Raw genomic sequence first — 133,585 nt, 5'->3', positions numbered from 1 at the left:
CCCCATGGACGGAGGAGCCTGGCAGGCTACAGTCTATGGGGTCGCAAAGAGCCAGACACAACTGAAGCAACTTAGCACGTAACACTATGGTTGCTCACTTTGGTGAATATACTAAAAACCACTGACCTGTGCGCTCCAGCTGGGCGAATTGTACAGCGTGTGAGTTATGAGTAGAGGCTGGGTCCAGGCCACCTGCCCACCTTCCCTCCTGTCCTGCAAGCCGCTAAGCTTTAGACCCCAGAGGCTGTGGGCTTTGTAGCCACTTCCTATGGACAGAGGCACACGTGTGGCTCCTGGGTGAGACGCTTCTGAAAACTCTCAGGCTGAGGGACTCAGCCAGCTTTCCTCCCTGCTGGGACCTGTGCCCCCTTCCCCCATCCCGCTCCTGGCACAGCTCATCAGCCATCCTTGGCCCCACCCATCCCACGTGGTGTCTGAGAACATCAGTCCCTGCCCTGCAGCGTGGGGGAGCATCCATGTGGTCATCTCTGTGCTCTGAAGCTTAGTCCTGCCCTCATCTGGCTCTGGTCAAGTGCCCAGTGCCCACCTCAAGGCATTCAGCCAAGTTGGTGCCCTCCTCCCAGGGGTGTGGAGGCAGGCGCCCAAGTGGATAAAGCCCTGGAGGGGGGTGCCCAGTGAACGGCAAGTCAGACCAGCACAGGGCGGGGCCATGTCCCGGCTGGGTCCTCCTCAGGGACCCAGGCAGTGGGCAGCCTGTGTGGTTGGCACCATCTGCAAAGCTCAGTGCTTCCTAGGAGCTGAGTCACGCGCTCACATTCCCCAGCTTCTGAATTTTTGGTGAACAGAGGGCTTGAGGACACCCGGCCAAGAAACCCACTCCATCCCGCCAACCCCATGGGTTCCCTTTGAGGTCGGGGAAGATCCCCCAGGGCGTGCGCCGTCCACACATGTGCCCAGGGCCCTTCCCCCAGCTCAAATCCTGGCTGCAATTTATTCTGCCTCTTTTACATCGTCGTATAGACGGGCTGTGCTGCATCCTACAGGTATTGATTTTGTTCTATTTTACTGGTTTTAACTTAATGACTAGAAACCCCAAACAAATAAAATTTGCTTTAAAATCTCAGAGAGATCAATGAGGGAGGCCAGAATCACTATTCTATGAGCCGAAGGGACAGACCCTGGGCCTCCCGGCATCATCGCTCACGGCCAGAGGCTCCCCGGGGAGGGAGTCCTGGGGAGAAGGCAGGGAGTGTGTGCGTGCCTGGGGAAGCCCCGCTCCCCTCATAAAGCCAGACCCCCACCTCTCTGGGCGGTGAGGCCGTTTGAAAGCCTATATCCAGGTTGTAAAACTGGAAAAAAAAACCTAAACTTGTTATTCATGTTTCCACGAGTCCCAGGCGGCCTCCACCCCCAGTGACCTTGGAGGCTGGCCAAGGACCAAGTTGGCCCAGGCCAGGCCAGGCCACAGATGCCCGCGGAGGAGAGGGCCCCTTCTGAGTCTGGTTCTCTGGGGCAGCTGCCGGGCCATGTCTGGGGAGAGGCTGCCTGCCGGCCACCGAGGAAGAGGGGTCCTGGTGATGTCTCTTTCGGGGCCGAGCAGGGTGGGAACCCTTGTTTGCCTCTGCTGGGCACCACCACCTGGCACCCCGGCCCTAGCGTGTGGACGCAGACGTGGAGAAGTGAAAGGGGAAGGGTTAGTCACCCAGGTGTGTCCAACTCTGTGTGACCCCATGGACTGCAGCCCACCAGGCTCCTCTGTCCATGGGATTCTCCAGGCAAGAATATTGAAGTGGGTTGCCATGCCCTCCTCCAGGGGGTCTTCCTGACCTAGGGATCGAACCCGGATCTCCGGCGTTGCAAGCAGATGCTTTACCATCTGAGCCACCAAGAGGTGGGAGCCTTCCTGAAAACTCCAGGGTCACCCTTGCTGATGGGCCGGGCACGAGGAGGTGGTGGTCCTGCAGCTCAGGGTCTGGCTCCTGCCACTGCTCCCTCCCCTGGACTGGAGGCAGCCAGGCTGCCTTTCAGACCCCAGGGTCTCCAGCCATCTTGGAAAGGGGAAGCTGGAGAGGGCTGCTGGACAGGGAGTCCTGGCTCCGCCCCCGTGGGTGAGGCTGGGAGCCAGGCCCCCACGCGCCTCCAGTCCTGTGGGCACGCCCTTCTGCAGTTCTGTGTCCTCTTTCAGGTGTGCAGGGAGCCTGGCCAGAGGGGTGGACCCAGGGGCAGGAGAGGAGACGGACCCTGGCAGGAAGTGGCCCCACCTCCCCTCTGCCCCAACCCTGCCAGAGGGGGACTGGCAGGACTCCCTTCTGCCCTGAGGTCTCCCAGCCAGGCCTGTTCCACGTCTAGGGCCCAGGGGGGCACCTCCTCGTCCCTCCCCACCAGAGATCTGGGTCAAGGCCTGAGGGGCTTTCTCGGGACAGGCTCCCACCCCCACTGCACATGCGCATCACTTGGAAAGATTGTGGCCCAGTGTGACCACTTAGCGGGAAATCAGAGTCCCTGAGCCAGGTGAGGCTGGTGGAATGTGCGGAGCCAGGTGGGACCCCTCTCCCCCAGGGTGGCTCGCCCCAACCCCTCCACGGGTGCAGAGCTAGGGGCTCATCTACTCTTTGCCCACCAACTCTAGCCCATCCTCTGATTGCCCCGTTGGGGTGGGTGATGATGAGCTCAAACAAAAACACCAGTTTCTGTCTGGGGACCCAGAGCCTTTATCTGAGTGGAGGCTCTTTCTCAGGCCTTCGCGGTGGTGCCCTCCCCGACAGAAGCCCACCCTGCCCCTTCTAGGTGGTGGGCAGTTCCCAGATGCCCCTGGGTCACAGGTCCCATCTGGGGTGGGTTCACAGTGGGGCTCTGCTCCCTACCCAGACCCACGGTCTGCGGACCTCTGCTCTGAGGAAGGGGGTGCAGGGCCACGTGCACGCAGAGTGCCCACCCTAGGAAACCTGGAAAGCTTACCCTGCCCCCCCGAGACCTCTTGCCCACAAGCCCTTTCGTGGGGTTGCAGAACTACAGTCCAGACGCCTCTTCATGAGCAGGTGCATTTGGCCAGCCTGGCCGGGCACTCGGACCCCAGTCCTGACACTACACATGGACGAGGGCAGGCAAGTGGCCTCAGCTCCCAGACCAGACCCTCCTCTGCCAAACAGGCCGGGCCTCCAGCGGTCTCAACCACGTGGCACTCGAAAGCCCCTCCTGGGGCACACACGGTCAGAGAGCCTTAGAAATGACCAGGGGACACGGAGGGTTTCACGTGTTTCCCTCTGTCAGCGGCTTTGGGGACCACAGCCCCATCACACACGTGGGGACACGGACCTGCGGGGCTATGTGGTCAGGCCTGGTGGCCACCTGGGGACCCCCATCCTGAAGCACACCTGGGGGGCTTCAGTCAGTTCCTGGGGGAGGGGGCAGCTTCCTTGGGAAGCCTGGCCAGCTTGGTCCCCTTGCTCGGATAGCCCTGCCGCCCAGGGTCAAGATCGGCAGAAACATCGACTGGAGATGTCCCCTGAAGTCCAGTAACTTAGGGACAATTAAGGGACGTTTCCGTAATGAGGAAATCATTGACTTGAGTGGAGTGGGGAGGTGGGTGCTCGCTGGGAGCCAGCAGGTGGGGCCACTGCCGCTGGAGGGCAAGTCCTGCAGGGCCCAGGGTCAGAGGTGCCCCCTGGGTGGGGCAGGGCCTGGGGTGGTGGGGAATACGGAGGTGCCAGCCGAGGCTCCCGCTTGGGGTTGGCCTGTTTTTCCTGACCGCTCATTCCTGGTCCCTGGGCTGAGGATGCAAACGGGCTCCCCCAGCCCCTCCAGTTCTTCCTTCTCCCCAAACAAGGGGTGTGTCTGACTCTGGGGGTGGCGCTTCCATCTCTTCTCCACAGACATCACTCCCAGACCTAGGACCTGAGTCCAGGAAGTTCTGGAGCAGCCCCTTTACCTCAGCCTCAGCCCACAGGTGCGCCCCTGCCCATGGACTCTGGGCAGAGCTCAAGGGGGATTTGCACCAGTTCCGGAGGAAGGCGGCTCTGAGTTCCACAGTGGTCCGGACGCAGAGACCGGCCCCGTGGGCCAGCCGTCTGGGCTGCCTGGAGCCCACGTGACCTGGTGGGGGCCTGCAGTGGCGGGGTAAGAATGAGGACTCGGGCAGCTGGGCACCGTGGGCACCGGGATGGAGCCGGGTTGTTGCTGCTGTCCAGTCGCTCAGTCGTGTCCGACTCTCTGCGACCCCACGGACTGCAGCACGCCAGGCCTCCCTGTCCATCACCAATGCCCGTAGTTTGCTCAGACTCACATCCACTGAGTCAGTGATGCCATCCAACCTCTCATCCTCTGTTGTCCCCTTCTCCTGCCTTCAATCTTTCCTAGAATCAGGGTCTTTTCATGAGTTGGCTTTTTGCATCAGGTGGCCAAAGTATTGGAGCTTCAGCTTCAGCATCAGTCCTGCGAATGAACATTCAGGGTTAATTTCCTTTAGGAGGGACTAGTTTGATCTCCGTGCTGTCCCAGGGACTCTCGAGGGTCTTCTTCCCTTGGAGCCGGGCAGCACTGAGCAAATTCTTCCCTACCCCAGGCCTCAGTCTTCTCAGCTGTAAAATGGGCTGATGATGCCAAGTCGTGAGGATTAAATGAAGGGAAACAAGAGGAAAGGGCTCAGGTGCCAGCTCGTTCTGTCCCGAGAGCAGCCACTTCAGGGGGAGGGGATTCTCAGTGCGCCCCCACGCTGGACTCTGATGGGTCTGAGAGAGAGAGAGAGAGAGAGAGAGAGTGTGTGTGAAGCCCTCCCTGGGGACCAGAGGGCTGCAACCCCACTCCCAGGCCCCAGAGGTCTGGCTGCCTCTGTGGCCCCTGCAAGCGCCCTGCAGTCACCAGGCCCCCCAGCCCTCCCCCACCCAGGGCTGCGTCCAAGCCACCCACCCACTCCTGTGGTCCCCTCCGCAGGAAAGAGGCTGCTCGGTGGGTCTGCCAGGACCACTTCCCAGGCAGGACCACCGGTCCCCTCTCCCAGCTCCAGGCTGGGATCAGGAAGAACCTTCCCCCTGAGCTGGAAGAAGTCCCTGCCACCCCTGGAGCCAGCAGAGGTGGCAGGTCGCCTCCAGGAGGAACTGTGCACGTGTCTGTGGTACACGTACGTGTGCCTCGGGGTCAGTGCACGCATGTGTGCAAGCAAGGTCGTGCACGCACAACCTGCAGTGTGCTCACGGGACGGGTGTGCCCACGCGTGCAAGCGTGCGTGTGTGTGTTGTGCGCGGTGCGTGAGTGTACACGGAGTATGCCTGAGTGTGTGCGTGTGTGACTGTGCACATGTGTGTGTGAGACACTGGAGTGTGTGCACCGCTAGCACCTGTCTGAGCTCAGGCACCCAGCAGCCCCCTTCGCTGAGGGACTCCCCTGCTCCAGGAAGCCCCACGTGGCATAGGTGCTGTCCCCGTCGTGGGGACGAGGCGGGGGCAGCGAGGGGGCACAGCTCAGGGCCCGCCCCCACCCGGCTGGCACCCCCTCCCTCTGCAAAGTCAGTTGAACCTTACCCGGTGGCCACCAGAGTGAAAAGTCCTCCACCTGCCAGATGCTCTCCAGGTCAATTGTTAATGCTGCGCATCAATTATTGAAGGGGAGGGCTCCCTCTTTTCTTAAAAAAGCAGCAGCAGCAGAGAGCGGGCTCAGGTTACCTGAGCCCACGCAGGAAGGGCGGTCCTGGGAGGAGCTGAGCCCTGGGCTGCCATGTGCGGGGGGGCAACGTCCCAGGAATAGCTGCTCAGGCCCCGGGCATGGCGGGGAGGGTTTCCTGGGCTCTTGAGTGAGCCCCTGCACAAGGTCTGTCCAAGGGGGACCCTGGCAAGAAATAGGGGGCAGGGGTCCTGACGGTGGTCACTCTACAGTTGACCCCTTCTCTCCCTCCGCTCTGCTTGGCTGTGCTCCCCTGGGACCGAGTGTCTAGTGGGGATGCAATCAGGGTGGCTTTCTGGTCCTGGAGGCAGGGTCCTCTGTAGCCTGGGGGTCCTGGGATCGTGTGGCCAGGTCAAGGTCCTGCTGGAATCCGCCAGCCGCAGATGGGGGGACATGCAGAGCAAGCACGCCCCCACCCGATCCTCTGTCCAGGCCAAGAGCTCCTTGAGGTGATCAGACCAGAGCTTCAGGCCAGGAAGGCCGGTTGGGGGTCAGCCCTGCGCCGTATGCTCCCTGGAGAGGGAGGCAGTGAGCTGGCCCGTCCCCTAGTGGCCCTTGGCAGGGCCGGGATGAAGACCCCGAAGCCCAGACTTCCAGGGGAGCCCGCACAGGCTTCGGGACTCAGCTCGGTGGCTGCAGCCGCCCGCCCCTTGAAGATGCTGCGTGGCCGCCGTCAGGGGTTAGGGGTTCTGGGTGCCACAGACCGATGTCTGAGATCTCATTTTGGAGTCAGACGTGAGAGGTTGGAACCACGTCTCCAGTTTCATTGAGCGAGAAGGCACGGCCTGGGAGGCAGAGGGGACGTCCTCAGAGCTGCAGCAGCTGCCCAGGTTCAGGCCCCGTCTCCAGGATTCCGGCCCCGAGCTGAGCTGGCCGCTGGGCCTCCAGGGGCCACGGATGGCCGTGCCTGGGGGCAGCCCTTACTCGGTGGTCATCCTCACGCCTCGCCAGCCCCACGTGGCAGGTGCTGCCCTGGGTCCATTTCATAGACAAGGAAAGTGAGGCCTGAGGGCTGGGGTGTGGTCACCCAATCAAGGCCACCGGCAGGGGAGGGGCGGGGCTGGGGTCCGAGCCCACCACTGCGCCCCCCGGAGCAGCACAGCCCCCACACCCGAGAGACCCCCGGCCCTGCTCCCTGCCCACGGTCACCAAGGCACAAACAGGGCAAAGGACAGTCGTCCTGCTCCTCGTGTGTCCGATGTCAAGACATCCGATCGGGCTGGTCGGGCCTCCTCTGCGCGCATTTGCTGGGGCCTCTCCAAGGCGCCTGAATTATGCACGAGGCCCAGCCTGCAAGTGGCAGATGGAGGCGCCCACGGAAACCAGAGCCAGAGGGGCGGGGCAGGAAGGGGGAGGGGTTGTCGGAGGGCGGGGGAGGCACGCAGGCTGCGCCTGGCCCCGGGAACTCGCCGTGAGGGACAGAGCCAGCGGTCTGTGCCCAGGCACTGCGTCTTTGAGCCCCTCTCTCTGCGTGGATCTGGAGGGTGGGGGCCTGGTCCTCATGGAGCTCTAATGGGGTCTCAGGCCCGAGTTGGGCAGCCAGGGCTGGGCGGCAGCAGGGAAGGACACAGCCCAGAGGACCTGGGGCCAGGGGCTCGCACTCAGCTGTCCTAGAGCCTGGCAAGGCCTGCCTTTCGTTGAAACCCCAAACGTGGAAGTCCGTCTGGTTACAGGAGTGGAGGCGCTGCCCAGGGAGGAGAGGGGAGGTGGGCGTGCTGGAGGGGTGGTCCCCGAGGACAGCAGGGGCACCCTCGGCCCCAGGGTCTGAGGCCAGAGCCCGTGGCAGGGGCTCGGGGCAGAGGCGAGGGAGACTCCGGGGTCGTAGGGCTCAGATCTTCCCCCAGACGCCGGTCAGTCCGCGTCCCAAGGTGGGCCTTCAGGCTCTCAGGTCTGTTGAAATGACAGCCCCTGAGAGGAGTCGCCAGGTGTCCGTCAGCCTCACTCCGCCCCTCCGCCCCGCCCCCGGCCCCAGGACCCGCCCTCTCACTCACCACACCCACACCCTCCGGGTAGACTTCCAGACCCCCGTGTGCCCCCGGATTGCCCATCACTCCAGCCTCTGGGCCGGCGAGCCCTCCCCGAATGCCCCCAGTCCCCTGGGTAGGGTGGACCGTGCGAGCGTCTCTCCAAACAATGATTTATCTCAGAATTAAGTGTATTACACCGAGAACTTGCCAGTTCTGTCCCGCCGACGTGCATAGGAAATCTGGCTAATTAAATATATTATGCAGTGTAGCCTTGATTGTTGGGAATGAATCAGGTTAATTGCGGTGAGAATCACGCTTCATAATTAACATTACAACCCTAAATCAAAGACGGGGCACCTTCCTGCTCCCCACCCTGGCATGGGAGGCACAGAGGGGCTCCTGGGAGACCCAGAACGCCCGGCACTATGCTCCTGGTCTCCCCGCGTGTCCCCTTTGGGGGAAATGGGGCCGCAGGCAGCAAGATGCCTTAGTCCACCCCCTGGGCTGGCGAGCCGGGCCTTGGGCCCAGTTCAGCCCTTACTAGAGGGGATGGCCTATGAAATGAGGTGGGGGTGGGGCGAGCCCAGGGGGCCGGTGGGAGGGTCTGGGAAACAGGGCAGCTTCCATGACACTGTCTCCTGGGGCTAGTCCAGGAAGCCCAGCTCTGCTCTCAGCAAAGTCTTGGCTTCACAGAGCTGATATCCAGTGGGGGAGACAGACAAGCAAAACACTCTTGGGAGAGTTGAGGGTGTCATGATGGAGGCCAAGGAGCTGGTCCTGTCGCCACCTGGGAAGTGGCCTGTGAGCTGATTCCTGAGTGGCAGGAAGGAATGCATCACACGAGGCCCTGGGGGAGGGAAGTGGCAGGTGCGAAGGCCCTGAGGTGGAGACAGGAGGCACCAGGTGGCCAGGGTGGCTGGGCTGAGAGGCTGGCTGCACTGAGCCCTGTGGGGTGGGCCGCCATCATCCTGCCCCCTGCCCCAGCCCCAGCGAGCACAGGCTCACCGCACCTCCACCCTCTGCCCCTCATCTCGGGGCCTTGTCGCTGTGGCCCCCGGGTGGCTCTGGGCCTGCGCAGTCCAGCCTCCCAGGGTGGCCTGAGTGGGGACAGGATACCCAGAGTGGCTCAGGAAAGGCTGGCCATGTCCTCAAAAGCCACCCTTATCCCCGGCCTGCAGAAGCAGCTGCATCCTGGCTGGCGGGCCATGCAGGGAGGCGTGAGGTCATGACCCCAGATGAGCCCCTGGGGCCTGCTCTGGCTTGGGACCAGTGGCCACCGGGTCCTGAGCTATCTCTGCCCTGAGCCCTGGGTGGCTGGCAGGGCCCCTGGGCAGAAGCTTCAGCCACAAGTGCCCCCACCCCGGTTTCCCAGCCTGAAATCCCACCTCAGAGCGGTCCTGGTGGGTCCTGAAGCCCCCCCACCCACCCTCCCTGGAGGCCTTTCTTGGGGAAGCCACATTCTGATCAGCTCAGGGTGAGGTAGAGGCTCAGGCAGGAGCCCTGGACGTCCACGGAATGACATGGGCGCGTGGGTGAGAAAGGATGGTCGGGGCAGGCACTGGGCCCCCAGAACCCCCCTACCCCATTCCAGCATCATCCTGGAGTCTAGGGCCTGAATTCCTATCACATTCATCAGCTAGTCTAGTCGGGGCCACAGGCCACAGGAGGGGACCCTTGAGGGGCCTGTATTCCCATGCTAGGGCAGGGGTGCTGGTGGGATTGACCCAGCGGGGGGCCCTGCAGCAGGCGCCCCCGACCCTGCACCGTCCGGAAGTTCTCAAGGTCAGGACCATCCGCTGACAACCACGCTCCCCTCTCGCCCTCAGCGGACGGCTGGGGTCAGGGGCCAGGCAGGCCTCCGAGAGCCATGTCCGGACGAATATCCGCGCTGCTGAAGGGCAGGGCGCGTGGGGCGGCCCGGCAGCTCCCGGTTCTACTTTAATTTCATTTCCCTGATGAAACAGCAGGATCAATCTGCTGGCCATTTAGCAAGGTGTCCCCATTTGCATACTTAAAAGATGCTGTGGGCAGGGAGGGGCCGGCTGGGGACAGAAAACGTGCCTGGGCTGATTGAAGCCAGGCTCGCCTCGGCTAAAGGGAATTTAATTTCCAAGTGCGCACTCGGAATAGATTGCGGCACGCAGGATGCCTGCACCAGGAGAAGCCACGGAGACAGTGTCTAAGGGAGGCGACGAGCGTGGACCCCGCGTCACTTCCCTTCAGCGTCTCTGTCCTGCTCTGGGTTTTAGCAGGAGTTATTATTGATTTTTTTTTTAAACACTAGAGGTTTCCCAGCCTTCCAGAGAAAGGGGAATTCAGTCCCTGTGAAGGTGACAGATGGATCATCCCCTGACTTCCCCGTTTCCCCAAGAATCTGGAGTGCAAGAGTCCCCCTCGTCCAACATACAGTGCATCCCTCACCCTGGGGGCTGTGGAGGAGCCTCCCTTCTGGGAGGTCAGGACAGAAGGGACCCTGAGAGGTCGGGACAGATGGGACCCTGCCTTCTGGGCTGCTCTCAGCCTCCTGGTCCATCCTCCCTGGGGCCAAGGCCATACTAGACCCGTGGCCTCAGGGCCCGGCACATCTGGATTAGAGGGGCAAGGGCTCCCCTGGGGCTTCCCAGGTGGCACTCATGGTAAAGAACCCGCCTGCCAACACAGGAGACATAAGAGACACAGGTTTGATCCTGGGGTCGGAAAGATTTCCTGAAGAAGGGACCAGCTACCCACTTTAGTATTCTTGCCTGGAGAATTCCGTGGACAGAGGAGCCTGGTGGGTTATGGTCCGCAGGGTCACAAAGAGTTGGACACGACTGAGACAGCTGAAACCACCACCACCAGGCTCCCCCGGGGTTCGGGGCAGCTGTCCTCAGCCAGGCCCCCGTCTCAGGTGGGGCAGTGGGCTGTCCCTGGAGCTGACTCAGCAGGGGGGCCCTGACCACGTGAGGCCCTGAGAGAGGACTGAGGGGTGAGCACTGCCCGGGGGCATCTGGACCTACTCTCTGGACACCCGGGTCACTCTCGGAGCCCCGTGGACTCAGCTCCACTGTCCTTCAACCTTGAGGGGACCCTGCCTAGCTCTGCTCATGACGGGAGGCAGCGCCTTCCTCCCCCCGGTATCGGGGCTCTACCTGGGGCTGGAGGCTTGGCTCAAGGCCCTGTATGCCCCAAGGGTGGGCTGCAGGCTCCGATGGAGCTGCAGGCCCGGACTGTCGTGAGGCCCACTGCCCCCTCTTTGAAGGGCCACTTGGTAGGTGGCAGACCGTTGCCCCTAGACTCTGCAGGGAAGGGCCCTCCAAGGCTCTGTCTCCAGCCAGTCTTGAGGCTCTGAACAGGTCGTCCCATGCATGAACTGGGGGCAACATCAGCACCCCTCTCGTGGCTGCCACCGTCACATGCGCTCCGTGCTGTGCGGAGCTGAGTCACTCAGTCCTGTCTGACTTTTGACGAACCCATAGTCTGTAGCCCGCTAGGCTCCTCTGTCCATGGGATTCTTATGGTCAAGGTCAGGGAGCAGAGTGAGGGAAGACTGGGTTGGCACTTCTGGCTCTGATCCTAGCATGGTCTCATCCCCACACGTCCCAGAGACAGAGCCCCCCTCCTCCCGGGCACAGTGGAATCTGCTCTGGGGCCAGTCTCAGAAGCTGGGGATGCCGTGTCCCCAGGACTGGGCTGGGGACAAGGAGGGAGCAGGCCAGCCCCTCCCCGCTGCCTCTCACCTCCTGGGGGCCTGCAGGGTGGGGCTGGGAGAGCTGATCGTGCCCCCCAGACCCCCCTGAGGGTCAGCTGGGGACCCAGAGGGAAGAATAGGGACTTCTGTGGATCCAGGTTGCTCCTGGAGAGAGGGCTGGGCAGCGGCCAGACTGGGCCACATTTCAGGCCCCGAGGGTCTCTCCTGATCTCCATCCCTGGACCCTTGAGCCAGCCAATGCCAAGGCCAGGGCTGTGGCCCCCAGAAGGGCCTAAGCAGGTGGCTATGACGGGGTGGACAGCGCCTGCTGGGCAGCCTCTGCTCGGATGCCCCCAGCACGTGATCTTCTTTGCGCCCAGAAGCTCCAGAGCAAATAGAGTAAACACTGGGCCTCCCCCGCCTGGAGCACCAGAAAACCGGGTATTTATGTATTTATTAACGGCCTGACTGTATGGGTTGCAGGATCTTAGTTCCCTGACCGGGGATCGAACCTGTGCCCCCTGCAAACCAAGTGCAGAGTCTCAACCACTGCACTGCCAGGGAAGTCCCAGAAAACAGTTTAAAACGGCACGTAGGAGGGTTTTCACCACCACAGGGAACACCTTATGCTAAATATTTAACCTCCAGGAAGAAAGGCAGGGGAGCGCTCCGAGTGGTGCTGGCTTGTGAATGTGGGCTCCCCCCGCCAGAAAACGAGGGGGGTCCCACGCGGGGGCTTTTGCTGTTTTTGTTTTTTGACACTTCTCTGTGTCTTCTCAGTTTAGGACGATGAACACATCTGACTTCGATCATGAGGGACGAACGGAAGAATAAACCGTCAACAAGCCGGCAGTCCCGCCAAGGATTAAACAGAATTAGCAAGGGGCCAGCAGCGCCCCCGGTGTGCACGCGCCTGAGAGAGCAAGGGGCCAGCAGCGCCCCCGGTGTGCACGCGCCTGAGAGAGCTGACAGCTTCCCTCCATGCGAATGCTCACGAGGACTGCTCAGGCAGCGCTGTTCACAGGGGTCAAGAGGTGGGAACGTCGACAGGTTTCGGATAAACAAAGTGTGGAGCGTCCGCAGGAGGCACAGGATTCCCTCGCGAACAAGATGAAGCGCTGACACGGGCGAGACATGCGAGAACCTAGGGAGCGTCACGCTTGGGGAGAGGAACCAGACACAAAAGCACACCCACCTGATGGTCTCTGTGCGGATTGCTCAGGACCAGCGTCCACGGGGACAGAAAGCAGATCGCACGTTGACAGAGATGGACGCGGGCGCCGAGGGGCGACAGGAGTAAAGAGTCCTTTCTCCTTCCTAAAAATAGACTTTATTTTTAAGAGCTGTTTTAGTGGAAAAGTGTTACTCACTCAGCCTTGTCCAACTCTTTGCGGCCCCCTGGACCGTAGCCCACCAGGCTCCTCTGCCCATGAAATTCTCCAGACAAGAATCCTGGAGTGGGAAGCCATTCGCTTCTCCAGGGGATCTTCCTGACCCAGGGATCGAACCTGCCTCTCCTGCATTGCAGGCAGATCCTTTACCGTCTGAGCCCCCAGGGAAGACTAAGAGCAGTTCTAGGTTCATAGCAATGTTGAGCAGAAGGTCCAGAGACTCCCCAGGTACCCCTTGCCCTGCTGCGCCCGCCTCCCCGCCATCAACATGCCCCACGGGAGCGGGTCCTTTTGTTACAACCGATGAACCTGCATTGACATGTCACCAGCACCCAGAGCCCGTGGTTTGCATTAGGGCTTGCTGCCCTGCGGGCTGTGGGTTTGGACAAAAGTATAATCGCACGTAGTACCTCCCATTATAGCGATGCCCGGAGCAGTTTCACTCCCTGAGCATCCTCTATGCACCGCCTGCTCATCCCTCCCTCCCTCCAACCCCCAGCAACCCCTGAGCCTTTCACCGTCTCCATAGTTTTGCCTTTTCCGGAATTTCACATAGTTTAATTCATACAGTCCGTAGTCTTTCCCCACCTCAGTTTTATTGAGAAACAATCGACACACAGCGTGTATTAGTCCTAGGTGATGATTTGATACATGTATGTATTGGGAAGAGATGACCACAGTCAGTCTAGTTAATATCCATCACCTCACATCCTTACAACTTTCTTTTTATTGTGATAAGAACTTTTAAGGTCTACTCTCTTGACCTAAGTATGTACAATGTTAATGAGTTGCCATGGTGCACATTACATCCCAGGACTGTTTGTTTATCCTGCAGCTGGAAGCTTATACCTTTTCACCAAGCTGCTCCTTCCCAAGCCCTGCCTCTGGCAAATGCAATCTGTTCTCTGTTCTTCTAAGTTTGGTTTTTTTGATTCCGCATGTAAGTGTGATTATACAGGATTTGTCTTTCTTTAACTTATTTCACTCAGCATAACGCCCTCAAGGTCCATCCAGGCCATTGCAGATGGTGGAGTTTCTTCCATTTTATGGCTGCGTGATGCTCCCCTGTGTGTGTGTGTGTGTGTGTGTGTGTGTGCACACACCACATCTTCTTTATCCATTATCCATTGATGGATCCCACTTGGTTCCACGTCTCGACTGTTGCACACAGGATGCAATGAACATGGCGGGTGGTGAGGCTCTTTTCTCGAGAGTGACTTCGTTTCCTTCAGATGAGCACGGGCAGACCTCGCTTTGCTGTGCTTCGGAGTCGCTGTGTCTCTTACCGCCTGCGGGCCTGCGGCAGCCCCGCTTCGGGTCGCCCTCTCTGGGCACCGTTTTCCATCAGCGTTTGTGTGTCTGTATTGCATCCTGGGAATGCTTGCCGTTTCCAGACTTCATTATTATCATACTTATTATGGTGACAGCGATTGGTGATCTTTGATGTGACTATTATAACCATCTGGGCATTGTTTTAGCAATAAAATATTTTTAAATTAACATCTATACTTTGTTTTTTCAGAGATAATGCTATTGTACATGTAATAGACTACAGTATAGTGTAAACAGCTTTTAGATGCATTGGGAAAACTATATGTCTATTATATAGATATGAGTGTGTGTGTGTGTGACTCGTTTTATTGCTGTGGTCTGGAACCCAGGCCGTGACATCACCAAGGTCTGCCTGTCCCCTGGAGCGGAGCTGCTGGATCGTGTGGTAATTCCACCTTTAATCTTCTGAGGAACCACCATACTGTTCTAGGGGATGCACCAGTTCTCATTGTCACCAACAATGCGAAAGGCTCAGGGGGCAAAGAATCTGCCTGCGGGGCAGGAGACACAGGAGATTTAGGTTCAATCCCTGGGTCGGGAAGATCCCCTTGAGAAGGAAATGGCAACCCACCCCAGTGTTCTTGCTGGGAGAATCCCGCGGAGAGAGGAGCCTGGGCGGCTACGGTGCACGAGGTCGAAGAGAGTTGGACACAACTGAGCGACCAAGCCGCACAAGTGCGCAGAACAGTGTACAGAGGCCCTCTTTCTCCGCATCCTCGCCAACGCTTAGGTCTCATCTTTCTAACAATCTCTGTTCTAACAGGTGTGAGGTCACAGCCCTTGTGCTTTCGATTTGCATGGATGTAGCCTTTTCAGACTGACTTCCTTGAGTGACTGATAGCATGTAAGGCTCCTCTGTGTCTTTCCCCGGCTGGATGGCTCATGTCTTTTTGTGTTTGTGTTGAGCGCTCAGTCGCATCTGACTCTTTGTGACCCCATGGACTGTAGCCCGCCAGGCTCCTCTGTCTACGGGACTTCCCAGGCAAGAACACTAGAGTGGGTTGCTATTTTGTTCTGGATTGAGCCTGGGTCTCTGGCATTGCAGGCAGATTCTTCGGCATCTGAGCCCGTGTTAGCGGGGCTCACGTGTCTTTTTAGCGCTGGACAACATTCTGTCATCTGGATACTCTGCTTTATTTATCCATTCGCTTCCTGAAGGGCATCCCAGTTGCTTCCAAGTATTGGCAATTGGGAATAAAGCTGCTATACAAAGCACGTGCACAGGGCTCTGTATGGACACAGTTTCAACTCCTTTGGGTAAATACCAAAGGGAATGATCACTGGATTATATGGTTAAGAGTGCTTTTGCCGGGGGCACCTCCCTGGAGGTCCAGTGGCTGAGACTCCACACTTCCAGTGCAGGGGGTCTGGGGTTCCATTCCTGGTCAGGGACTTAGGTCCCGCCACTAAGCGTTCTCATGCCACAGCTAAAGAGCTTGTCTGCCACAGCTAAGACCCCACGCAGCCAAATAGATACCTTTTTTTTTTAAGGGTACATTTTTGTAAGAAACTGCCAAATTGTTTTCTAGTTTCCTTTTAGGGTGATGAAAAAGTTCTAAAACTGACTGTGGTGATGGTCGAACAACTCTGTGAATATCCGGAGACCCCTGAAGTGCGCGCTTTGCGTGGGGGAATGGAACAGGACGTGACTTACGTCTCAAGAAAGTTTTTTTTGGTTAAATCTTTTCAGCAGCTGATGGAGACCCGGGGCAGCGGTGGATGGAGCCCCTCTCCTCCGCTCGGGTCAGGGGCACCCACAGGGGCGGCCGGGCAGATGGCAGGGCCGCCGGGGGGCATCCTCCCCGTGCCTCTGCCCCGCGGGGCCCCGGGGAGCCGGCCGGGTGGTAATCAGTGCGGATGACAGGCTGAAAGGCCAGATTAAAAGCGCTGAAGGGACCTCGGTGGGTCGAGGTCAATAAATCTTGCTGGCCGCCGCAGCCTCCCTCCTGCTCTGTTCAGCAATCTGTCCGGCCGCCTTTCACGGGCCCAGTTGCTCCCCACCACCTCGGGGGAAGCGCCACAAATCACTGTGACAGACCAATCAACAGGCCGGGAGATTTTTATACACGTTGCCTCTTGAAGGATGACCCTCCCTCAGCAGCACATCAGAATAAATCTCTTCAGAAACTTTCCTGAGCGCCTCCCCCTGCCCCTGCGTGGCTGGTGGCCTCTCCGTCCCCCCACCGGCAGGCCCACCAGCTCCCCACCCACCCAGCTGGGCCCACGTCCGCCCTGGGGCTCTGGCGGCTGCAGCCCGCCCAGACCCAGGGGAAACTGATGGGTGACGGGGACCCCGTGATGGGAAGGCCCATCGTCCCTCCAGCCCGGCCTACCAGGTCCTTGGACTGGCAGACCCTCGGTCCACACTGAGCTGGGCCAGGGCACCTCATTTCAGCAGGAGAGAGGAAGCTTTATAAAATAATTCATAGGAAACTTAAAACACTCAGACACCGAGAAATTGCAAATGGGGAAATATGATGGATTGTGGGTTGAAAGAAGGCGACTTCTACAGGCAAAATTGATCCCTTGGAAAATGTTTTTGTCTGCTATGAAAAATGGGCACGATCTTGCCAGGGCTCCAGCGCTATAATCCCGAAAATAATTTGCTTTTGATTTCCTCTTAGTCTCTGCCGCTCTTCTCCCCGCGCGGGAGCCCAGGAGCTGGCAGGGCGTGGGGCAGGCTTGCCCCATCCGGGAGACCCGAGCCCCCTGTCCGCTGGGGCTAAGTCCACACTGTGTCTGGAGGGCTACTTAGTGATGCTCTCCTTGGTGGACAGAGCCCATCTCGGCTGCCCCCCGTGGCCCCCAGCCCTCCCATTCGGTATCCCCCGAGCTGGGGACTTTTAAAAATGAAGCACAAAATCAAATCAGTGTCTCCTGGGAGAGCTGGCAGAGACCACGCTACCTTTCCCCTTCTGCCTGCTGCACACCGATCCCATTGGTGCTTCACCTCAGCACGGACCCCTGTCCCAGTGGCTGGGGAGACTGAGGCCTGAGTGGAGGGTCGTCAGGAAGAGTCAGAAATAGACCTATACCCGGTGGTTGGGGCTGGGCTTTGTGGAAGGTGGGAATACAGCCTTGGTCTCCAGCCCCAAGGGGCTGTCCCTGGATAGTCCCCCGCCTGCCTGAGCAAAGCCTCTGGGAGGGACAGAGCTGTGGGTCCGGGAAGACCCGAGTCAGGGCTGCCCCCTCCTGGAGCTCGTGGGACCGCAGATCCTGGGTCCACCACCTGCGTTGGGGTCTCTGAGGGGGCAAGGTGGCCCACGCTCCCCAAGGAAGCCCCTTGCCCAGCACGTCCTACGAACACCATGACATCCCCTCACTGGACGTCACCGCAGATCTGCGGATGTAGGATTCAGGCCAGAGTCGTGAAGGGCTGTGGGGAAGAGTCCAGGGTGCTGCTGCAGATGCTCAACCCGGGCGGCGGCCACCAGCTTCGCAGGGTTCCGGTGCTGATGCCTGAACCCGGGCGGCGGCCGCCAGCTTCTCAGGGTCCCGGCGCTGAAGCCTGTGGGAGGGGCTTCAGGGAGAGGCCCTGGAGTCCAGGCACCCAGAAGAGGTGCCGAGAGGTAGGTGATGGGGTCACAGGTGGCCCGACAGCCTCCTCCCTCCTGGAGGTCGCAGGGTGTCTCCGACGCCACCGTCCCGAGCCTTCCAGCGGGGAGGCGTGTGTCAGAGCCATGGGGAGGACAGTCCTGGAGGAAGGGAGAGCCGGGGGCCGGGGTGCTGGGCGGCGGCACTGGGACCCTGTGAAGGCCAGGTCTCTTGCCTCGCTGGCCAGCTGTGCAGAGGGGACACGGGCAAACCCTGCTCCCGGTCACTGGGCCCCCAGGAAAGGCTGTGTCTGCAGATGTGAAACCTGGGGGTGGGGGTGGCAATCCCACCCACTTAGCTTTTGCAGCCAGGAAGCCAGGCTGTGCCCCTGAGCCGAAGGCACGGAGTTGTCTCTGGAAAGACGCGACTGGTGATAAAACTTCCGAGTGGTTCGCCCGCCAAGGTCAAGGGCCCGTGGAATCCCGGCGCCACGTTCCGGCGAGGCCTGGACCAGGCTTCTTTGATTGAGTGAGTGAACCCACCTCGTACTTGACATTCCAGAGACCCCCCCCACGCAGGGGTCCTGGCAGCAGTGGGGGCCTGACTCTGCCACGGGGCAGGATGGGGGATTCTAGCAGCCCCCTCCGTTTCCCCAGGAAGGAGCAGCGCTCCCGACCAGGAGCAGCTCCAGGGACTAAGCCCCATGGGCTGACGCTCCATGGGCCCAGCTTGGTGGGTGTGTGCCCAGCGCCTCTTCACCCTGGGGATGGGCTGGGGGGTGTGGGCACCTTGCGCGCTGTGGTCCATTTCCATTGTCTCTAGATGAGGGCATGGGGCCAGTCTGCAGCCGGGCGAGGCTGGCCACGTACCCAGGCATGTTTTTCAAACCACTGAAGGTTTCCAAGGCGAATTCTAGTCTGTCCATCACCCTGTGGATGCCTGCGCGCCTCTGTCCCTCCTCCCACCTCCAATGGTCCTCACCTGATGGGTGGAGCCAAGAAGACTCTTAAAAAGACTAATTCTCAACTTGGCCGAGGTCACTGATCACAGTTACTTTCAGATGCCAGCTGTGAAGGTGAGGGGGGCGCTCAGAACACAGGCTCCTCACTGGGAAGCTGGGAGCTGGGTGCATCTCGATTCTACCCCCAAAAATTGGTGCCTCGACGAGCCCACATCTGCCTACTTCCCGGGCTCTTTGGGGCCCAGGAGTGCAGCCCGTGGGTGTCCAGGTCCAGGAGGCTGGTGGGGTTGCCTGGCCCTCTCAGGAGCTGGTGGACGTCCCATGCGGGGGGTGGGCACAGGGCAGCAGGACGCCTGTGCCAGCCCCACCGTCAGATCCGCTTTGTGGAGGTACAGCCCCCATGGGAGCCTGAGTGAGCCCATCGCCCGCCCCTCCCCAGATCAGAGTCCCCCCAGCTGCCACCCCCTGCGGGGGAGCTTTCCCAGTGTGGTCGGTTTCCGGGGCACCCATATTTGCTAAAACTTCCTGGTGATTCTTCCACCTGCAAGCCGGGCTGAGTCCCCTGTCAGCCTCTGATTACTCAACACGATGCCTCCCAGGGGCCAGGCACCGGGCTGAGGGTCGGCCCACAGGGCTCGTGTAGGAGGGCCCCAGACACAAGGTCACAGCACAATCCCCCTCCACCCCCTACCCCATGGTTACCAGGGGGCTACAGCACTGGGAAGTAATGTGGGAAAAGATGCTGGGTGGAGACCTGTGCCGGCTCCAGGGTGCAGGCTGGCTGGGGGCCACAGGAGCCAGAGGGCTGAGTCGGAGCCCTGATCCCCACGCACCTGTGGCTGGGCCTGGGGCACACGCTCTCCTCTCTGGGGGTCCCTGCAGGAGGGTAGGGGGATGAGATAGCCGGGATCAGCCTCATTCTGTCCACAGATGGACCCTGCAGATGCCTTGCGGCAGCTTCCCCTGGGTGGGAGATGATGGCAGAAGGAATGGGGTGGGCGGGCGGGCGGGTGGTTCCCAGGGCCCCTCTTCTCCAGGCCATCACCTGAGAGGAGGAGCTGCAGGCGGGGCAGGAGGCTGGCGGCCCTCAGCTGATTGTATTAGACAGGGCATCATTGATCCGGCTCTGGTTTATCCCTGGTGCCTCATTTCAATAAACAGCAGTTGGAAAGAATTAGCAGGGGACGCAGCTCTCTCCCCTCCCCCACCCTCCTTTGCCCGGGTCTTCCTTTGATTTGTCAGGAATGGACGATTTATGAGGATTCAAGCAAGAGTCTCATTTGTCCCTGGGACGTGGGATTAGGGTACAGAGGGCACGGCTGAGTGCCTGCTGTTTACCTGCCCTTACACAGGGCCACGAGCAGGGCTGCAGGCACCTGGCGGGGGTGGCTGGGGCAGTGGGGTGGTGGAGGGGCGCGGGGAGATGTCACCAAATGGGGTTGGTCTGACCTTGGGAGAACCCAGCAGGAGGCAGCTTGGGAGTAAAAACCCAGGGCCGACTCAGGGTTGCCGGCCAGCCCTGGTCAAGCAGTTGTCACGTTCCCTGGGCCTTAATTCCTCATCTGCAAAGACAGGGGAGATGTCAGATGTGTGGTGTGATGTGTGTGTGTGTGCGCACACACACGCACTGCCTGTGCCCGTTATAATTGTATCACACGGTTGGCTTTATTTCCTGTTTTTTACCCATTGTAACAGACATTTTCCCAAGTTCTTCGACACATTTTTTGAAAAATATTTTTTTAATGGCTGCAAAATTCTCAATGGATTGGTTGTAGCATAAAACCCCTAATAGTTTCCTTGACATTTAGACATTTGGGAGGCTGCTATTTCACTGCTATTATAAATAATGTTCCTAAGATCGGCTGCTCAGGCTGCAGACCTCTTTCCCTGATGCCCGAGGGGCTGCCTCTCCTCCCCCAGAGCCCTCTCCAAAGTCTCCCTCTTCCCATCACTCGCATCCCATCCCTGCTTCCCAATAATTCTCTTCACAGCCTTCCCTCTTCATCGTCTGTCTCTTCTAGAAGGTGAGCTCACAGGGCCCAGACTGGGGGTACTTACTCAGTCCCCACTATCAACAGCACTGCCTGACGCACAGGGTTTTTTCAAATCAATTCTGGGGACGTCCCTGGTGGTCCAGTGGGTGAGACTCTTCACTCCCAGTGCAGGGGGCCCGGGTTCAACCCCTGGTCAGGGAACAAGATCCTGCATGCCCCAACTAAGACCCAGTGCAGCCAAATAGATAAATGAATAAAAATGTGTTAAAAAATTAAATCAGCTCTGGCAATCATTGCCTTTTAAACAGTGCATTGGGATATAGTTCATATACCGTAGGATTCACCCATTTAAACTGCAAAATTCCATGAGGTTTGTTGTATTACATTACTGATTTTTTAATTGTGGTAACATATATATATGTATACATATATATATGTGTATATATATAAAGTTCACAGCTTCCCTGGTGGCTCAGTGGTAAAGAATCTGCTTGCCAATGCAAGAGACACAGGTTCAGTCCCTGAGCCAGGAAGATCCCGCATGCAGAGCAACTAAGCCCGTGCACCGGGGCTATTGAGCCTGTGCTCTACAGCCCAGGAGCCGCAACTGCTGAAACCCTCTTCCCCGAGAGCCCACGCTCCTCAAGAAGAGAAACCTCCGCAGTGAGAAGCCCGTGTACTGCGACTAGAGAGCAGCCCCCTAACCATGACTAGAGAACCATCTGCAGCAACGAGGACCCAGCATAGCCAAAACGGGAAAAAAAAAAGGATGCTTCAAAAACACTAAAATAAAATTCACCATTTTAGCTATCTTCAAGTGCATTACTTAGTCACTATGTCATGCAACCATCACCTCTCTTTTGAAAACTTTTTTATCCCCCAAACCTGGAAGTCTCATTTTTATCCCTCCAACCTGAAAGTTTTGAACTGTGGTGTTGGAGAAGACTCCTGAGAGTCCCTTGGACAGCAAGGAGATCCAACCAGTCCGTCCTAAAGGAAATCAACCCTGAATATTCACTGAAAGGACTGATGCTGAAGCTGAAGCTCCAATACTTTGGCCACCTGATGCAAAGAACTGACTCATCGGAAAAGACCCTGATGCTGGGAAAGACTGAAGGCGGGAGGAGAAGGGGACGACAGAGGATGATATGGTTGGATGGCATCACCGACTCAATGGACATGAGTTTGAGTAGACTCTGGGAGTTGGTGATGGACAGAGAGGCCTGGTGTGCTGCAGTCCATGGGGTCACAAAGAGTCGGACACGACTGAGCGACTGAACTGAACTGAACCTGGAAGTCTATCGTTGTGTTTATCCCCCAGTCTGGAAGCCCGTCCTCATTAAACACTCACTACCCATTCCCCCAACCCCTCATAACTGTTTTCTACTTTTTGTTGCTATAAAATTGACTATTCTTGGTACATCATATAAATGGAATCCTACAATATAAGGCCTTTATATCTGGCTTATTTCACTTAGTATGATGTTTTCAAGGTTCATCAACTTTAGCCCATGTGAGAATGTTACGCCCTTTTATGACCCAATAGCACAATCATTGTCTGAGTTGGGTGTTTACACTATTTACATTTAATGTGATTACTGCTATCAGTATTGCTGTTTGTTTTATCTTCCTCCCAGCAGCTCTTTGTTCCCCTTTTCTTCTTTTTCTATCATTCTGTGGGTGAACTAAGAATTTTCACTGTTCCATTTTATCCCTTTTGTTGGCTTATTAGTCGTCACTCTTTATTCTGTGTTTTTGGCGCTTCCTTTAAGAATTACGCATCTTTAACTTATCACAGTCTACCTTCAGATGATGCTAAACCCCTTCAGGTATACATAGGAACCTCACAGCAGTAGACTTCCATTTCCATACTCTCATGTTATGTCACAAACCCCCATAATGCATTACCACAATTTTTTTTTGCCTTAAGCAATCAATTCCTTTCTAATTTTTTTTTTAACTAGAAAGAAGGCATTTTATACTTGGACATGCAGTTGCCGTTTCCAGAGCTCGTCATTCCTTTGTGCTGACCTCTCTTTCCATCAGGAATAATGTTCTTTCTGTCTGAAGGGTTTCCTTTAACATTTCTTGTAGAGTGTGTTTGCTGGTGATGAATTCTTTTAGCTTTCGTCTGCCTGAAAAGCTTCTCATGTTCACTTTTGCGAGAGTCGTCAGCAGTCACAGAAACTCAGCGTCGATGGACCTTCTCTTCCTTCCGGAGCCTGAAGGAGTCTGCTCAACTGTCAGCCACCTGCCTTGCTTCTGGAGAGTCGCTGTCTGTCCATCTGTCTTCCTTTGTCCCTTATGTGCTTTCCCCATTCACTGCTCTTAAAATGTCACCTTCATCATTGTGCTAAGTCACTTCAGTCGCGTCTGACTTTGTGACCCCATGGACTGCAGCCCGTCAGGCTCCTCTGTCCATGAGGGTCTCCAGGCAAGAATCCTGGAGTCGATGGCCGTGCCCTCCTCCAGGGCATCTTCCTGATCTTTCCACAGATGGAACTCGCGTCGTTTGCGTCTCCTGCGCTGGCAGGCGGGCTCTTTAGCACCAGCGCCACCCAGGAGCCCATCCTTCGTCGTCAGTTTTAAGAAACACGATGTGCTTCAGTGTAGGTTTCTTCCTATCTCTTGTGTTTGAGGTTTCCTGAGCTTCTTGGGCTCCGTGGGTTTACGAGTTTCATCAGTTCTGGAGACGCTTCGCCACTGTTTCTCCACGTACTTCCTTTTCTCCACGTGCCTGCTTTTCCCCCTGCTCTCTCGCAGGGCTCCGGTGACAGGTGCAGCAGCCCCACTTTTCTGGTCGCTTTCCTCTGTGTTTCATTTCAGGCAGATTCTCTCACTATGTCGTCAGGCTAACTTGCCATCTTTCCTTCTTTGGTGCCTGCTCTGCTATTAATCCCATCCAGTGTTTTTCATGTCTAGAAGTTTGATGAGGGTCTTTTCTTATATCATCCAAGTTGGTCCATGGCGTGCTCAGTCTCCCCTCTCCCTTCTGCAAGGAGGGAGCAGGATAACACCTGCCTTAATGGTCGTGTCCAGTGACTCATCTGTGTCATTTCCGAGTCCTCCTGCTGAGTGAGTTTCCTGCCCGTCGTGGGTCACATTGCCCTTGCGTGTCTAGTAATTTTTGCGTGCGTGCCAGACATTGTGTGTTGGATATTTCTGTGTCCCTGTAGATCCTCTTGAGCTTCTCCCAGGGTATGCTTACATTATTGGGAAGAGTTTGCCCCTTTGGAGGCTGGCCTTTGAGCTCTGTTAGTCAGTTCGACGAGAACACTGTTAGTTTGGGGATGATTTTGCAGCAACCCTGAGGCAGTACCCGCTCGAGTGCCCCACCAGATGTCACATGTGTTGCGGGACCTTCCCACTGTAGGTGGTGGAAATGTAAACCACTCCCAGGGAGAGTTCCGAGGATTACTCTTCGTGCTCCTTTCCCGTGGCTCTTTCCCAGGGTTGAGTGTTTTCCTTATGCCCATGTGCTGATCAGTTCCCCTGGGGCCCGAGGAGCCACTTTGCAGCTCTCTGGGGCTCCCCACTCTCCACACAGCCCTCTGGGGCCCCCCTCTCCACACAGCCCTCTGGGGCTCCCCCACTCTCCACACGGCCCTCTGGGGCTCCCCCACTCTCCACACGGCCCTCTGGGGCTCCCCCACTCTCCACACGGCCCTCTGGGCTCCCCCACTCTCCACACGGCCCTCTGGGGCTCCCCCACTCTCCACACAGCCCTCACCTCTGTGGTGCTTGGTCCTTGAGCCTTCACCTTGCTTGCTCCCCCTCTCTTGGGGATCACTATCTGCCAATGCCTACCTTCCAGTGTTGGACAACCATTGTTTTACACATTTTACATATTTTGCTCTCGGTTTTTCTTTTTTTCCCCACATGAAGGACATTTCAGTCCCCGTTACTCCTTCATAGTTAGAAGCAAAAGTCCTCCAATGGTTTAATGAATATTTCTAGGTGATTAAATGAATAAGTGAATGAGTAATGCTCTGAGCTTGCCTTTGAGCAGAGAACCTTCCTCCTACTTAGGCTGATTGCTCTTGCCTCAGCTCCAGGAGGGCTGGGACGTCTGACCCAGGTAGGCAGGGATACTGGCTATGAACTGACCCCCAGAAGTACAACTGGAATGTCAACCAGTATGGACAATTGTAAAACCCCTGGAACGATCCCTACATGCAGCCTGGACTTCTGTGCTCTAGGGAGGAGGGGAGGTGAGGAGGGGCTCTGGGTGGTGGTGAGCCCTTGCTGGTTTCCACCTTAAGCCCAGGAAGCAGGGCTGGGAGCTCTCCTCAACCTGTGCTCCTCTGCCCAGTGGGGACAGCCAGGGCATCCCGGTCACATGCTTGGCCTCCAGTCAAGCGAGGCACCACTGACTCAGAGGGCAGGATGCCCAGCCCCCATGGGTTGGCTGCACAGGATCTCAGTCCTAGCTCTTCAGGCCCTGAAGTGCCTGCCGGGAGGCTCCAGAAATCTGGGCTCAGCTCCTGAGAGAGGAGGCTGGGGACAGGCTGTTTGCAGGTGGGGTGAAGGAGCTTTATTTCCTGTTGACATAAAATGATGGCCTGAGTGCTGCATTATAAAGGAATTATGGTTCAGGCTTTTCTGGACCTGCAGATTTCCTGGCTGAGCGCAGGGAGCCACGGGGCAATCCAGGAGCTCTGGTGTCATGAGAAGCACCCCAGCCTGCTGTCCAGGGACTTGCCCCTAGGCGGGCACCCCACTGGACTCTGTCCCTACAGGGGGGCCTGGAGCGCAGCTCAGCACATTGAAGGCGAGTCCTAGCCCCCTGCCGCAGGGAGGGCAATAGTCAGGGGGCAAGGTCAGGGTGCCCAGTGCAGGGAGGCCAGCTAGAAACAGGAGGCTGAGGCTGGGGGTATGCGGTCTTCTCTGCATATTTCCCCTGGTCCCTGATGGCCCCTCGTAAGGAGGAGACCCCAGTGTCCCCAGGTGCTGGGAGAAGGAGACGGCAGGGCTGCGGGGGCCAGCAGGGAGAGATAGGGGAGCCTTCCTGGAGCAGTGGTGCTGGGGGGAGGGGCTGGGTCCCCAGGGAAGGCTGGGTAGGGGGGTGGGGCAAGGCTCGGGGTGCTGACGGGGAGACAAGCCTCCGGGTTTGGAGCAGAGGGCCCTGGGCCCATTTCGGCCATCCCCCAGGCAGGCCCTGAGCCCCAGGTGGGGGGCAGGGCCATTCTGGATGATGGATCGCAGAGGCTGCCCTGAGGCAGCGGGTGCGGGCTGCACTTGGCCTCAATTGCTCCCCGGGGGCCCCGATCGATGGAGGCCCATGCGCCGCCCGAGCAGCCTGTGATGAATGACTCAGGATTGATTTTCACTTAATTGACAATTTGGTGAACCTGTTTGCAAAATCCCAGGTTGGGCGCTGGTTGGAGCCTCCAGGTAATACACGATGGGGTCGCGTGGCCCCGCCAAGGTGGCAGCCAGGGGGCAGCAGAGGCCAGCCAGCCACAGAGGGCAGGGGCTGAGACCCCACTGTGTGCCTTCCCCGGGGAACCCACTGCCTCGGGAGTCCTGTGTCTGAACCTGCGATGGGGTTTCCTGCTCAGGTCAGGGGCCACCGGAAGGGTGGACTCAGGCCAAAGCGGTCATGAAAGCAGGTTGAAATCCCAGGATCAAGATCAGAACCCAGCCCCACTCCTGTCAGCTGGACGGACCCCAGGGCACTGCCTCTGAGCCGCTCTGACCCTCAGTTTCCTCTTCCATGAGGTACAGCCCACTCAAGCCTGCCCACCCCCCCGCAGAGCCTCATCTAGTCGCCTGTCTCTGACCTGCCCTCCCGGCTCTCACCTCCCTCTGTCCTCTGTCCTCCACGTGGGCGGCCTCCTTCCTGTCCCGGGGACACTCACCCCACCTGTGTTTTTTTTTTTTACAGCACTTGTCACCACTTGACACATCTCCCGGCGTGCGGACCTTCCGCCCCGCAAGCACAGGAACGTCCTTGGCCTGCCGGCTGACCGCCCTCCCTGCCCTGGGAGCGGCGGCCGCCCGTGGTTACCAGGACGATGTGGAAACAGGCCGTAAGCTTGCCCCTGCCGCCCGCCCCAGAACTCATTAGTGGCTGAGATGGGGGCCTTGTAACAGGACCCCTGGGTAATCCCCTCTGGGGGCCACCCAGACAAAAGCCAAATTAAGTGGACAGAATTGCAGTCGGGGTGCTGGGAGGCCGGAATTTACCCCCAAGAGCAGACAAAGAAGGTCCCTTCTCAGGTGTGGGCTGCCTGGAGTCTGATTTCCATCCTGTGCAATTTAATGCCACCCTGGGAACAGGGGACAGTCCCCCTACTTGGGGTTGGCACTGACGGTTCTTGGCAGAGCCACCCCTGATGGGACATGGCATCTGCACATGCCCCCGCCCAGTTCCCCTACCCGCCCCCGCCAAGCGTTCCTACCTACCCCTGTCCAGCTCTCCCACCCGCCCCTCACTCACCCAGCACCCCCACCCACTCCTGTCTAACACCCCTACCTACCCCCGCTCAGCGCCCCACCCGCCCCCACCCTACCCAGCACCCACCCCAGCCCCTCAGGTACTGGGTGGTCAGACAAGAGGAGGGGTCCCTGGGGGTGCACTCCGGGCTGTGGAAGGCCCCCTCCTCGTGCACACAGTGTTCAAGGGGCCCTTGGAATCTGCTCCCAGGCAATGCCCAGGAGCCTGTCTGCCACCCCCACTGCACAGGCTTGGCTGGTGGGGGCCTCTAGGCAGGCACTGGCCACCCTGGGGCTCCCACGGGGCTGCGGGGCATGAAGACGAGCAAGGGGGCAGCATGTCTTTGACATGAGCTGGTCACAGCCTTGGGCTTGGCCAACCCCCTGGAACCCCACCCTGAAGCTACTTGGAAACTTGAGGACCTCCCCTCTGGGAGACTCAGTTTACTCACCAGTCGCCGGGGTGATGGCCCCGGGCGCTGACTGTCAGGAGGCTTGGCCGAGGCGTCCACACCCCGGTGCTGGCCGCCTCTGGCCGCCTGGCCGGAAGCTGTGCCTGGTGGCGGTGGTCATAGTGACGGAGTTGAGAAGCCCCCAGGTGCGGGGGGGTTTTCGGGAGTGGGAAGGGGACCCCCACACTGGTACTGCTGGCGGTGCTGGAGGGCGGGCGCCCACACCGACAGGGAGGCATCACTGGCCTTGCTCCAGTGCTGACCACGCAGCCCCTCTGGGCTTCAGCCTCTAGACTGGCCGAGGGGTTATGGTGGGCCAGCTGGGGTCAGAAGTGCTGGGCCGGGCATGTGATGTCCCTCCCGTGGTGGTGGGTGAGGGCGGGGCCTGAGCACAGCTTCGGGCCCCCATCCAGACCCCACATGTGAGAACCAGGAATGCGGCCAGGGCAGGGCCCTCTGGCTCCTGCAGACGGAGTCTGCCTGAGCCCCTCTGACGACCCAGGAGGCGGGGAGCACACCCCCTGGCGTCACTGCGGATGAGATCGTGCGTCCCCCTCCACACAGATGCCTCAACAGCTCAAGCACAGCTGGATATTCACTGGTCGAGAAGCCTCCCGCCAGCTGGACCCAGGGGCATCCAGGGATGTTTGGAAACACACGTCAGTAAAGACACCCTTGACACTGAAATCCTTCCCTTGAAAGTGAAAGTGAAAATCGTTCGGTCGTGTCTGATTCTTTGCGACCCCATGGGCTACACAGTCCATGAAATTCTCCAGGCCAGAATACGGGAGTGGGAAGCCTTTCCCTTCTCCAGGGGATCTTCCCGACCCAGGGATCAAACCCAGGTCTCTGGCATTGTGGGCGGATTCTTCACCAGCTGAGCCACCAGGGAAGCCCGAAATCCTTCCCTTGGGAGAGCAGAAATCACCAGCTCAGCCCTGAGTGAGCTGGTGCACAGGGAGCTGACCCAGGGCACTCCTCTGGGTCCCGAGTCCACGTAGGCGGGCAGGCGGCCTTGTAGTGAGCCCTGAGTTTGGCGTTCCCGCTCTCAGGGAGGACAGCTACATCCCCTTCCAGAAGGCACATGGAAGCCAGAGCGGCAGACCCAGGGTCCTCGCAGAAGTGATCAGCCCAGGAGCTTGAGGTGGTCCTGGGCGCGGGTGGCCCAACATCCAGTGACTGCTGTCCTCATCGGAGAAAATCAGAGCGAGATTCGAGACACAGAGAAGCTGTGTGAAGGGGGAGCAGAGACTTTAGTGACGCGAGCCAGAGACACCTGGAGCCGCCAGCAGCAGGTGGAGAGGCAGGAGGGAGCCTCCGAAGGGAGCGCAGCTGCGCCCACACCTTCCTTTAGGACTTCTGGCCCCTAGAACTGGGAGAGAGTCAGTTCCCATTGTTTTCCGCCATCCAGCCTGTGGCATCTGTTACCAGGGATCAGGGACACTGAGCCACAGCACCTCCCTGCACCCGGGGCAGGAGCATCCCGACTAAGCATCTGTGCCCCGCTTCCTCCAGCCCCCCACCCCCACCCCACCCTCTCCCCCACCCACTGCCGCAGGAATCGGGGGAGAAGGGCGTTTCCTGTCCATCTTAGGACCCCTGGCCGGATCTAAACAGTGAAATGACAAAGATGGCTGAACAGAGAAAAGCCAACAACCTATTTCATGTAAGTTTTCCTGCTGAGGAAGTGAACATCCAGAGAGGCAGTGAGCCCTGGGGGTGACTGGGTGTGAGGGGCAGGCAGTCCTGGGAGAACCAGGAGGGGCAGGAGTGTCAGGCAAGCAGAGCAAACGGGGAGCTTAGCAAGGCCTGCCAGTTAGGATTCCACTCGGGGGCCCGGTCTTTGGAGATGAGGGAAAAAGAAGGTAGGGAAAGGTCAGAACGACCCTCCTGCTTCCACAGTTTTCTCCAGCTCCTTCAGCTTTAACATTCATAAGCCCAGGTGCTATATTTTGGGGTTTGTGTCCCGAACCCCATCACAGGCTCCTGCTCAGTCCCTCATCCACTCACAGGCCTCGGACACTCCCACTGTGGTCCAAGGGCACCCAGCTCTCCAGCAAAGGCCTCGACCACCCTCCAGTGGTTCCAAGTGGGGTCAGCCATGTGGAAGGGGACCGGGGAGCTGGTGGAAAGTGTGTAGCCGGAAGACACAGCAGGTGCAAAGGTCCTGAGGCTGAAGACTCAGAAGGAGCCGGGTCCCCGGGGTGGAGTGGGGCGGAGTCGGGGTGTGGGAGGTGGGTCGCTGTCCCCAGCACTGGTGGAGGACGGGAAAGAAGCCCAGCCCTGGGACCGCCCAGTCCCTTCTCATCTCTTGGCCTCAGGGACCTAGTGGCTGCCCCTGGCTGGCACACCTGCTCCCGGTGAGAGCTCCCTGAGGGCAGGGCAGGCCTGGGCCCCCTGGGAGCCAGGTAACAGGTGTGAACAGACCCTTGTGGAAGCCAGGGGAGGGGCCTTTCCAGGTCACCACTCTGGGCAGCCCCTGGGCAGCCAAAAGCCCCAGTCAAGAGGCCCCACAGGCTATCTGGGCAGCTGGTCCAGACTTCCTGCCCACCTGAGTTCGCCCAGGCTGTCTAGTGAGGCAGCCGTGCCAGGGGCAGACCCATGGTGCCTGGGTTCCAGGGCCCTGAGGACTGACCTCCCTCCCAAGGGCAGCTCTGCGGGGCAGGGGGCTGAGGCCCCAAGCAGGAGGCCCCAGGGCCTCTTGACCCTTGACCCATGCCCAGGCTACTTCCTGCCTCCTTTTCCTCCCTGGGCTCAACAGAGACACTATTGTTCAGATGGGTGGAGACTTGCCGGCCTCCCCGTCCCCACTCCCAGTGACCCAGGGATGGCACCCCACCCCCTCCCAACCCAAAACTAAATAAAATAAATAGACGAGGCTTCCGAGGGGGTGCTGGAGGAACGGGCTGTCCAAATGCAATCAGCCAAAAAGGCCTGAGCGCCTGGGAAACATTCATTCATCAGCATAATGGCTCTGCGGCGAGGCTGGAGGCCGGGTTAGGGCTTTGTCACAGGTGCCAGCGTCTAAGCCCCTGCCCGGCAGGAATGTGGGCCCAGTGGAGCACCTGAAGCGAAACCCAACGCCTCTGCCCCGGTGACTCGGACGACTCCGATCCCCTCAGCTTTGAGGGATTCTGTTCTGCGGCCCAGCAATTTCTTTAGCACTTTCCCTGGGATCAGCTCTTCACCAAGGCCATAAGTCTTGTTCTTCCAAAATTCAGACCTCATTAATTTTGGTTTCTGACACAGATTTGCAGCATACTAGACCAGGGATCCCGGGGCTGGGGTTCAAAGTCCTAGATGAGTTGGTGAATTTCGTTCGTGGCAAGGTTGCCGTCCCCCCCTCCGAGGGCACCACAGCCAACAAGGACCCTCCCGGGGTCGAGGCCCAGTTCCACCCTCCTGGTCCGAGAGGACACAGGCCTCCCTCTGCCCAGGGCCATCGTCCTAGGTGCCCCCTCCAATCTTGGCCAGAGTAGCTGGCAGGGGTATCACTTTCCTCGATGGTTCTGGAAGCCGCCGTGTGGAGGGTTGGCATTCACGATCCAGCCCTATCTGTTCTGAAATAGTCGCAAGTCCTTCCTCACATAATAGCAGGTCAGCTGGCTGAACGCTCCCTGCCTGCGAGGGCCACGCCATTTCTCTCTAGTGGCTGTATCTTCATCCCTTAGATGAGAGATGAGGCTTGGAGAGCAGGCAAGGGAGGCCACGGGAGCCCCCAGTTTGATCCCAGGGCCTCTGTCCATCCCACTCCCCACGATGGCCCCACTAGCGACAGGGGACACCCGGAGGGTCACACCTGGTACAGTCCTAAGGCTGACGACAGTGCGGGGCCGGGAAGCACTCCGAGGGGCTTTGCTAGCATGGCTCCTGTCCACCTGCAACCTTGCCTCTGGGAAGGGCAAGAAGGACAAGCCCTTTATTATTACAGAGGTTTCTAGAAAATTTTGACCAAAAGCCAACATGTCCATTGGGGTGGAGGACCAGAAGGAATCGGCCATGAGTTGGGAGCAAGTCCTTGCGGTGGGGGGAGGGGTGGGTACCCAGCTGGACCGCAACCAGGCGCGTCCTCCCTGCCTGGCGCCCCAGGCTCCCGCACCATCTCCTGGCCCTGCTCCCGTGGTGGGAAGGGGGCTGGTGGGAGCGGGGTGCCCGGCCGGCGCCCCTCCTCAGCCACTAACTCTGGACAAACACTGTGACCTAAAGCACAGCCGGGAGCACCAACCTTTTCATCAAGAAAGATTTAATTTATTGGGAGTGCGGAGCCACAAATCACAGGCGGGGAGATTTATCGCCTCCAGGAGTGGAATTGACCACGGAGAGAAGGCAACATCCCCAAGCCACACTCGCTCCTTTAATAAAGTTGAAAATGTAAAATACACCCATCCCACCCGGGTGCCGGGCGCTGTGGGCAGCGGCCCATGAGTTTATGGAGGGAAGTAACATATGCCTCTTGTCACCCCGTCCTTCCGGGGAGACTCAGAGAGGCAGAGGGGACCTCCCAGGCCACGGCTGGTGTCCATGATTTAGGTGACAGCTGCCCGGAGCTGGAACGGGCAGGAAGGTGCAGGCCTGGGTGGGGGATGGGGCAGGGGCTCCCCGACCCCCCCTGCCCGGTTCCATTTGCTCCCCCCTGCCCCTGGAAACACCTCCCCGGCTCTCAGTGGAAAGCCCCTGACCTCGAGGGCTCCTGTCTGGGAAGACAACAGCCTTAGGAGAAAAGCTAATCCCTGCCCCTCCGGCCTTAATCCGCCCTCAGGAAATGCCCGTTTCCCAGGCCAGGCCTCCCGGAGATCTGAGATCCTGGTGCTCCCTGGCAGGAGTCAAGGGCTCTCAGACTGCCCGACTCCCACCTCTCCACTTACAGCTGGGAAACTGAGGCCCAGAGCGGGTGGGGTTCCCTCTGCCATGAGCAGCCCCCTGCAGACATACAGACCACTGTAGGTGATTCCTTGGCTGGGACGGGACAAGTGTCCTCCAGAGACCCTGTGAGGCCCTGGCCCTGGCCCCCTGGCCCCCTGCAGACATGAGGGGTAGCCCCTGCCTGCTGGCCAGGCTGCGCACATTCTCTGGCCGTGGTCTAAGCCCTGGGGGTGAAGCTCTGCCCTTGATCAGGACCCATTTATACCAAACAGTGCACGCCCCCCAGTCACCCAGCAGGGCTTATCCAAATGACAGCGTGCCGGGTGTCCCTTTGCCCTCTGCCCAGCCCGGGACCCCGGTGACTTTGAGCCCCTCCAGCAGGGAAAATGGAGAAGCGGCTCTAAAGCAGGAGATGGTGGGGAGGCTGAGGGGGTGTGCGTGTGCCTGGGTGCTCACGTGTGCGGACCTGGGGGTGTGCACCATGGGCACGTATGTTCAGGCACACATTCCCAGGCACATGAGTGGCCACGATGTGGCCATGTACACGTGTATCAGCATGGGCCCAAAGTCGCATATATGAGAGCGTGTGTACTCTCCTGGGCAAGTGCGGATGCCTGCAAGGGGGCTCACCAGGCACCCGAGGCCTTACATTCCGGAGTCCTGAGACCCCTGGGAGAGGGGAAGACTTGGTCCTCCCAGCGGGCCCCCCACCCGCTGCTCCACCCCGCAGGGCCGCACCCTGGGCCTCCCTCCCGACAGCTCCGGGACCACCCACTTGTCCAGCCCCTGCCTCCCCCACGCCCAGCACTCTACTTAATGTCTTTCTCATAAGGAGTTTTAAATTATAAGCCTAAATGAGGTCCATAAATTTGACTTCATAAAATTCCACGCACATCATTTTCCAGCAGAAAAGGCTAAGAAATATTTTCCTGGAGACCCCCTGCGTCCCCCTCCCTGCGCAGTATAACATTTATTCTGATATTAAAATGGCAGGTGTTCTATAAATCGTGAGTCATTAGCACGCTTCATTGATTTTTTCCCCGCAGCTCCCAGCCCGGGGAGAAGCCACGTGTAGATCCCAGTCTATTCGATTGAAATTCATACCCTATTTGGGGGTCAAAGAGCGGGACCCCACGAGCTTGAACTTCTATCAGCCTAAAGCTGATCAATACTTGGAGATATATTGGGGGCCGGCGGCTCACACAGATTAAGTGGCCATAAATGTGAGGTGTGGGGGCGGCCGGCGGAGAGGAAGCTGAAGACCGGGCCTGCTGCCTGGCCATTTGGGACTTTCAGGGGCCCCGGGGGCAGGGGGTCACCAGAGGTGCTGGACCCAGGTAGAGCGAACATGGGGCTCAGCTGGGTGAGACCCGGGTAGAGCGAATATGGGGCTCAGCTGGGTGAGCAGCCCCTGACCCACCCTGATCCCTCGGAGGTGGGGAAGGCAGAGGACACTTGAGGGGAACAGGGGGCACCCGTTTTTTTAATTAATTTATTCTTTATTGAAGGATAATTGCTTTACAGAATTTTTCTGTTTTCTGTCAAACCTTAGCACGAATCAGCCATAGGTACACATCTCTCCTCTCCCTTTGACCCTCCCTCCCACCCCCCTCCCCACCCCACCCCTCTGGGTTGACACAGAGCCCCTGTTTGAATTTCCTGAGCCACACAGCAAATCCCCTTGGCTCCCCATTTTCCATGCAGTAATGTAAGATTCCCAGTTACTCTCTCCATGCATCGCACCCTCTCCTCCCCCCGCCATGTCCGTAAGTCTATTCTTTCTGTCTGTTTCTCCGTTGTTGCCCTGTACATAGATTCTTCGTACCATTTCCCTAGATTCCGTATATATGCGTTAGAGTACGGCATTTTTCTCTTTCTGACTCACTTCACTCTGCATAATGGGTTCTGTGTGGCACCGTTGTTTTTAATTGTAACAAGGGATTCAAGACCCAGCTGCAGATCTTTGTCCTGCTGTTTTAGGGTCTCCGAAGCTGTCCGACCGTCTGTTCAGCCACTTCCTCCCCGCACTCAGGCCACACAAGGGTTGGCTCCCATGGACGCCAACCATTTGGGCCTCTCTGGCCCTGCCTGGGGTTCCAGTCCATACTGCCTCGACCCCTGGCCCCTCGAGGCAGGCCCAGGCCATCCCTCCTCCCTGAGCCCCTTCAAGGCCCCTGGGTGACATTGTAAACCCAACGCCTCAAAGAACCCACTGTGTCCCACGCTGGGGAAAACCATACAAGGTCTGCAAAACCCAGCCCTCACCCCGACCCCACCCTTTACGAAGGGCACACGGGGTCAGTGCTTATGTGCTGGGCCCTGGAAGGGGCGGGCTGACCCCACCTCTCCTCCCCCCACCGAAAGTGGGTCCCCCTGGCTCTGGGGATGCTGAAAAGGCGCGTCCTTGCTGTGCCCTTGTGGTGGGGTCACTGCCGTGGAAGGATGCCACGCCCTCCCCCTTCCGCCCCCTCATATATCACGCCCAACCCGCCCCGCGTGCAGCTCTGGCCTCCACCACAGAAGGCACGCGATCTGCTTGGTTATTAGGGAGATAAATAATTTGAACTCTGGCCTTTTACCTTTTCCCCCAGCAGGCGGGCTGCCCCCACGCCCCTTGGGCACCCAGCCTGGAGGAGCAATTTCATTAGGAGCCCTGGCAGCTGGCAGAGACCACCCTGCGAGGCCAGCAAGGAGAATTTCTTTATGGAGATGAGACGTAGGAATATGAAAATTTAAGCCGGAGCGGATGTAATTTAACTTTGCATTATTTATCGGGGACACAAATCCTTTCTAATATTGGCGGATTTGGGAGGGCTGGGCAGGGCTGCTGGGGCCTTTGGGGAAAGAGGGGGTGGCCAGGGGCCTGCTTCCCACCCCCTTTGCCTGTAACAAGGGGACAGAGGAGTCGAGGGCACCGGTGGGCAGGAGGTGAGGTTGCAGATGTCCACCCAGGCCACGTGGCCAAAGCAGGGGCAGGGAGGCGGGCACCAGGTGGGGGAAAGTCAGAGGCCCCTGGAGGTGCCCGGGGCCCAACCCCGCTCCCAGCTGACTCACTTCTCCCTGCTTCCCGGGGTGAGCAGGGCCCTGAGGACACACACACGTACACACACGCACGCGCGCACACGTGCACAGTAACACACGCACACACGTGCACACGCATGCACGCACACACGCGCATGCACACGCACACACACACACACACATGCACGCACGCACGTGCCCCCCCCAGCCCTGGAAGCCACAGGCCTGACATGCCCGAGTCCTCGGGACGGAATGCTACGCTCCAGGCCTCTCCTGAGTTTCTGGTGGGGTTCCCAGTCCCTGGCCCCCCATGGCTTGTAGACGCCAGAACCATCTTCCCACTGGTCTCCCTACGTCCCCAGGTCCGAGGTTCCCTCATCTCTGAAGGACACTAGTCAGGGCCCACCCCACCTGCCTCCTCTCAACACGGTCGCGCCTGCAAAGACCCCGTTTCTCAATACGGTTCCATTCACAGGTGCCGAGGGTAGGAGGTGGCCCTCTGTTTTGGGGGCACATGATTCAGCCCACAGCTGTGGGGGGGACATCTGCCACCTCACACACAGAGGACACTCAGAGGAAGGAATAGCCTGAGAGTGAAGCTGGGCAACAAAAATTTGATTTATTCTGTGCTCTTGAATGCTTTTTTTTCCATAGAAAAGATGATTCAGTGTAATTTGGTTTTTCAAATATTCAATTAACCAAAACTCCAGCTGTTTGCTAAGTTGTAAATTCAGTTTACAAATATGATTCTATTATGGAGCTTAGCAAATTCTAAGAAAAATGTTAAGAAACTTTTACAACTCTAAGAAATTCCCTCAAACATTTAAACTCCACTTACAGCCTTAATATTTTATCTCCTCGTTCATAACTTTGGTTTTGGGACATAACAAAGAAAAATTCCCCAAAGCATAAACCATCATGTATCTAAAAATCACAGCAGGGACTTCCCAGATGGTCCTGTAGTTAAGACTGTGCTTTCAATGCAGGAGGCAAGGGTTCGATCCCTGTTCAGGGAACTAAGATCCCACATGCTGTGCATCATGTGGCCAAAAATGAATAAATAAAATGAAGAAAAAATAAAAAACATAGTAAACTAAGAAACAGGGCGACTCATGTCTTCTTAGGTTTCCAACGCTGTTTACAAAGTCAGTAAGAGACTGATCTAAAAGTCTGAATCCATCATTTAATTAAACATATCAGCTGGAATCACAAGCTGGTTGATGACTGATGGGCCAAGATTAAAACCAGAAAACAGCAAGTAGCAGATTCCTTGAAGCCCAATCGGGAAAGCAGTCCACATGGAAATCTGCATTTTCCTGGCTTGAAGCTGCTCCCTTCCTGAAGACACAGGTGGTGAGCCCGTGGGCTCCGCGGTGGCCCCCCGTCTCTCAGCCACTGCCCTGGGTCTCTGTCCCCCTGTTCCGGACAGCCCCGGGATGGTGAAGCTGGACCCAGGACGGAAGGGTGCAGGAGGAAGGAGGCAGCCTCGTCCAGCCCCTTAAGGCTGCCTGGGCTCCCCCACCCCCACAGCTGCCCCCTGACCCCAACCTCGTGAACATTAACCCCTCTCATCTCATCGCCAGCGACTGGGGGAAGCTAGGAGACAGTTCCATTGAAAAAAATCCTTCAGAGTGTTTGTTAAAGGACATGCCAGGAGGTGGGCCGGCCGGGCCTCTTGGGGAGGGGGCTCCCATTGGCCTAGACCCTCGTGGGGCGCCTGCCCACCCACCGGCCGCCTCCAGCCCACGCACAAAGCGCCAGATGGACAAGATGCACGGCCAGATGAGGGGTGGACGGCGCAGGCCCGCGGGATGGGTGAGGGGTTGCACGGCTCCCAGACCCACTGCAGGCCCCAGCTCATCAGCCAGCAGGGAGGCCGTATGCTCGTATGTCTGGGCTGGAGGAGGGGCTGGGAGCCAGCAGGGGAAAACTCCATGGGACTCAGGATGGCAGGAGGTGGGGAAACGTGGAAAGGTGAGGGCCATCTCAGTGACGGCGTCGCATGGACGGGTGACCCGGAGGAGCGGCAGCAGCTCGGTCCTGGGCTGCCTCATGGTTCTGCACCCCCACCCTTCTTGGTTTGGACCCACCTCCTGCCCGCTCCCCAGCTGGTCCCCAGGGCGCCCCTTCCATCTCTGTGTCCTCCGGAGACCGTGGCTGAAAGCTGCCCAAACCCAAAGTCTAACCCCAGATGCGAACCTCCTCTGACCGGGAGGAGTCCACCCAGTTGCTCCCAGAGAGAGAAGCCTTGCTTCCTCTCAGCACCCGCCCCTCACCAACCGAGATCCTCCCCAAGCCGACAACCATGTTCACCCACCTCCAGGCCCGAGCCACCACACTGGCACAACTCACAGTTACATGCTTGTGCAGAGCACCCAGGAGCCTCTGAGGACAGCAGTCCCAGGACTGAAGGTGGAGAAACTCCGCGGGACCAAGCCAGGGACCCCCGGTGGGGGAGGAGAGAGCTGGGAGTGGGTGCGAGCCCCCAGACGGTGCTCAGAGCCCCATCAGAGACAAGAAGATTATATTAATAGCTGGGGATGGGAGTAGCCTTGGTATGGGAACCTTCTAGAAAAGGAGAGGAAGTCTGCACAGGGTTGGTCCCTCAGTCAGGGAGGTGCCCCTGGAGAAGGAAGAGGCTGACCCTTCCCCAGTGGGTCCTGGACTCAGAGACGTACAGGGAGGGGCAGCCGTGCCAGTGTGGCCCTGCCAGCCTGGCGAGCGGCCCCCCCTGCCCAGACTGGACCCTGTCGATTCTGCCGGGAGCTGACACCCACCAGGAGCCCAGTACAAACAACGGGAGGGGCTTGATTGGCCAGTCAGACCTCAGATAAGGCCATCAGCAGACACAACTCAGAAAGGAGACTTCGTGGCCCAGGAAACGGCCAGGCTGTGACACCAAAGAGAAGAAGCAGGTCACGAAGCAGTTGTGTATGGTTGCGACAGCCCCCAGACACACGAGCCACAGTGAACAAAGTCTGGACGGAGCTACACCAACATGGCATCTTCAGTTAGAGGAATTCAGGGCACTGGGAGGGTGGAGTGAAGTTTGTTTTTCTACATTTGTCAAATTTTGAGGATGAGCACACACCACTTTCCTAAGCACAGCATGAGCCATCGGCATTAGTTTGTAAGCCCGGGGGGGCAGCCTCTGCCCTCTTGACCTAGGAGATGGGCCAGGAGGCCAGGGGCCCCCAGGAGACCCCAGGGAGGACCCCAGAAGCTCTCACCCGCCGGCCGTCTTTCAGATCCCTGGAGGGCCCCGGGCTAGGTGGTCCCCACGGGTGACATCATCTCTCCAGGCAGTCAGGTACCCCATGCCCCCGTATTTCACCTCCCTGCCAGCCAGCCACCCTCCCCACCCCGCTCTGTTCTGAAGCCTGGTGTCACCTGAAGGTTGAGGGGAGAACTCCGCCCACCTCAGCTACCACCCGGCTCAGGCTCAGGCTCAGGCCTCACGCAGCTCGCAGCAGCTCGTAAAACTCCTCGCTTCCTGGTCCCCCTCAGCCCTGCCAGTGGTGTGTTCAGAGCCCACCCCCACCGGGTGTCCTTTTAACTAATAGGGCACTTAGTTTAATGAGGAGAGTTTGCATAAGAGGAACTTGCTAATTAAACTTTAAACCTTGTCATTCTAAAGATTAGCCAAGCTCTGAACAGAGAGCATTTGTCATGGAGAGAGGGAGCCCCCCTCCCTGCAAGAAAAGGCCAGCTGAGGGTCTTGCCTCAGCAGCTTCTGGCTGACCAGCCAAGATGGAATCTTCCGGAAGGTTTAGGAAACTCCTGTCCCAGGTCAGGAACGTCCGAGGTGGCGCTAGCGGTAAAGAACTCACCTACCAATGTAGGAGACCTAAGAGATGCAGGTTTGATCCCTGGGTTGGGAAAATGACCCAGAGAAGAAAATGGCAACCCATTCCAGTATTCTTGCCTTGAGAATCCCATGGACAGAGGAGCCTGATGGGCTACAGTCCACGGGATTACAAGAGTCAGACATGGATGAGGCAACTGAGCATGCATGCCCCAGGACGAGCCTGGCTTCCAAGGCCCCCGTGGAGGGAACGCATTCTCCACACCCCATCCGGATGCCAGGCACAATGAGGCTGGGGGCCCCGTCTGCAGGCTTGACACTCCAGCCACAGGTTTTTGGGAGGAGTAAGTGTCATGTGAGGTGACCAAGCAGCGTGGAGGCTTGAGGACCCCTTCCTTCCCGTCACCCCTCCCTTCACCCGCCTGCGATCACCTGGGGACCCGTGCCCGCAGCTCAGAGCTGGCCGTGGCTGGCTGCTGGCCTCCCCTGCCCTCCAGAGTGCAGAAGCCCAGCGGCCACTGCCAGCACTGGCCACTCACCCAGCCTCAGCCAGCTTTGTTTCCCCAGCAAAGAAAGAAAGTGGGGCGGGGGGCAGAATGTGAAGAGAATCTGTGTCACCATGTCACGGTATCACCCGGGAACATCACAGGTCTTAACCTCTGACCTTTCTGGAGGTCAAACTAGGCTGGCGGTCAGGGCAGGCTGCCTTGGGGACAATGGCCAGGGGACACAAGTGAGCCACTCCCTGAATGACCAGCAGGCCTGGAAGGCCTCCCCCTAGCAGTGGGGTCTTCCACATTCCGAGCTGGTCCTGACAAGCCCTTTCCAGGATGGGGAACAGGTCATTAGCATCCATTCTCGTCACTTGCTGGAAGCTGGTGACCACAGGCTGCCGTCCTTAGCTGGGGAGCGTGCCCCTGCGGCCAGGCCGCTATCTTGCAGGTGGGGTCCGGGGACGCAGGGCACAGACACACTGCCCCCTGTCCCCGCAGCGGTGCTGAGGACCCTCTGTGTGCGCCACCCTGGAGGGGAGGGGGCAGAGGGGAGGGGCTCTGGGAGGGCCTTTGAGGGAGAGGGAGAGCCTGAAGGGGTGGGACCCTGATGCTGATCCTAGGAGCCGGCTGGACTGGGGAGGGGGAGGGGAGGGGGCTCTAACGTGGCCCCCCTTGCTCTCCTAATCCCACGATTTCCTGTTCTTCGTGTTAGCTGTGAGCCAGCCCTGCCTGGGAGGGTGAGTGGGCACCCTTTGCATAACTGAGGTGAAATCTCCGCGACATAAAATGACCCATTTTAAAGTCTACAAGGTGCAGCCACCACCTGAGTCAAAGCTCCTCCTCCTGCCCGAAGAGAAACCCGGGACAAATCACGCCTTATCCCGCCCACTCCAGAACCTCGAATCCACTTCCTGTCTCTATGGATTCACCCGTTCTGGACACTTGGTAGAGACTGAATTATACAGTGTGTGGCCTTTTGTGTCTGGCTGGGTCAGGAAGATCCCCTGGAGAAGGGATAGGCTACCCACTCCAGTATTCTTGGGCTTCCCTAGTGGCTCGGCTGGTAAGAGTCGGACACGACTGAGCGACTTTCACTTCATTCCTTCAGGCAGCACGGCCTTTCTAACTTCCCGAGTTGCAGCGAGTCTGTGCCCCACCGCACGGTAGAGGTGGCCCACTGTCAGCGTTCACGCACGGATGGATGGATGTTTGGGCCACTTCCGCCTTGTGGCTGCAGTGAACACGCTTGCACAGCTGCTTGTCTGAGTCCCTGTTTTTGGATCCTGTGGATTTGACCTAGGAGTGAAACGGCGGCATCACGTGGTGATTCGAGGTTTCCATCTCTGGATCCATCAAGCAGTTCTCCTCAGCTGCTCTGTGGACATTCCCACCAGCAGTGCCCGGGGCTCCGATCTCTCCCCTCCCAGCATCCTGACCGCGTGGAGCAGCATCTCCAGGGCTCTGATCCCTGTCTCCCTGGAGCCGGGACTGTGAGCACCTCCTCCTGGGCGCGATGACCAGGATCATCCCTTTGATGGATGAGGACACAGGGCTTGCCGCTGTGCTGAGCAGGGACCACAATGTGGGGCTGGGCCACGGCGTCCCTCCCGGCCCTCAGGTTCTAGTGTGAGAAGTGTGAAAGCAAAAGTATTAGTCACTCAGCCATGTCTGACTCTTTGAAGCCCCGTGGACTATAGCCCACCAGACTCCTCGGTCCATGGAATTCTCCAGGCAAGAATACTGGAGTGGAGAGCCATTCCCTTCTCCAGGAGATTTCCCAACTCAGGGATCAAACCCAGGTCTCCTGCATTGCAGGAAGATTCTTTACCATCTGAGACAGCACGGACGCCGCCAGGTTCTAGGATGGGGTCCAAGTGGACAAGGACTTCCTCCAGCCATTCCTCACTTCGCCTGCCACCGGAGCAGGGGGCAGACACTGACCGGAGCAGGGCAGGTGGGCGTGAGCCACCCCTGACTCCATACCGGAGCAGGGGGGCAGACACTGACCGGAGCAGGGCAGATGGGCGTGAGCCACCCCTGACTCCATCTGGCTTCCCTGCCCCTCCATTCTCAAGCACAGAGGGACTTCCCTGGCAGTCTGGTCCAGTGGTTTAAGACTTCACCTTCCAATGTAAGGGGTGCAAGTTCAATCCTTAGTCATGAAGCTAAGACGCCACATGCCTCCTGGCCTCAAATAACAAAGCATAAAGCCTGCTTTGGTTTTAAATCCCACTGACCTGGAGGCAGTGGTACCCACTGGACCCAAGGGAGCTGCACAGATTCGGGACTGGGAATAGAGCTTCAGGTTGTAAGAAATTCAATGAAGACTTTAAAAATGGTCCACATCAAAAAAAAAAAAAAGCATCCCAGGGAACCATAGGACTTCCAGAACCTGAGAGGGAAGTGGGGTTCCCCTCACAACAACCAGACCCACAAGGTAGGGGAATGGTCCTGGGGCGACCCTGTCCACGCCCCTGCCTTGGGGCAGGTCTGATCCAAGCCTGACCGAGGCAGGCATTTGACCTCTGGAACAACAGCCTGGGATCCCCCCATCCGACCTTGGTTCACGTGCCTTTGCTCTCAGAGAGCATGGGTGCACAGGGGGCTGAGTGTGAGCTGTGTGGAGAGGGGGTGAAGGTGTGTGCGTAGGAGTGTCGCTGGCATGTGCATCCGTGCCCCACAGAGCTCTGTGTCCCGAGTCCCGAGTGTGTGCGGCTCCCTGTGGTCTGGTGGGTCCCACCACCTCCTGGTCAATGGGATTTGCCCTAAGAACGGTGCGCGGGGCGCTTCAGTGGTGCCTGCTTCCGGCTTTGCCTTGGAAAGTGTCCTAGCAAACCCGGAGAGCAGGTTATACGTGCTACTCCTCAGGCTCAGAAAGGGTGAGCAGCTCACCCGTGGTCACAGAGCTGCAGCAATTAAGTAGAATGGAGGGGAGGGTCCCAGGTCCCTTAGCTGGAGCCTGTGTGCTCCACCAGGTCCTTAACCACAGGCGTGGGGCTCAGGGGAGCCCTGGGCATCCTCATCCTGTGTCCCTCATGCTCCCCGGGACCTGACTCCAGCCCCACCTCTGCAGGTGTGACCCCGGTGGGCACGTCCCACTGTCTGGACGAGCTCTTGGGAGCATGTGGAACTGAGGACTGTGTGAGCATCTGGGGGCTTATGGCCACTCCTCCGGGGATGGCCTCCGCACCCGCTGTGACACTCTCTCTCTCTCTCTCTCACACACACACACACACACGCACGCTCCCGTACACGCACACGTGTGTCTCCCTGACTCTGGAGTCTGCAGTTTGCATACTTCTCTCCCAGGTCTGGCCTTGGACTGCATTCCTGCAATGCCCTCCGAGACAGCTGCTTCTTAGGCTCCTATCTCTTTTTGAATGCCGAGGGGGGCTCTGCTGGTCAGAAGGGAATATTTTTATGGTAAAAAATGAGCCACGCTGCATCAGTGCGGGGGGGTGGGAGCCGTCACCGCAGGTCACCCAGGCAGACTGATGAAAATTCTGCTTATGAAGTCGCTGCTCCCCCATTAATTAGGGGGGAGGGGGGCCCGCGTGCCACTGAGCACCTCACCCACGGCCAAAAGCTTGTCAACACTTCCCACGAAGAATGAAAATGTAAATACCTTTCAGATTATTCAATGTCACCAAGGTATGGAAAAAGGTCGGAATGCTGGGTGTCATTTATCTCGTTGCGGATTTGAAGAGCTTTTTTCTATTAAATTTCTTAAAATTAATGTTTTATGTTGCTCAGAGTAATTTGAACAATTATGGGCTTAAAGAATTGATCATTACAACCCCTGGGATTCAGAGCTCCCGACTGAGTCCTTTGAAAACCCACTGATTTATCGTTTTGCTACTTAACCAGGCAAGCTCCTGGGATTTGGGACCCCAACCCCCTCCTGCCCCAGGCGGGGGCCAGTTCCCAAGACACAACAGCCGGATCTGCCGGCGGAAGAGACGCCAGTGGGTCCCCAGGTCTCCAGGAGAGGTGGGGGGAAGAAGGGGTGTCTCTGATTTCAGAGCTTTCACCCGCCCTGAGCAAATTTTATATTTAAAAGGAAAGAAGTCCTTTTACATACTGGTCGAAATTGTTTTTTATCATTCAGGTGTTTACCTTTGATAATGTATGCAATCGTCGGGTTCAAAAATGAAAAGAACGTGATAACACGGTCAAGATGAGTATTCCGCTTATGTTAAAATTTAAAGTTCTAAGTATTACGTTACAGAGGTTACTGTTCTTCAAAAGTGAACAAGCCCTAGCCCCTCAGGAAAAAAATGCTGAGGTGTGTCCCGCCTCCCCGCCAGGGTGCTTTCCACCCCGAGCCCCCTCCCACCCCGGCTGGCCGCAAATTCGGAGGGAGTCCGGGGCGGACCCGGCTCCAGCTCCAGCCTCCGGAAGGCAGCCCCACCCAGCCCCCCGGCCCCGCCCCCAGACCCTGCGCCCACCCGCTTCGCAGGGCCCTGGCTGTCAGGAGCCGGTTGGGCGGGAAAACCCCTGGTGGGCGCGCCCCTGGACTCTGAGCTGGGCGCCCATCGCCTGTATCCGCGGGGAGACAGGGCGCCCGGAACCCGCATCCTGCGCTAACACCCACACGCCTCTAGATGCCCCGCCTGGTTAACAGGGTCCATCATGGGAAATAAGTCGTCGTGGTCTCCAGGTGACCCCCGCAGGGGCCCGTAAGATGGGCGTCCACTTTCCTCTGCGGACCCGCCCGAGGTCCTCCCGGCCTGAGATCCGCCCCGCCCGCGTCCTCACTGGGCCTTGGTTCGGGCTTTGGCACCGTGCCCCCCCCGCCCCGCCCCAGTCCAGGGTCACGTCCGCAGACTGAGCTGCGCCGGTACCTGGAAGCCCGTGTGTCTGCCCGCTCGGGGCCGCGGGAAGGTGGTCACCCGGGGCCAGGCGCTCCGCCCAACTGGGGAGACAGACACGCGAGGTGTGCACACGAGCACTGTCCACTGCCCGGCTGACCGCGAGCCCCACTCAGCTGAGCGCTCCCCTGAAAGGCCGGCCGGGACGCGACGGGCCGGCCCCGACGGGGTCCACTCTTCCCCCACCCCAACCAGGACTGGGGTCTGGGGCCCGGTTGCCGCCTGGACGCGCCGCCAGCTGGGAGCCCCCGACCAGGCGGAGGCTCCCTCGGGCACACTTTGCACTTTATTAACCTGTCAGTGCCTGAAAGGTCCCAGGCGGCCTGGGGGGAGGTCTCCAGGCTGGGGGTGGTGCCTGGCACGGCGACTGGAGGATTTATACTCCCCCTGGGCTGCCGCAGGTGGCCGCCTTGGTCCCACCTCAGCCAGGCCCCCTCCCCAAAAGCTGAATCCCACCCAGACAGGCTGCCTTCATTCCCCTCGAGGGCGAGGGCGCCCCTTGCAGGACAGAGTCCAAAGTGGTTCCCTCCAGCACCGTGCCCCACGTTCAGCTCGGCCACACCCCTGGGAGGCTGAGATCTCGGACCACCAACCCCCAGGCCAGCCTGGGACACCTTTCACTTCCAGCTACTAGGCCTCTGCTCACCGGGGCACTGAAGTACCACCCACCCCGACTTCTGCTCAGCCATGCTCTTCCCTGGGCGCTCCCCCAAACTGAAGGGTGATGGGGCCACGTCTCCCATCGATTCCCCAAATTTCCTCCCGAGGGCCTCCCCCATTCCTTGCCATTCTTCCTGGCGGCTGCCAGCAACATTCTTGGGGGGAGGGGCGGGCCTGCTCTGGGTTCAGGGCAACAGCAGGTGCTGGTGAGGGAGCTGACCATGCTGGGGTGGGCGGGACTGGGGGGCGAGTGGCTTGACCAAAGCCCCTTGGGCTGCCTGGTGGTCGGGGAGGGAGGGGGGACATCTGCGGAGCTCCCCTCCTCCTCGCCAGGTCACTTGCTCAGCTTCTCACAGCAAATTAGCAGGTCGCTGGGACTGGAATCCTAGTTGCAGAGCCCCGGTGACCGAGTTCCTGAATCTCCAGACTAGTTGACTCCTGCAGTCCCCCTCCCCGTGCTGAAGCCTGCTCCAAGCAGTTTTGCTTGGTCCTGTCACCTGGCCACCCCAGCGCCCGCCTCTCCCAGGGACAGAGTGGGAAGGCCCAGCCCCTCCACCCACGGTTGGACCGTCTGTTCTCCTAAGTCTCCGTCCAGTGCTCGGAAGCCTGGCGGAGATCTTGGGACAAAGGGGCCCCGATCCACACCAGGTGTCGTCCCTGGCAAGAAGCCAACAGCTACTCCAACAGGGCTTCCAGCTTTCAGAGATCCATCTCTATCCCCAACGCCCTCTCCTCCCCCAACCCCGAGCCTCACTGAACATACAGGCCTTCCAATGACTGTAACTGACGAATTTATTGAAGTCTGGGAGAGACCCAATGGTCAGAGAATAAATAAAAGACAGGGGAACGCCACAGAAACAACAGGTAGCCGGGGATGCAGGCTTGAGGGATAACTTGAATCCATACGCGGCCGGCCTCTGTGTCCGTGGTGGCCAGCGGCAGAAGCATCTGGCAGGGAGGCAGCTCGGAGGAGCCCCCGCCCCGGCCTTCCTTTGCCTGTGGGGCGTCCAATCCATGGGCAGTCGGAGCCCACAGGGAGAACAGGAGCTGGGGGATGTTTGGCAATGGAAATCGGTGGGCTGGGCTTGGCCTGAGCTCTGAGGGCAGCTGTGACAGGTCGAGGGGAGGGGGTGCAGGGACGAACACCTAGTCTGGACTGGAGGAAGCTCCTTAAGCGTTCCAAGAGTCCGCCCCTCCCCCCAGGGTAGTGGGGTCCAGAAGGATCGAAAGATCTAGAGCCAATGGCCCCAGGGGAGGGGTGGGGAGGGTCCCGGGGAAGACAGGAATTGGTGGCAGGGAGGCCCCCAGAGGAAGAGGAAGTTAGGTGTGGCCTCCCCGCAGCCACCTCCTGCCTGGACGGACAGCTTGATCTCTGACTTAAAAGAGGGGGTTGGGGGGGAGGTGGAGCAGGGGGCTAGAGAACTCAGACATATAGAACCTGGGAAACAAAAGCACAATTAGAATTATTTTTAATTTTGGAAATTAAAGCATCTTCCAGCCTGAGGGCTGTGCTGGTCTGGGCAGAGGCCCCTGAAGGGAGTGAAGGCTTGGCCTCCCCAGGGTGACATTTCCTGTCTGGAAACGGTGGCAAGCACTGGGTTAATTGGTCGATAAAGGGGAAAATCTGCTTACAAAACAAGGCTTGCCGAGAGGCCCCCAGTTTGAGCAGCAGCAGCCTCTCAGACCCGAACCCGGAGAGTCCCTCTGCCTGGGTGGGAGAGGGCACTCCCAGAAATGACCCTCCCGAGTCTGCATCCTGTTCCCCGTGGCACCGCGTCCTGCAGAAGTCCGTGCTTCCGGCAGGAGAGCTGCTGCCCAAACTCCTCACGTCCGAGGCTTGAGGGCACGGGGACTCAAGTCAGAACTGAGCGTGGTCCACCTCGTCCAGCCAGGAGGCGGGGCTGGCAGGGAAGTCGGGGTAGCCCCCGCTGCTCCCAGTGGAAAGGTCGGAGCTGGGTCCGTTCCCTGCCAGCACTCTCATGGGTGGGGGCCCACCTGGGGCTCCCGTGGGCACGAGCCCCAAGCCGGCATCGGGGTACACCAAGCTGGAGAGGAGGGGCTGGGGGCCAGAGAGGCTCTGCAGGGCAGCAGGCGAAGGGGGGACGCCGTAGGGGCTGCCGGGGCGTAGCTCTCTGTACTGCTCCGGGCCGGCCAGGCCTCCGTGCTCCAGTGGGAAGCTGCCCGGGGCCCCCGAGGGCCGGCCCAAAGTCGGGGCAGGCTCTCCCAGGCTGCCGTAGAGGCCGCTGGCGGGGCCCATGTCGGCCATGGCTGGCTCGTCTGCGGTGGAAGCAGAGGGCATTGCTTAGTGCACACCTGCTGCCACCTCTGGTGCTCCTCGGTGCCCCCTGCAGGCGCCGTGTGCCCCACCAGGGCGGGTCAGCCCACATCTCTTACCCTTTCACCCCTGAGTTTGTTCAGCTCCATCCCACCTGATTCCTATGAAACTGTGGGCTCCTGTGCTGGGATCCAGTATGATCCCAAGGCTACCCAATTTTGCAGACAAGTTAATTGAGGCTCAGAGAGGCTAGGTGAGTAGCCTAAGGTCACAATGCAGCCAAACAATCTCCTAAACAAACTCTCTGAGGATGGACATTAAGAGCTGGTGGGGGAGGGGCTCTCTGCTTTGGAAAAAGGAGGTAACTGGGTTCCAGAGACGAGGGTGGACCCTCCTCCAACGCCAAGCAGCTAGGACCTTTAATCACCCCAAGACTGTGCTGCTGCCTCCCTAAAAAATCACTGTAAGTGCCAAGTGCCCTGGGTGGGGGCAGGGGGGAGCATGGTCAGACCCTCCCTCCAGGACAAAGCCTGCCAAGGGACACGCATGCAGGTCACGGGGTTTCTGTCCCCCTTCAGAAGAAGGGCAATGGTCCTGAGTGGCCAAATCACAGGGCTTGGGGATGGGCGCCAGGGTCTACAGAGACGGGGACCGGAACATTGATTCCCAGGCTCCGGCAGTCAATCAACCCAACGCTCTTCCCAACTCCGCCGTACCAGTGAAGGAGACCTCCGCGTCGCTGTCCTGCCCCTCCTCCTGGACGCTGTCCTTGTCCGACTTAGAGCCGCCTCGGGCGCGCTTCATGTTTCGGAAATACTGGCCCCAGCGCTGCCGGCCCGCGTCCTTCTTGAGCCTCTTTTCCTTGGCCCGGCGATTCTGGAACCACACCTGGGGGTGGGGTGGGGGGCGGTGGGGGCCGATAAGTGGCCGCTGCTCTGGGACCCGGGGTGGCCCTTGTTTGCCAGCGGCTCGCAGGGCGCGCGGGGGCGCCGGGGCGCTGACCTGCACGACGCGCATGTCCAGGCCGGTCTCGGAGGAGAGCTGCTCCCGCACGTGGCGCGCGGGCTTGGGCGAGGTGTTGTAGGCGCTCTTCAGAGTCTCCAGCTGCTTGGCTGTGATAGTCGTGCGCGGCCTCTTGGCCGTGGCCTCGGCCTCTGCACCGCGGGGGAGGCGTGAGGCTGGGCCTGCTCCTCCGGCCGCTCGGCGCTCCCACCTCCCTCGGGGCGCGCGCACGTCGGGGCCAGAGGTGCCGCCGCCGCCGCCGCTGCGACCGCCAGCCTCGCCGCCGCGGCGGGAAGGCCAAAGGGTTTTGCGGGACGCGGGTGCCCGGAGCGATGGAGGAAACGCGCTGGGCGGTGCTCCGGCCCAGCCAGGGGCGGCCCTGCGGCGGCCTTCTTTAAGGACCCAGCCGCCCTGGATCCAGGTGCAGGCGTTTCCAGTCTTGGCCCCCTACTGACAAGCGCTGCCCGCCCCCAACCCTCCCTCGCTCCTCTTTGTTCTAAGGGCGCGGGTAGGATCGGATCTTCACGGTCAAGGATTTAGGACGATAATTCAGACCCGCAGAGCTAATCCACGTAATTCAGGCCAATCTCCCTGCGCCCGGGAAGGAGGCGGCTGCTAAGACCCCAGACCCGGCTTTCTCAGAGCGGGTCTGCTAACTGTCCCGGGCTCCCGGACCTGGAGGCGGGGGCTCCCCAACGCCCCCGCCCAGAGAGAAGACGCTTAAGTTCTCGCCGCTTTGTGAGCGCTTCGCCGGGGACGCTGGAGGGAAGGATCCCTCCACACCCGACCCGGACGGGCCTTAGCCCCTCTTTGCAGGGAAGGAAAGGGGAGGGTGGGCCGTGCCCAGGCCGAGCCCCGTGACCGTCGCCCCCTCCCACTGACCTCGCTGCTTGGCTGTCTCGTAGTCTGCCTTGCACACGAGCCGGCTGTCCTCCATGAGATAGAACTCGTCGCCCGTGGCCAGCTGCCGCTTGCACACGACGCAGGCGAAGCAGTGCAGGTGGTACACGAAGTCCTGGGCGCGGCGCACCACCTGCGTGGGCGGGATGCCCAGCTGGCACGCGGCGCACTTGGTCCCGAAGCGCCTGCGGGACGCACAGGGCGCGGCTCAGAGCGGCCGCCGCTCCTTCGCCCGGAGCGGGTCGGAGAACCGCTAACGCGGTTTGGCGCAGGGTGGTTCCTGGAGGAAGGCGTCCCGGGCCCTGCCCCTGGTCGCAGAGACTACCCGCAGGGACTACCAAGAAGGGGATCCAGATGCTCTGGGGCACACAGCTGTCCTCTGTGCCCGGATGGGGGAGGTGAATTCGGAAGGGCAGGGCCTTGGCCACCGGGGCCGACGTGCAAACCCATGAGTCCTCTGCCGGGTAGGAGCCCCATCCCCACCATTAAGCACGAATACAAGACCAAAACGAAGAGGGAGCACGTCCAATAGAGCTTTACAAATTTGGGGTTATCTTTTTAACTACTGCTTCAATGACTCACAAAATTAATTACTTTAAAAGATTGTTAGTGGGCCAGCCCAGCCGCCAACAGAGAGGCCCCGGGGGTGCCCTGTTTGGGGAAAAGGAAGGGTGTGGAGATGGGGGTTTTCAGGGCTCCAGACTTGGTTACGGTGAGGGCCCCGGGGCTCCCCTGGGTGTGCCACCCGCCCCAGGCAGCTGGCGGGCTCACTTGAAGAAGTCGTCCTTGCAGTACACACTCTCCCCACGGCTGAAGCAGCGCTCGGCCAGCGGTGCGTGGCAGTCGCTGCACTTGAGGCACTTGCTGTGCCAGTGGCGGTCCAGAGCCTTGAGGATGAAGCGGTCCAGGATGTGCTGGTCGCAGCCGGCACACAGCGGGATCTCTGCAGGCGGGGAGGAGCCACCGCGGTCAGGGCCGCCGCACAGAGCCGGAGGCCTCCCCATCCCACCCAGCTCCCAGGACCGGGCTGCCAGGAGGCCCCCTTCCCGGCACACCCTTGTCCCTAGCCAGCTTGAGTGGCCACCCAGCTCCCCTGAGTTCAGGGAAAGTGTGGCTTGGAAGTCCGTGCCTGGCCCACAGCGGAAATCCAGGACAACTGAAGCTAGGCTTAGAAACATACCCAGGGGCAGGAGGGTACCCAGGCCACCCCCTCAGATACCCTCAACTGCAAAACGTTTCCAGTGCCCGAAGGATGCACTTTGAGCTCAAATGAAACCCTCGCCCCCAGGGCTGTCTCAGAGGCTGGACTGGAAACCGGGTCCTTACCATCACCAGAGGCCCGGCACACGTGGGCCATGGGGCATCCACCACCCAATGGCCCTCTTTCCTCGCACAATCAGGCGCCATGGTAGCCAGAGACTTGTGGCAGGTGTGGCTGCCCAGCCCCGTGGCCCTGTCCCTAGGCTACCAAAATGAATACTGATGCCCTGCCTGTCTTTGGGCGGCCCTGGGGGTACTTGTGTGTAGACTGGACGTATGGATGCTCTGTCCTCTTGCTCAAACATCGATGCCTGAGCACACACAGTAGGCAGTTTGCCTTCCCCACAGAGACACTTGTGTTCTATTCCCCTGGGGCTGCAGGCCTCTGCGGGAACCAGGCTGGGGAAATGCAAGGCCTGCCTTTGAGAGGCACAGGTCCATGGGGGTGCTTTGCAGGGTGTTCAGGGCATGAGGACTACCTGTTAATTTAGAAAAAGTCTCCCGAGGGCAGAGAGCCTCGAGCAGGAGCTGGAACCTACTTAAATATATCACCACCTCAGCACACTCACCTCGCTGACAGTGGACCCCCTCCAGCCCTAGGCCGGCCTGGCAGCCGGCGAAAGGGCCAGCGAGGGACCTTCCTTTGCCCCATGCTGAGAGAAGAGGGAATCAACCTCCCTCCTACAGCCCCGGGCACCATGAAGGACGGGATCCCGCGTCGGGCAAAACCGCGGCCCTGGGTGCGGAGCCTGAGGATCTGCTGCCTGCCCTGGCTCCCCAACCCCGGGCGGCGATGGCAGGGCGGCGGGCGAGGACACCCGTCTTAGAGCTGGTGGCTGGACAGGCCCGCGCGGCGCGGATTCAGCACCGCGGCCCGGACAGCTCCCGGCGCGCGCTACCCGCGGAGCCCCGCGTCGAGCAAAAGCCTCTCCCGCCGCGCCCCTCGCGCTCTCGCGAAGCCCTGGCGACCCGGGCCTTACGCTGCATGGCGACTCCAGCCTTGGCGGGGTCTCCTACCCTCGGCGCTGGCGGCCCAGCACAGCCTTGCGCTTGCCTGCCGGCCCGATCCCCTCCGGCTCTCTTGAGACGTTTCACGCGGAGCCCGCGCACCCCTCCCTTCCTGTCTCTTCGCCCTCCCACCCCTTCCTCCCAGCCCCCGTGGCCACCCCTCCCAGGAACCGTCGGAAAATAAATAAATAAAGAAGTAGGAGACGGAGGAGACCCCACAGCCTGGATGTAACCCCTTTCCCACCTGCTCTCACCCCGCCACTGCCCACCCTTCCAGGGCCAGCTCCATCCCATCCTGCGGTTCCCGCCTGCTTGGAAGCTCGTGGAGGACCATCCCAGTTCACGGGGAAGCCAAGGCGCTGGGGGTAAGCTGGGGGTTTTCCTGCAAGAGGACCAGCCCTGCCAATGGAGCAGGTGCATGTGAGTGCAGACACCAAGATTCCAGCTAAGGGAGTTCAGCCACCGGGGTCCAGCTCCACGCTGGCCCTTGTGTCTGACTTCGCCTGGAAAGTGTGGCGGGTCTGGGTGCAGGCAGCCTTCATGGAGATTCTCCTACCCCATCGACACTGGGACACACGTTTGCTCTCTGCACACTCTCCCTAAAGGAAGAGTATTTTCCAAACCAGTCCTGGGACCCAGAGGGCCCCCAGCCTGGGAGGCACCAGCGCCGCGACGAAACGCCCGACGACACAGCTCCAGGGGCCCAGAGGCGAACCCGCTGCTGGGATGCTCAGGTAGGGACGCGCAGTGCTGGGGCCCTCATACCCATTCCCGCCCGCGCTCCCTAGCTCCCGCCGCCTCCGTGGCCGGGCTGAGAAGGAAGCGAGGACCGCTGAGTCTCCACGGGGTCCGCCCTCCCGGGCGCAGCCGCTCGGCCGGGGCACCCACCTCGGCGCAGGTCTTCTCTCCGCGCCAGCAGCGCCAGCAGCAGGTCGCCGCCCGCCGACTCCCGGCCCGGGACCAGCTCCCCGCGCGCCTCCATGGGTCCCGCCGCCAGCCGCCGAGGCTCTCCGGTCCTGAACTTTCCAGGGGCTCGGCGAGACCACGGCCTCAGTGGCCCCGGGACGGCGTCTGCACGACTCCCGGCGCTGCTGGGCGCTGCGCCCGCGGGCCGCCCAGGGGCCCGGAGCCTCGGGCCGCGCGGAGGCGGAGCGGCGGGGGGGCGGGGCCGCGGCGCGGGGCGGGGCCGGGGTCGCGGAGACGCGCCGCTGGCGTCCGCGGACTCTGCGCGCCTTTGCCGGGAGAACTGCGGTGCGGGGAAACCGCCCCGAGTGCCCGGCCCAGGGATAGGGACGCGCAGGGGAGGAGCCGTGTCAGCGCTGCCCGATAGCGCTTGACCAGGCCCCGAAGCTTCCTGCCCCGGCGCCGGCTCGGGGCTGAGGCCTGGGCTCCGGCGCGAAAGCCCGCGGGTAGCCTGCCGATCAGGGAGGGAGTTGGATCCTACCGCCGCTGAGGCTCGGGCCCGAGAGGTTCCGAGCTGGGAGGCTTGGTCACAGTGCCTGATGGCACGTGCGAGACCCAAGACCCAGAAAGGGTGAGTGTGGCGCCCACGGGCTCACAGGGAAGCCGCCAGGAGCGGACCCGACCTCAGGCCTTCCTGCTCTGAGCAGCTTCTGGGCCCCATCCTGGGCACTGCAGCCCAGAAGTGGGAGTGGGGAAGCAGGGCGAGTCTCCGGATGGAACCCAGAGTCCTCGGCTCAGACTCCACGATGCAGCCAAGGCTCCAGGTCAGGAGGGACGGAGCTGGGAATGCCGGGATCCACTCTCTTCCCTCCACACCCGCTAGCACCGGAGGAAGCCCTGGCGACCGTTTCCCCATTTCCCGTTTCTACCCCCCACCCCCAGTCCAAATAGGTGAGCTTGCAGGAACCCACCACCCTTGCACGTAGAGACACACCTACCCCGGAGGGTGCCCACCACAGGCCAGGCCACACCCCTGCGTCACCCACAGTCAGCACACAGCAGTGTGGGTCCTGGCAGTACAGAGCTTGGCGGGAGCAGGGGGCCTCCAGAAAGTGTTGGGGGACTAGGGGTTGGTACCATCCTCCAGGAGGTTCCACCTGGGAGCCCCTCAGTGATGCCCCATAGTACCCTGCCTCTGCTTGGCCTCCAGTGGCCTGGTCTGTACACTTAACTTGGAGGCCGGTGTGGAAGGACCTGGGTAGGAGAAACACAGCCCCCTCTGAGCTCCGAGCGGACCCCACATCTCAGTTTGAGCAAAGGCCCCATGCGGGCAAAGTTAAGGTGCCCCTTCACTTTGTGCTACGTTTGTTCCCCAGGACAGGACAAGGGCGTCCAAGCCAGGGAGCTGAGCGGGTGTTGGGTGCATAGGGGTGTCGGCCGTTGAGTGTCAGCTGCTGTGGAGGCCTGCCTGAGAGGGGCCATGTGTGGTCTGACTGGGGAAGGGGCGGGCGGGCCTATGCGCTCGGCATCTGGCCGACTGGCCAACAATGCCTCCATTATTTCCCAACGTCCTTGTGACCGAATGGCCCTTGGGGAGTGCAGTTTGGGCAGGAGACCCAACCCAGGGCTGTGGCGCTGTGCAGTTGGGCTGGCTAGGGGGGGCAGGACTGGGCTGTGTGGGAGCTGAGAGGCGTGGGGTCTCCGGATTTTCTTGGCAGCTCTTTCTCTGCCCCATCCCCTCCCCACCAGACATGCCTGCGAGGTCCCTTCTGTCCTCCAGGCGCTCTGTGAAAAGCTGCGGGCCCTTCAGCATGGGTCCAGGCTTCCCAGGCCATCACAAGGGGGCTCCAGGCCTTCCACTTACTCAGGGGTCTGCCAGCTTCGCCCAGGTTCCCATCTCAGGACCCACCAGAAGCCTCCCCAGACTCTTTCCGCCCTGCCCTTAGTGTGTTGCACGCCTTCCTTCCCTCGCCCCTCTGCTCGCCTCTGCCCATCTGTGCCGCTTTCCCCTCTGGGTCTTCCTGTCCAGTCTGGAGACTGCAGGAGGCCATGCGGGGCTCTTACCCCTGGTCCCGCCCAAGGTGCAGAGGCCGGCGGTTGCGGGGGCCCGGGGCCGATCTCGGTCGTCCTCGAGATCCGTTTCCAGGAGCATCGAGGCCTCCGGACCAGGCCGGACCCAAGCGGCCCGGGCAGCGCTCTTTCCTTCTCCTCTGCGCCCCCGGGGAAGGCTGGGCCCTCCCCGTGTCCTGGTGCGCGGAGCGTGGTCAGACAAGTGAGCCGCTGGGCCAGGCGCTGTCCGCGGTGCTGAAGGAGGCGCGGCCGCCCACCTCCCCCGACCGCGCCTGCCGCCCTCAGCTCCTCCTGTCCGCCCTCCCCCCACGTCCCGCTGCCCCACCTTCCCAGGTCCCCGGGGCCTCCGCTCGCCCCACGCCCGCCCGTCCCTGGGAGGCAGCCTTGGGCAGCTCCATCCTGAGCTCCAGTCCTGCCTTGAGGCCGGGGATTCGCCCCAAGCGGGTGCTCCACCTTGTAGTTCCTGCTCTTTCCCGCTTGCGGCCTCCAGGAAGCATCGTCCAGGCCGCCGACCCTCAGACCCCCATCGGCCTCCAGTCCAGGCTCCTGCTGAGGCTCTGGCCTCAGGAACTGCCCTGTTCAACTGTTGTTTCGAACCTGAGGAACTTTCTGCACTCACGACCTCCTCAGCATGCAATGCCCCTAGGTCTCAGGCCGCAGCCACCTCCCACTCCCCTGAGGCAGCCTGAGGAAGGGCGCCTCGAACAGAAACTACTCAGAAGGACCCACGGGCAAAGAGTGCCAAGGCACCCCAGTGACAGGGGTTACCAGATGGTACTTACATTGGCACCAGCACCACACACACCCGGGCTGGGGCGGGGGGGGGGGGGGCAGAGTGTCCGCTGGTCACTCACGCCCCTGTCCGACTGGCACACCAGGGGGCTGCCCATACCCTCAGGGCGGGGTGGGTGGGTGGAGGCGCTGTCCGCGGTGCTGAAGGAGGCGCGGCCGCCCACCTCCCCCGACTGAGCCTGCTGCCCAGCTGGAAAGGCGAATTGACAGAAACTTTAGCCAGGACTCCCCCAAGCTACACTGGCCACTGGAGACCTCTCCACCACAAAACAAGGTGTGGGAGGCGGTAGAAAGAATCAACAGTTCAGCACCGGGGGCAGTAAGCAGGTGCAGGCGCAAAGCTGAGGGGAGGGGCTGCTGGGCACTCTGGTCTGCGGGTCCTCAAGGTTCCCTGGAACTGGCGCCTGCGGTACCTGTGAGCAGGATTCCCAGGCATCTCAGTCGCCATCCCCTCCCTCTTCCCCTCTGAGGGAGAGGGGCTGTGGTCCCGCTCTCCCTCAGTCCAGCTTGGCCCTGAGAAGATCAACTATTGGGGACTTCCCATCTTTCACCTTCTGCCTATCCCTGAGCTGTCTTCCAAAGAGTTTCTGATTCAATACTGGACATTGTGAAATTTCAGAGGTCCAGTCCATACACCCTTGCCACACACCCCATCACTGGTAGAGCTAGTTTTACTTCAAAACAATTACAATTTTTTCAAATATCGGATTTCTTTATTTTTAAAATGTGCACATTAGAGTTTACTTAAATACAAAATGTTTATTTTTCTTGCAGGTAAGAAATTTCAGTGACATTTCCACGTCAATTAGCTTCTTTTTAATCCAAATCCTTCCATTAAAAATAAATATACATTTAAATTATTGAACTATCATATTTATTAGTCTCAATACTTACAACTTTAGAAAATGGAACTTAACCCTTGCCTTAAGGGAGCGTCCAGCTCTGAGCAGCGACGGGACACAGTGCCGTGGCCACCCTGACCTGCCGCCCCTCAACCTGGAATATTGTCAGGAACCCTGAACGCCGATGTCGCCCGTCACTGGGTTCTGTCAGGTACACAAGACCGCCCACCCACAGCACCGTCCCAGCTCTTGCTGTTGGGAAAATGTACTTAGGGGAGAAAACGACATTTGGCGCAAACCAAAGGCAGTTTAATTAATGGTTCTGAGCACATTCCTTTGGGCTGTGTGTACACTGGCCCAGTTTTCAAGTTGAAAAGAAACAATAGGTGTCTTCAGTAACCCAGGCACACAGCTCAGCCACTAAGACAAGCCCGTGGCTTTTAAAACACAAAGGCTTCCAGGAATTAAAAAGTGTCCAACAGAAGAAAGCTCTCGGCAGAGAAGTGGAGCGTTCCCTGCCCAGAGGCCTCGGGTCACACCTCCCACTGAAGGGGACCACAGAGCTGAAGGCAGTTGTCCGAGGAGTCGGCCACCCCTCTTCCCCAAACTGTCAAACGGTCAGGGTGCTCACTAAACACAGGAACCGGAGCGCAGAACAGGCGTGGTGGGAGACACCGTGACACCCACCAGTGTCACACGCACACACCCACTCACATTCAAAGGGAATGCTCCCTGCTGTGGTCATTTCTGTTTAGTTTACATTTTCAGAGGCAAATTTACTTCTAAGCTTTTTGGGTTTTAATAATGTGTTAAAACCATTCAATATTAGACAATTAAATCATCAAAGCCTGGGAGCCTGTGGTGAAACAGCTCCAGAAAATGAAGCTTGGCCAAGACCACAGTCTGCCCCGCCGCGGGCCACCATCTCCCTCCCACTGACAGCAGGGCTCTCGCGGGGACTTGTATGTGCCAGGGGATGACCGCACAGGATGAGGGTGCCTCCGGAGGCCCCAGAGAGCACCCCCTGCCACAGTGGGGCTCAGCGCTCTGGGTCCGCGTGGTGGACAGACTAGGACCGCCTTACAGCCTCGTGTCACCAGGCTGGCCAACAAAGACAGCGCCCCCGAAGGGCCCGCCTCCCCTCCACACCCCCACACTCGGGGCTTCCCTTCCCTGGTCCTGAGCGGCCTCGGCGCCCCAGAGACCACCAGCATCTGAGAGGCGCAAACGCAGGGAATCGCTGAGCCCGGCTCCACGGAGCCACAGAGGGCGGCGGGCGGTGGGCCCCGGCGGCGGGGGGAGGGTGTGGGCTTTTCTCCCCGACTCCCAGAGCGAGGCCCTGCAGTCAAGGAACTTGAGGTGAAAGCGGGTGCAAAGTCCTGTTCCGGGGCTTGGCCACGCACTTCCGTTTTCAGACCTGGAAGAGTGAAGTCTTTGCTCTAGGATCTGTAGGGGACACATCTGGGCCACGCAGGCGGGGAGCGGAAGGACCCCTCGAGGCGCCGCCAGGTCCGGAGTGTGGACAACGTCCCTGATCTGAAGAGCACAGCGGCAGCCCCGCTGGAGGCGGCTCCGCAGTCTCGCCACGTCCTACACGGAAGGATGGTGGTGCTTGACTTTCCACCGCTTGGAGCGCACGCGGAAGAAGAAGTACATGACCATGAGGAAGAGGGACGAGGCCACGTAGAGCACCACGCAGAGGCTCATGTCCAGGCTGGAGAAGCCCATGCCCAGGAAGGCCGCGGCTGCCTCGGCGCCCCGGCGGCCCTCGCCCCCCGCCCGGCTCCCGAGCAGCAGGTCCAGGCCTGGCTGCGACCTCTCCGACAGGCGAGCCCGGGGGGGCAGCAGGCTGGGCGGACGCAGGCTCTCGGCACCGTGGTCTGCGGGGGGCTGCTCCGGGGGAGCCTGGCTGCCCTCCTGCTTCTCGCCCGGGGCCGGGGCGCCTTCGCCGGGGCCCCCCAGGTCCGCGGAGTGCGTGTCCACGAGGTTGTCCCTGCCGTAGTGCTGCTTCAGGAAGAGCAGCACCTGGCCCTCGTTCCAGGTCCCCAGGCCCTTGATCTCCTCGTGGCAGGCTGGGCAGAGGTCTGGGCTGGGCCACGGCACCTTTGGGAATTTGGGGTCCTCACTCGGATGCCCTGGAGGAGGAGGAGGGCCGCGGTGAAGAGATCTTCCGGCCGCCTGTCCCGCACCCTTGGGGCCTTGCCCGCCTCCCCCTTCGCCCACCACCCTGTCCCTCCCACCCTACCCTGCACAGCCGCCCACTTCCCTGAAGCACTTGCAGCACAGGAAGTGTCCTCACGTGGGCACTGCCACTCCCCTAGCCAGACCCTGCCCCAAACACCCAGAAGGGGCTGGGCGAGTGCCCGGCTCAGCGCCCTTGACCTTGGCCCGTGCCGAGGTGCGGTCCTCCCTTCCCTAAGGTGCCCCATGGGTACAAAGACCTCCAAGAGGACCCTCTCCTACACCTTCCCTCTGGCTCACTCGCTCCCTTGTTCAGCACACACGCGGGCAGAGCACGGCCTGGGCCGTCAGCCGTTGTTTGGGGGCGAGACCTGGAGGCAGAGCCGGGCGGCCCCGCACGCACAGCTGCACTTATGAGCCTCCGGTTCCCTTTCACTCGCAATGCAGTGACGGCCCTGGACCCCGGGGCTCCCACAGGCCCAGGGGGCAGCAAGTATGGCCCCATGGACTCCCAGGATTCCCTGACCTGACCGGGCACGCCTTGCCACCCAGTCCTTCTGGACACACACGTCAAGGAGCCACTTCGTTAGTGGGGTGCTCAGGACAGGCTGCGCTGGGCAGCAGCCACAGGGCCATGAGGACCTCACGGCCCGGGCGCTCCCCTTTGGGGTCTGGAAACACCCCCCCCGAGACAGAGAGGGGCTGCTAGAGCGTGTTCCACAGAACCACACAGACCTCACCCCAGAGGCGGGACGGAGGGGCTGGGGGACACACGGAGTCACAGGAGCGACCCCATCCCAGGCCGCCTTCACACAGCACTGCACACGGCACACTGAGCCTGCTCAGGGCAGCTTGGCTGGGGCCTCGCCGACTGCGCCAGGGCTGAGCGCTGCCACGACGGGGTCACCACGAGGCCCCTGTGAGGGCGGGGGGCGGGGACAGCCGGGGCAGGAGGGCCCTGACGCCCTGGACGTGGAGCCGTCAGAACCAGGGCCATGGCGGACGGGCCTCCACCTACAGCCGTGGGCGAGGCACGACTCCCACGTGACCGGACCCGCAGCCCCTCAGCCCCACGTCCAGAAAAACCAATTTTCTTTAGTGCTTTAGTTGTAATATGTTTTTATAATACAGTGGATTAAATAAAAACCAACAGTTGAGTGGCATTTTCTATTCATCTCTATTAAGACTTATTTCTCGGCGGATTACGTTTAAGCCTAATTTTAATCTGCCAGTGATTTAGGAACAGTTTGAGTTACTTAACTCTGAGAAAATATGTGCGCCCCAGTTTTTCTTCAAACAAAACCACTCTGAGGAGTTTGGTCTAAGATCTGAGGGCAGATTTTAATGACACTAAAATCCCTTGTTGACAATGAACTGTATTCCCAGTCTCCCACCATTGCGTTTACTGGGGGCCTAGTGGGCTCCCCAGGGCAAGGGCACGTCCACGTCCACGTCCACACAGCTGGGAGCCCTGCAGCGCTAGAGCGTCTGGGAAGCCGGGGACAGGAGCTGGGGACAGGAGCTGGGGACGGGAGCTGGGGACGGCTGTGGCCTGCCAGCCGCTGGCAAGGTCACTAGGAGACTGACACCTGATCCCACAGACTGCCCGGCCGTGGCCCCACGGGCAGGCAGCCCCCGCCGCCCACACCAGGCCCCGCGCAGGCTGGGCCACCCAGTGGCTTCTGCTCACCTGCCAAGCGGCTGTTGACCAGGTTATGCTTCTTCCAAAGCCAGAGAATCGCTTGGTCCGGGGTTTTCACGGAATCTATTGATTCTTTAGCCATTTCCTCAAAATGCTCGCCGCATTCCTTACACCCGAAGAAGACGTGGACATACCTCCTGATGGTCTGCAGCACAGCCTGCGGGTCGTCCTCGAGACCTGTGGAGGGACCAAGGCACCCGACGGTGGCCAGCACCTCAGGGTCAGCAGAGCTGTCAGGGGAGCCGGGACGAGTGAGTGCCTGACGCGGGCCGCGGGCCAGCCCCCAGGGAGAAACCGGCTCCTTCCCAGGTGTCCATGGCCACCAGACGCTGCTGCTCACCCTCTTGACACTGCACCAAACGTGCACACCCCATGGGCAGGCGGCTGCCTGTGTCCAGCTGCTGGACCTGCTCCAAGGCCCGTGCTGGTCCCCAGGGAACAAGCCAGAAGCCTGGAGCGGCCACGTCCACCAGGACCCCCAGCCCCAAGACCAGCCCAGAGGCCAGGGTCTATGTCCCGTGTGCCATCCCTCCTGCCCTACAAGCAGCCCCCAAGGCTGGGCCTGCGCCGGGGCGACTACTCATTCAAAATCTCGTTTGTTTTGCTTTGAAATCCTTGCTAGATGCAAGCCCGAGTGTGGACACGGCCTCAGGAAGTGCCTCCAGGCGTGACTCCAGCCCCAGTCTTTGTGGCCAGTCTTTCCCGGATGGGTCAGCAGCGGCCGGGCTCCAGGCAGCGGGTCTCCAGGCAGCGGGCCAGTGTAGGCCTGCCCTCATTCAAACAGCCCGAGCCTCTCGGTGTGAGGAAACCCTCTTATCTACCAGCCGCACAGACAGCGTTCGCCCGTGTGTCAACAGACCCTAATGGGACCCGGTGCCTGCGTAAAGGCCCTGGGGATGGGGGCAGCCCATCTGAAGAAAACAACCCCACGACATCAGGGTGCAGCACGCACCGTGCTGAACGGACGAGCCCAAGGAGCCCCGGGCGGTGGCCGCAGGGCGGGACCAGAGTCCTGTCCAGACAACTAACGCGGGGGATTGAGTGCACACAAGAGACCGTGAGATTAAAACAGATTAGACGTCAGCATTAGAAGAAAGGCAGCAAAATAACGGGGGGTGGGGGGTGGGGGGGTGGGGAGATGCAGTTACGGAGACTGAATCGTCTTAACAGCAGGCCTTCAGGAGCCCTCTCTCCCCACGGCCGGCAGGAGCCGGGGAGCCAGCCTGCCGGGAGAGGCCCCAGGGGCATCAGCCTGGCAGGTCCTGTGCGTCCCTCAGAGAAGGCCCCAAGCAGCACGTGGCCACCGCCTGGCGCCGTGTTCCTGTGGGCAGCGGGGGCGCCCAGCGCGAGGCCACCCGCGCGGGCTGAGGACTCCCTGTGGCCGGGCTGCACTCCCAGCCGTGAGCCCTGGGCCGACATCTGCCGTGCCTGGTGGGTAATCCTCCCCGCCTCGTCCCCACCGAACCTCTGCACACTCGGGCCGCCCTAATCTTTAAAGTGGACAAGAACCATAAACCCTACCTGGGGCGGATTAGAGGCGCGGCAGGCTTTTTAGTCGATGGGGTTTAAGCGTGCAATAAGGAGAGGAAAAACCTTCCAAGACATAATCCGGGTCTCAGTCTGACCCAATTCTTTCGGCGGGAGACAGACTCCTCGGATATTGCTTCCATTTACACCGACCGAGGGGACGGATGCCCGAGGTCTCTCGGGCTGTGCGCCTGTCCCTGGCCGCCCACAGGCCATGGGCAGCGGCCCCGCGGTGTTTTTGCAGAGCGTCCTGGCTGCTGGCCTCCCTCTTGGTCACCACCTCCGTGTCCTCTGCGGAGCGTCCCCCGTCAGCACAAGGTCCGGGCAGCGGAGGCTCCAGGGCCCTGGCCAGCGCCCGCCCGCAGCACTAAGCCTCTGAGCTCACCTGCTGTTTGGAGCCCCAGGTTCCTCCTGAACACACCCAACACGTTCTTCTGTGTGATTCTCAAGAGAAGCCATGGTTTAAAGCACCTCCCCACCCCCAGCCCCGGGGCGTAGACGTCCAACGCCCCCTGGAAGTGAGGAGGGGCAGGGATGCCTTAAGAGGCCGTGGGCCCCCTTGCTGTGCCCGACAGGTGGGCCATGTCCCCCCAGCCCGGGCCGGGGGTGTCTGAACCACAGGCCGTGGCGGAAGTGACACCCAGGCCCTGAAGCCCCTCCTTGGCCCCCAGGGGAGCTGTACTGCCCGGGGCCCCAGCTTCCGAGTCTAGAGCACTCAGCTCCCACACGCTCAGCAGGCCCACAGGTGACCTGTCCCAAGATCTGAGGCCCAGAACCTGGAGCAAAAACCTGGTGCTGGGCTCAAGCCATAGCATTTGGGGTCTGTCTGTTACACAGCAAAGGGGAACTCTAAAATAATTTTACAATCTTACTGGAAAGAATATTGACCATGTGGATCCAAGGACTCCACTCTGACTCAATACAGATGTCAGTGATGATTAAAGAACGAAACCACAAGATAAGCAGACACCCCAAGGCTGCCAGGGCCCTGCGCCAACTGTGGCACACACACCACACGGTCCAGAGAGGATCCAGAGGCCCAGCACGCTGTTAGTGACCTGAGGGCGCAGCGCGGCCCCACCTCCTGCCGCCCTGTCTGAGTCACCCCTGCCCCTCGTGGGCCTGGGAGCTTCCTTCTAATGAAGCAACACGGCGGAGGTGACGGACAGGCCCCCAAGGGCTCCAGGACAGCCACTGCCCGTGGGCAGGCTGCACGGAGAGGGACAGCCGCCACCCACGCAGGGCGCGAGCCTGGGGAGGGCATCCAGCCCTCCATCATCCCCCGCCAGCCCTCAGAGGAGACCCCAGCCCTGGCTGGTACCCTGCCCTCAGGCTCTGGGGGACCTGAGACGGAAGACCCTGGCCAGGGCACACCAGAGCGCCTGCCCACAGACGCTGTGTGTACGAATTGTGCACTGCTCCAGGCGACCTGTTATAAATAAGACACCACACACCTCCCCAAACGGGTCTCACACTCCTTAAAGCAAAAAAAAAAAAAAAAAAAAAAGAGGCACCGACACCGAGAGGCGTTCCTGGCCAGCACACGCCCAGCCCCGAGACGCACGGCCCATGGGTCAGCCAGGCCCCAGCCTCCAGGGCAGATGGACGGGCCGCATGTGGGTGCCTCCCGCGCTGGGGCAGGGGCTGAGCAGGGCTCCTGAAAAGACACACGCCTCCGTCCTCCTCGGCACAGACCCGGGCACCCGAGGGCCCAGCACCCTCTGCAGGCAGCATGGTGCCCATGCAGGTGACCCAGGGCAGGGGGGCTGCTCACCTGTGCCATCCAGGGCCTTCGGGTGGGTCCCGGCTCCAACAGTCAGAGTGTGGAACAGTTTCCAGAGAGAACACGAGTAGCCCCTCAGCTCCGGTCGGCTTCCTTGACATCCAACCCACTTTATGTGATTAGTGAGAAATATCCCAGAAATCTGGGCAGAGAGGGGTGTGGAGAGAAGGAGAGATACTGAATTGTTAAAATTAACAATTGCTGGTGACTGTCCTGTCTCAGCTGCATGGTGGTTACACAGGGAGTATCTGTCTGAAAGCTTTATCAACTACGAGTACGGTTAAATCCAGGAACAAACCGGAGAAAAAAGTCTCTATTTTACTGACTTCTCAGAACCTGGAGCCATGGCCCACTGTTTCATCTTTGGGAGAAGGGAAGCATCCACCTGGGCCGTGATGAACCAGCAAGAGGAAGCATGCAGGACGCCCGCCATTGTTTCAGGTTAGAATTAGTTGTAATGAGATTTACAGAAGACTAATAATGATAATAAAGGAATTCAATTGTCAGACAATTTTCAGCCAGAACAAACAGGATCTTCACTTAACGAGCAGTGAGCTGATGGGCCTGAGCCTGTAACAGCCCATGAGTGCAGGCTGCAAACGGCCCCTCAGGTCCTGCAGGCGACACACAGGCCTGGCCCCGGGGCCATGCTCCTGCTCTCAGCCACCTTCCGGTCACTCGGCCTGGGGCCCGTGGAGGGGAGGCCAGGCCAGACACTGGCACCTGTCAGGCGGCCAGAGCAGACCCCAGGGAGCCCACACCCTGGGCCTGCGGCTGCAGCGGCCAGGCAGCTCAACCAGGGCATCCCTGCCGGACATGTTGTCTTTATTTACTCCTTTTCCAGGTGTGAGATCTAGATGAATTTACTAAAAATTGAAAGAGAAACCCTAGCGCTGCCTCCCTGCGGAAACCCCTCATCGTCTCAGTCAGCTGATCCAGACCCTGGCCTGGGGAGCAACGGGAGGTCGTCATGGAAACCAGGACTGCAGACCAGGGACACGGGGGCGGCGAGGGGCCCCCGGGCAGACTTCCCTCTGCAAAGGGGCCACCTCACCCGCATCTTGTTGTTGACCAGGTCAAGCACGGCATCGTAGGGGATCCTGTCCAGCGGAAGGCTGGCCAGCCACTCCTGCAGCATCTCCAGCAGCTTCCTGACCGGCGGTCGTCCGGGGAAGAGCTGGGCAGGAAGGACCATGCTCAGGGACTGTTCAGAGAGCACGCCCCACGGCAGGCATGGCCTCCCAGGGGCCGAGACCAGGCCTGCCCCGACCTGGCCTGCCACAACCTGACCCACCGGCTGCCCGAGAACCAGGTGGGAGTCTCTCCAGAACACAGACAAGGCGGCCTGGGGGCTGCACCTCCCTTCCTCCAGCCCCACCATTGCCCTCACACCTGACGACAGGCCCACGGCCACCCAGGACCTCATTCGTCACGCTGCCAAGGGCTCGGGGGGCCTCTCCGAAATCACTGCCGACTCGCTCAGTCCGCGTGCCTCAGCGTAACTTACACCCATCCGCTGCTCCCCTCACTCCCTGCCACCACCAGCAGCCCCCCACCCCCCACCGGCTCTGCCCTTGGACTGGAGAGGTACGCACACTCGAGGCTTCCGTGCAAACAAGTGCCACCCGCTGCTCAGCTGCACATGGACACTCAGGCCATGCTGGCGGCACCACGGCGCCAGGGAGGCCTCGAGCAAGGAGCCCGCAGCTGTCCTGTGAGGACCTTCGCTCAGATGCTGCCAATTACACGTGCAAATTAAGGGCCGACGCTGCCCTAACGACAGCGTTGGGACCAAAAATGCCCCGTCTTCAACTCTGCCAAGTCTGGGTTTTTCCTCCATCAGTTATAGAGCATCAGTATCAACTGACCAGCATTTCAAGTTTAAGTAAACTTCAGAAAGTTGTTAAGAATAAGCTATGCTAATCTTATAGGCCATGCGTGCCCTCCAGCCTGACACCAGAAAAGACGAGGACAAAGAACTCATGTGCAGAGCGAGACCCCCATCTTGACACGCTAATAGCTGGGCAGCCAGGGGGGCACTTTCTCAAAGGAACGAGAACGGCGCGAGAGCTCTGACCTCTGAGGTCATCGTGGGGGGAGAACCGTCTCGACAGTCTCCATTTATTCATTTGCAACACACCATGTAGCTTTCTATTCCCTTAAACATAAGTTCTAGCTCTTTACTTTTTTAAACGACCTTACTAAGTAAACTCTGACCAGCCAAATTATCGCTTAGGAGCTACTGTGTCAGCAGGGCTTCCCAGGTGGCGCCACTGCTAAAGAATCCACCTGCCAATGCAGGAGACGCAAGAGACACGAGTCTGATCCCTGGGTGGGGAAGATCCCCTGGAGGAGGAAATGGCAACCCACTCCAGTATCTTGCCTGGAGAATCCCGTGGGCAGAGGGCCCTGGCGGGCTGCGGTTCATGGGGTCGCAGAGCTGGATGCAACTGAGCGTGTGTGCATGCATGTGTTGGGCTGCACACTTGGCAACAGGAATCATTTCAAACTAAGTCTCCTTATCTCTCAGGCAATAATAAACAGTATCTCAGATCTTGTCAGATCACGTCAGAGGCTATAGAGAGTGGCCTCTGGAAGCAGATTCCTCCCGAGGCAGCGCAGGATCAAAGGTGACCAACAGGTGGGCGCGACCCAAGGGCCTGGGCTCTCTCTGAGGTCGGAGAGCAGAGGGCCACAGCAGGGCTGCCGGGCCAGCAGAACAGGGTGCAGATTCGCCCTAGGGGGCAGGGACACCCGACTGCCTGAACCTCTGCCCACAGACCGCGGGCCCGGACTCTTAGCTCGGGAGCTCAGAGTTCTCAGCAGGAAATGGATGCCGCCCGACAGCTCCTCACTTCTAGACCCGAGCAAGCACAAAGCCACCCCTGCCCCACCTACTACTAAAGGTGGGCATGCCAACCTGGCCCACCCCCAGGGCCCACCCAATGCACCGGCCACAGGCGTCTCCTCCCTGTAAAACCGCCACCCTCCATCTCCACCGACCCCCAGACACACAGGCCTCCCGCCCACACCCTGCTCCCCTCGTGCTCCCTTCTCATCCTGCTGCCTGCCGCCCACTCACATCTGGCCTGGCTTGGCCCCCTTCAGACCACACTGAGCCCTTTAGACCACCAAGCCCTTCAGACCACACCAAGCCCTTTACACCACTGAGCCCTTTAGAACACACCGAGCCACACTCCCGCACAATCCCCTCCTCTCTGCTCCACACGCCCCCACCCAGCGCTCGTCTCCAGCACCCTACACAGGGACTCCACCTGAGCAGGACTCTTGTCCCTGCCACGTGCGTCCCCAGGCACACCCGCTCCCTGTGGCCAGGGGCCCTGCCCCAAGTCAGACGCCCACGCACCTTGGCCAGGACAGTGATGAAGTCCTTGAGCGTCTTCAGCTCGGCACCGGCCAGGGACCTGTGTGCTGCGAGCTCCACTCTCAGGAGGTGGTGCAGCCCTGACTCCAGGTCGGCCGTGTACAGCTTTGACCTGGGAGCGAGCACTGCCAGGTCAGGGGAACCCACCCCTCTCTCTAGAAACCCCCCGTTCCTGAGCCCAACCCCACCCAGAGGGACGCCCCCAGGACACCCCACCAGCAGACAACAGGGAGAATCCCCAAGAGGCCAGCAGGCGGGCGGTGGGCTTCTGAACGAGCCACCCAGAGGAGCCCTGGGCCCGAACTCCTACCCACGGCCGCTCCCGCAGCTTCCTGTGGAAGAACACTCGCCTGTCAAAGTCCCTCCAGACCACGGCTTCCGAGCTCTCCTCTCTGCTGGGTCTCCCAGGAAGGGAACCTGGTTTCTTCCTCACTCCCGGCAGTGACCTCAGGTAAGAGGAGAAAAACGACCGGAGGGGCTTCCCACTGCAAGAGGGGGGGCAGGCGCAGGCTCAAGCCGGCTCCAGGGCCTGGCCCATCGGGAGGTGTCTCAGGGCAAGAGGATCAGAGCAGCCCCCTGCCCCTCGAGGGTGATGTGGTCCACTCAGACCAGTCATTCTCTGAGCATTTACTGCAGATATTTGAGGCAGGGGGCGGGCAGAATGGTGACAAAGCCCGGGCCTGAGGGAGCTGCCCCCAACCTGGGAACATAAGACAAATCCAGAAACAGCACCGACCTACAGGTGTGAAAGCACTAGGCTTCACTCCTGTTTGCTGGGGAGGTTAGGATGGCCCGGACAGTTGGTATGAGCACCTGCCAGGATCAGTTTTGTCCAAACCTGTGGTTTTTGACCTCAGACCCTCTGCCTGCAGGCTGCCAGCTCCACTCGGGGCGTCTGGGGTCCGGCAGCGAGGGGCTCCCAAGCACAGCGGTGCAACCCATCTGCTGTGGGACTCCACCCTCCCGAGGTGGCTCAGGGGTCACCCGAAGGGTCCAGAGCCTGTTTTCATTCCCAAAGGGAAGGTATAGCAGCTATCGCTAAAACCATCGTCTTTTCATTCTGAGGTTACAGAGACACTTTCAATGTAAAACAAGTGTTTTTCCTTGAAGTGAGATGGCAGTGTATTCAGGGGTGTATTCAGGGGAGGTCTGCTGAGCTGGGTGCCCAGCTCTGCGAGCCCCAGAGACCTCTTTGCTTAGCCTGAATTCCATTGTTTTTTAGAAAATACCAGACAGCCCAGGAACCACACGTGCCTGAGGCTCCTGGGTAGGGTGCCCTCAGTGCCCCAGTGAACGTCTTGGGGCAGGGGAGGCGCTGTCCACATGGTGACTCACCGAGAGCTCCGTGGACGCAGGTGGGGCTGGCCCTGGCCACTGGCTGTGGCTGGGGCCTGGCAGGCAGCTCAAGTTCCAGGAGGCACCCCTCTCACCCGTTATGCCCTCCCAGCCTCGACTCAACTCACTTCCTTTCCAGCTGAGCCTGTCTCACGGTGCACGGGCCCCACTGCAGAGGCCAGCGGCATCCTGCTGCTTCTGTGGGTCTCACAAGGCGACCGCCACGTGTGGGGCCAGAGCCGGTCCCCCCGCTTTCTATTCTGGAGACCAGGTGGTGAGTCCCCCCAGACCAGTGAGTGCCCACGCAGTGCGGGAGGGCAGCAGATGCTACTTACACGGTGACTGGTCCGTGCGACCCGTTCGGGTAGATCAGGTAGCAGGAGGGAAGGGAGGGCACGCCGAGCTTCTGCAGGAAGGCTGTGTCGGAACCCAGCGCCCGCCTCACCTCGATGCTCTCGTACGGAATCAGGTCCAAGATCACCTGGGCGATGAGACGGCACGTCACCTTCTTGGTGGGTGGTGGGGTCCGCAGGAAACGCCACGCTGACGAGCGTGCCTTCTTACAGAAACTAACAGCCTCTCAGCTCAGCTGCTCCCTAAGGCCGACCGCCACTGACACCCCTGTTGTGTTGCACGTTCAGGCCCCCGGGGCTGCAAGGGCAGGAAGAGCAGCAGCTGTGCAGACCCTGAGAGGGGTCAGAGCTGTGCTCCCCACACCCCCTCCAAAGCCCACCCCATCAGACGGGGCCGGTCACCCCCAGGCGAGTGGGGGCCACACCCCAGCCTCCCCTCCACCCACAGGGCTTGCTTTGGGAGGCTGACAGCACCCCTCCCAGTCAGCCAGCTGAAGGGCACTGGATTTGCCAAAGTTGGGAGTCCAGAATACAGCAGAGAGAGTCTGGACCATAACGCCTACTGGACAGAGGACACCCTCAGGGACGCTGTGTGTCCCGGGGACCACATCCGCCGTGAGCCCACCTGGCCCCCCAGGGGAGGTGGCGGCAGGCGGGAGTTGCTTCTGTCTCCTCTGGGAGGCAGCCCCCCACCCCGTCCCAACGGTCTTCTCTGTAAACGAGCCTTCTCTAGTGAGTCTGCTGAATAACACATGGGCAATTCCGAGAATTAATGAGTGCAGAACACACACTCCAAGAGCTGAGGCGGAAGTCGCTACTGTCACGGAGTCTGACCGCAGCGCCGACACGAGAGGGGCGCAGACAGTACCTCGCGTCCGACGTAGGAGCTGTCATCTTCCAACAGCACAGCCACGTACCGGTCACCTCGCTTGTCGATGAGTGAAAGGACGTCACTGGGCCTTTTAAGAAGACAGAGCCTTTTAGTGTCTTCAAGGCCATTGCATACCAGCGCCCACATCACTCAATGCACGTCTCTACTCTACAAAATTAAATTCAACTTGAAACGTGCTGCCTTTTCCACAGAAGCACACACCTGATGGGGTCCAAGGACGGGCAGGCGGGGGGCCGATTGCCGTCTGTGTGGTTCTGCAGGAAGTTGATCATGGTCCGCCTCACTGTCTGCAGTTCTCGGTCGGGCCCTGTGGGGAGGACCCCCGTCACAGGCAAGTCGGCCCTGCCGAGCGCCCACCCCATCCCAGGGCCCCCAGGGCGCAAGGCACACACGGTGGAGTCATGCGCAGACCACCTCACGGGACCAGCGTGGGAACTGCTGAGCTCCAGCGCCCCCGGCGTGGAGCCAGGCCACAGGCACATGTCCATCCACAGCAAGCTCAGAGGCAGGCCGAACGACCTCACCTGTGGGCTCCGGGGCGGGGGGCAGGGGGTCACTCACAAAAATTCACCGCGGTGCCCTTGTGACGCGTGCACTTTTCCAAACTTTTGTTTTCAAAAATGTGTACTTAAAAAAAATTTAACCACTGTATTTGCCAAAAGCAAACATTCTTGCTGAAACTGTGGCTGTTTAACCCTTCCGGGGAAGAAAGGACTGACAGCCTCAAGGCGAACCTGCCGAAGCGGGGGAGGGCAGGCCCGCCCAGCCCTCGGGGCGCTGTGAGGGACGCAGGAGTCTAGGAGAGTGAAGGACGACGTGTGTGTCCTTACCTTTAAAGTTTTCTCCAGTTGTGAAGTCCTTTGTAAACGCTTTAAAATACTGAGGGGAAAAAACCAACAAACACAAGTAAGGAGCAGCCTTGCCCGGCGCCTGTGTAACCGTCTCATCTTCAAGCAACAAGACGGCCATCATGGCTGAGAGCGTCACTCTCACTGCTCCAGGAACTTCACACTGACTGATGATGAAACCACGCTTCTACGGGCCTCTGTGCAAGGCAGTGTTTCTTCCAGACTCACGAGGGCTGCTCAGTACCAACCAGACCCGGGCACACAGGGGTTCTGCCCCGACAGGGCTGGGACCCCGACAGGACCCCCGCGGCCGGCACTGCCCCCACAGGCTCGTGGTGCGCCAGTGCACAGACTCCCGGGAGGACGACAGGCTCTGCGACAGGGGTCTTCCGGCAGAGGACAAGCATTGTACGTGAACATTAAAAACCTTCTTCACTGAAAGACTCAGTGAAGACAATGGAGAAAGTGACGGCTGGGGTGACAACACCCCCCTCTCACAGCTGGACAAAAGGGCATGATGAAGACACACGGGGCTTGTACACCAGCCCGGAGAACACAGGTGGGACAGCGGTAGATGGGCCAGGACCGAACAGAGGCCACGCCCTGGCCCCCATCAGCACTGCACGCCAGGGCTGGGCCCCAGCCACACCCAGCGTGTGGGGGTCCCAGCAGCATCCTGTTAGCTGAGGGGGGGCCCCCGAACACGCAGCACAGCACCCTGTGGGGAAAGCCGAGACACAACAGGCAAACCCAATAGGAAGGCGCTGAGCGGACCCAAGCCTGGACCCGCGCTCCAGGGGAGGGCGCCTTGGTGGGCAGGGCCCAGCCAGAGACGGACACACGAGGTCACCAGGTCAGCATGACGGGGAGAAGCAGCTGGCGCTGTGCACACAGGGCACGGGTTCAGGGCTGAGAGGAAGGGGGCCCCGAAGCTTCCCAGAGGCCACCTCCAAAGGCACGGCTTCCCTCCTCAGATGTGCTCCAGTGAGGCGAGGGACCACACACACAGGCACGTGCACACGCTCGTGCACGCACACACACACAGGCACACGTGTGCACGCACACACAGGCACACACACACACACACAGAGCTGGGTGCACTGCTCAGGTTCCAGTCGCCCCCTAGCGGGAGAGATGGGGACAGGCTTGTCTGCAGGGCGGCCACGGCTACTGGCACAGCTGGCAGGCACCAGACCCCCACCCCCGGGCAAGGCACCTGCGGGCCCCGCCTCACTTGGGCACGCGCTCTCAGGGCAGCGCCGGCCACTCCCGTGCCTGCAGGCCTCGCTGGGTGTGAGCAGGCAAGTGCACAGTCCCAGTGTGACCCTGCAATCCAACGGGGTGCAATGAGAGGTGACCCCTGCACACAGAAGCCCCTGAGCTGGGAGACGCCCTCCCCAAGCCCCCAGGCCATGCGAGCGGCTGGCGGAGGCGCGGCGCTCACCCGGAAGGTGGGGTAGAAGTGGATGTCGTAGGCGCGGCACACCTCCTGGTTCTTCTCCTCCGCACAGTCCAGGGCGGCGACGCGGATGGCAGCCGCCCAGTCTGAAAAGCAGGAGCGAGACTGTTAGAGGGGCCCCGTCCTGGCGAGGACCGGGGGAGCTGAGCCCTGGAGACCCCAAGCGCAGCTCACACGGGCGAGGGCAAGGACGGGGGGTCACCTTCAGTCGCCAGCTTCAGAGGAAGGGTCTCCCCAACACCCCCAGGTGAGGGTCTCTCTTTGGAAGACCTGCTCCCTTCTCCAGGACAGTAAGAGTCCCAAACCTTCGCTGGCTCATCGGCGGGCTTGGGGACAGCCTGCAGGGGAAGCAGGAGGGCTGGCGGTCGGGCGCACATAGGGCAGCAGAGCAGTGCCCGAGCAGGACGAGCCCAAGGGGACGGGCCGGGCCGAGCTCCGCTCACCGCGTCCTGCAGTCAGGTGACTTCTGAGGGGGAACCTGTGACTGTCCGTCCCTGAGCTGTGGTGAGTTCTGACAGACACCACCAGTCTAAAGCACTCACTTTGCTACAAGTCATGGCAAATGAGTTTTCTCTGAGTGCTGCTTAAGACTAAGACTTCAGAGTTACAGTAAAGACAGGCCAGGAAGGAGAGAGGCCAGCCTAAGTACTACACGGACACCAAGGCTTGTATACATCGGCAACTCATGATTGCTTTTGTTCCATCTAATGTTACACTTATGCTTACAAATACGTGCCTTCTTCCTCTGCAACTGTAAAAAGTATGTACTGATATTAACATAAAGCAAAAGATCAAGTGAAAAACACACAAGACACACAGCTCCACCTTTCACGACCGATGACAGAACAGTGCTCCACTTAAGTGGCCACAGTGAAGCTGGCTCATCCTGAAGGCGTTTGAAAGGATGGAAGAAATCACAGAGCCCTCCTGAACCACAGGTCACGTCTTTCTGGAATCTCAAATTACAAGGAACTAAGGAAGAACAGTCAACGCTCTCGTCCCATCGGTGAGGCCGGAGCGCAGACGCGGGCAGGACGCACGGCCTCGGGTCGCTGCGCCCCACCCAGCGGCCGACTGTGAGCAGGGAGCCCCGTCCTCTCCACTCGGCGCCTGTCCATCCCGCCAGAGCGTCTCACTTCTGCAACCTCCTCCCAGCTCACAAACACAGGGAATCAAGGCTTACTGAGAATTTCCATGACAAGCTTTTGCTCCATCTTTAAAAAAAAAAAAAAGGCTGTTCCAGGACGAGAGAGAGAGGAGACAGAACACGGCCCCAGGAGCTGACACCACGCACACGCGGAGCCGGGCCCAGGCAGAGAGAGACGGGAGACACTCAGAGCCGCTCACGACGGTGCCGCTTTCTCGTGGGACTTGGCCCCACGTTCTTGTTTTTCAGGCTTTTCTCAATAAGCATGCGCTACTTACGAAATGTAGAACACGGAGCCTCAGGGTGCTTGTGGGGAGCGTGTGCTCCACGTCTGTGCACCATGGGGCCCGCGGCCTGCTCTGCCTGTGCCTCCCTGGACTCCGGGGCAGAAGGCCACAGAGCGCCCATCGGGGCTGCCAGGCGCACTGGCTGCCAGGCAGAGGAGGCCCCAGGCCCGGGCGCGGCCCTCCTGACTCCAGAGGGCACTGGCTTCACCCGGGCTCTGGTTCAACAGCCCCCGACCGCGAAGGAGCACTGCAGGCTCCAGGGGCTCGCCCTGCCATCCCGGGCTCGGCCTGCAGGCCTGCGCGGGGGTGAACACGACCTGCAAACCGCCCCCGGGGGCCTGGCCCCCACCCCAGCCCCCCAGCCGGAGTCCCCCCACGACGTGCGCCGCTCTAGCACAGGACAGACCCCTCGGGCGGACACTCCACTGGCCTGGGCTCAGCCGCCTTCCTCTTCAGGGTCACGAGGCCACCCCAGCCAGGCGCCCCTCCTGAAATGCAACCGACCCCCAGGCCCAGCCCTCCTCCCGGGGTGAGGAGGGGAGGGACAGCCTGGCTTCGGGAACCGCCGGGTCCTGGCCACAGATGCCCTGGGCAGAGCAGCAGAAATGGGTGACGCTTGGTACCAGCTTTGCTTTTCCAGCCTCCCAAACTCCTTCAAGTATCCCAGGCACCCAGTAGGTGGGCCCTGCCCTTAAAAATAGGGTACACCTGCCAGTGGCTTCAAAAAGAAAGGCCTTGGCTTTCCCCAGGTTTTTAACCACCTGCTTATTCCCAGGGTAACAGTGAAAAGTTGAGGTGTCCCCTGAAATAGCAGCAGGGCCCCAGCATCAGTCCGACTGCGCTGAAACGCTCTGTGTTTAAGAAAAACTTACGCTGGACTGATCTTTCCTGGGACATCTCTAGTAAATGAAACACTTCGTAAATTTACAAGTGTGAGGGTTCCCTGCACCGAGTCCTTCCTAAGTCAGCATCAGGGTGTAATTTTCAAAAAGCCAAGAGCATGACTCATCACTGCAGAAGGAGGAGTCACACACGCCTTTGACCTGCTTACTGATGGACCCGGCTGGGGTGAGAGAGGACCGAGCCCACGGCCAGCAGGACTAGCCCTCCAGGACAGAGCTGGCCGACGTTGGAGGGCAAGAAGCCCTCGGGTTCCCTTTCCTGCTGCACAGAAGCGCTCTGAGTCGCTCCCCAGTGAGGTCTGTGAGTTCACTGCAGCCTGGGTCTGAGCCCTTAACTAATGGTCATGAAGCGAAAGTCAACATAGGCACAGCCCTGGGGACTCAGCTTGGGGAGCCTGGGGAGCAGGCCCGTGTGGTACTGAGAGGACACGAGCCCCACCTCGGCTCAAGTTTCAAATGTGTCCTAACAGGAGAATGAGAAGAAAACGAGCCCCCGGGCGGTGACCGGCCAGGGGCAGTCACGGCAGTGCCCTGGAAGGCAGCACGACTGTGAGGTTAGGGCCGGCTGCCGCGTCCCCGGAGCCCAGACGGCTCGGGGTCAACCTGGCCCGGTCATCGGCCCCAGGGCGCAAGCCAGCCGGAGGGCTGTCCCTCCTGCTCACAAGCTGACACCAGCTTCTCAACGGCCGACGGTCCCGGAAAGCCAGCGCCCCCACACCCCTCAGAGCCCGCCCGCCCCACCGAAGCGAGACGGGGTGCTTCCCGTCCCCACAAGCACCCCCACTGGCCAGCGAGTCTCTGGGCCTCAGTCCTGCAGGGAGCAGCCGGGGACACTCCACGGAGAGACCAGGCCAAGGGGCCTCTGCTGGAAGCCACTCCTGCAGCTCGTGTGGCCGTCGGGGCTGGGCCCTCTGGACACGGCACCTGCTGGCCCTCCACGTGGCGGGCCCCTCGCCCAGCGGCCCTGCCGGGCGCCAACCCCAGCGTCCCACTCACCTTCCTAGGACCTGCCCCCACGTCCAGCTGTTCACACCGCTGGCACTCCTGCGCCTTGTCTGTCCTCCCCTCTGAAGGACGGGGTCCACGCGGACAGGGAACGCACGCAGAGAGTGTTCTGAGACGCACACAGGTCACCACAAGCTGGCGGGGACAGGACAGCTCCTGCTGGGCCAAGGACTCTGGGGTCCGCACGTGTGCACCCCATCCAGGCGGCGGCCCGGGGCAGGGCCAGGTGCCCGGCCTGCTGACGCCTCACGTGGTCCTTGACCACCTTTGAAAGAGGCCGCCTGTGCAGCGCAGGAAGGAGGCAGATGAGGGAGATTTCAGTGACGGGGGCACCAACAGCCACCACAGGCATCCCGGCAGATGGGCGGCTTTCACAGCAGCACAAAAGGGAGCCGGTCTGTTTTATCAGGGAGAATGCAAACCGTTTCAAAGGGTGAGCTTCAGGGTCTGCGCTCATTCAGCTGGTGCCCTCCCCTCCTCCTGCCTCTCCCACCTGTCGGGACTCCACACACAAAGGAGGGAAGCGCCCTCAACTGAATGCAAATCGCCTGCTTTCAGGACTAGGCCCGCGCCAGCCACCCCCAGCTGCCAGCCGGGCTCGGGGCCTCCACAGGGAGCAGCGGTGAGCTCCGGGCCACTCCTCACTTCCGCTCACAAGCCCATCTATTTTTAACTAAGCATGTCTACACAGAGAACTACAATTTACAATTTATCTCAAGTTTCCTTGTCAAGTAACTATATTATTTATCCTCACAGGATTAAACTTCCCACCATTACTTGGCAAGTTCTAATAGAACGTCTATACAAGTCACACTTATGGTAAAGCATCCATCACTTGAAGAAAACGGTTACAGTTCAGATTAATTAACCCCTCGGGTTTCAGAGAACCCCGCCCCTCGCTTCCTTGCGGCCTCCTGGTCCTCTCACCCTTGGGAGGGAGGGCCGGCCATCAGGGTGAGGCGGCCACGCTGGCTCCCACGCTGGCGCCGCTGGAGGGCGCTCTGGCCCCCGTGAGGCCCCTCCAGGCAGAGCAAAGGGCCTTTCAGGCAAGCTCCAAGTTCAGGATGCACAGGCCCGGGCAGAGAGGAAGCCTCGTGCTAAGGAGCGCGCCTTCTCCACCAGCCCCCAGAGCAGCCTGGAGTCACGCTCTGCGTCAGCCTCCGGGGGCAGAGGGCCGCGACTGTCTCAGGGCTGTCTCATCCCTGTGCTTGCACGCAGGTGTGTTTGCACGCAGGTGTGCTTAAGCTAGCACTGTCTGTGGTCCCGCAGGCCTTGCGGCACGCACACTGTGCACAGCACACGTGGGAGTGCTGGCCGGCTCTGTGGGCTGGGGCGGGGGCGCGCAGCACAGGCCGCGGGTGGGAACCACCCTGAGATCAGGGTCCCCCGGCCGCCCGTGAAGCCAGCAACATTCGCCAGCAGGGCTCCTCTGCTCAGTGTCCCAAGGGGCACACGGCGGCGCTGTCCCTCTGGGTCCGGCTGCAGTGAAGCCTGGGTCTCACAGACAAATCTCAGTGCGGCAGAGCCCCCGTGGGGGGACATGCCCCCGCCCACCTGCCTCTCCAGGGTCCAGGTGGGGTCCTGCTCCATCAGCACCCTGCCCCCTTCAGCCCCCCGGCTTCTCCCAGAGGACAGGGAGCGGCTGTGGGGACCATCAGCTGGTGTAGTTCACGTGCATGAAGCCTGCAGCCATGCGAATGAGGAGACTAGCTGGTGACTGAGGTGGGTGTGAGGCAAGCGGGGGCCTGGCCAGCCCTGGATGCACCAGGCACGTGCCGCGGGGCCCTGGCACCCACGGCCTGCCACTCGACGGCGTGGCCACATGGGTGTTGTGCGGTGGTGCTGCCTGCCAGGTCCTGCTTTCGTCTGAGTCTCTCATCAAGAATTCTGGGGGTGGGCTTCTCTGGTGCCTCAGTGGTAAAGAATGTGCCTGCTTGGAGACATGGGTTTGACCCCTGATCCAGGAAGATCTCACAGGCCATGGAGCAACTCAGCCTGTGCACAACTACTGAGCCTGCGCTCGAGGGCCAGTGCTCTGCAACGAGAGAAGCCGCTGCAGTCAGGAGCCCGAGCACTGCGACCAGAGAGAAGCCTGCACAGCAACAAAGACGCAGGGTAGCCAGAAATAAACAAACAAAATTACATTAAAAAAAGAACGATCTTGTATAAAAAAAAACCATTCTGGGGCCAATGACAGAACACCTTCCCCTGTGCCCCCCAAGACGGAGCGGAGGAGACACGGGAGACAGACGCCCAGGACCCGGCAGCCCCGACGGGCGCTTCGGGCCTTGAGGAAGTCTCCGTGGCTGTCTTGAAGGCGTCTCCAGGTGGCAGCTGCCCACCCCCACCAGGTGTCTCAGTTCTCAGCTCAAAAGGAGGTGGCGCAGAGACTGCGCTAACATCACAGCTCCAGGCAAGAGGATTTTCAGGGGCACAGCAGGGTTTGTTTTGTGAAGGACTCAGAAGTGACAGGCCTAAGCCAGATCTACACAAACGCTGGAAGGACGTTTGGCTGCACCCACAGCACCTCTTTTGTTTGTTAAGCCACCTTCATAGAAGGAAAAACAATTATTTTCAAAATCTTAAAAATGTCAGCAAAGAGCTCAAGTTCAATCCAAATCTTTTAGGAAAACAAAGGTGCCCCGACGCTGTGTACAGAGAGGGCCCGCCAAGGGGAGGAGCCCTGGCCCCCTGCAGACCCCTGCCCACTCTGAGCAAGTGGAGGAGGCCACTCAGGAGGCGCTGGGGCGGGGAGCAGCAGGCGCTCCTCCAGCTCAGTGACCAGCCCCAGCCAGCAACCTCAAGTCAGGGAGCCGGGGCTGTACTGTAAGCAGCCACCTTCTAGAAGCCATGCTGCTGTCGAGAGTGGCAGTGGAGGGTACAGTAGCTGAGTGGGCTGGACAGGGCATTTCAAGAGGGGAGGGAAGAGGCATCTGACGGGAAGAGGCATCTGACGGGCCCAGGCCAAGGTCTGCGTGCCCCAGGGGCTCACTGAACCCCCTGTTCACAAAAGGCTGACTGGGCCTGAAGCCGTGAGAGTGGAGCAATGACTGCGCGCAGACTGGACTGTGTGGGCGCTGGGCACCCCCGCCCCTGCGGGAGGGCCCCTGGCAGAAGCAAGGCGCTGGGCGGAGGGGCTGCACTAGCCTCCTCATCGAGGGTGTGGGCAGTTCTTCTCAACACGCTCCTCAGGGACTTCACAGAGACGAGGCACGGGAAGGACCCTGGGTCAGTCAGGCGGGAGCCCAGGATCCGAGTAGCAGGTTCCTCTAGTGGAGCGTTCTTATGTGCAGACAGCCATGGCGGGGGGTGGGGGGTGGGGTCCCTGCACCGCCTCGAGCCTCAGGCCCTCTCCTGCAGGTGCCTGGCGTGGTCAGTGGCCCCAAGACAGGGATCCTCCACCTCTGGGGCTTACGCTGACAGGCCAGGCCTCACGCCCAGAGCTTCTGCTTCCGCCTGCCCAGCCTGGGCCCACAAGGTCTCCAGGTTAGCTCTCTCTGGGGACCTGACGTGGACACTGCCCAGTGCCCAGGCTCTGCCTCCAGTCAGAGCTCGTGCTCAGGGAGCCCCCGGCAGTCCAGCTCTCAGGACCCCCGTCCTCCCCCCCGTCTTTGGAGCCACAGCTGTTTTTCACTCTCAGTCACATCTCCTTTGTCTCAGGCCTGCTCTTCCTGCCTTCACTTGCAGAACGCCCAACTTGGCATGCGTGCTAAGTTGCTTCAGTCATGTCTGACTCTGCGACCCTAGGAACCATTGCCCTCCAGGCTCCTCTGTCCAAGGGATTCTCCAGGCAAGAATACTGGACTGGGCTGTCATGCCCTCTTCCAGGGGATCTTCCCCACCCAGGGACTGAGCGTTTCTTACACCTCCTGCACTGGCAGGCAGGTTCTTTACCACGAGTGCCACCTGGGAAACCCCCAACTCTCTTAAGATAATCTTCTTTAGCCAACAGTTAGGCTAATCACATCACTAGGTAATAGATTTTACTACCAGATTGGCCAAAAAGTGTGTCTGGGAACATACAGAGAAACCTGAATGAACTTTTTCAGCAACCAATAGTTTCTGTTTCAAAAATAACTTCCCTTCTGAGTTGCAGGGACAATGCCCAAGGCTCCTCACATGCTGGCTGAACCATGCAATGGTTTGCAATATTCAAATCCTACTGACAACTTCTGTATTTCACACACTAAGCTGAAAAAAATCAAAATGTGCAAAACAAGTGATGACAGCATCTTGCCAGAGCGACGAGCGTGAAAATTGCCGTATCTGTTGCTGCCTCCCAATGACAAAAGAAAACTGCCAAGTCCTCTTATTATTAAAAGTACTTGCCTGATGGCACAGCAAAGGCTTAAAGGACACCTATTATGGAGCAGACCGTCCATTTCACGAAGTCTCTGACTTCAGTTCTGACCAGCGGCGAAGGCTCAAGAAAACACTAGATCGAAGAACAGACGCTTTACAATCAAGAAGTCCCAATACCTTGAGGCAAGAGAAGCCGCTAAAGATAATCACAATCACATACAAAAGCCCGATTTAGACTTTTTTTTTTTAAGTTTCCTTACGAATCTGTCTAGATATGAGAAAATCCCAACAGGGTTGGCTGTAAAACTGCAGTTCAGGAAAAGAGCCCATTTGTTACTCTCTTGCCCTCTGAAATATATAATTAGAGGTCAGCTCAGCCTCAGCAAAGTCCTGCCAAACCCTGCTCTTGTTGGGGACAGGCCCCCACTTCAGAGCAATTCGTGTTCTCTTCTGAAGCGCTGCCAGCTTGTAGGAAGACTGCTGCAAAACCCTTAAACGGCTACAACTGTGCAATGTACAGCACGCCAAGAACTTAGTGGCTGATTAGCAATTCGCACCGGGATGAGAAAGTGCCAAGCATCAATAAAGTGTGGGAACGTGACCAGAAGTCTGGTGGGTGTCAGATTGGTCCAAGGCTGCGTGACCACGCACAAGGAACCAACCAATGAAATGCGGGAAGGTCTTTTTCTGCTTCCACAGAGAAGTCTCCAGCACAGCTGGACCTCTTTGAGTAGCCACCATATATGCTCAGCTCTCCAAACCAAAGGAGAATGAAGAACGACCTACAGGGAAAGCAGCCCGGGACAGGAACGGGAGCCTCAAAGAACCGGGATTCCAGGCAGCCGGGTGGAGTTACTGAGGACGAGATGAACGTCAGGACACAGCTAGGATAAAGACCTGGGGCGGAGGTGGTTGCTGAAGCTTTCAGAGACTCAACAAGAGGGTCTGGAGGGCTGGACAAACGAGGAAGGCCTCTGTGTCCCCAGCTGAGTGAGGGCGGTGGCGGGAGAGGGGTTCCTGTCATCCTGACTTGACAGCCAACTTCCCATATCTCCACTGGGGCGGGGGGCGTCATACGAGGGATGAACCCAGGGTGCAGGCCAGCGGCCGCCGAGGCGGAGCACCTCCAGAGGGCCAGGGGATAGGAACCTGAGGAGAGAATCCGGGGGTCGTAGGCGGCAGGCCAGAGACCGGGGTCGGGCCCCCGCGCCAGGCGCGCCTCACCTCTCACGTCTGCGGCCAGGGCCCGCCAGGTGGGCGCGTAGCCGATGCAGTGGCCGCACCACGAGGAGTAGAACTGCACGAGCCACGCGGCCGAGCTGTTGGCGGTGGCCCCGCGCACGCTGCCGCTGTCCAGCACCCACACGGCGTCCTCGCCCGCGCGGTACAGCCGCGCCGCGCCGCCCGCGCCCGGCCCTGCCGCCGCCGCCAGCAGCACGAGCAGCGGGGGCAGCCTCGCGGGCCGCCCCGAGGGCGGGCGCCGGGTTCGGGCCGCCGCCGCCGCCGCCGGAGCTCCCGGGCTGCGCGCTGCCGACGCCGCCGTCCTGGCCGCCGCCATGTTGGGAGTGCCGCGCCGCGCCTGACCTTTCACCCTGGCAACCGCCGTCACGAGCGCCGCGCGCGCCGGGCCCCGCCTCCAGCGCCCCGCCCCGCCCCCATCCCTGGCGGCCGGGTCCCGCCCCCGCGCGTCTCGGCCCCGCCTTCCAGGCGCCCCTCGGCCTCGGACCCCAAGCTCCAGGCTCTGCCCCGCCCCGCCATGGCCATGCCCTCGACCCCGCCCATCGAGGCCAGGCTCCGCCCATTCACGTCCGCCTCCGAGACACAGGCTCCGCCCCCCTCGCGCCCCCGCCCCCACCCTCACGGGCTGCTAAGACACCTCTCAAACCGCCCGTCGCCCCACCCCGTTCCGGGTTAGGGTCGCCAGATTTAGCAAATGAAGGTACAGGAAGCACTGTTAAATGTGAATTTCAGATAAGCAGCGAGGTGTTTTTAAGTCTAAATATGTATCATACCTGGAATGCAAATTTAATGAGACTCATTTAGACTAAAAACGCTTCGCTGTTCAACTGAAATTCACATTTTACTGGGCTTCCTGTGTTAAATCTGGCAACCCTACCTGGGGCTTCGGAGGATCTGCAACCCTGACCTTGTTTTTTTTAATCTGAGATTTTTGACTCTTGGAAAACTTGCAAAACTTACCGCACAAACCCCGTGGATGTGTTACAGAGCTAAACTTGAGAACCTTCACGACTGATTGCCCTGCAAACCTAGGAAAGAAAGCTTCCTATGATTTGTTTGCTTAATTTAACGCGAGACCTGTTTTTTCTATTGCTATTCCTAATTGTTTTGTGCATATCAGATTTTCTCTGAACTGTGTGACCGAAAACAGAAAAGAAAGGAAGTGGACCACAGAACGGACATGAGTCAGCATCCGTCCTCTGTGGGCCTGGAAGTTCAGATTCCCACGTTCCAGGCCACCTCGCTATCACAGGGGATCGACAGTTACATACGCAAATGATACGATTTGAACACAAGCTACTTGATAGCCAAGCAGTCACCCCTCTGCTCTTTGCATTGTGGGATGGTGTGTAAGATTTTGTCTGAAAAGGGTTTTGTTGTTTATGTTTCGAAGGTTAGAAAACCCTGGTTAAGGGGATCCAAACTAGAGCCCCCTGGTGCAGACACGTGTGCCCCCTCCTCATTCATTCTTCACTAACACTTGCTGGGCTTCTGCTACATCCCAAGCCCTGGATACAAAGCCAAGCCCAAGTGTCACTTGGCCGGGAGAAAGACCCAAAACAAACAAGCCTGTGAGGTGGAGATAAGTGCTATAAAGAGCAGTCGAGTAGGGTGGAGCTGCTGTATACAGGGGGTCAGGAAGTCCTCCCAGAGAGGGAGACTGCGGGTGAGAGGTAAGAAGAGAGGTAAGCAGCCCAGGCAGAGGACTGCACGTGCAAAGGCCCTGAGGCAGAAGGGGCGCGTGTGCTGGAAGGACAGCAAGTGGAGCGGGGCATGGAGCTGGAGAAGCAGCTGAGAGCAGGACCCCACAAGGCCTCCCTAGAGGAGGGCCCTGGCCCCGAGTGCGAAGGTGGTCGAGGGAGGGTTTTGAGCAGGGTCGTGTGGTCTGCCTTTCTGACCGCCGGCTAGAAGGGGCGGGAGGGGGCGCCCCCGAGAGGCTGCCACAGCCCTCCGAGAGATGGCGGGGCTCCCCCGAGACGGGGGTGGCGGTGCTGGTGAGAAGGGCGGGACTTAGCGTGTGTGTAAAGGTGGGACAGGCGTGTGACGGGAGGTCGCATCTGCTGCAGGGCTTGTGCAGCCGCCCTCGCTGAGATGAGAGGCTGCAGGGGAGGCGCTGGGAGGGCAATGCAGGGCTGAGAGTGGAGGCCAGGGTGCACCTGGACCTGCTGAGTTCCGCAGACCTTGGCACCATCTGCAGCTGGCACCAGGCCACTGGTTGGCTGTGTGAGTATGGGGCTCAGACGGTAAGTGAGGACTGGAGAAGGCTGGCCACACACTGAGCCCCGGGCCTCCAGATGCAGGGCTGAGGTGAGGAGGGAGCGGGAAGGAGCAGCAGAGAGGTGGGAGGGCAGTGGGAGAAGGAAGGACACGTAGAGATCAAGACCGAGAATCCAGGATGGGATGGACGCGGTGAGTGGGCCTGGTCTGGGTCAAGGGTGGTTGGCTCCCTGGCGGCCCAGGCTTCTTTTTCCCTGTCCTCCCTCCCAACCACTGACCACAGGCATGACCACAAGCCACATGGTGATTATCGGGCAGATAGACCAGGATTGGTCACACGGTTGGTAAAGGCGGTCAAGGCTGGGATGTCGGGAGGGAGTCTAAGCTCACCTGCACACCTGCTTCCCTCTGCAGGAGGGGCTTAGCTTCTGAACACCTCGTCCGTCTGCTCAGGCTGCTGTAAGAGAACACCGCAGGCCAGGCGGCTTAAACCACAGACGGGCATCTATTAATATCTCTCACAGGCTGGACATCCAAGATCAGGGGCGGGCATGGTCAGTTTTTTGTGAAGACTCAATTCCTGGCTTGCAGATGGCCAGCCGCTTCTCGCCTGTGCTCACCTGGCCCTTCCTCTGTGCTGCATGTGGAGAGAAGGGGTCTCCACGGTCTCATCTCATAAGGTCACTGACCCCATCGTGAGGGCCCTACCCTCGTGACCCCATCAAACCCTGATGGCCTCCTGAAGGTACCTCCTAACGCCATCCCGTCGGGATTAGGACTTTGTGGGGTGGAGGGGGGGACACAGTTCAGGCCCTGCTGTTGTTCAGTCGCTAAGTCTTGTCTGACTCTGCGACCCCATGGACCGCAGCACGCTAGGCTTCCCTGTCCTTCACAATCTCCCGGAGTTTGCTCAAACTCACGTCCATTACGTCGATGATGCCATCCAGTTCAGGCCTTAGCAGACACTCCAAGTCCCCTGGAAGGACTGTGACCCTTCCCAGCCCCAGGTGTAATCCCACTGTCACTCCCAGCTCTTCCTCTAGGGCTCTTGTGTCCCCCGTCCAGGTGCTGAGGAGGGTGAGGGAACATCTCTGGGACCCTGGCTCTCTGGGGCAGCCAGTGGGCATATGTGCTGGCTTAGCCCAGCACTGGGAGGCTGACCTTGAAAACAACACCCCAGTGTCTCCAATCCTCAGCACGCAATTGGTTTAATGAAAAGTTCTTAGGAAAAGCATGCCTCGGTTACGAAATGCAGCCACAGCCTCACGCAGAAGCATTCAGACGAGGTGGTGGGCTGTGTCTGAGAACCGGCTTCCACGGGTTGCTGCTGCTGCTAAGTCAATTCAGTCATGTCCGACTCTGTGCGACCCCATAGACATAGGCAGTCCACCAGGCTTCCCCGTCCCTGGGATTCTCCAGGCAAGAACACTGGAGTGGGTTGCCATTTCCTTCTCCAATGCGTGAAAGTGAAAAGTGAAAGTGAAGTTGTTCAGTCGTGTCCGACTCTTCGCAACCCCATGGACTGCAGCCTACCAGGCTCCTCCGTCCTTGGGATTTTCTAGGCAAAAGTACTGGAGTGGGGTGCCATTGCCTTCTCCGTCCATGGGTTAGCCAGGCCCCACTTCCCCGCTTGAAGCCGGGTGCCCCCACCCCATACCCTCCTCAATGTGCCCCTCCTCCCGGCGGGAGAGGTGCCTGCTCTCGGGACACTGAGACCCACCTGGCATATTGTCTGTGCTGCCAGGCGGTCGGCAGGTACCAGAGGAAATTCTCAGGTTTGTGAGATGGATGCTGACTTCAAAGGGAGTAAAATGTCGAGAAGTTTTGCATCTTAGAGCTGATGAAGTGAGGTGTTGGTATTCCTGTTTACGGGGCTTCCCAGGTGGCGCTAGTGGTAAAGAACCCACCTGTCAACGCCAGGGAGGTAAGAGACATGGGTTTGATCCCTGGGTCGTGGAGATGCCGTGAAGGAGGGCATGGCCACCCACTCCAGTATTCTTGCCTGGAGAATCTCACAGACAGAGGAGCCTGGCGGACCACAGTCTATGGGGTCGCAGAGTCGGACACGACTGAAGTGACTTAGCACGCACGCACATTCTGTTCATGGAGAGGAAATCTGGGAAGTCGGAGGCCCAGAGCAGTGGTTGAGGACCCATGGAGTGTATGTGGCAGAGGCACCCTCCAACCCCGGTGCCTCCAACACCTGCGAGGGGCTCTTCTGATGCCCCTGACCGGGACACAGGCAGAACTCTCATCCCTCCGCCCGAGTCTCCCCCATGGTAGTCGTCCCGGTCAGGCCGGCTGGTGTCCAGCTGGGTGGCTGTGAGCCCTGGAGGTCAGGGCTGACTGTTCCTTTTCCGAGCCCCCCCTCACGGGGCAGGTTCTGCACAAGGTTGGGGGACGAAGGGACAGGCGAACTCCACCTGCAGCCCGGCCCCGGAGTGGGTGCCGCCTCCACACGCCTCAGCTGGCATCTGGTTTCAGGCTCAGCTGGTTGAGGACACGAGCCGTTCTCCAGCAAATTTACAGGAGGATTATTCCTGAGTGCTTGCCACGTGCCAGGGACGGAGCCTGGCTGGGACAGGCCTCTGTGTTCTCACGATGACGCCGTGAAGAGGGCAGGGACTGTAGTCATGGAGGCGCGGGGGTGGGCGTCCCCGCCACACGCCCAGGGACAGATGGAGCTGGCCCCAGCATTGTTAAATGTCCACGTCGCCACCTGAATGGACACGGCCGAGGGGAAGCCCCTTAATCTGTCAGGTGAGCGGCAGGACAGGTTGGGGGGCCCAGGGAGCCCCCGAGGGAGGCTGGGGTGCCGGGTGCATGTATGATTCTGCTCTGCCCCTGAGCCTGCAGCCACGTGTTGCAAACACTTCTACTCCTCGCTGTGCTTGGCGGGCGTTAAGAGACGGGGCTGGGGGCAAGGGGGCCGCTGGGTGGGGCCCAAGGCAGAGGAGCAGGCTGGCAGTTGACAGCTGGAGTGGGGTGGGCGGCTAGGACATGGGACTGGGGACAGACGTGGGACTTGCAGACCCTCTGGGACCTCTTGCTGCAGGGGAGCCAGTGTTAAGATGCGGCTGGTCGAGCAGTCACAGGATGGCCTTGTCCCTCAGCTGCAGGCGAACCTGACCCGGTGGCCCCAGCTCCCTCGGAAGGCCAGCGTGCTCACCTCCCACCCTGAGGGCCAGGTGCCCCTGAACCATTTAACAGGACCTGTGTGCTCCTGCAGGCGTGTGGCCTGCCCCAGCTGGCTGCCATGGCCTTCGTCTGTATTTTATGATGTGGCTGTTAGGGCTGCACAGGGCCAGGCATCAGAAGTACTCGTAAAGCTCGTCTGGTGATTGGAATTTAAGGCGCTGGGGGTGAGGTCTTGGGCGTTTGACGCAGGAGGGGACGTCTGAGCGGGGAGGCTGATGGAGACAGATCATGGGAAAATTCCGTGCGGGGTTTAACTGAGAAATAATCATTTTCTATGAAAGATAATGACTTCTCTGGAGGCTGGTATCAAGATTTATTGGCCCAAGAGGCTACAGGGATTGGAGCCAAGGCGAGCACGGTGAGACCTTGAAGGGAGCAATCTTGAAATTGAAGTCTTGCTTCGGGTCAATATATCTGAACGCCACAGCCCTCAGCTCCACACACGTAACGTCAGCGGAGATTAAGCGTGTCCGACAGCTTTGGTGGACAGTCTTCCTCCTCTGGCCGGTCACTGGATAACCCCAAGCTCCCTAGATCCAGCCGTCATGGGAAGGAGAAGGCCAGGGTCTTCATACAAGTCCTCCTTGACCAGACTCCCTCCAAGGGTGAGGGGCCACAGGGCCACAAAGTGACTCCAGACACACGCGCCTGCTGGGCACCCAGGGGGCCCCGAGTCCAGCTGCGGGCATGGCCGTGTCTGGTGCTCAGCTACCAGCCCCCACCCGTAGCAGCCAGACCCAAGACTATTGAATCTGAGGCAAATCTGCCGGGTTTCGATGTGGGAGATTTATGACCGAACGTGATGTGTGTAAAATACATAATTCCTCTCACACGGCCTCGTAAATCCAAAAGGGTCAGCAATAGAGAAAAAAAATAAAAAATCACAGACTAATTTGTTCAGAAAACTAGGGGGAAATCAATAAGAAAGCTGTAGCTCAAAATTTGTTCTGAAATTGCGTACATGGAGAATGCACACGTTTTCCCCCCAGTGGACCCAAACCTCTCCTGTGCGCTCAGGCGGGCTTGGGGACATCGGGCGTCGCATCAACATGGATTGTCGTGACTGCTGCTCCCCGGGACCGTGATCCTGTCCTGCGTGAGCTGGTGTGTGATGCTGGCTGGGCTGGTGAGGCGGGCCCTCAGAGTGGCTGCCCCAGAGGCTGGAGCCTGGTGACGACGGTAGGCGGTTCCTGCCTTGGCCTGCAGGGCTCCCCAGGGTCTGAGAGGCAGCACTGGGGGCTTTGCCAGGCCAGCTTTGGAGACGCCGCCCACTCTCATCGACAAGTGCTGGGAAGTCTGGGTCTCTCCCCCCGGGTCCTATAAATGCTAAGTGAATGAGTTCCCCGCACTGCAGTGAGGGCTGCAGGAGACGGGCTCCTGTCACTCTGACCTGACAGCCGACCTCCCAGGGTCTCATGGAGGTCATATCCTGGACCAGCACCAGGACGTCGATGTCCCTTAGGCCAACATGCCGACAACTGCTTGATTCTGGACTCCCTGTCCAGCAGATATTTTCCAGTTTGAGAACTGGAAATGGCTGGGTGGATGCTCTAGTTGATGCAGGCAGACGATCGATAGGTGCTATAAATGACAGATGAGGGACAGACAATAAATAGACGACAGTAGACACGTGATGTGTGCGCTCAGTCACGCCGGACTCTCTGTGACCCCATGGACTGTAGCTTGGCAGGCTCCTCTGACCGTGGGATTTCTCAGGAGGAATGCTGGAGTGGGTTGCCACATCCTTCTCCAGGGGATCTTCCAGGGGTTGAACCGGGGTCTCCCGCGTCTCCTGCAGTGGCTGGCAGATTCTTTACCACCTGGGAAGCCCATACGGATAACTGATGGCCGGTTTAGATGACAGACGGGGAGAGAGCCTGCTGTAGGACATGGAGAGTGACTTCTGAGAGATTGAGCACAGCGTAAGTGAGCCTTAAGTCAAGAAATCCTAACCACGTCACAAGTTTAGAAGCTGACGTGAAAGCTGGTTCCTTTTATTTGTTTTAATTTTAGACCACGCTGTGTGACATGTGGGATCTTAGTCCCCCGACCAAGGATTGAACCCACACCCCCACCCAACCCCCCGTAGTGGAGGTGCAGAGCCCTAACCACTGGACCACCAGGGACGTCCCTGCTTCCTTTTATGAAAGAGCTGATTGTTGGGCTCATTGAAAAGCTACTTCTCCTCCAAGTGCTCAGATGATAATTCAGGAGAGAAAGACTGACAATATTGAAATGAAACAGCCCCACGCGGACAGACAGGGACAGAGCAGGGGCGCTGAGAAGACACCGTGTTGGTTCCCAGTGAATTCCCTGGAGCACAAGCTCAGAGGCGCTCTCGCATTAGAACCAACGGACACACACACACACACACGCGCGCGCGCACACGCACGATGCAGCCTTCTGCTCCTTCTGGGGAAGGTGGGGCGCAGGCCCTCACTGTGGGTGCAGAAAACGCTCTGAAACTGGCGACAGGATGCGGGGGGCGGGCTGAACCTGCCTGTGCCCTGGCGACGGTGGTGCTTCCGCAGGGCTCTGGGGGAGGAGGGGGCCCCAGGGACCCCTCAGAGCCCATCAGCGGCTCGTGGGGTGGCTGCTGCGGGGAGAGGTCAGTGCTGCAGTGGCCTGACCCTGAAGGTCAGCTGCCCTGGTCTCACCCCGAGGTGGTCCCTGCCCAGTCTACTGAGACCCGTGTCCCTGCGGGCCTGCGCCCGGCTGTCTCACCCAGTCTCAGCCTCTCCCCACTTCCTTCCCACGGGAACCCCTCTTCATGCTTGACTCAGCATCAACTTCCTGGACGCCCACCTGAGTCTGGTGCTGAGGGGGACAGGTGCTCTCGTAAGGGGATGCCTGCGAGGCCGTCCCTGCAGGCGCCCACACGCCGCCGCCTCTGGAACCCACCAGGGCCCTGCCGCGTCCAGGAGAGCCAGTTCGACAGCCAGCCTGGCAAGGGGCTCTCATTTCTTCTGGGAGGCGTCCTGCACACCCTCGGGGAGGCGGGGATCCACTCCAGCCCAGAGGCCGGGTGGAGGGTCACCTGGCTGCAGGCGAAATCACCTTCTCCCCGAGCTGCCGCCTCCTAATCTGCACGAGGGGACGCACACTGACCTCCCAGCCTGGAGTCGCCAGCTGGATGTCATGGAGGCGCCGGGTTTACCCTTCAGAAATCAGAGGCAGGCAAACATCCCCGCCGAAGGTTTCCCAGCGAGGCAAATCCGAGAGGGCGCGTCAGCGCAGACGCAACCCCCAGCCTCAGCATCTGGCCTCCCCGACCCCACAAAGCCGCACTCTCCTCTTGGCCTCTCCTGAGGCCCCCGGCACGCCCACACACACACACACACACGCTCACGCACAGCCACGTGGCGACGTGTCCGGGGCCTTGCTGTGTCTAGGAGGCCTCGTTCGACAGCCAGCCAGGCAGGGGGCTCTCACAGACAGCGTCTGTGTCCCCACAGCCCCCCACCACCGCCCCGTCTTCTCAGAAGTCCAGGCTTTCCCACGACCGCCCAGTGGCCGCCGTGTGAGCCCGTGTGACCCGGCTGGCCCCCGCGGGCCCCTCTGTCACCAGGCTGCCTGCTGGGGCTGCCTCCGAGAGCACGGCCAGGGTGTCCCTCAGGATCCTGCTGCTGAGCTGGGCGGACAGCAGGTCCACCACCTCAGCTCTCTCCACGCCCTGGAGGGCAGTGCGCGGTCCTGCGCCCAGAGCCGGAGCAGGGTCCCCCTGCCCGGAGCCAGGCAGCCCTGGGTCCCCAGCCACCAGACTCCCCACAGATGCACAGGCCACTCTGGACAGGGTCAGGGGTTGTGCTGACAGCACTGGGAGCTGCCCCAGGGCATCCCCTGCTCCCCCACACCAGGGAGACCCCAAGCTGACCGGTTCAGACAAGTGGCTGTCCGTGGCCTGGTCCCTCCCAACAGAACCTGATTCACCCAATTCTCCCCCAAGGCTTCTGCCCTGTCCCACCACCCCAAGGCAGAGCCCAGCCTCCTCCTGGGGCCCCAGGGACGGTGATTCAGACAGACTCTCCCCAGACAGGGAGGACCACTCTCCCATAATGAGGGAGGCAACTTCCCCTGGGGAGTCCAGCAAGCCCCCAGGACACATGGCATCTTCGGGCGGGGTGGGGAAGTCTTCTGAGTGGGGGCTGGCAGGGTCGGCCTCCCCGTCCGCTGGGAGGATGGGAGGCAGAGGAGGGAGGCGAGAGTCCCTCTGGGTGGAGGATGGGAGGTCGAAGCTGCTGTAGGACAGCGCCTCGTCCACCGGGGATAGGATCTCAGGCAAGACACCGCCGGCCAGAGAAGTGCAGGCTTCCTCCAGGACAGGGGGCACTCTGCTCCCCCCGCGCCCAGGGGCCCGGCTCTCAGCTGTCTGGGCTGCCTGCCCACCCAGGTTCCCAGGAGGAGCCCCTGGCATCAAGAGGACCTCAGGCTCAGAGGAGGTCTGTAGAGGTTTCCCATCAGTGGAAGGACTCGGGTGAGTGCCCCAGGGCCCCTCTGGGCAGCCACCTGAGGCCTGCGGAGGCCCCGTCTCTCCTCTTTTGCGAAACTCAGAGGCCGAGGTCCCGGAGGGGAAGGAAAGGGTCAGGTGGAAATCACCTGAGGAAGAGGTTTGGGATGGGAGCCTCGCTCCTGCAGCCTCCCGGGACCTCCGCTGGGCTTTTCCTGTGTCTGATCCACTGGTCGGGCTCCCACTGGTTCCAGAATCTTCCCGCCCCTCCCCTGGGCCCAGGAAGGGAGGCAGGGCAAGGGGCACCCCAGCCTGTTCCAAGTGGGATGTGCGTCCTGCGGGCGAGCAGTGCTCTGGGGCTGGCCCGGCACCAGCGCCAGGGTCCCGCTGGGCTCTCCCGGCCCCAGACCTCGCTGGACAGCTCGGACTGCTCTGACCTCAACCACAGAGACTGGGCAACGGGGAGACCTCCTGCCGGAGCCAGGCCACCTGCCCCAGTGCCAGAGCCGTGCCCGGAAAGGGCCTCGGTACCCTCCAGCCCCTCCCAGGTCTCCGGCCCTCCGCCCTGGTGGAACCCCCAGGAGTCTGGAGCAGGGAGCCCCCCAGCCCAGCTGAGATCTGTGTCCACAGTGTCCCCGGCTTCCTATCCGAGAGGGAGGTGGGGCTCTCGGAAAGCTGGACCAGGATGGCGGATGCTTTCTGAAACTCCTGGAGAGAAGGGCAGGACGGGAGGCTCCCCGAGGAGGCGGCTGTGGACGGTGGAGAAGACGGCCCTGAGCAGGCGCTGGGGGTGGACTCAGGCTCGGAGCCCAGGTCCCACAGAGCCACGAGCTGGGCCGGGGGGCCGCCCTCGTGCGGGGCTGGGGGTGCCGCCATCTCAGCTGCTGCAGAGAAAGGAGAGTTTAGGGACAATGTCACCACCTCTACGCTGAGGACGTTCCACCAACCCTGGGAAGGATACAACCCACATCCCACGGCCCCCAAGCCGAAGGATCAAAAGCAGAAGACCCTAGGCGGAGACAGAATGCCCAGGCGGTGGGGAGGGCAGGGGCTGTGGGAGTGGGCTGGCTCTGACTGGAAAACTGGTCCATTACCTGGGCCTCACGCAAGGGGGGGGCCCTTGAAGGGGTGGGAGCATCACCTGGAGACATGGTCAGCGGGGCAGCTTCTGGGCAGGAGAAAGGGGCGTGGGGGTTCTCCTGCTGACAGGTCTCTACCCTGCAAACAGCGTGAAGTCTTAGGGTGCCCCCAGAGGGAGCCCCATCTTCCAACCTTCCCCCTCAGGCCCAGAGTCTCCGCAGGGGGCCTTCAGCCACCGCGGATGCTTAAAACACCTTCCTGCCAGCTGTCTGTCCCCCAGGGGAAGAGGCCAGCACTCCCCCAGCAAGGTCTGTCTTCAGGGGCTTCTGGCCTCAGTGCCCCCTGGATCAGGCAGCTGGGAGTCACCATCGGAGAGACCCAGAGGCAGCACTCCCTCGAGGAACCCCCACAGCTGCCCCACCCCGTATCCTGGGCCGACATACCAGGGGGTGTCTTTGTTTCCTAAGATGGGGGTCAGACTCAAGAGGGCATGTGGGTGGGCTGGGGCGCATGGAGGCCCCCGCCCAGCATGAAGGGCACCAGGAGCAGGTGAGTGTCTCCCAGCAAGAGGGCAGGATGCTCTGGCCAAACTGTCTCCAGGCCCCAGGGTGCCCCCCCAGCCCGAGCCACCCTCCAGGACCCCACACCTCTGCTCTCCTGAGCAGCTCTGAGCAGCCTCCATCGCCGCAGGCCCCTCCGCAGAGCTGCTGGCAAAGTCCAGCCCCGGTTCCGGCCCTGCCAGACGCCCGCCGCCTTCAGCCACCTGCTGGAAACAGTTTGGAGAAACGCCACGGTCAGGGTGGGGCCGCCTCTGCTCGACCTCAGGCTGTGTCCCTTAGCTGTGGACAGAGCCCCTGTGTTCTTGTGACCACAGTAAGGAACAAAGGCCATCCCCCGAAGAGGGCCACGAAGATCCACCCATCAGATATCCCTCCTCCCAGTGGGCTCTGAAGACCTGTCAGCAGACGAGATATCCCCGAGAAAGCTCAGAGGTCCCACCCATCAACAGCTTGTGTCCGATGGACGAGGGGTCCCCGCACCAAAGCCACGCAGGAGGGCCCCCGCCCAGCCCGCAGACAGCACAGGGCCAGGCCCAGACTCACATGGGCTTCCTGGGGGCTGTGGGGAGGCCCTGCGCTCAGGGAGGGTTGACTCTGGCCTTGGAAGCTTGATGCTAGGCTTCCTGTCAGAGCCTGGGCCTTTTCCTCTGTTGGCCGGGGGCTGGGGCTGGTCTGGGGGTCTCCTAGGGAGCACGGAGACCATCAGCATTACGGGCACAGAAGGCAGAGGACACAGCGGGCACAGGGTCCCAGAACGCCGAAGCCCCGTGCAAACAGCCTTAGCGTCCCAAACAGCCACCACACCTGCTTGTGTTCGGTTAGAGTGAGAACAGAAAAATACATGGTTAGCTACTCCTAAAATTACCCTCTTGTTGGATAGTTACGGATGTGAAGACTCAGAAAGAACTTTAGAGACAGCGTTTACAATGTAGATTTTAAAGCCCTCTTTATGGTGGTTTTGGGTGGAGCTTGCAGACCGTCTGCCCAGCTGCTCTTTTCCTCGTCCACTCTTTGGGGGCTGGGCCGGCGGGGAGAGAGGAGGTGTGGAATGTGTCAAGGTCACCACCGCACAGCTGCAAGGTCGGCAAAGTGGGGACGGGGTGCTGCAGTGGCGTCTCTGCCAAGAAGTCCCAGGGAATTACCATCTTCCTACACGTTCACTCCACGCTGGGACCCGGCAGGGACAGCAAGGCCCGGGGATCCATGTCGGTCCCAAAGCCACAGGCCCGAGGGGACCAGAGCTCTTTGGCTGAAGCTTAGATGTGTGGAAGCTCCACCGACGGGAACGCCTCCCTTTTGTCCGTGGGATTTCCCAGGCTCCTCTGCCCGTGGGATTTCCCAGGCAAGAACACTGGAGTGGGTTGCCATTTCCTTCTCCAGGGGATCTTCCCGACCCAGGGATTAAACTTGCGTCTCCTCTTGGCAGGTGGATTCTTCACCACTGAGCCTCCGGGAAGCCACAAGGGCAAGGTGCTGTGTGGGTTGAGCTGAAGGACTGTGATGGGGCATCACCCAGGGAGCCTGGGCAGGCTCAGTGCCAGGTCAGACAGAGTCAGCGCCAGCCCTGGACCCCCGCCACGAGCTCTCCAGGCAGTCCAATGCCCCAGAGTGGTTCCATCCCCCTTCCATCCGCCCTGATCTGTCCTGAGGACGCTCTCCCAGGCCAGACCACAGGGAGCCCCCTACACACACTGGCTGGTCTAAACAACATCTGCTGCTCCCGAGGGTGGCTATTGAGAGGGGCTTCTGAGCCTGAGGCATGGACTCAGGCCTGAAAGGAGAGTTCCGAGGTGGCACCCAGGCATTGAGACAAGGCAGGGCCCCAGGGCACCCCCCTCTGGGCTGTCCAGCCTGCTGTCCCCAACACACCATTGGGGCTCCCCAGAGCCATGAATGAGTCTGCTCCACCCTGGAAATTGGTGCGTGCAAAAAGCTCTCTTTAGCTAAGAAGACACTTCCGGCACGCCGGTTCCCACGTCACTAAAGGTCTGTACCAGATAAACCAAGTTGGGACTACAACAAGCAGAGCAGGCTAGAGCTTCCCCTTTCAGCAGGAAAGGGGCCATGCCGCCCCAAGAAGCGTAGAGCGGGGGTGTCTCCCACCTGTGCCAGGCTTCGAGTGGTCTCCCCCAGGCCTCCCTGTCCTTGTCTGGGGGCTGGCACCGCCTTGTGGGGGACACACCGAGTTGGGGGAGCTTCTGGCAAGTCTCACGCAAGGGAGGACTTACCCGGAGGCGGCTCCTTCACCGGCAGGAACCAGATCTGAGCAGCAGGGAGGCTCCCCTCCATGTCGCCCGCCTGTGTCTACACGGGGGGACAGGAGACAGCCATTCCGCAGGAGCCACCTGCAGGGAGGGCGCTGAGGACCACCCATCAGGACAGGAACTGAGCCCGGGGCCCCACCAAGATCAGGTGCAGGTGGGAAGAACAGGGGCGGTCCCCCCAAGTGGGCAAAGAGGTGAAAGGGCTTTCTGGGGGGTTGCATACAGGAAAGGCTGGGCCTGGTGGCCGTCCTGTGTCCAGGGAGGTCGCCTGCAGAAGGCCCGGCAGAGGGACACCAGGCTGCCCCCTTGGCTCTAAAAGACATACAAACCCATACACTGTGGCTTCCACCGGCCTCAGGCAGGGCCCTCCAGAGCTAGGGGAGCCCAAGAACCTGAGGAGAGCCCTCAGCGCTTGAGGGAACCCCCAAGAACTTGGAGAGAGCCCTCAGTACTCAAGGGGAGCCCCAAGAACTTGGGGAGAGCCCTCAGTACTCAAGGGGAGTCCCCAGAACCTGGGGAGAGCCCTCAGTACTCAAGAGGAGCCCCAAGAACTTAGGGAGAGCCCTCAGTACTCAAGGGGAGTCCCCAGAACCTGGGGAGAGCCCTCAGTACTCAAGAGGAGCCCCAAGAACTTAGGGAGAGCCCTCAGTACTCAAGGGGAGTCCCCAGAACCTGGGGAGAGCCCTCAGTACTCAAGGGGAACCTCCAGAACCTAGGGAGAGCCCTCAGTACTTGAGGAGACCCCCAAGAACTTGGGGAGAGCTCTCAGTACTCAAGGGGACCCCCAAGAACCTGGGGAGAGCTCTCAGTGCTCGAGGGGACCTCCAAGAACTTGGGGAGAGCCATCAGTACTTGAGGGGAGCCCCAGAACCTGTAGAGAACCCTCCAGAGTGTGGGGGAGCCCCCAGACCTGCAGAGCAAGCAGAGCTGGTCTCCGAGGAAGGGTCTCACAGATGCTCCAGTCCTCCTGCCCCTCCGTCTTCAGAGACCAGTCCCACAAACGCCCAGGCCCCACTGTTCCCCTGGGGCCCCAGTGCCACGCTCCTAGCCCCTCCTCGCCTTCTTCTCCTTCACTTGCCCAGCATGTCTCTTTGCACAGGCCCCTCAGCACTCCCCGTGCTTCCCAGACGGAGTTCCAGGGCACCCTGGGGTTCCGAGACATTCTCCAGGGTGACCCTGGGGGGCCGGAGGAGCTCAGTGAGCAGGGCCTCGGAGCCCCCCTGCATTCGCCCTCCATCCCCTCACCCCTTCTTGTCTGCTTATAGAACCTCCTCTGCATTAGCATCGCTGCCTGGAGAGTGCAGAGAAATCAGCAAGCAGGGCTTTTTAGGGGATGGGGTGGAGGGCAGGCTGTCCCTTTAAGAGGCAGGTCCAAGTCTTAACTCTCAGCGCCTGCAAACCCTTATGTGAAACTAGGGTCTTTGCAGATGCAGACAGGCCACAGCGAAGGAGGCCTGGAGGCCCCCGAAACTGGAAAAGATGGGGGATTTCAGGCTTGTGGCTTCCAGAACTGAGAGACAGGAAGTTTCTGTCCTTTTAAGCCACTGATGTTGGGTAATTTGTCAGGCCACAGGCCCCTCACTGCACAGAGGGGCTGGGGAGGAGCCGGTTGGGGCACCCTGCCAGGCGGGGGGCCACACCAGCTGCTCTAGGGGCTCCCCAGGGTGTCTGTGGGCTGGGGTGGGGTACAGCACGGGAGATGGGGACAGTCTGGGGGCACGTCCAGCTCCCTGTCTGCACAGGTCCCCTGCCTGGAGGCCTGAGTGATCCAAGAGCCTGCCCAGCCCTGAGCCCAGGGCCGGCCTGGAGGAGCCTTCCTCACACCCTTGGTGGAGGCAGCATCACAAACATCTAGACTCAGCCGGGCAGCGTGTCCTGGGGTGTCCTCGGGCAGGTCTGAGGTTCTGGGGACCAGCCTGGCGACCGTCCGTAGCCCGGCTGGCTGCTCTGAGTCGTCGCGTCATCAGGAGGAGGAGCGGCCAGTCTGCGTGGCCTTTCCCACCCCGGCCAGGCCCCGCCATCTGGAAGGGCAGCCCTCCTGAGTGCCCAGACTCAGGGACAGGGAGGCCGGGTCGCCCCCAGCACACAGCTCCAGCCAGGCCCAGCAGGACACACGTGTGTCTGACCCTGAGCCGGCCGCAAGCCCGAAGCGGGCATGAGTTGCCAGGGCCCCCGAGGGGGTGGCGTCTGTCCTCAGCTGCCACCACTGCCACCCCACCCGGTTACCTTGGCTCGTGCGGCCGTGGCTCTCTGGGGGTTGGCCTCTGGCATCAGGTCGGCCGGCCACTGCAGGTGCATCCTTGTCCCACGCCAGCGTCGGAGGACACGGGTGACCATCCGCAGCCGAAGCTGCTGGAGGGGGTGTCCCATCCTGCGGCTCGCTGAGCAGGCTGCAAGGCAGTGCAGGGTGGGGTGACTGCTCACCCGGCTGCCCTCCACTCCCAGGGGGCCAGCCCTGACCAGAACATTCCACCAGTGCAACACCACCTCACATCCAGGGGACAGCTGCGTGCAGTGGCCAAGCGGTCAGCACCGGGTGAAGGAAGACAGGCCCTGGCCCCTCCCTGCCCGGGCAGCTTCTCGAGCAGGACCTGCACCCCTAAACGGGGCCGCTGCTGGGGGTGGCGGGGGACGTGCGGGGAGGGGGACTCTGTCTATGCCCCTGTTCCCTCGGGACGTCTGTGTGGAGCCCGACCCCCCAGCCCGAGGGCAGCACTCAACGTGCCTGGGTCCCACCTGAGCTCCGGGCACACGGACGGCAGGAAAAGCACCCCCATCGCAGCCCCAAGGCAGGGGGCAGGGAACAGGACTGCCAGGCTTCCCGGTCCCGTCTGGGTTTGAGGTCATGCCCACGGGGAGCCTTGCTCTAGAACATTCTCCCGCTCTCAGGGGCAGCAGGGAGTTCCTTCTGTTCCCTTTCTTCCCAGGCACTCGCTGCGACTGGGCACAGCTTGCTGCTCCCCCAGGGCGGCCCTGAGCGTCCCCCTCCCCTGGATTGACACCCATGGGGGGGTGTGGGCTGGGGAGCGGGGTCAGAGGGCTGTCTTAGCCGAGAAACCGGTTCTCGGGCTTTTGAAGCAGGAGACATCTCGGGGGGCTAGAGCTCTGACCTGCGGGGCAAGAAGTAGCAGGCACCTGTCTGCACCAGTGTGTCCAGATGCAGGGCCCGGCCCACCCTAGAGCAAGGATGCAAAGGACGGGGAGGGGCTGTGCCCGGCCCAGAACCTGGCCGAACTGGCCAGAATGGAAGGCCCCGCCCCCTGCCTCCCTAAAGACATCCCGTCCCTCCCAGCCCTCCCCAGTACACATGGGTCTCAGCCCGGAGCCCCCAGCCAGGGCATCGAGGGCCCCCACAGGCCCCGGATCAGGGATGCGCCCTGGCCCTGAGCAGCTCAGCGCTCTGCTGAGCTTCTCTTGAGGGAAGGAAAGTACGAAGCGGTCCCTCCACGTGGCGGGACCCCCCAGGGAGGCTCCAGGCCTCTGAAGCCTCTCTCGCAGACACAGCTCTTCTCTGGCTTCTGACTTGCATCGCTGGTGTGATGAGGAGCCACGCGCCCCGCAAGGGCTCGATTCCAGGACGCACCCCCCACCCTCGGAGTGAGCAGCCAGCCCCAGCTCCATAAACAAATTCCTGGTACCAAGAGGGTCCGGTCAGCCAGGAGGCCTGTCAGAGGTTCCTGGGCTGGGCGATCAAGAGTCAGGTGAACCATAGATCAGCACGTGAAAAGCGCTCTCAGAGGGCCCAGAGTTGAGCTCGGGCCCGGGGCCGAGTGTGCGATGACCCCCTTTCCTGGGAGAGGCATGAAAATGTGCCCCGCTGCTGGAAGGGGCCGCTGGACAGCAGAGGCGCCCCCAAGGGCAGGCAGGGGTTCTGAGAAGGCCACTCTTGAGGGGCCAGCTGCTTCCCAGGGTTGGGGGTCACCTCTGCAGCCTCACCCCCAGGTTGCGGCTTTGGGTGGGAGGCGCTGAGGTTAGAGCCTCGCGGGCCGCCAGCCCTCGGGGGAGGAGCTGGGAGCTGGCTAGGAGGAAAGGGGGCCTCGTGGACTCTAAAGGGCCACTTGAATGAAGACAGAAGAGGAGGAGGGGTCCCAGTGCGGGGTCATCAGGACACTCTGCTTCCACCCACAGCCAGGACTCTGGCCCCTGCCCCTGACGACTCGACCCCGGGAGCCTTCAGCTGCAAGCTGAGGCCAGTGGCCCCGCATCCAGGCTTTCAGAAAAGGCCAAGCTGCCCCGACTGGGGGAACAGCCCGTGCCAGCCTCGAAAGGGGGTGCCTGGCAGCTAGGGGGTCCCAGGCACACACCAGCCACCCAGGAAGGCCCACGTGCCCTGTGTCACTGTGCCCCACCGCAGCCCTGGGGATGGTGGCACCCCTTCCCCATTCAGCAGACGAGCGGGAGGACACGCCCCGGCCAGTGGCCCAGCTGGGAATGAGCCGGAATCCCTGCGCTCCTTCCAGAGGGCCAGGCTTCTCCCAGCGGGCCAGGGAGGTTCTGGCCTCAGCTGCCAGCCCCGTGGGCCAGCTGGTGGGGCAGGACCCCCCTCCCAGTCCCCGAGCATCCCCGCCTCTCCTCCCTGTGGCCAGGTGCGCAGGGCCCAGCAGCTGTGACACCACGGCCACCCAGCAGGCAAGGCTTTTAATGGCAAGTGCCAGGGCCAGGGCTGCCCATGAAGACTCACTGTGGGACTGGCGGGCTCTCGCTCCTCTGAGGGTACTGGCCGAGGGGGCTGCCAGGCGTGTGCCAGGCATGTGAGGAGCCCTGGCCCGGCCCCTCCGGCTGCTGGGGGCTTGTCTCGGTGCCCTCCTCCCGCCTGGCCTTGACTTCGGGGCTGGAACTCTAAGAGAAACAGCACAGAGGGAGCTGGTCCATCTCCCCTTAGGATAAGCAGGAGGCGGCTTCATGTAGCAGCCACCACGGCAGGGCGGCCAGCGGCTCGGCAGGCAGCCGGCTCCCGTGAGGCAGCAGCGGGCTGGCTGAAACAGGGGTCCTCAACTCGCGGGAGCCCCAGGGTCCGTTGCTAACAGCCCCCAACAGGTGCAGACAAGAGGCCCAGAGCTGGGGGAGCCCTTGCCTGGGGCTGCCCGGGTCGCCGGGCTGGAACCCACAGAGGTGGCGGCTGTGGAATGCGGCAGCCCTGGGCCCCTCTCCTGCGGGCTGGCCTGGGATGACTGGGGTGACTGCTAAACTACCCCAGCTGCTCCGCAGAACCCAGTCCACCACCCTCCGCCGCCCGCCGGTGAGACAGTCGCCATCCCCAACCTGCGGGAGAAACGCTCGGCCTGGGGACAGGCGCCTGAGCTTGTCCTCACCGCCTTCCTTCTCCCTGTGATGTGGGGACAGGCCGCAGGAGCAAGGACACACCACCACTCAGCTCCCGAGGGGCCGGCCTCTCAAGGGGCCTGGGCCTCTCCCTCCTTCCTGCCTCGCCCCCACCTCAGCCCCACCAGCCTCCTCCACACTGCCCCAACCCTGCTCACTAAGCTCCCCACGTCCGGGCCAGAGCACTTTCCAACCCCGGGGAGTCTGGTTCCTCCTCCGGGCCCAGCCAGGCAGCCCAGGCCAGGAAAGTCCCGTTGGCCCCCGTAGCAGCTGCTGCCCCTCCCGCCCGACCCTTCCGAATCCCTTCCCACCCTGGATCACGGGTGTTTTACACAGGACTTGCACGTGCCCAGGAAGCGGCCAGTAAGCAGCGTTTCTGGCCATGAGCCAAGCCCCCAGGTTGGGTGAGAATGCCTACCTGAGGCAGCCGCGTCCGGTCCTGAAGCTCTTGCTGCAGGAGGGCTGCGGACCTCTGCACGGAGACGATGTCCTTCTGCTGCTGCAGGAGCAGCTTCCTCTCCCGGTGAGAGGACAGGTGAAGGGTCCGCAGGTACCGGATGCCCCTCTGAACCAGAGGAGCACACGTTGGCACCCGGAGATGGGGCGGGGCAGCTCTGGCACTGGGGACCCCTGGCCCCTGCAGATGTCCCTGTCCTTCTCATCCTGCTCAGTCAGGAGGTCCTCCCAACCCCACACTTTGGCCTCCCCTGTCGCTTGGGTTTGGCCATCAGCTGGCTCCAGCAGGAGGCAGGAGGGAAGCTGGGGTGCTCATTCCTTGGGCACCTCCAAGCAAGGCTGGCACAAGCCGGCTGTGCCCCTGCCATCCCCCACCGCCCTCCCACTCGCCAGGTCCCAGGCTCTATCCCTGACTGTCCCCTGGCTCCTGCTGCATCTCTGATGGCCACCCTTTGGCAGAACCACCTTGCTGGGACCGCACCCCCCCAGGGGAGGCAACAGCCTGTCCAGGTCAGAGGAAGAAACTAAGGCTCGGCAGGGCTGGGTCCCTCGCCCCAGTGGGCAGGGCCCTGACCCAGAGGCCACCAACGTCTCCACCCACAACAAGGGACCCCAGGGTCCCCGCCTCATTTGATAACTGGAACCCTTCCATCCCTTCCTCACGGTCTCCTGGGCTCCTCCTGCTGCCCCTCCGCCTGGGAAGCCCCACACCTACCACCCCACCTCCCTGGTCCACACAGGTCCCACAGGATGGAGGTCAAGCCCACCACCACCCCTCCCGTCGCAGCTGAGGGACCCCAGGAAAGACAAGCGCCAGGCCCCGGCCTCAGTCTCTTCATCCAGCTCCCACTCCACACAGGGCTGTCTGGAGACCGAAATCAAAGGACAGCAGCACAGTGGCCCCTGACCCCAGATGAGGAAACTGCACTCAGAGAAGCTGCGAGTCCCCTCTGAGGTCAGAGGTCCATGCTAGCTGGGCCAAGCCCTCCAACAACCCCATCGAAACACGCACGGCTGCAGTTCTCCCCTAATGAGGCTTGGAGAGGCCCGGCCACTGTACAGAGACTGCAATGGTCAGAGCACCGCGCTGCCCCCACCAGCTCTGAACGCTCCCCTTGCAGCCCTGAGCAGCCCTGGAGGGTGCCAAGCACCCAGGAGTTCTGTGGTGGGGTGCTCGCGTTCCCAGCCCCCGGAGAGCAGCAGGAGCCCCTGGGGGTCGCCCGCCGGGAGCCCGCCCTTACCAGCTCCCGCTCAAGGTAGCTGAGGGCCTGGTGCTGCTTCTCTGCCAAGGCCACCAGCGCCGCGTAGCTGCCAATGCTGTTCAGATACCTGGCAGAGGAGATGGCTTGACTGGACTGACTGCTGACCTTGGGGCCTGCCCGTGGGTGTGGAAAACCACAGTCCTGGCCAGCCCGAGCCATCCAGGTGGACCTGGCACGCCCGGTTCTCACGGCAGGGCCATCGGGAGGAGATGGCCGTGCGTGGGCAGGCGGGGGAGCCCCGAGGGGCCCAGTGGCCCCAGTCCAGACTTCATTCTTCCCATCCCCTCAGGACCACCTTTGGGCCTGGAGGGAGGAAGGGAGGACAGCGTATTTCCCATGCTGGCACCCCAGCCCAGCCAGAGGGCCCTTTTGGGAAGGTGGGAGTCATCATGGAATAGAAGACCCCCAGCCTGGCACAACTGTAAACCACCAGTAATCTTAACTGGAATGAGCTATTCGGAGACCAACATGGGAATAACAAGTAGCTGTAAAAAACGCATCCTCATTGACATGAATTCCACTTCCACAAATCCACCTTAAGGAATTCTTCTCTGGGATGTTCAGGACTCAGGGCACGGAGCTGGAGACGCCCCAGAGGCCCAGTTAGAGGGCGGCTAAGGGGGCTGCTGTCTCTGCGCTGGGTGCACTGAGTGTTGTAACGCTCGTGCAGGGACAGGGAGAGGGCTTCTTGACTTTTAAACGAAAACTCAAGTTACAACGGCGTGTCAGTTCAGTTCAGTTCAATCGCTCAGTCGTGTTTGACTCTTTGCGACCCCACGGAGTGCAGCACACCAGGCCTCCCTGTCCATCACCAACTCCCGGAGTTCGCTCAAACTCATGTCCATATCGATTCGGTGATGCCATCCAACCATCTCATCCTCTGTTGTCCCCTTCTCCTCCCGCCTTCAATCATTCCCAGCATTAGGGTATTTTCCAATGAATCGGTTCTTCGCGTCAGGTGGCCAAAGGATAGGAGTTTCAGCTTCAGCATCAGTCCTCCCAATGAATATTCGGGACTGATTTCCAAGGCAATGGCACCCCACTACAGTACTCTTGCCTGCAAAATCCATGGATGGAGGAGCCTGGTAGGCTGCAGCCCATGGGGTCGCTAAGAGTTGGACATGACTGAGCGACTTCACTTTCACTTTTTACTTTCGTGCATTGGAGAAGGAAATGGCAACCCGCTCCAGTGTTCTTGCCTGGAGAATCCCAGGGACAGGGAAGCCTGTGGGTTGCTGTCTGTGGGGTCGCACAGAGTCCGACGCGACTGAAGCGACTTAGCAGCAGCAGCAGCAGTCTATTCCAAATGCTGTTTAAATACCTATCTGTGTATCTCCCTTAACAAGATCTGCCAAGACAGCCTGGAAAATGGGCAGAGATGATCTCGCAGATGTGGGGCTAGGGGAGGTTTCAAAGCCACTGTATTCACCTTTTGGTACTTTTGGTCGCATCAAACTTTCTCCAAACGCCCATGACCCTAGGTAGCAGCGCTTTACCCTGGGGGTACCGAGTGGGAGCGGGGCGGGGGCCCTGCGCGGCGCGCACGCGCTCACCCTCGCTGATGCTCCAGCCAGGCCAGCTCGGCGCGCGTCTTCTCCTCCAGCGCCTTCTCGCGCAGGCGCAGCAGCGCGGCCTGGTGCCGCGCGCGCAGGTCCTCTTCCCGCAGGCTCTGCTCCAGCATCTGGATCGTGAAGCGGCTGAAGGGTACCGGCGCCGCGCTCCGGGGCCTCGTCCGGCTCCCCTGCGGTGGGGCGGGCCGACCGGGGCGTGTCACCACCACCGCTGAGTGTCTCCGAGTGGGAGCAGCACCCAACTCCCCCGGGAGGAGGCTGCGGCCTCCAGGGAGCCTTCCCGGACTGGCCGCCCCAGTGTTCTCCATGTCGTGCCCCTCTTCCCCGGGACACGTTACTGTCCTCCTCCCAACTGGGGGCTCCCGAAGAAGGCAGGGTGGGGTCCTTGCCCTGTTGGCCCTGCACTCAAGCCGGCCACGTGCTTGTGCTCTGGATGGATTAGGAAAGACTGGGCCCCTCCCTGACATGTGCAGTCAGCACTGCCTGGGCCAGCCCTGCCCCAAACCATGTCACCTGCCACCCCAGCCCTGAGGAAGGGGCTTGAGCGGATGTTGGCTGGAAGGGTGGGTGGTACCCGTGGCAGGGAGAGCCTCCCTTCACACAGGATCTGCAGCGGAGTCCCCCTGGGTGCAGGCTGTAGGAGGGGTGGGTCTCAACGCCTGATGTCCCCAGGCACGGAGAACTGCGTCCCCTACCTCCTGCCAGTGCCTCCCCTGGGGCCCACTTGTGAGTCCCTTCCCTGGGGTTCTGTACCTGGAACCTGAGTTCCTCCCAGAGCCTGGCTGGAGGCAGCTGGGAGGGGCGCTGGGCTGGTCTCCCTTCCTGCATAGGCTCTGAGGACAAAAAACAGGCATGGCTGGTCATATAAGGTTCCAGGGACCTTTTTTACAGGAAGTCTTCACCAATCTAGGGTGTCTGGGCAACTTAATCTACCACCACCACCACCACAGCACAACCCTCCCCACCCAGACACAAAGGTTCAGCCAAATCTTCAAGAGGCCATGAAACGGAGCAGGACTGTATGGTTCTTCCCTCCACATACACCCCAATCCCAGTCATGTCCCTGACCTGCCTTTATCTAAAAAAGACTTTAATCAAAGAATAAATGTAATCAGAAAAGAAAATACAGAAATTAGTCCTGAATTTTCATTGGAAGGACTGATACTGAAGCTGAAACTCCAATCCTATGGCCACCTGATGCGAAGAACCAGCTCATTGGAAAAGACCCTGATGCTGGGAAAGAGTGAAGGCGGGAGGAGAAGGGGACGACAGAGGATGAGATGGTTGGATGGCATCACCAACTCAATGGACATGAGTTTCACCAAGCTCTAGGAGTTGGTGATGGACAGGGAAGCCTGGCGTGCTGCAGTCCATGGGGTCGCAAAGAGTTGGACACGACTGAGCGACTGAACTGAACTGATGTATACATACACACATATATACACATACGGGTATACATACGTGTGTATGTCTGTGTAGATACATAGATACATAAAATTTAAAAGTTTCTTGAGTGTTTACAAACATAACAATGTATTGTGGAGTTATAAAGTAAAATGCATGACTACTGTGGCCTAAAGTCCAGAAGAGAAGCAATGGAGGGCTGTAAGGTCCTCCTGTTCTGGGTGAGCCGGTGGAATGTCACGTGCAGATACACCAGAGGCGCTGTTGTAAATCCCAGATCAACCACTGAAGCCAATTACAGCTCAGAAGCCAACAACAGAGAGAAAATCGAATGATAGAAAAATACTTGTTTGACCCAAAAGAACGCAGAAAAAGAAAGGAGAAAAGGCCAGCTGAGACAAAAGAAAATAGCAGGATGATAGACTCAAAACCTAACAACATTGAGACTTCCCTGGCCATCCAGTGGTTAAGATTTTGCCTTCCAAAAAAAAAAAAAAATCTAAACAAAAAAGAGAAAGGAACAAAACAACAACAAAAAAAACTTTTCCTTCCAATGCAGGGGACGCGGTTTCAATCCCTCCCACAGGCCTTTGTGACCAAAACTCCAGAAACAAAGGAAAAACAATATTGCAACAAATTCAATAAAGACTTTAAAAAATGGCCCACATTAAAAAAATTCTTTAAAAACTCTAACAGTAATGATAATTCTGTTCAATGGAAATAGCTAAGCACTCCAGGTGAAAGGCAGAGATTGCTGGATTGTATAATAAGACAAAAGAGCAAGATCCACCTACGGGCTGCCTCCAAGAAACACACTTGAAATAGGAAAACACACGTTCGTTACAAGTGGGAGGATGGAGAGGACAGACCGGCTGGACTGTCTGATGCTAGCTGTGGGGACGCAGGAGTGGCTGGATCAGACACAGCAGGCCGCGGAGCAGCGCGGGTCGCTGGGGACAGAGGGCTGTCCCGTGAGGGCGGAGTTTTAAAGGGGTGGGTCCACCAAGGGCCAGGGTAATCCCAAATGATGATGTTCTCAACACCAGGGCTTCTTTTCAAGAGCTCACGGAACATCCACCAAGATAGATCCACATCTCTACATATTTGGGCTCAGGTCCGTCTAGTCAAAGCTATGGTTTTTCCTGCGGTCATGTATGGATGTCAGAGTTGGACTATAAAGAAAGCTGAGCACTGAAGAATTGATTATTTTGAACTGTAGTGGAGAAGACTCTTGAGAGTCCCTTGGACTGCAAGGAGATCCAACCAGTCCATTCTGAAGGAGATCAGTCCTGGGTGTTCTTTGGAAGGAATGATGCTAAAGTTGAAACTCCAGTACTTTGGCCACCTCATGCGAAGAGTTGACTCATTGGAAAAGACTCTGATGCTGGGAGGGATTGGGGGCAGGAGGAGAAGGGGATGATAGAGGATGAGATGGTTGGATGGCATCACTGACTTGATGGACGTGAGTTTGAGTAAACTCCAGGAGTTGGTGATGGACAGGGAGGTCTGGCATGCTGCAGTCCATGGGGTTGCAAAGGGTCAGACACGACTGAGTGACTGAACTGAACTAACCATGAGGAAATTAAACCATAAGTCCATCATAGGAGCAAATAAGTCCATCATATGCCACCAGGGAGCATGGTCAGTCTGCCGCCACCAGCCCAGCCACAGCTCAAACTCCCAGAGGTTGTGCTGGGCTATCCCTGCAGCCTGTACACAGGGAACTCTGTTTGCCAACACAGGATCCAGTATCCAACTGGATATGCACGGGGCCAGCACCTGAGAGGCCTCAAGGAGTGACCACTCAGAGGGACAGAGGTGGGCATATTGGCAGACCTGGGAAGGGTGTGGGCTTTCCTGTTCCCCAAGGGACAGAGATGGGCTGTATTCAGGATTTCAGTGGGAGGGTGACAGTCACCCTGAAGGTGACCAGAGCAGGACAGACAGGGCTGGACGACCCGCCCACCACGCCTCCTTACTTGGCCACGCCCCGCGCTGTTGGGTTGTTTCACTCAGCATCTAAGCGAAAGCTTTCTTGTTGTAGTCCAGGCTCACTGCCCCCCGGTTTGGGTGGGTGGGGGTGATGTGTCTGCTAACTGGCTCCCTGGCTCCCTGCTTGCCCTAACGAGCAGGAGGCAGTGATACCTGATGGTGTGTTGTGGCATCAGTCAGTTCAGCTGAGTCCTCAGTCGTGTCCGACCCTTTGCGACCCCATGGACTGCAGCACACCAGGCCTCCCTGTCCATCACCAACTCTCGGAGTTTACTCAAACTCATGTCCATCGAGTTGGTGATGGCATCCAACCATCTCATCCTCTGTCATCCCCCTTTCCTCCCGCCTTCAATCTTTCCCAGCATCAGGGTCTTTTCCAATGAGTCGGTTCTTCGCATCAGATGGCCAAAGGATTGGAGCTTCAGCATCAGTCTTTCCAGTGAATATTCAGGACTGATTTCCTTTAGGATGGACTGGTTGGACCTCCTTGCAGTCCAAGGGACTCTCAAGAGTCTTCTCCAACACCACTGTTCAAAAGCATCCATTCTTCGGCACTCAGCTGTCTTTAGAGTCCAGCTCTCACATCCATGCATGACCACCGGAATACTTTCAAACCCCAGTTCCACCGGCCCGTGAGGCCATGGGCGGGTCGCCCCCTCCCCGGCCCCTCTGTTGGGCACCTGACCCAGCCGCCCCCTTGGGGCCCACACGGGGCACAAGCTGTGCTGTCTGGGTGGCTGGAGGGTCGGTTCTGAGACCACTCACCCGCGTGAGCTGACGCATCCGCCCAACTCTTCTTTCCGTCCTGGGGACTCAGGGAGGGCGCGGCCACATCTTGGCCTGGGAGTGGCTGTGAGCTGCCAGGTGAGAGAGCGCTGCAGACTGTGAGCCATGTGGCCCAAGACCCCTACCCGGCCCCATCGTACGCTGGGAGGAGGCCACACCTGGGTCTGGCTGCCGCGGCACTCTGAGACGTCCTCGCCTCCAGATCCACACGCACCTGCGGTCGCTCCAGCTCCAAGGCTGCCCCTGGCCTGGCCTGGGTCGAGTGCTCCTCCCTCAGCTGCTGTGAGGACAGGAAGGAGGCGGGTGTTGTGGAGGGTGGACCAGGCGGGGTCCCAGGAAGAGCAAAGGGCCTACCCTGAGGGCAGCTGCACTCGGAGGCCCTCGGCCTGGCGGGACCCACAGCCCCCTTCCCCAAGCTGACCCGACCCACGCTTCCCACCAGCGTTTCCTAGGCTGGGCCGGGCCGCAGGGGGCAGGCTGGCCTGCTGACCTCCAGCCTGGGTCTGGACAGCAGCTCCCCCAGGGCCTTCTGCGTCTCCCAGACCTCCAGCTCCGCCTGTCGCCTAAGGAGGGCCAGCGCCTGCCCCTGCTCTCGCCAGTCCGGCTGCAGGGAGGAGAGGAGCAGCCTCAGGACTCCCCGGGGCCCCCGCCTGCTGCCCCCACTCCCTGGCAAGGCCCCCGCCTCAGAGGGCAGGCAGTGTCACCTCCAAGGACTGGACCCTTACAGAGCGTCCCCCCGGGAGGACCACTCCGTGCAGCCCACCACCCTGCTCCCCAGCCCGCAGCCTCCCCGCCTCGGCCCGGCCGGGGCCTTGGCCTTCCTTCCTGCTCCAGGCTCCCCTCCCTCCATCTCAACTCTGGGGCCCCTGCCACTCAGCCTCAGGGGGTGAAAGCTGCTCCCGGTGGACCCCCAAACAGAAGCGGCCTAAAGATTACACACCTTCAGGGACTCCAGGAAGCTCAGCGACTTCTGCTGGACGTCGGATAGTGGACCTGCAGAAACCACAAGAAGCGGTGGCTGGGCGGCCTGGCCTGGCCTGGCCTGGGCCTGCAGGACACGCGCTGGGAGAGGACCCCTTCCCTGCGCGTCCAGGGAGGGTGGGCAGGGCCCCCAGCCTGTGGGGCAAGGAGACAGGTTGCTGCCTTACCGTACCCTGCCCACTCCCGCGGGGGTTGGGGGGCTCTTCCTGCCTGACCTCGGCCACCCTCCCCTGGGAGCAGGGACCCCAGGCTGCAGACACACGGCTGGGGCCAAGAACACAGGCTTTGCTGCCAGACAGGCCTTGGCTCATCACTCACTCGCTGGGTGCACTGGAAAAAGCGCTAGTCCATGAACGCCTCTGCGGGGACACCCCGTGGTAAGATGCTCTGATACCTAGTGGCTGCCCTAATAAGGGTCGCAGCCCCATGGGTGTGCGGTGACCTAGGCCACAGGGCACAGCCCTGCGGCCTCCCTGAGACTGTCCAGAGTGCAGGCTCAGAAACCTCAGGCTCCCCAGGTGGCCGAGGGCTTCTGGTTCCCGGTGGGGGCCCCAGGGACCCAGCCTGGCCCTTCGGAGGTTGCCTGGGGTGGCGGGGGGTGACTGTAGTCAGAGGCGGGGGCAGCGAGCGTTGCTTCCTCTGGCCCTGCCCTCCATCTTCTTGGCAGGACCCCTGTGAGAGCCGGCAGCACGGAGGATGGGGGCTCCCCACCGGGGAGAGGCCTCGTGTCTGTGGACGGCAAGCCCTCCTGGTGGCTCTTGGACGAGCTCCTGCTTCATCCCTAGTGACTGTGCAGAGAGGAGGATGGCGCCCTGCTTCCCAGAACAGAGCAGCTCAGCATCCCACATTAGAGCGGCCAAAGAGCTGTAAACAGCAGCCAGCCGGCTCCCGGGCGCTTCCACGGCCGCTGAGGACTCTCTGCAGCACGGAGCCCAGGGGAGGGGCGGGGGCTCCGGCCAGCTGACATGCGCGGCACTTGGGGGATGCCTGGCATGTTCCCCCATGCTCCCAGCTGCCTGGCAGTTCCCTGGAGAAGGGGCCACTCCTTTGCTTTTGCTTGTGGCCTGGAAAGAAGGTGCCCCGGTCCTCCACTGAGTTCCTGCAGATCCTCTGCCAGGGGCCTGGAAGCTTCAGAGAGCCAAGGCCCCCAGAGCTGCTGCTCCAAGAGGTGCAGACCTTTCCTGATTATTCTTGGCCAGGCCAGCACCCCGACAGGTCACCAGGGAGACCCCGGGCTGTGGGTCCCCGAGCTCTGAGCTGCGATCCGGGAGAAAGCAAGTGTTCCCCGAGACGGATGCGGCCCGGGCCGCCGAGCAGCTGGCCCTGCTGAGCAGAGGACGGTACTGGCCTCACTTCCCAACTCCTGATGACCATTGGGGAGTGGCCCCAAGAATCCAGCACGACCTGCCACCCCAGAGCGCCTGGCAGCCTTGTGGCTCCAACAGGACGATTAAACACATACGTGGCAACTGTTACTGTTGCCAACGGCGACGGGGACGATGAGGACCAGGTGAGCTCTCCCTACCGCACTGCGGCTGGGGGCCCGCGGCCTCAAACCAAAACAAAGCCGACGGGGCCCTGCCTGGGCGAGAGGCTGCCGTGCCTGGGGGCCGGAACCTTGCTGTCCGATGGCAAGCCTCCCTTGCTGCTCACGTTTAAACTTAGAGGAAACAAACATGTAAAACTTCACTCTTCAGTAGCTCTGGCCGTGTCCCAGAGGCCCCCACAGCCACACGTGGCTGCTGGGCACCAGATCATACAGCCCAGAACTTAGAACATCTCTGTCACTGCAGAAAGTTCTGTTGGGCTGGCGCTGCTGCCAGTGGGAAAGGCTGGTCCCCAGTCCCCGCTCTGCCATTCACTGTCAGGCGGTGGGGGTTATGCCTCTCTGGGCACTGGCTTCCTCTTCCGTGAACAGGGGCATGAGCTTGGGACCTGCCTGGAGGCAGGGTGACACCAGTGGGCTGCCATGTGTGACACAGACAGGCCCAGGGGGCCTCGGGGCCTTTAGGAAGTCATTCACGCATTCAGCAAATATTCCCAGAGCACCTGGCCAGGCAGGAGCCGGGGCTGCAAGGAGAGCCGGACCCTCAGGTTCTCGTGGCCCACAGAGACAGAGGCACACACGTGAGTTTCACTCCCACCAAGCACGCTGAGACGGGCGAGCAGAGCACCCGACCCAGCCCATGTCATCCGGGAGACTTCCTGGAGGAGGCGTCTGGTGGGAGTGCACAGCGCCTGTACTCTGGGTTGTGCTCGCTGCTTGGTGGTGGGCTGCCGAGATCCTGCTTGGCTCTTGGCCTCCCAGCAAGGCGGCCTGCAGGCAGAGCTGGGAGAGGAGCGGGTTTTTCTGGAAGACCCGGCACTTGGCCTGGCACCTGGCCTGCTGGGGTTCAGCCAAGTGGGGGATGGGGGCCTGGCCCACAGCTCTGCCCACACAGACCTCAGAGGCTCCAGGAGGCTGTCTTTGTGGGAGGGGGCGGGCTGGGGAGGAGCACCTGCCTCGGCTCTGCTACTTGGGGGGCACAGCGGGGGAGCGGGGGCCCCCTGGCGGGCTGCAGCCAGGCACCCTCGCGCCAGGCCCCTCCTTCCTCGGGAGGTCTGTGGCCCAGCCCCTTGCCCGCTGAGAGGCACCCCTGGGGAAGAGGTAGCTTGGCACAAAGGAGCTGCTGATCTGTTTTCCTTTGCCCTCCCCTGGCTCCCCACCCAGGCTACCCACTCGAGTGGTGACTCATGGGAAAGCTCGCACCGTTCCCACCGTTGACATGTGCTCCACGGTCCAGGCGTGTCGTCCTGTCCACCAGCAGCGGACGGCCCTTCCCTTTGGGATGTTGAGAGGAGGATGCCCTTGTCTGCCCTCCCCATGGGATCTGGGTGGGTCTGCCTCTCCCCAGAGACACTGTACCACCTCCCTGCCACCACCCCAGGCATGGCCCACCCTGCATGGGCAGACACAAGTACAGGGCACACATGGGCTGTGCAGCCCGAGAGGACAGAATCAGCTGGCATTGCAGACCAGCAGGAGTGGAGGCCAAGGGCACTGCTGTTGCCTAGCCCACTGCTTTCTGTCTCGGGCCCTGAGTCCCAGTGTGACCCCGTTTGACAGACCAGGCACAGCTGATGGTCCCAAGGGGCCAGGGCTGCCCGAGTCAGAGGCACCCCAGCTCCCAGTTCCTGCTCGGCCAAGACGACGGAGAGGGGTGGACAGAGAGCTGGCATCTGAGCCCAAGTCCTGGTCCCAGCCCGTCCTGGGCACCCAGACAGCTCATGCCCCTCACTGGGCCACACTTCCTGGAAACTGGTGCTGGAAGCGTCCACCCACTTCTGGGCAGACTCTCCCCCTGGGCATTGGTTGCCCAGGATCTGACAGCTGCAGTGGTCATTGGGGCATCTTTTGATTGCCCACCACCTCCTAAAAGGCAGGCTGCTTGAGAGCAGGGCCTGGTGCCCGGTCCATGCCAGGCTTGGCAGGTCCTCAGCGAGCTGGTGCTGAGTGAGCAGAGGGAGGGTGAGCCAAGAGACTAGCGAGCTCCTGGGCAGCCCCCTCCCCAGGCTGGGAGGGTCTCCCAGACCTTGGGCCGGTGGGGGGAGGTTGACTGCCGGATGGAGTGACACAGAGCCCTCCTTCTCAGAGGGCCCGGGACCCCCAACACACACACACGTATCTACGCGCTCACACGTGCCCACCCCTGGTCCGCAGAGGGCTTTGTTCCCCGCCTCTTGCCCAGCCTGGCCTCAGGGGCTCTCTGTCTTCCAGGGAGGGGCAGGTGTCTCTTGGAGGCACCGCTGCGGGTAACGCCTTGGGAAGCTGCTCATCCATGAGGGGTCCTCCACACCCCCATTGCCTAGTGGCAGCTCTGAGCCCAGGACGGTGGGACGCCAAAGCGCAAGGCTGAAATTCCTCCTGCCCGCCTCTCCCCCGGGTACCGGGAGGTCTGGGGGACTGCTAACTACCCCCAGGCCTTTCACAGGCCACTGGACCCCACAGGCCTCACCGCCCTCCTTGTGAGACGGGCAACTCTGCTAGGCCCGTAAGGAGGTTTTATTTGGGGCTGCTCCTGAGCAGGGCAGGGGTCGGGGTTCACTCTGAATGCACCTGCAGGAGCCCAGTTCTCCTACAGATGTGAGCACGTCTTATTCTTATTTTGGAGAAAACCAACTGAAAAAGGATAAAACGGATGCACATCCCAGACCTCTCCAAACAGCGCTTGGTCCCCAGCGCCAGGCCAGAGCCCTCCATCTGTCCCCCTCCCTGAGCCCCACTGGGCAGAGCATCCCACAGGCCGGCTCATGCCCTACTCTGCACGCTGCCAGGACGAAGGCCTGAACCCAGGAGGGTACCTGGCGGGCGCCCCACCCCCACAGCCCCAGCTGTGCACCAGCTCCAGGGTTCTGGGCAAGTCTCAGCTGTAACCAGAAACAAAAACCCTCTGGCGGCAGAAGAGAAGGCAGAAGGCTGGGCCCCAGGAGCAGAGCTGTGGATGAAGCAAGCCTTCAACCCTCATGAGGGCAAGGGTCAAGTCAGGACAGAGGCGTGGCAGGAGCACAGAGCAAGCGGCCGGCCCCGAAAGCCTCCAGAAAGCTTTAATACCGACGCGTGGATATGCTCCATGTAAGGAAGGACCTCTACACCCAGAGCCTCGCCGAGCATCAGGCAGTGGAGGGGGTCCCCAGAGGACCTCCCTGGCCACCTGACCAGCTAGCCCAGGGCCTATCCACAGGCTCGCCCTTACCACAGCTCCGGAGGGTCCAGGGCGCAACCAAGCCTGCCCCTCTGGCCGAGTGCGTCTCTTCCAGCCGCAGGGAGCCGCCGCGGGGGTCCGGCGTGGCCGGCACCCCGAGTGAGCTGGAGATACACAAACACCCGTGTGAGCAGTGAACACCCTCGAGGCAGGAGACAGCTGGGGGCTGGGGGAGGGCCAGGAGGCTGGGCTCCTGCAGGCCCAGCGTCCAGGGAGACCTAAGGCCCAAAGAGGGGCTGGGGCTGGGACCGGAGGCCCAGGGGGTGGCTGCCCCCGCAGGATCCCCTGGCTCAGCAGGGCCTGATCTGTGAGCAGTGACTTGGGGCTCAGTGCTCGCTCCTGCGGGGGGATCAGCTCCCGGCAGGAGCGCCTGGCGTCCACGGTTACTGTCCAGGGCTGGGGCCCGTGTCTGAATGTCCTTTGCCCAAAAGCCCTCGCCTGTCTTCGGTCTGCTCGCTCAAAGTGCCTGCTCTGGGGTGACAGGCACAGTCCTTCATCTGCTTCATGACGGGCATGTCCTTCATCTTCGCCCCACTGGCCATCAGCTAGGGGGCACTGTCCGCCAGGCCCACGGGGAGCAGGGCCCACAGCTGAGCTCTAACTCCACCACCGTCTTCTTGCGCCCTGCACTGCCGCCCTGGTCGGAGAGGGACCTCAGCCGGCCGGGCGACCAAGAAGGCTGGAGTCAAACTGGTCTGGTTGGAGTCAGAGACCTGCCCTCCATCAGGGCGAGCTGCCTGGCACGTCTGCCCACGGGAAGAGGAGGAAGGCGTGGCCTGGGCCCCTCCTGAGAGGGTAGCAGCCCAGGTGGGGCGGGTGAGCCGCTGAGCACAGGTGGGCGGCAGCTTCCCCGGGTTAGGGGCCTGCGGCTCAGACGCGTGTGCTGGGCTCGGACATGTGGTGCTGACAGCCCGCCTCACTTCACGTCTCATCAGTGTATGTGCCTCTCTCTCCTGCAACCCAACCCAGGACCCGCTCGAGTGACTAAAGACACGGCCACGCCTGTGGGCCATGGAGACGCGGCCTCCTCCAGCCCCGCCGGGCCCACAGTCACAGGTGTTTGCGGAGCATCTGCCATGCTTAGCCCCTGACCCTGCAGGGGAGGTAGCATAAGAAGACTGTTCCACAAGAGGCGGCAGGCCTGGGACTGAGACGAGAGACGCTGCGAAGGTGAGGGGCTGGCCCAGGGGCTGATCCCGGGATGGCCCCAGCGGTGCTGGGGCGGGAGTACTGACCGCGGGCTCCGACGGTCAGGGGAGGAGGATTCCTAGAGGGAGTGGCGACAGGGGCTGCTCCAGGAATGTGTGGGCATGGAGGCATGGGGGGCAAGGTGGCTGCAGGGTCTTTTCCAGACTCTCTTGCTTCCTCCTTCCCAACCCAGTACCTGGGGGGTGCAGTAACCCCCACCTGGGATCAGCAAAGGGCAGGACGGAGCCGTGTCCTCCAAGGCCATCAGTCCCTAAGCCAGTCACCCTCCATTATCTACATCACGTGTTGCAGAATTTCCCGCAGAGAGACAGACCATCGGTGTTCAGGCTCTGTGGGCCCCCGGGTCTCTGTCTCCACGGAAACCACTCAGCTCTGCCTTTGTGGCAGGAAAGTAGCCACGCTCGCTGTGTAAATACGATGAGTGTGGCTGCGCGCCAATAAAACTTTATTTACAAAGACTGTTGGTGGGTCCTGGGGGCTGTGGCTTGCTGACCACAGGTCTAGCTTTTTTTCTAGGGCAGTGGTTCTCACCAGAATCACCTGATCATGGGGCCCACCCCCAGCATATCAGACTCAGGAGGGCCGGGATGGGATGGAAGACGCTGCATTTTCTAACGAGCTCCCGAGGAACAATTTGAGAACCACTGGCCAGGGAGGAGGTGTAGCGGAAAAACCACGGGCTCTGGAGTCAAGCCCTGGGTCTGAACCTCGGTTTGTCCTCCCCCTAAGCAGGTCACTGCTCCTCCGCCAGCCTCAGCTTCCCCATCTGTAAAATAGGGATGAGCACACACCCCTCAGGGTGCTGAAAGAAGTGCCTGAGGTTCAGGGAGGCCTGCGGGGTGACGGCGGGCACACAGCTGGGCCACACTCTCTCCCATCCTTCCTTCCAGACGGGCTGGGGGTGGACCGGTGGGCATCAGGGGCCCCCGCTCCGTCGGGGGTTGAGGGGCAGGACGGGAAGCCCTAGTGTCCCCACCGCCTGATGCTGGTAGCAAGCTCTGTCCCCACCCAGCCACTGAGCACTGCGGTCCCAGCAAGGAAAGGACTTGGTGGAGGAGATCCACCCCGACTCAGGAACAGGCCTGAGAGGCGGCAGGATGGGCCAGGCCCTGGGGAGCGGAGCTGTGCCCTACAGCCTAGGACTCACAGGGCACCGACGGAGGTGGGCAGAGGCACGGCTGCAAAGCAGCCCCCGGGGAGCGGTGAGTGGCTAGTTTAGAAGGCAGGGCCGGGCCAGGGGCCTTTGAGGAGGCCCCGATCCTGGGCTCCAAGGGCGCTGGGCCGTCCAGGGCATGGCTCTGAACGACTTCCACCTCTGTGGTCTCTCCCTGCCTGGGCAGGCTGCAGGAGGTGGTGGGGAGGGGGCACCGTGCGCCTGGTGGGAAGGCTCTATGACTTGGGGGGTGCCACGTGCCCAGGCTCCCCGGCTCTGAGACCTTTGATGAGCCCACAGGACCTTGCTGGCCATCTAGCAGCGGGGACGTACAGATGTAGGCTGTCCACCTTGGAGCCTCCCATCCCCCCTCCCCTTCTCAAGGTCTAGACAGGAGCAGGAGGGAAGGGCAGGGGCTGAAGGCGGCCAAGTCTGGCCCAATGCTGACCCCTACTGGTGGCCACAATTCCATTCCAGCTTCCCAGGGGGCGCTAGTGGCAAGGAACCCGCCTGCCAACGCAGGAGACATAGGAGACCTGGGTTTGATCCTGGGTCGGGAAGACCCTCTGGAGGAGGGCACGGCAGCCCAACTCCAGTGCTCTTGCCTGGAGAATCCCACGGACAGAGGAGCCCGGCGGGCTACAGCCCACGGGGTCGCAAAGAGTCGGACACGACTGAGCACACGCACAAAGTCACAACCTGACTGAGGCTGGGCTGGGGAAGGGAGGGGAGAGGCAGCGCTGGGGGAATCGGGTGCTACGGGCAGCCCCCACCTCCTAGGGAGGACGCAGGCTGGGGGTGGCGTGTGCTTTCAGCACAGGCCTGGGATCTGCGCTGACCACCCCCCGCCCCGTGCGAGGGCCTCCCCCGCCCCACTTGGATTCCTGGCTCTCTGACCATGGCCACAGTCTCCACCCTCCACTGTCCTCTCTGTTCACGAGCACTGCACTCCCAGGCGGCCCCCTGAAGCCCCAAACCGGGCACCGAGCCCAGGACATGCCTGGCGAAGCGGGTGGTGAGGATCCCTCCCCGTGTCTCTGGCCAGACCTCTGGGAACCCCCCCGCCACTGGCCTGACCCCCTCTGGAACTCCCTCTCCCCCTTGGCTCTGAGCCGTGGAGCCTGAAGTCACAGAGGACCTGTGGCCGCACGAGGTGAGGGGGCATCCTGCGAGGGGCTGCCCGGTGGGGCGGGAGGGGGATGGCTGCCCCAGGACAGAGGGGCGGGGCCAGGGTGTCTGAGACCCTCCTGGGGCAGCACTGGGAAGGCGGCCAGTGGGGCTGGGGGTCAGGAGGGCACTGCTGGCCGGGGAGGAGGGCTGATCAGGGACCCACGCCTGCGGGAACTGCCAGGCAGTGGGGCTGAAGGAATGGTTCTTGGGGTGGGAGCGGGCAGTCCTTCCAGGAGGAGATGGGGCACAGCTGCTCAGTGAAGTCCAGGGGCCAACAATGGCCCCAGGGCTGAAGGCACTGGGCAGCGACACTGGCTGCTGGGGGGAGCGATGAGCTGGGGGACAGAGAGGCCAGGGGTGGCCACAGCCACACAGCTGGGGGGCCTGGTTGTGAGGCTGGGCCCAGCAGAGCGTCCCCGGGACGGTGACTGCTAAGGCGGCCTCATGGGCCCGGGCTGGGCTGGCCGGGTGGATAGCGGGGCTGCTGAGGGCCCCCGGTGCCCCTGCCCCCGGCCAGTCATCCGTCCGTAACCACTGATGAAAAGGGACCCGCGTGAAGTGGCCCCAGAGAAGGTCAGGGCTGGAGACAGGCCTGTTCAAGGGCTTGTAGGCAGGTGATCCTGAGGATCTGACACTGGCAAGAGACCTAGATGGAGGGCCCCCTGCCTCCACACGCCCCGGACACGACCAGCCTGCCAACCACCCGGGAACGCCTGGGCGACTGGGGGCCCACGTGGCCCACTGCGCACAGCCCAGCCAGAGGTGTCCGAGGCCCGCGTCTCCCCCGGGACAGGCCAGGAGCTGTGTCACCCTGCCGGCCCGGCTGCGCCCACCCCAGGGGCACAAGGGCGTTTGAGGGCAGCGCCCAGCCTTACCTCCCTGCGAAGGGCTGAGGGCCTGGAAAGAAGCCACGTTTCTTGCCAGCCTCCCATCCAGCTCGGAGCGTCCATTGTCCGTGAAACCTTTCGAGAGAGAAGCACCAGGACTTCACTTCCTACAGGCCGGCAGGGTGGGGAGGGGCTGCCGCTTTGCAGGGAGTGAGATGGTCCCCCCACATCCCCACGGCAGGAGGCACAGGAGTCCTGCGTTCTCGCCCCTCTGCAGAGCCGGGGCGGGGAGGGGGCAGGACATCAACCTCAGGACTGGGGCCCACCCCTCCCCCTCCAGAGGCAAGGGGGCAACAGCAGGCACAGAGGGACAATTGCTGGGGAGGGGAAGAGACCCGGGGCAAGGAGAAAGTGGGGGTCCCCTGGCTGCCGGCAGGGCCTGGGGGTAGCCCTACCTATGGGCTCACTGATGTGGCGGGTCCTGGGGCTCGCACTCTGCAGCCGCTCCCAGCCAGGGCTCCAGCGCACGGTTTCCGTGTCCAGGAAGCCAGGGGTGCAGAGAAGCGGCCTGGCCTGCAGCTCTGCCCAGTCCCCAGGCACCCCTTGGCCCACATTGGGCACCAGGGCTCCGGGGCAGGCCGGCGTGCTGGAGCTGGAGGGCAGCAGCCCTGGGCCAGGCCCCACCAGCGCGTCCATTGCCTCGGAGCGGCGCAGCTTGTCCGTCAGGACATCAATCCGCTGCTTCAGGATGTTGGCCATGGTCTCCAGGGCCTGCAGCCGGGCCTGCTTGTACCGGAAGTGCAGGGGGCCCGGCATGCCCAGGTGCTCCGACTCCTCAGGGTCCAGGTAAATGCAGAGACCCGGGCTCCGGCAGTGCGTACTCAGGTCCTGGAACTTCAGGGGCCCCAGGGAGGAGCTGGCTGGCATCAGCAAGGGTGCGCCCTCCCAGCCATCCTGGGGGCCTCCCACCTCCAGAGTCTTGGTGGGGTTCAAGGCTCTGTTCAAACACAGGCAGAAGCTGCAGGGAGAGAAGGGACAGGGGTCAGCCTGGGAGGGGGGTGATCATTTCCATGTGCGTGGGAGACACGCGTGTGCAGGGATGCATGTGGAAGCAGCTTCCGGGCCAGGCTCAATGTCTATTCACTTCATCCGTTTGTGACCGTGGTGATCACGACGGACCGCGCACACCTATTAGAAGGAAGGAGCCTGGCTGGCAATGATTTCTTGGATATGACCCCAGAAGCACTGGTAACAAGACAACAGATAGGCAACTCAGGCTACTTCAGAATTAAAAACATGTATGTGTCAAAAGACCCAATCAACAGAATGAAAACACAGCTTTCTCGACTTCCTACTTTTGCATTCCAATCTCTGATGAAAAGGACATCGTTTTATAGTGTTAGTTCTAGAAGGTCTTGTAGGTCTTCATAGAACCAGTCAACTTCGGCTTCTTTGATGTCAGCGGTTGGGGCATAGACTTGGATGACTGTGACATCGAATGGTTTGCCTTGGAAACGAACCAAGGTCTTTCTGTTGTTGCTGAGGTTGCCTCCAAGTACTGCATTTCAGACTCTCTTGTTGACTATGAGGGCTACTCCATTTCTCCTAGGAGATTCTTGCCCACAGTGGTAGATGTAATGGTCATCTGAATTAAATTCTCCCATTCCTGTCCATTTTAGTTCACTGATGCCTAAGATTTTGATATTCGCTCTTGCCATCTCCTGCTTGACCACGTCCAATTTACCTTGATCTGTGGACCTAACGTTCCAGATTCCTATGCAATATTGTTCTTTACAGCATCTGACTTTTTACCTTCACCAACCAGACACATCCACAGCAGAGCGTTGTTTCTGCTTTGGCCCAGCCACTTCATTCTTTCTGGAGCTGTTAGTAATTGCCCTCTGCCTTTTCCCAGTAGCACATTGGATACCTTCTGACCCAAGGGAGCTCGTCTTCTGGTGTCCTATCTTTTTGCCTTTTCATTCTGTCCATGGTGTTCTCGAGGCAAGAACACTGGAGTGGCTTGCCATTCCCTTCTCCAGTGAATCACGTTTTGTCAGAACTCTTCAGTATGACCTGTCCATCCAGGTGGCTCTGCACAGCATGGCTCATAGCTTCACTGAGTTTTGCAAGCCTCTTCACCGTGACAAGGCTGTGGTCCATGAAGGGGATGTTATGTGTATTTTAAGTGAAATGTTTGTAAATGAAAAAAAAGGACACAGCAAAGCAAGATGAAGGACCTAGAGCCGCCCCGCCCATGGAGATGGACATCCCCCAGCGTCGTGTCCAGCTGAAGGAGCCGCGCAGCGAGGACCCCTGCAGCCTGTCCGGTGGGGGCTGCCCGAGGGGCAGCAGGCGACACGCACGCTCAGTGTGCATGTTCACTTTGCACCTGTGTCCTCGTCTGGGTGTGACCAGACACCAACCCTGAGAAGTTAAAAAGAGATGCAGGCCCCGGGCTGCCCTGTGGACCCTGAATCTGGGGATGTGGCTCAGGGACGTGCACTTTTAAAACAAATGAAGCGAAAAGGAGCCAGAGAGAGAAACTTCCAGGAGCCAGGGGTCAGGGGAGGGTGTCCAATCCACTGAGGTGAGCGGCTGCAAAGAGGGGTGGGTGCTGAGCTCCAAGGGGTTCAGCCCAAAGCCCCCTCCCAGAACGCTGGCTGCCAAAGGCACACCCAGGACGCAGGTTCAGAGTGAGCCCAGGGCAGGCAGCTCCTGGTGGGGCGGTGCCTTGCGGGAACCCTGTCCTCAGCCCCTCTGGGTCCGCTCCTCCCCCCCGGCCACAAGTGGATGACACTCCCGGAACCCGGCTGTGAGCTCCTCGTCACATTGCCCTCCCCTTGTCACCAGGCAGGTGGCCAGTAAGTGGCTGGCTCTGGCCGGAAGCCCCCAGGGCACTGCCCACAGCCCTTCGCCGTGGGGACGAGCACTGGGAAGGGCAGCCTCCGGGGAGCCTGGACGCTCAGTCCCCCAGAAAGGCGGCGGGAGGGCTCCCACCCTGCACTTCAATGCTGCCAGGGGAGGCACCGCCTGCACAGCTGCCGCCAAGAAAGGAAAGCACATTGCAGCGAAAGCCAAGAGAAAGTATCAGCGAGGGGGCAGCACAGGAAGGTGTGGCGGGGACGGGAGACACGGTTTCTCCTGCGCTGCTCGGGGGGATGCACAATGGTGTGGTCACAGCCAATACAGCCCAGCAGTGCCTCCGTGAGTGAGACACAGAGGTACCACGTGACCGGACAACTCTCCTCCTGGGTGCATGCACAAGAGAGCTGAAAACAGGTGCTTAGATGTTTCAATCAGAGCGGCCGAAAGGGGGAAACAGCCCACAAGTCCATGAGCTGACTACGGGTGTGCAAAATGTGGGGGATGCCCCAGTGGAATATTACTCAGCCATAAAAAGGAAGGAAGTCCTGACGCAGGCTGCAACACAGATGAACCTGGAAAACACGCTCAGAGGAGGGAGTCAGGCACAGAGGCCCTGTGCTGTCTCAACTGATGTGAGACACCAGAAGAGGTGAATCCAGCCAGCCAGAATGGCCATCATGAAAAAATCCACCGACAACAAATGCTGGAGAGGGTGTGGAGAGAAGGGAACCCTCCTCCGCTGTTGGTGGGAATGTAAATCGGTACAACCGCTACAGAGTCCAGTATGGAGGTTCCTCAAAAACCTAAAAGCAGAGCTACCATATGACCCTATGTCCTGGGCATAGCGTAGTCCTGGGCAACCCTAGTCCTGGACATTTATCTGGAAAAAAAAACGTGATCCAAAAGGATACATGCAACCCAGTGTTCATTGCAGCTAAGACACGGAAGCAACCTAGGTGTCCATCGACAGAGGAATGGATAAAGAAGATGTGGTAGGTATATGCGATGGAATGTTACTCGGCCATGAAACAGTAAGATAATGCCGCCTGCAGCAACACGGGTAGATCTAGAGATTGTCACACTGAGTGAAGTCAGTCAGACAGAGAAGGAGAGATATCGTGTGACATCCCTCACATGAGGAATCTAAAAAGAAATGACACAAAGGAACTTACTTACAAAACAGAAAGAGACGCACAGACTCAGAAAATGAACTTACAGTTGCCCGGAGGAAAGATGAGGGGAAGGGATAGTTAGGGAGCTCGGGATGGACATGTACATGCTGCTGTATTTAAAATGGATAACCAACAAGGACCTCCTGTACAGTACATGGGGGAAAAAAAGAAAGAACAGGTGAATCCATAAGGATGAACAGCAGATTGGGGCTCAGGGGAGGAATGGAGGGGCCTCGGGGCTCAGGGGAGGAGTGGGAGGGGTGACTGAGAATGGGAACTGGGTTTCCTTTTGGGTGATGAAATGTTTTGGGACTAGACGGAGGTGGTGGTTGGTTTCACAATATTGTGAATGTGCTAAGGGCCCCTGAATAGCTCAGCTTATAAACGTTAACTTTACATTACAGCAATCTCACCTCAGTGGAAACCAGCACAGCCCTGATCACAGGCTCTGTGCAGCTCTGGACAGAGCAAGCCAACCCCTGCCCAGGAGAGCCCCCCAGGAAGCCCAGCCCTGGCCCCTCACACCCACCTGCCCGGGGCCTCCTGGTCCCCCAGTACCATACCGGAAGTCACCTTGCTCCACTGCAGCACCGGCGCCCCCGGCCCAGCAGCGGCTTCCAGATCCTAAAGCAAAGAAGGATGCTGTCAGCCCCAGCCCAGCCACAAGACCCCAGACCCTGTCTCAGCCTCGGAGCTGGCCCCGGCCTCCGCGGGAATCACAGGCTGGTCCCTTCTAGGGGGAGGGCGGGCAGAGACAGAGGCAATGGGGTCCCCGCAAAGCCCCATGGAGGCCAGGGGAGCCGGGTGTCTGAGCTGCCACATACCCTGGACTGTGCCGCGTGCGGGACGAAGGTCACGATGCCAGGGGTCGTCTGGGAGACCACGGGGACGGCTCTGCCCAGCACGGCCTCCCTCTGCTTCCTGTGGGCGCCCTGCAGCCTCTGGTTTCTGAGTTCCAGCGAGCGCATGGCCGAGGCCTTTTCTTCCAGGGCCTGCCGCCGCCAGGCTGCAGTCTTCTGGCGCATGAACTCACGCAGGGACTCGGAGCCGTGGAGGGGGCCCAGGGCCCCCCGGGGCTTGGGGCAAGGCCGAGGTGGCCGCACCTCATTCTCCTTCTCAGGCGCTTTCCGAAGGGCACCCTGGCTGGGCCTCGGCCAGGCGAGCTTGGCCCCCGAGGGGGTCCGCAGGGGACCCCTGCCCTGATACAGGGGGCTGGGCCCCTGTGTGAAGGAGGTGCTCCAGGGCCGCCAGGTGGGTTGGCTCGGCCTTTCCAGAGGGCTCCACGGCCTCGGGGCGGGGTCTGCCGCGTCTTCACAAGCAGTCCAGGCCCTCTGTGGACCCCAAGCCTGCCCGGCCGAGGCACTCCAGGACCGCTGCAGGAAGGGGACCCACCTTTCGGGGGGGCTCCCGGGCCTCTGCAAGTAGGGGTCTCGTCCTTGGAAAGCCCAGGTCTTCGGTGGGCAGGAGGCCTGCCTGGCCGAGGCGCTCCAGGGCCGCTGCGGGAAGGAGTTCGGCCCTTCGGTGGGGCTCACGCATCTCTGGAAGGAGGTGTCCCGTCCTGGGGCCACCCAGGTCCTGTGTGGATAGGACTCCCACCCGGCCACAGGGCTCCAGCGCTGTGCGGCAGGGAGGCTCCCAGCCCTCTCAGAGGTGGGCAGCCTGTCCGTCGGGGCCCCAGGGCTCTTCCAGAAGGCACCCCTGACGTCTGGGGGTTTCCAGGGGCCTGGCCGCCTCCTCCCTGCCAGGCCATGCAGCTCCAGTCCTCGGGTCGTGTGGCGAGTCCGGGCCAGCTCCAGCCCAGCCTGGATTTGCTGGCGGAGGTCTCGAAGGACGGCCATAGCAGCCTGGATGTTCACGGGTGGATCGCGGGAAGCCAGGGTGGGCACGTTGTCTGAGGGCATCTGCAGGTCACTGTGGACAGAGGCTGGACTTGGCGTCTGGGGGTGGACAGGGGAGCTCTCAGTGGCTCCAACCTTCTTCCCGTGATCTGCAAAGACAGGCAGTCGCGGGGTTGCCAGGAGGCGCAGAGCCCCCCTAGAGACCCCCTGTCTTGGCTCTGCTCTCAACATCCACTCGCAGGAGCCCTCTGGGGGCAGATGCCACGTCTGGGTGACTCACAGCTGTGCCCAGGCGTCTGGCACAGAGCCACCCTCTCTGAACATGTCGAAAACTGAGTATGTGTGTCGGGGGGTGCGGGTAACAGATGTCTCCTGGGAGCCACTGTGGCTGCAGGCCTGCATTCTCTAGGTCAGCACAGCCTGGTGGTCATGCCCTGCCTTCCAGGAGCAGAAATTTGCTTCTCAGGGACAGAAACCCTCTTTTTGGTTTTTTTTAAACGCAGCGAGTCCCGGAAGCCCCCGTATGCTGGTGGGTTTGGTGGGTGTCTGACAGGTCTCCGGGGGAATGGGTGCCACACCTGCACCCCAATGCCATTGCCACCTGGGCGTCTCTACCCCGGCGCCCACCCCCAAGATGCCACACGGAGCGGAGCAGAGTCCAGGCGGAGGCACGAGGTACCTAATTCTGCGACAGGGGCCTGGTCTCTTGAGGGGATCTTGCTCTGGAGCCTGGGGAGGGCGGGCGGGGGCCCCAGCACACCCTCACCAGGGCTTGTCCTTTCCTCCAGGCATGAATACCCACCAACTCAGAATCTTAAAGAGAAAACACATATACAGCCAAGTGCCCGGGGCCCTCCGCGTGCCGGCCCAGAGGGGAAGGCTGGCAGCTCCTCACAGAGCCAGGAGACCAGGTCACACGCTCCCGGAGGGGACAGGGTGAAAACACTTGGGTCCAGGCCACTCTGGCGCTGGGCCACACCCCAGCCATTAGCCAGCATCCTGGGCAAAGTTGAGTCTCAGGATGACCTGGACGTGTGACCCGATTTCTCTGGCCCTCAGGGGTAATAAAACGTACTCCCTATGGATTTCTCTGTAAAACACAGAACACAGGCCCTCGAGCACCGCACGCGCTCTGTAAAGGCTGGTCAGAAGCAAAGACAATTGCTCTGCACACCCAGAGCTCGCAGGGCGGGGGCGGCACTGTCGGTAATCACTTGCCCTGAACCAGAGGAAACTAATTTGTTTTTAATCTGGTGAGAGCGGGGATCAGGGTGGGAATCAAGGAAGCTGTTGCCGAGAAAAGGGGAAATAGAAGGCTGAACTTCTCTTTCCTTTCCTGAGAACAAAGAAGATGAAGAGAACAGTGAGCAGGCGTGATCACTCCGCGTTCTCAGCTGTCCCTAGACTGTAGTCTGTAACCGAGGTTGCTTTTCTGCCCTCTGACTCCGCAGGAGCTCGTTCTGAACCTACTATCCTACAGTGTGAGTCGCTCAGTCGTGTCTGACTCTGTGACCCCATGGACTGTAGCCCACGGGGCTCCTCTGTCCACAGGATTCCCCAGGCAAAAATACTGGAGGGAGTTGCCATTCCCTTCTCCAGGGGATCTTCCTGACCCAGGGATGGAACCCAGGTCCCTTGCGCAGAAGGCAGATTCTTTCCTGTCTGAGCCACCAGGGAAGCCCTACTATCCTTTAACGCTGTGCTGATCATCTCCTGTTCCTGGTACTCCCCTTTACAGCACTCTTTCGCAGACCACCTCTCGGAGGTCTCTTTTTGCATTACAGGAAGGAGGTCACAGTACGACACACGAAGGACAAAGGGCCCAGCCACTGGGCTACTGACACCAGCCTGTGACGGGTCTTGAAACAGTGCAAGAGGAACAGGAAGAAGAATACAGGATCCTCACGTCTCTGTTCCGTAGCACCGACCCCTGACTGTGAGCCCTCCTCTATGCGATCCCCAGATTCCTCATGGAAGTGGGGCACAGTTCTCGAGGCGCAGACCTACTGTGTTCCCCGCCTCCTCCCACGGAGGATTAAAGCCACCCTTCCATTTCCTCCAAACAAACTGGCTCCATCTGTTTCTATTTGGCTTTTTTATTCGCCCTCCCCAGCCCAGGCTTTGTTGGGCAGAGAAAGCTAAGATCTTGGCGGCAGCAAAGCCACCCAGGGCGGCAGGATGAGGGGCCCGGACAGTGTGTGGAAACAGACAGCTGCCACATCCCAAACATAAACACTTTCTTTAATAAATGCCATCACGTCATAAACATCATTTATCAAGGTTTTACTTTGTAATCCCAAATCACCCTCACCAAATGCCATTAGCAGCCCCACCATCATCACAAACCCAACCATAAGGGCCCTGGCAGAGGCAGAGGCAGAAGCAGTGGCTGACCTTGAGCACTCACGCACACGCTCACACACACACACACACACACACACACACACACACGGCAGGGAGCCAGCCCAGGCAGCGCCCCAGGAAAACAAAACTACCCAGACCAAGACTTGTCCTGGGGGCATTTCTGCTCGAAGAGGGCGCCTCACCGCAGAGATCACCCACCTAGCACACCCTGCTCCCTAGACTCGGCGCCCTCCCCAGCCCAGACTCAGACTTGGGACACAGGCCTGAGCACTGAGCTCCCTGAAAGGGAAGGGCGACGCAGACCACGCCCCCAGAGGCCACGCCTCCTAGAGGCCAAGCCCCAGGAAGGAGCGAGGCCGTGACCACGCCCTCTGCAAAGCCACGCCCTTGGAAGAGTCCTCCAAGACACGCCCCCCTCTGCGACCACGCCCTCCGCCCCAGGCTCCTGGGGTAGCGGAGGAGGAGAACGCTGGTGTCCTGAGTCCCAGGAAAGGGAAAGTGTTAGTCTCTCAGCCCTGTCTGACTCTCAGCGACCCCATGGACTATAACCCGCCAGGCTCCTCTGTCCCTGGGATTCTCCAGGCCAGAATACTGGAGTGAGAAGTCATTCCCTTCTCCAGGGGATCTTCCCGACCAGGGATCGGGCCCACCTGCATTGGCAGGTGGGTTCTTTACCAACATCACCACCTGGGAAGCCCCTGTCCAACCAGTGAAAAAGTGAGAGTCGCTCAGTCGTGTCTGACTCTTTGTGACCCCATGGACTAGACAGTCCATGGAATTCTCCAGGCCAGAATACTGGAGTGGGTAGCCTATCTCTTCTCCAGGGGATCTTCCTGATCCAGGGATCGAACCCAGGTCTCCTGCATTGCAGGCAGATTCTTTACCAGCTGAGCCATAAGACATGGATTTAAATCCCCGCTCCTCCATTCTCCAGCCACAGGCCTTGAGCAAGTGACCACTTCCCTGTGCCTCAATTTCCCCATCTGTATGCATCTCTCCACAAGGATGAAAAAGAGAAGCAGTCACCCCCACTGCAGAAGTTTCCCAGAAAGGTCAGGCTTCTGCTGACCAGGGCTGAGCCCGGGACTGCCCACCTGCCTGCCGCGTTTGACCTATGAGGGGGACCTGGGAGGTGGGCTCCCCAGCGAGGGTCCTGCATCCTGAATCCCAAAGCTGTTGCTCTGCACAAAAAAGGCCACACTCACTGGGTGGGGCCCTGAACAGGGACCACGCTGGGTGAGGAGGGGGCCGCAGGCCCCTCTGAGCACCCCCACCCGCAGGCCCCGACATCACTGGCTTCCCCATTAGCTGGCCAGAGGGGTCCAGGTCAATAAATGGGCCCTGGTGGGCACGTTTTTCCTTCCGCAGAGCCGTTTAATGGCAATTAATTTTTTTACGAGAGGATTTTTAATCTGTGGAAATGGATGAAGTCCCCAAGTGTCCTGTCAAAGTTCCAGGGCCAACCTAATCTATGATAAAAAATGCAAAGTGAGGTGCTATAATCTGAAATTAAATATCAGGCTTCATTTTCCCTCAGCCCGGATGGATGAATATTTTATAACTATTGTGATTTAATTTTTTGTTAACTACAGCAAATTTCTAATTCATCCAATTCCCAAGTCCTGTGGCTCTGACCTCTGAACCCAGACTCATCTCTTCTTAGCCCAGCTGTGACTTCATCACTGACAGAGACTAATGGTCAGCTCCGGCAGGGCGGCGCGGCGGTCACGGTGATGAATGCAGCCCGTGGCACGCCCTTCTGACCCAGTGTCAGGCAGAAGGCAGGTCATTTTTCAAAGGAGCCATTAAAATAAAACAAACCCCACAGTCCAGGAGCAGGGGGAACATGATGCGGAAAATTGTTATTTTTGTGCTTGCTCGGTGGCCTGTCTCCTGGCACCCCTCACTCTATCCAGTGGAGGTTTCGCCAACGTGCCCCCACATTCTCTGGGCCCACCTCCATTGAGGCAAAGAGGACAGTCACTCAGCCCGCTGGAACTGTGGGTCTGCCCAAGGGCAGAAGAGGCAGGTATCTGAAGACATGGGCAGACCTCACACTGGCACTCCCCTCCAGGACTGCAATATCGTGCCCGGGGGAAACTGAGGCACAGAGATGCTGAAAAACAGTGCCAACACCAGTGTTGCTGACTCTGAGCAAGATCGGGGTCCCCACAGAGCAGACCTCAGCCCCCCAGGGCTCTCCCCACCTGGGGGGGCTCTCAATTGGTGTCCCCAAAGTCTGTGGTGCGGTGGTCCCAGAGCCCAGGCCCTGAGGGTGGGCCTGCAGGTTTCCAGGCGCGGGTCCAAGTGTGCACAGCTGGGCTGTCTCAGGCAGGGAGCACAGGGCCAGAGCCAAGCCTGGTTGGCCCGTGTGACCCCAGGCAGGCAGGAAACTGAGCCTCGGTTTCCTCATCTACAAAATGGGAGCAAGCCTGTCTGCCTCCGAGGAGAGCTGTGAGGACTTACATGAGCCGGTGTTGCCTGCGTGCTTGGCACACACGGGCAGAGGGAGCCCAGCCCTGAGCGTGTCACCCCATCCCACCCAGGCTGTTCTGAAGGCAGGCCCAGAAGAAGGCTGCCCGCTCCGCTCCCCATAGCCCACATCCAACTCATTCACCCCACAAGCCCACGAACCGGCCAGCTGGGCAGCTGGGTCTTCGCTGGACACAACCTCATGACCCACCCTCAGGGGAGACTTCTGAGTTAGGAATTTCTCTGCGACCGAGCGGCCCAGCACCACCACGACCCCTGCACAGAACCCCCAGGCAGCTGACGCATCCTCCCCAAGGGGTTGTGGGAGGTGGGCACTGCCTGGCCTTTCCTCCCACCAGGCACCCCAGGGGGAAGCCGGCCTCCTGGGCTCACTGCCTAGTGTCTACATTCCAAACCAGGCGACAGGGAGACTCATCCCTCAGTCATGCTTCCCGCCGTTGATGGCAGCAAAATGGCCACGGCTTGTCCGGCGATGCCGAGTCACGAGAAAGCAAGCACGTCCATCAGCAGCACCTTGCCTGCCCCCACTTCACGCCCGCCTTTCCAAGGTGCAGCCAGTGCAGCACCCGCTGTCTGGGCTCTGGAAACGAGCCACACGCCCGCCTCCTGAGCCTGGACCGTAACGTTCTGTCCCCAACCCCTGCCAGGCCCTGCGGGGGCCAACCCTACCTGTGTCTTTGGCAGCTCTCCTAGGGGCAGGCGGCTTGGGTGCCTTCTCTGTTTTGCAAGAATTACTTTTCATCCTTTTGGTTTTCTCCTGTGCAGCTTCACCGAGAGGAGGAGAGGGAGGCAAGGGAGAGAAGGTTGAGTATCGACACAGCACACGATCAGCCTGCTCTCCAGCCCCTGACTATCCCAGCATGCCGCCCCCTGCCCCCCGGGGAAATCCCCTGCAGGGCTGGGCTCGCCTCACCCTCCCTCACAGCCCTGACCGTGCACCAGCCCCCAGAGCCCCTGAGCACAGCCCCTGGCATGCGAGCTGGCCCACAGCACTTGTGTTTGTTGAGTGAATAAATGACTGGATAGGCCCACAAGCAAAGCTGTGGCAGGCAGCTAGCCAGATGGGACATCGGCTCATCGGGGAGAGGTGGTTGTTCAGTCGCTCAGTCGTGTCCGACTCTTTGCGACCCCGTGGACTGCAGCACGCCAGGCCTCCCTGTCCTCCACTATCCCCTGGAGTGTGCTCAAATTCATGTCCATTGAGTCAGTGATGCTATCTAACCATCTCAGTCTCTGTTGCCTCCTTCTCCTTCCCTCAGCATCAGGGTTTTTTCCAGTGAGTCAACTCTTTGCATCAGGTGGCCAAAATATTGGAGCTTCAGCTTCAGCATCAGTCCTTCCAGTGAATATTCAAGGTTGATTTCCTTTAGGATTGATTGGTTTGATCTCCTCACAGTCCAAGAGACTCTTGAGAGTCTTTTCCAGCAACATAATCCGAAAGCATCAATTCTTCGGCACTCAGCCTTCTTTAAGCTCCAACTCTCACATCTGTACATGACTACTGGAAAAACCTTAGCTTTGACTATACGGACCTTTGTTGGAAAAGTGATGTCTCTGCTCTTTAACATGCTGTCTAGGTTTGTCATAGACAAACCTTCCAAGGAGCAAGCGTCTTTTAATTTCATGACTGCAGTCACCATCTGCAGTGATTTTAGAGCCCAGAAAAATAAAGTCAGCCACTGTTTCCACTGTTTCCCCATCTATTTGCCATGAAGTGATGGGATCGGAAGCCATGATCTTAGTTTCCTGAACGTTCAGGGAAAGCAGTGTGCACCAGACCCAGAGGGGCCTTGGCACGGCGGGGCTGCCCCACCTGGATGGGCGGGGACAGGAGAACCAAGTCCCGCAGCAGGCACGGGGGCCGGCTGCCCAAAGGCCAGTGTTCGGCCTGGCCCTGCTCTGTTTGGCCTCATTCGTCTCTGTACCCTGCTGGGTGGGGGCGGCATCTGGGAAACACCAAACGGCCACCCAGCTGGTGAGCCGTGAGAGCCGGCCCGGCCCAGCCCAGCCCAGCGTGTCCCCAGGAGGCCTGGGGAGCATGCCAAGAGAGGAGTCAGGCCCCAGGGATTCCCAGGCCTCTGCAGAGCAGCTGGGTCCTGGCCTTGGCCCGTCCCTCCGGCCTCGACAGGAGCAGCCTTGAGCCCTAGGTTCTCACGAAAGGACAAACCCCGTTGGATTTCACTCATATGAAGTCCCTAGAGGGGTCAAACCCCTGGAAACAAAGTAACTTTGTACATAAACATAGTAAAAATGGTAAACTCAGTGTGTGTGTAGTTGTGTCCGACTCTAAGACTCCATGGACTGTAGCCCGCCAGGCTCCTCTGTCCATGGGATTTCCCAGGCAAGAGTACTGGAGTGGGTTGCCATTTCCTACTCCAGGGGGATCTTCCCAATCTAGTGATCAAATCTTCATCTCTAAACTTTATGTGTATTTTGCCACAATTGAAAAAAAAAAAAAGACCAGGCCCTGACCCATGCCCGGCTTCCAGAGGATTCTAAAACGAGGAGGGGCTGGTGACTGATGCCACTGGGCACTGAGCTCCCTGAGAGACCATGGCCGGGTCGTGATTTTAGCCGAGAGGTCCCAGCAGCCTCCGTGTGGGGGGACGGGGACAATGACCTGTGGGATGAGCCAATGCCATCGAGGTCCTTTATCCCCAAGGGGAGAGACCAGGGAGTTCACGCGGGCCACCGCCACTTCCGGGGAGCCGCCAGGGTCCACGATCAGGCCAGAGCTGGGTCAGAGAGAGGCTCTGCTTCTTGGCTTCACACGGCTGGCACCCCTCACTCTACCTGGGGCTGCACTTGGCTTGCACCTCTGGCTGGGCAGACCGGAAGTGGGTCTGTGGCTGCCAGCCAGAGGATGTAGACTCAAATGTCGACCAACCCTCATCCCACCCTACCCACCACAGCACCGCTAGGATAGGTGATGGAATCCTGAGGGCCTGACTCTTAAAAACCCTGGCCAGAGACCCCCGAAGCCTCGGGCCTCCAGGGCAGCCTGACCTCAGCTCCTGAGCCCTTTCCCTGCCCCTTTCTGGGGTCTCCAGAATCCTGCTGAACTATAGAGACGGCCCCTCCACCCGGTGCCCACCCCACAAACTGAGCAAGCAGTCAATGCCCAGACCTGCCAAGGTCTCCCTGCCCAGAACCTTCCAACTATCCTACGGCGGTGATGCCAAGGTTCCTTAGCCCTGGGAGCAGCTCCAGTCTGCCCCCCACACCCTAACTCAGACTCACCCCTCCTACCTGCTGAGTGAGCCAGAGTCTACTGGTTCTCTGGGACTTGGACCCTTCCTCCCCCATCTGGAAGTCTGCCAGCCTAGTGTCTACCCTTCAGCTTCTCCCAGGCTGGGCAAGGTCATATGTGGGACAGGTCAGCAATGCCTTCTGCCTGCAGAATGGACCGGCAAGCCCAGGAGCTGACGGAAGCTGAACGGCCTCAAGCCCAGACTGTGGCCGGCCTGTGACCATGCTGTGCAGAGCAGCTCAGCCAGCAGATGTCCTTGCCCAGGGCCCCTGTGCTTTGAGCCCCAGCCTGCCCTGCAGAGCCCATCTGGATTCCTTCCCTGGTGACTGGAAAGTGGGCTCTAGAGAATGGTGGGCTGAGAGCAAATCCCTGCTTGGGCCCTTCACAGCTGGGGTCCTCTCTGACCCTCAGTATCCTCCTCGGTGAGGGGAGGTAACAGAGCCAATCCCACAGAGTGAGAGAGAGGCTGCCTGGAGACTGCTGGCTCCATAACCATGCTGCCCACACCTGGTCTGAGTGTCCAGGGGGGTGGGGGGTGCTGGGATGGCTGGCCACAGGGCCACTCACCTGAGATCTGGTTCAGGGAGACCCTGGAGGCCTCGCGCCCCTGGCCAGGGGTTGCCTTCTCTTCAACTCCACTTTCAGTTCCACTCAGGATGCCTGAAGTGAAAGTAAAAGTGAGTCACTCATTTGCATCTGACTCTTTGCCACCCCGTGGACTACGGAGTCCATGTCCAAGGCCTTGGCTTCCCTGGTGGCTTAGCTGGTAAAGAATCCACCTGCAATGCGAAAGACCTGGGTTCAATCCCTGTGTTGGAAAGATCCCCTGGAGGAGGGCATGGCAACCCACTCCAGTATTGTTGCCTGGAGAATTCCTATGGACAGAGGAGCCTGGAGGGCTGCAGTCTATGGGGTCAAAAAGAGTCGGACATGACTGAGCGACTGAGCACAGCGCAGACAGTCTGCCTGAGCCTGGTGCAGCAGGAGAAGGGGCATTGTGAGGACGGTGAGGCTGTGAAGAAGTGTCCAAGGAAAGGTCCTCCTTTGGCCGCCGCTCAAAAGCCCCTGGTTTGAGAGTGCAGTCTCCCCTCGGGGCCTTCTGCTGGCCTCCTCCTGTCCATGCCCCTCGCACACCCTCCAGCCTCCAGGTGCCTGCCCTTGCACCCACCCTCCTTCTTGTTTCCACCAGGCGGTCTCCATGTCCCGGATGAGTCAATGCTTCCTCGTGCTTAAACCCAGCTCACACGCAGCCCCGGGAGGGCTCTATCTCCACTCAGCTTCCCAGGCTCCGAGACCCTCCAGGGCTGCGGGGCGCACCGCCCCAGCCTCCCAGGGGGCCACCAGCCCAGGCGGGGCCCGGCCTGCATTGGCCCAATCTCATCACTTTCTCCCCTCTTCCTGCCTGTCCCTGGAGAGAGCTGCCCCACTGACCTGGGTAGGCCGGGGCTGGCGGGGGGTTTGACGGCTTTCGGGCCTTCCTCCGGGGCGCTGGTGCGGGGGCTTTGTAGAGGTATGAGGCGCTGGAGGGTGTCGAGGTGCCCAGCGAGGCGCAGCTGGCCTGCCGCTGGGCCTGGGCCCGGATCTTGTCCCTCAGCTGCTCCAGCCGGGGGTTGCTCTCTCTCGGCTGCCGCGGTGGCCTCGGCACCTGGGGGGCCCTCTCGGTCCAAGTCCTGTGGGGAGGGGTGCACGACTCGTGGCCCCCCGAGGAGCCGGAGAGGCGGCCCGACGACACGGAGCTGTCCCCATCCTTGGCCTCCTCGTCGGTCAACCACATGGGGACGCTGCAGACTTGCCCCCGGCGGCCAGGCTCCTCAGTGTGGTCAGACCAGGCCGCAGCGGGAGATCCCCACGGGCGCCGGCCTGCCGGCGGGGCTCGGGCCACTTCACAGCCGCCATGGTGTCATCTTCAGCTGCCAGTGGGCAGAGCCTGTCTTCCCTTGGGGGAGAGAGGCAGACACAACCTGTCAGGCGCAGAGACGTGGAGGTGCTGAGCAACACGTCTCCAGTACCCCGTCCCCACACACTGTCTCCAGGACGCTCCCGCTCCGTTTTCCTGTCTCAGAGTGAGACAGGGATGAAAAGTGAACGTGAAGTTGCTCAGTCGTGTCCGACTCTCTGCGACCCCATGGACTGTGGCCCAGCAGGCTCCTCCGTCTATGGGATTTTCCAGGCAACAGTACTGGAGTGGGTTTCCATTGCCTTCTCCAGGAGATCTTCCCAACCCTTGGATTGAACCCAGGTCTCCCGCATTGTGGGCAGACGCTTTACTGTCTAAGCCACCAGGGGTTCGATCCCTGGAGAAAGGGATGAGGGGCCAATAAAATGCAGCCCCCTCCATGGGTGGCAGTGCAGCGACGCTCTCTCTCGGATCCCAACCACACCCCTTTCGGGTGGGCACCACTGTCAGCCCAATTTACAGACTCAGGGAGATGGCACACAGAAGCACCCTGGCCCGTGACCCCGCTCACCACACCACCTCGGCTCCCCCCAG

The 133,585-nt window shown here is 60.3% G+C and overlaps 3 protein-coding genes across 4 annotated transcripts; all 3 read right to left on the bottom strand.

Moving 5' to 3' along the window:
- Positions 1-46,927: 46,927 nt before the first annotated feature.
- On the bottom strand, positions 46,928-54,569 carry LHX3 (LIM homeobox 3). Of its 2 annotated transcripts, none has more exons than XM_070380098.1 (6): positions 54,482-54,569; positions 50,018-50,189; positions 49,229-49,431; positions 48,347-48,498; positions 48,061-48,232; positions 46,928-47,346 (listed from the first exon to the last, which is right to left on the bottom strand). In XM_070380098.1, the coding sequence occupies exons 1-6, from the start codon at positions 54,567-54,569 to the stop codon at positions 46,928-46,930; spliced, it is 1,206 nt and encodes a 401-aa protein (XP_070236199.1). The 2 variants fall into 2 exon arrangements, with proteins under 2 accessions (XP_070236199.1, XP_070236198.1); XM_070380097.1 differs by lacking the exon at positions 54,482-54,569 and adding an exon at positions 52,403-52,496.
- Positions 54,570-56,896: 2,327 nt separating this feature from the next.
- QSOX2 (quiescin sulfhydryl oxidase 2) lies at positions 56,897-80,823 on the bottom strand. Its single transcript, XM_070378750.1, has 12 exons — positions 80,454-80,823; positions 71,572-71,672; positions 70,110-70,158; positions 69,481-69,586; positions 69,256-69,346; positions 68,370-68,515; positions 67,050-67,184; positions 66,682-66,811; positions 64,369-64,491; positions 63,306-63,456; positions 59,993-60,181; positions 56,897-58,256 (listed from the first exon to the last, which is right to left on the bottom strand). The coding sequence occupies exons 1-12, from the start codon at positions 80,785-80,787 to the stop codon at positions 57,712-57,714; spliced, it is 2,100 nt and encodes a 699-aa protein (XP_070234851.1). The 5' UTR covers positions 80,788-80,823; the 3' UTR covers positions 56,897-57,711.
- A 5,329-nt stretch (positions 80,824-86,152) lies between these two features.
- CCDC187 (coiled-coil domain containing 187) lies at positions 86,153-132,948 on the bottom strand. The gene is given in 29 exon segments (XM_070380084.1): positions 86,153-91,214; positions 91,472-91,548; positions 92,058-92,176; positions 92,514-92,653; positions 94,199-94,274; positions 94,458-94,546; positions 96,461-96,624; positions 98,916-99,073; positions 99,975-100,121; positions 101,254-101,341; positions 102,828-103,015; positions 103,599-103,678; positions 107,007-107,098; positions 107,186-107,307; positions 107,518-107,631; positions 107,968-108,020; positions 112,742-112,854; positions 113,007-113,136; positions 113,339-113,387; positions 114,135-114,157; positions 115,107-115,300; positions 116,656-116,816; positions 117,093-117,244; positions 117,565-118,127; positions 121,679-121,773; positions 121,974-123,136; positions 128,514-128,609; positions 131,662-131,754; positions 132,526-132,948. Coding segments are annotated over 29 exon segments (6,735 nt in total). The 5' UTR covers positions 132,869-132,948; the 3' UTR covers positions 86,153-89,361.
- Between the last annotated feature and the right edge of the window lie 637 nt (positions 132,949-133,585).

The sequence above is a fragment of the Bos mutus genome, chromosome 11, assembly GCF_027580195.1.
Source record: "Bos mutus isolate GX-2022 chromosome 11, NWIPB_WYAK_1.1, whole genome shotgun sequence".
In the NCBI taxonomy this organism is placed as follows: Eukaryota; Metazoa; Chordata; class Mammalia; order Artiodactyla; family Bovidae; genus Bos; species Bos mutus.
Note: the sequence above shows the minus strand (reverse complement) of the source record. Positions and strands in the feature narration are given on the sequence as shown.

What these genes read in the sequence shown, in the direction of transcription:
- LHX3 (XM_070380097.1), bottom strand. Translation starts at nt 52,496, where the DNA reads ATGGAGGCGCGCGGGGAGCTGGTCCCGGGCCGGGAGTCGGCGGGCGGC. An exon ending in GAGAGAAGACCTGCGCCGAG is followed by an intron (nt 50,190 to 52,402) that starts GTGGGTGCCCCG and finishes CCCCGCCTGCAG; the next exon opens with AGATCCCGCTGTGTGCCGGC. An exon ending in CGAGACAGCCAAGCAGCGAG is followed by an intron (nt 48,499 to 49,228) that starts GTCAGTGGGAGG and finishes CCCGCGGTGCAG; the next exon opens with AGGCCGAGGCCACGGCCAAG.
- QSOX2 (XM_070378750.1), bottom strand. Translation starts at nt 80,787, where the DNA reads ATGGCGGCGGCCAGGACGGCGGCGTCGGCAGCGCGCAGCCCGGGAGCT. An exon ending in AACTGGAGAAAACTTTAAAG is followed by an intron (nt 69,587 to 70,109) that starts GTAAGGACACAC and finishes TCCTCCCCACAG; the next exon opens with GGCCCGACCGAGAACTGCAG. An exon ending in GCTCCTACGTCGGACGCGAG is followed by an intron (nt 68,516 to 69,255) that starts GTACTGTCTGCG and finishes CTCATCGCCCAG; the next exon opens with GTGATCTTGGACCTGATTCC.